The sequence below is a fragment of the Plecotus auritus genome, assembly GCF_963455305.1.
Source record: "Plecotus auritus genome assembly, chromosome: 1".
Lineage (NCBI taxonomy): Eukaryota > Metazoa > Chordata > Mammalia > Chiroptera > Vespertilionidae > Plecotus > Plecotus auritus.
Window position 1 is genome coordinate 203,315,109 of NC_137770.1, and position 120,452 is coordinate 203,435,560.

The 120,452-nt window shown below is 37.8% G+C and overlaps 2 protein-coding genes and 1 pseudogene across 5 annotated transcripts; all 3 read left to right on the forward strand.

The window, feature by feature from the left end:
* Positions 1 to 53,673: 53,673 nt before the first annotated feature.
* LOC308246346 (sulfotransferase 1E1-like) lies at positions 53,674 to 74,584 on the forward strand (the record flags this gene model as incomplete). The annotated part of the gene is made up of 8 exons (XM_080664536.1): positions 53,674 to 53,797; positions 60,036 to 60,197; positions 61,562 to 61,687; positions 63,381 to 63,478; positions 65,096 to 65,222; positions 66,906 to 67,000; positions 72,014 to 72,194; positions 74,472 to 74,584. The coding sequence occupies exons 2-8, from the start codon at positions 60,050 to 60,052 to the stop codon at positions 74,582 to 74,584; spliced, it is 888 nt and encodes a 295-aa protein (XP_080520662.1). The 5' UTR covers positions 53,674 to 53,797; positions 60,036 to 60,049.
* Positions 74,585 to 80,823: 6,239 nt separating this feature from the next.
* On the forward strand, positions 80,824 to 81,835 carry LOC308246353 (UDP-GalNAc:beta-1,3-N-acetylgalactosaminyltransferase 1-like; annotated as a pseudogene). The gene has a single exon. The product of its transcript is annotated as a UDP-GalNAc:beta-1,3-N-acetylgalactosaminyltransferase 1-like (transcript).
* Positions 81,836 to 85,721: 3,886 nt separating this feature from the next.
* LOC308246335 (sulfotransferase 1 family member D1) lies at positions 85,722 to 120,213 on the forward strand. Of its 3 annotated transcripts, none has more exons than XM_080664510.1 (9): positions 85,722 to 85,834; positions 92,618 to 92,725; positions 98,258 to 98,415; positions 103,102 to 103,227; positions 104,352 to 104,449; positions 110,161 to 110,287; positions 113,524 to 113,618; positions 116,805 to 116,985; positions 119,322 to 120,213. In XM_080664510.1, the coding sequence occupies exons 3-9, from the start codon at positions 98,268 to 98,270 to the stop codon at positions 119,432 to 119,434; spliced, it is 888 nt and encodes a 295-aa protein (XP_080520636.1). In that variant the 5' UTR covers positions 85,722 to 85,834; positions 92,618 to 92,725; positions 98,258 to 98,267; the 3' UTR covers positions 119,435 to 120,213. The 3 variants fall into 3 exon arrangements, with proteins under 3 accessions (XP_080520636.1, XP_080520635.1, XP_080520637.1); XM_080664509.1 differs by having other exon boundaries at positions 92,676 to 92,725; positions 119,322 to 119,963; XM_080664511.1 differs by lacking the exon at positions 92,618 to 92,725 and having other exon boundaries at positions 85,730 to 85,834; positions 119,322 to 119,963.
* Positions 120,214 to 120,452: the final 239 nt, after the last annotated feature.

Genomic DNA, 120,452 nt, shown 5'->3' on the forward strand with positions numbered 1-120,452 from the left:
CTGGCAGTACATAATTGTTGAATGAATACATATATAAGAGATAGAAGTTAACAAATATGACATTTAAAACATCACATTAAATGATTTAAAAGTCAAGAAAATAAATCTATCATCACACTAGATTTGTTTTTAAAATTCCATTTTTCACATGCTTTAAATATGATTTCAAGGAACTAAATGTGTTTCCTGTGAAGTGTATTATAATCCCCATTGTATCACAGTTGGAAAAGGGTGGACAAAGGTAGTTCTGAAGAAAAGTATAAAGTAACACCTAATAAAAGAGAGTTTCTGTAATATAATTAGAAGGTGGTTCTAACTTGAGATTAATTTTTATTGAATTTTACTTTAAAATCCTCAAACTGTTTTTTTATCCTTTGGTTTTCTTACTCTCAGTAGGTGCTCAATGTTTAAAAAATTGAGAATACATAATTGAATATCCTGTAATGTTATGATGTATTTTAAATATATAAGTGTATATATTATTTTATTTTTGATTCAATTAAATAAACTTTTAATGTTGAGATAATATCCCTCCAATAATGTGTTCAAACCTGGATTAGTTATCTTTCAGAGGAGATGTTGAGGAAGTATACTAGGCATACAAAAGGTTGATGTAGAAGTCCTTTATAATTCCTCTTCAACCTGACTTTTTGTGATTCAACCTGTATATTATAATCTTCAATAAGGCAGAATGTCAACTTCTCTCCAAATCATCTGTATTATAGCAAATTCCATATAATACAGTAGATCCAAATAATTCTCTTTTTTTTTGTCATAACTCATTTATTAGATGGATAGTACATGCAATACCAATAAAAGGAAAATAATACTACAAACTACAATGTTGAAAATAAAGCTAATATAACAGGAACAAAATATACATAACAGGAGAAGAATGATTTTGACCCATAATGTATTTTTTATATTTATAGTGAATTTAAATGTCTATTTACAATGAACTTAAGTGTCTGTTAGAATAAAACTGTATACATGTACCTCGATCTAACTTTAGTGATTTTAAAAAAGGCAACATTCTGGAAGAACACTTTTCTTTTGCTTTAAGATATTGAAGATTCACACATTGGTTTAAGTTCATAGATTCCAATTCAACAGCTAATCTACATTCCTGTTATTCTCTTAATATCTTTAGCATATATTCCTGAGTAAGTACTATCTGAAATTCTAAAAATCTTTTGAATCTTAAGCTTCAAATAAGCAGTCTAAAATAATGTTTGCAAGATATTTTAATCCTTCCTAATGTATTTAATAATTGAAGGTAAATTATAAATGCCAATATAATTTTTGTGTAATAAATAAAGTTTAGAAGCAGTGTCAAGATAGTAAGGAAGCAGTTTTTTTTGCCATATATGTTATTAACTTAGATCAAATAATTCTCTTTCAAATAAACATTCTATTATAGAGGCATAACATTTCCTCATTACACAATTTCTTCCAGTCTTGTTACCATTTAGTTATATGTATATAAAAAGAGAAGTTTAAGAAGTTTGGGCATATGTTCCAACAATACTATCACTGGCATTATTCTTCCTGTTTCCCAATTAACCTTAAAATTAAGCTACTTACCTCAGTGTGGGATGTTGTCTTATGGCTGCAGATCTCCATTTGCCTTATATCAGATTATTGTGTTATGAAATAGGATAAAAAATATAGTTTTAAATGATATGTAAAGTGTTATATTCAAATCATTCAAATCATTTGCTATATATTTCTTTTGTAATTAAGATTAACTTATTCAAAACTTGTACTGTTTAATATGTGATATTTCCTGTGAAATATGAGCAAACAAATATTAGCTCTAAGAAAATTATCTGTTGACAAGGATGGTCATAGACAGAAGGAAAATGGACCTTAGGAAACCACAGATCAGGTTTCTGAGCAGGAAGCATTCTGTTGAAATCTCAGAAGGCTCAAACTATGAGACAACTAAAAATAATTATTTATTGATTACGTATGTTTTTAGGACAGATTGATTCCAGAAGACCAAATTAGTTATGAAGAAGAGTGACAAAGACAGAAAAAATATATACATTTAAGCAATCAAGAAGGGTTGAATTATCTAAAAGGAAGAATTTCTGCCCAGCTGGTGTGACTCAGTGATTGAGCATCAACCTATGGACCAGGAGATCCCAACTGAACTCCTGGTCAGGACACATATCCAGGTTGCTGACTTGATCCCCAGTGAGGGGCATGCAGGAAGCAGCCAGTCAATGATTCTCTCTCATCATTGATGTTTCTATCTCTCTCCCTTTCCCTTCCTTTCTGAAGTCAATAAAAATATATTTTAAAAAAACAAAAGGAAGAATTTCCAATGAAGAATATTAAAATTATAAATATTAAAATTATAAAATTACACTTTAATTAGTCTATGGAATCTTATTTTTAGAAAGTCTCTAAATTATTTGCTTCATCTCATTGTATAAATATGAGAATTTACCTAAAGGAAGGATATTACCTTCTGTTACTTTTAAGTTTTTTTTTTCTCTTTCTAGTTTCTGTGAAATTCTCTGAGGAAAGGTTAATCAATTCAGAAAAATTCTCTTCTGTTTTGGTTGGTTTTTCAATATTTTTATCTTGATAAAATATACTTTTCTGTATAAGAACACAACAATTTTTTAAAACCTTTTCTAGAGTATGATAGAAATATATTTCTATATTGAAATGTAGTATTTTTAAAACTTTCTGTGATCATAAATGCTTCTCTAAGTATTAAGATATACCTATAATTTGAGTTATTTTTACATAATTGATCAAAATAACAACAATTATAAGGATGGTAATTTTCAAGGTGCCTTGGTTAAAGGAGGTTTTGCCGACACCTATAGCTTGAATTAATCCTTTGTTTTGCACTCCAAAGTTTTTTGTTTTGTTTTGTTTTTTTCCAATTTAGAGAAATGTACCATGGTTAGATTTGGATTGAGTAGGGGTATGCCTTCATTTACCTTTAATCGATGAGACTTTTCCTGTGGAAGAGTAGATGAGAAAAGAAGAGCAGCATGGTACCTCCACCATGTGTTCTCAGTTCAACAGTTTAAAGAAGAGTATGTTTGAAAGGTGAGTATCTGTAAATTGATTTTTTTTTAATCCTCACCCACAGACAGGGCATACTCACTGATTTTAGAGAGAGGGGAAGAGGGAGAGAAAAAGAGAGAGTGACACTGATGTAAGAAACATGGATCGATTGCCTCTTTTTTTAAAGCCTAACCCAAGGATATATTTTTATTGATTTTTTTAGAGAGAAAGGAAGGGAGAGGGAAAGGGAAACATCAATGTGAGAGAGAAACATTAAACAGTTGCCTTCTGTATGTACCCTTACTGGAGATTGAACCTGCAACCTTTCCATGTATGGGACTGTATTGCAACCAACTGAGCTGCACCAGCCAGGGCTGATTCCTTAAGTAAACCTGTGTCTCATAGCACTTGAAACATTTTCATGAGCCCCTAAGGATGTACCTATCAATTTAAAGACTGCTGCTCCCAGCATTATAATTTCATGTTACATATAAGTTTTTTTTACTATCAGCTTCTTAAATGAATGTACTCTAATACTGTATTTGAAATCAGGATTTCACCTGGAGGTACATGTTTCCTAGCTAGTGTCTCTTCAAGCTGAATTGCAAAATCCCAATTCTCAGTCTGCGCTGTGTAATGAAGTGGCCCCCAGCCACATGTTTAAATTAAATGTTAAGTGATTAAAATAAATTGATATTGAAAATTTAGTTCCTCTGTTACACTAGCCACATTTCAAGTGCTAAAAGCCATGTGTAACTGGTGGCTGCTGAATTGAACAGCACAGAATAGAACATTTTCACCATAGACATCCCTGGCCTGGGTTATCTATTCCAATACTGGACTACTGGCCCCTACAGAAGAAAACCACAAAAGCATGTACATTGATGCCATGGTGTATTTCTGTGCTCCAAACTTAACTGGGTAGTGAATGTTTCTCATAGAAAGGAATATATTTTCTACGTTCCACTCTGTTACTTCAAATGCTCTCTACTTGACACAAATCTGCCCTCATTGCTCCTGCCAGCAAACCTGCAAATTCATTTCTCTACAATTTCCTTTGCTCTTTCCCTTTTCAATAGAACAAGTGTCCCTCTTTCTATGCATGCATACCTATGATAAAGTTTAACTTATAAATTAGGCACAGTAAAAGATTAAGAGATTAATAACAATAGCTGATAAAAATAAAATTATAACAATATAATGTAATAAAAGTTAAGTGAGGGTGCTCCCTTCTTCTTCCCCCTCCCCTCTCAATATATCTTAATGTACTGTACTCACCTTTTCATTTGATGGAAGCACTTAATGGCTTCTCTTTGGCACATCTGACATAACAGCATCGCTATTCTTGCACTTTTGGGCCATTAAATAAATGAAGGTTACTTGAACACAAGCACTGCAATGATGGATATTGTATTTTATCAGCACTGTATTTTAATTTTCTGTTTACATTGTTGTCATCCCTCTCTCAACTGTGAATTCTTTGAGGGCAAGGACAGACATCACTGTATCATCAACAACCTGTAGTACTTGAAATACACTTGGCCATAAATTGATAGCTTTTTATTGACTTGTCTATTCATCCCTACCCCATAGCCTTGACATAGAACAAATAAGGACATGAGGTAGACAACAAATTTATTTGTGTGTTTTGATGTTTAGCACCTAAATTTATTAATGACCTTAAATGTCCAAGACCTAATCCATTGATGATAAAACTGGGAATTCTTATGTTTTAGCAAAGATAAAATAATTCATATAATAAAGTTATATATTTAATTGTAGAATTTATAATAAGTATTTTGTTAAGATTTTTAATAATTGACAGGTTGTCCTTAGGAAATTTTTAAAACTCTGTTTAATATTATTTTAATACAGATATATAGTATCTGCCTGCTTAATTAAAAAAAGATAGTTTATTGCAGAACCTATTTAGTTTCCTCCTTTACTTTGCATGTTTTCATCTGAGCATATTATATTGTTCTTTGATGCCACCTAATGACCAAAGGTGATACTTCTTTTCTGAAAAGAAAAGGAGCAAAATTAAAATAGATCTATGATTCCGTCTCACATCTGCAGGGCAGAGAGGGGATTAATTCTCCCCAGGTTGTGAGTTGTGTATGTGTGTGAGAGACAGAGAAGGGAAGGAAGAGAAGTGGTACTTTGTAGTTTCTCTTAGTCCATTTATCTCACATCTGCTTGGCCAGACCATTCTTCCCCAGACAGAAAATTCAAATATTTCCATTCAGAATTGTCAGAAAACACCTAACTTAAAAAGCAAAACTTTGAACTTCTATAAGACTTGGAATATTTCCCACAAAGGTATTTGGAGAGAAAATCAATCTTAAACTCTGGGTTTCTGCTTAACTTTTGATGTTTCTTCCCTGCTGCTTTCTTTAAAATTCCTTAGGTTTTATCTCCTCCTACTGGACCTAAAAGGAATATCACTTTTAACATCAACAAATTAAAGACATCAATTTTTTAGAATATTTAATAGATCTCTCTGGCAAAACCATCTACTTTCATGTTTACTTTCTGTAAAGTATTACATTGCTTGTTAAATGTATTTAAAGGCTATGCTATTGTGATTGTTATTGTTACTATATTAATAACAGGAAAAGAGCAAAGGGGAGGCCAGACTTTATAAGCATGTTCGCCTGGGCGTCACCAGGAAACTACAGTTTCAAGCTCCCCAGGGAACCACTGGTCCATTCCCTACAGATAACTGGGGGAAGGGGTCAAGCCAAGGGGGAAATGGGTGCATGCTCAGTGAAGTCAGGGTGACATAGGAGAGGTACTTGCCTGTCAGTCTAGCTTGGAGAACAATGGATTGCTTAGGGGTGGACCCCAATGCAAGTCCTCAAAATCTTGGAAATTAAAGCACCCAAAGAATTCCCTCTCTCTTATACTCTTGTTCGCTCTTGCTCTGTGACCAGAACTTGCCCGTGTGCTCACCTGTTCAATCTCCATAGCCATGTGGCCTTAAGCAGACGTATGGCCCATGGCTGTGTGAACCCCACACCCAATGGACTGTAGCTGGGAACACAAGCTAAGCTAGCCAGATGATGTACTGGTCTAGACTTTACAATGGAACAGAAATTCTGGGAAGTGGCCTTAATTCTGACCCTGCTGAAAACAAGATTGGACTTCTTCCATGGAGAGATGGACAGAGAGGGGACCTTGGAGGGAACCCCCTTAATTTTACATCGTCATAAAGCTTTCCATAAAACCCCATCCTCCTGTGGGGACCTCAGGAAATTCTTCTCCTTGTGGCACCCCAAGGACTCCACTTTCACCAATAACACTACTACTTAATTGTTTATTCAATTATTACATATCTTAATGATTGTAGTAATATAGTTTGCATCTACAGACAAAGATATCAAATAGATCATACATATACTGGTAAACAAAATCAATAAAAATTATAGAAAAGATACAAGATTTTTCATTGGCCCTTTATAATTTTTAAAGAAGATATCAGGCATAGGTGACTTGGTCACTTGGGATTTTTTGTTTGTTGTTTTTAATTAGAGCCAACTTTTTCCAATTCAAAACATCTACCATCTGGCCAACAACAATAGGATTTTGAACATATCAAGGATTATCTGTTAAGTATGAATTTGTTTGTAAAATATTTCTTAAGTATTCTGATCAAAACTCTCAATAAAATAGACACCAAGACAATCAGGCTAGAAACCATTATTTAAGTTACTTTGTTTTTCCTTTTAGTGTGTTGGTGTGCCTTACTTGACCTTGTAAAAGACTGCAGGGAGAAGAATGATACTGATGTATTTCCCTGCATTGTGAGGATATCTAAGAGGAGGATAATCCTTCAAATGAGAGAGAAGCAAACAGGAACATGCTGAGTATTTTCCAAAAGCAAGATTAGGAACTGAATTTAATTCATTCTACTTTGTGGAACAGTGGCATCTGAAGCTAGGACCTAATGGAAAATTATCCAGGGAAGTGGTAGCTCTTCCATTTTTACAGTCAATTGTTTGAAGATAATTAAACACACAGCAAGAGGAAAGAGGTTTTAGGAACTAAACATACATTACACATTAAAGTTTAATCAGTTGTTTAAGGAATTCAAAGTTCTTCAAAAACAGGCCAACAGGCCATATCCTCCAAAGGAAATGGAAACCAGCTGCATTATGCTCCTGCATTGTATATTCACAAGATTCTGTAACCAGTGGGCCTCTTCCCAAGGCATTGACTCCAATGTTGATGCTATTTTCCCTTAAGAATCCTTAGCCAAAATAAACTTTTCCTTGTTGTTTTTTTGCTGTTTTTTTTTTTTTTTTTTGGGGGGGGGGGGGGCGGGGCGTGGATTCTTGTATATGTAGGATTTATACTGAGAAAGTTCCTTTGGTGGATGATGAGGAGTGAGACAGAAGGGGTAAAAAAAGGCTTGTGATCCAATATTTTACCAGATGACCAACTTAGTAATAATGCTTGTAAAGTGATTTTCTAAGAAAACGCAATGAAGTTCTTAATTTATTAATTCCCTTAGAAATCAGGCTTTTATCTGTTTTTCAATAAGATCCAAAGCATGAATTGTAAAAATTCCTGCAATTTCTTGAAAAGGACCTTTCAAGCAAAATTATAAATGCAATTATTCATAACAGTTTATTCAAGTTGGTGAAAGACAATCCACAAACAGATTATACAACACTAGATTCTTTTGCACTGGACCATAAAGTTTTCCCACTTATGAGAAAAGTATTTGTGGTATTTTTGCCACAGAAAAAGTAGCAGTCTTAAAAAGGATTGCTTAATATCATGTATTTTTGGTAGAAGAAGAAATTAGAAAACAATTTCAACATTATTTTGCATTCACCTTTATATATAAAGTACCCAAGCAATCCTTAAATTTAGACATATTCAGTACTTTCTAAAAACTGTGCAATGCATTCTCAAGAATAATTGAAGGTGGTCTTAAAGGAGGTAAAGAAGACATTACTAATAAATAAGCAAATTATTTAAATATATTTCTACTTTTTTCTAATAAGAATCTCAGAAGGTTAGAAGAATCATTGCACAGTGGCTCAAAATAAAATGTTCAACATAGATTATATTGAAAAGATCTACACTGAAATTTTGAATGGATATTTAAAAAATGTTTTCATATCTTGTTAATATTCAGGCCTGTGTTTTTGCCAATTATAAAGCTTTCTTTTTATATTTGAGAGAGTTTGTGATCCTTTAGAATTCTTTTATTTTTTTGAAATATGTTAACTCACTCATAATTAAGAAGATTTGAATATATGATTTAGAATCTTTAAACCCTTGTTGTACAAAGTACCATCTGTGGTCTAACAGTATTGGTGACAGTTAGGAGCTTATCAGAAATGCAGAATCTCAGGGCCCCTCCATATCTGCTAAATTTAATGGTATCTGCATTGTACTAAGTCCTTAAATAATGCACATTAAAGTTTTAAAACCTGGACTTGAAATAGATTGGTTAGCCTATAAATTTATGATCAATGCATAGTAATTATTTTGAATAACAAGATTAAAATAAAGCAAACTATGTTAAATAAAATTGTTTTAAATCATTTAAATAACTGGACATTATTAATGTTATTAAATATAGAGAATAACAATAAATATATAATAATGAAGCACAATACTAGTAAAATTTAAAATGCAAGAAATTCTACAATATAGCACATATAGATATTGTGCTGATATGAGAAATGGAATGAACATTTATGTGACCTAAAAATCTAAAAGAAATATAAAACATCACTAAATGTGGTACTCATGGATGTTTCAGGAAAACAAATATTTATGAAACAATCTCTTTTCATCCAGGATAATTTTATCTCTATACTAGAGGCCCAGTGCATGAAATTCTTGCACTGGTAGGGTCCCTAGCGGCTGCCAGCCAGCAGCCAGGGCCTCCCTCCCTTCCCCCAGTTGGCCCTGGCCCCTAGTTGAACTCCTGGACAACTCCTGGTAGAGGGGACAATTTGCATACTATGCTTTTATCATATAGGGTATGTATATCCAAGAATTTAAATACATGGCTTTCCAACTTAACTTTATGTGATGCAAAGCTTCCAAAATTCTTATTTTGGAAAAGTCAAAGGGTTTGAAGAAGTCCCTTAATGCTTTTCTGAGGTGATTCCAGTTGAGATTCTGCATTAAGTTTAGAAATAATGAAAATAATTACATAATAAGAACAGACATTAATAAAGTAGAATCAAATAAGTCATAATTTAATTACACGTAAAGAATAATAAAATTGAGAAACTTATGGTGAGACTAGTCAAGAAAAAAATAGACAAGAACTTTTTTAATATGTCTCAAAAACTATTAATTTTACCTGCTTTCAATTAGAGACAACTTGTCAATAAAAATATAGAACACTGCATTTTGGCACAAATATAGTGTATGCCTTTTTTTATACAACTGATGGCAAACAATCAGCAAATATGCAATTTCCAAGTTTATAATATTGTCTTTAACTTTTATCTAACTTCAGCTTCACAAACATGAGTATCACAGCTGCATCTTCAAGGTGTTGATTAGGTTGAAGGCTCTGGCTTCTTCTGATGTCAGGCTTCTCTTCAGAGTCCTTCAGAGATTTCTGGTTTGCCATGGCACCACTAGCTGATTGGTCACTTGCATGGACAACTTGACTAAGGTGCCCATGATCTCAGCAGCTGCATTTGACCTTTGACCCCTCCCCCATTCCTACCTAAGAGATTGATACAGAGAAACCTGCTGTAGGAAGCAAGTTTTGGCTTAATAACCTTAAGAGTCTTCACCCGAGCAGGATGACTCAAAGCCTGTTAGCTAAATATCCCCTGTGTCCCATTGTTTCTGAGTTGCATAGTAAGAATTTTTCTGCCATGTATATTCTGCTCTCCTCAACTACTTGTAAATTTCCCATTCTAACTTATGAAATCTAAGACTCCATTCCCTTACTTTTTTCCTTTGTCCAAAAATGTCGTATATAATGAAGGTGAGGCAGGAAAGTTAGAACAGAAAACAAAAGTCTCAAGCTTTACCCCTCTCCTTGTCAATCTTGGCTGGAACATCACAGATAAGAACATCACTGACCACCTGTTCCCACACTTCCCCATCCTTTATTTCCTGTAATTGGGAAAACCAAAAGGGAATCACTATCTGAAGAGGAGAGACAAAAATAAGCCATGTTGGCAGTCACCCCACCATCATCAGATGCAGGAGACCATGCTATCCCCCACCTTGCTCATCCTATCTAATAAAGAGGGAATATGCTAATTGACCATCACACCCTCACAAAGATGGTGGTGTCCACAGTCAATAAAGAGGGGATATGCTAATTGACTGTCACGCCCTCAAAGATGGTGGTGCCCACAGCCACAAGATGGCAGCACCCAGTCCCCTCAGTCCCACTGGGGCAACAGGCATGCAGCATGGCCGGGCTCACCTCCAGACAGGTCCAGCCACTCCACACGCCTGCCTCCAGAGTCCTCAGTCCCCTCAGCTCCCAGCTGCCCAGAGCTGGCCTGAGGCACAGGCAAGCCTCAAATGGCAAACCTCGGATGGCAACTGCCCAGCTGCCCAGGGCCACCCAAGGCTCAGGTAGCCAGGGCCAGCTGAGGCTTGCGCTGCCGGCCGTGGCAGCAGCAGAGGTGTGATGGGGGTGTCCTCTTCCCCTGATCACCAGGTCACCTCCCACCCCTGAGGGGTCCCAGACTGTGAGAGGGGGCAGGCCGGGCTGAGGGACCCCCCACCTCCAGTGCATGAATTTTCATGCACCAGGCCTCTCGTCCTTCAATAAAAGAGGCTAGGACTTGTTGGAGAAGGACTGATTTTAGGACTGGCAGGAAACATGCAAGATGATCCTGGACCCTTTATTTTCATTTGATTAGTTTTATCATTGGGCTTTTGCCTTTGGACATTTTCAGTGTTCTTGAATATAATTCTTTTCAAATGCTACAGGCTTCCTATGTATTAATTTCCAATCTCCCTCATTAGTCAAAAGCCACAACCACAGATCTTTTTAAGATAATTTCTTTTATCTCCTGGGTTTACCTGACCAGCTGCTGAGGGACAATGGCCCTAAGATTCTTAGAAACCCTACTATTTAACTGAAAGCCTTGCTCTAATGTCTGCTGAGGCCATTTTGTCTGAAATTTACCATGAGGCACTGCCTTAGGTCTTTTAGATAACACTATAGTCATATTTTAGATTTTATCTTTGGCCTGAGACCTTTCTTATTTTGAGAGGCTTTTGTAAGCTGAAAAGACCATTTGCGGCCATAAGCATACTCTTAAATCCAATTCAGAACCTGGATTATTTGTCTTTTAGTTCATCTCTTCCCTCATTTTATAATCGGCAGCTAGAAGAAAGAAACCAGGCAGCACTCTCAACACTGGGCCTGGAAATCTCCTTAGCTAGATTTCTAAATTCATTGAATACATTTCTTATTTTCCAAGTTACTTCATATGACAGCTTCACTCAACTTTCTGTCACTACATGAAAGGATTTCTTTTCCTTAACATTCTAACTAAAGGCCTGATGCACAAAATTCATGCAAGAGTAGGCCTTCCTTCAACTGACTGCTGGCATTGGCTTCCCTCTGGCACCTGGGACCTGGGCTTCCCTGGCAGCCCTGGCTTCGTCTGAAGGTTGTCCGGAAGGACATCTGGTCTAATTAGCATATTATGCTTTTATTATTATAGATATGTCTCTCACACTCGTTTAAGCTTTCACAGATAGCCTTCTTCAGTTCTTTTAAGATTCTGCTAAATTCTTCTCCATGCTCTTCAGACTTTTCTTAATAGTCTCTTCAAGACTCTGCTAACTTCTGCCTGATCCTAGGCCCAATATCACTTTTTTTTTATTATTATTATGTCACCCCCTTTCAGTTACCAATTCTGTTTCATTTCTTTCTTTTTATTTATTTATTTTTTAAAGTATATTTTTATTGATTTCAGAGAGGAAGGGAGTGGGAGAGAGAGAGAGATAGAAACATCAATGATGATACAGAATCATTGATCAGCTGCCTCCTGCATGCCCCACACTGGGGATTGAGTGCAACCAGGCATGTGCTCTGACTAGGAATTGAACCATAACCTCCTGCTTCACTCAGCCACTGAGCCACACATGCCAGGTATATTTGATTGGTTTTAAGAAGGTCATAAACTCACAAAGATTCAAGGGGAGAGAAGTTATACTGCATCTCTTGAAGGAGAAGGTAAAGAGTATTAACACAGTTTTATTTTGTATACTTAAAATTTGTACAAAATGCCTTTTCTTTTACTATGCCAAGATATTGAAAACTTCTGCTTTCAAGTAGCAAATTACAGCAGACCTATTAGAAAAAAAATTTTAGCAACCCCTGGGAAGCAAGCCCATCTACTACCTAGAAATAAAATTTAGAGTTAAATACTTGTTTTGTGTAATAAAATATATGCAACATTAACTGTTTTTAGGTATGCAATTCACACTTTTGTGCATTAAGTGCATTCATAATGTTGTATAGCCACCACCACTCTTCAAAAGAGATAATTGCTTTTGAAAGAGCATCCAGTTCAGGAGGAACTGAACCAAGTTCATTGACAAGTTAGACCACAGCTTCTAAATAAAAACTGGGCTAAGATAGAAAGGATATTGGGGGCTGGTGACTTAGGCTTAGTGCAAGGATTGGTGAGAGCTTCATCAGATGTGCACCCACCGCATTGCTGAGAAACCCTGCTGTTAACAGCCAGATGGCAGGTTCTATGCTTTAGAAAAGAGTAGAAAAGGAGTAGAAAAATAAAGCAAATATGATTATATTTTCCTCTAATTTTTTATAACTCATTGTACTGGTTACTTAGAGTTAATGAGTATACTCATTTTTAAAAATTAGAGAAAGTTGGCTTTGAATTTAACTTTTGGTTTTATATTTTCTCAGCAACTGTATTCACTAAAATGGGGGATATTTCATTTTTGACTCCCAGCAACTCAGACATTAGAACAGGTAAGGGAAATGACAAACCAGTTTTCATTCTAGTATTATTATAGCTCTTTGCTGTCAGGAAAGCCAGGCTGTTTTGCTTCCCTCTATAGGAAATTGTCAATTGATAGGCAAAACTTCAAGAATAATTAAAGAAATAGGATATGTACACTCTCCCATGGGAAAATCAATCTTTTGCAAATGTATTTAAATGAATTCAGTTTCCTTTCCTTTTAATAGTGCTTATCTGGGTGAAAACACTTATTTTAGATTTTATATGGCATCCAGAAAACTATGATGCCTCTTTAAAAATAAATTATAATGCAAAAGTCATAGAGGAAGCTTATTTAAAAGGAAAAAAAAAATCTCAGGAACATTCCCTGTGTATCTCCTACTGTCTCGTGTGTACTGAAAGCATGCCAGATAAATCTCAAAACATGTCCTGTTAACTGAGACTATCTTGAAATGTCTCAGTAAATGTTTAATGCATCCCTACCTCTTATTCAGCATGCCAGGACAAGAGACGTTTGTTTTTGGCAGAAGTTGGCTTTGGCAAATGCCACAGGTTAATTTAGCAGGTGCTGTTGCACCTGTGTAAATTGAAGTTTTCACAGCTGCACAGAGATATGACCTTTCTTTTTTGGAAATCAGATTTTGACACTTGGATCAGATCATCAATTAATCTGCTTACCTCACCTCTTCTGCCACAACAAACACTGAAAAATTGTTTTTATCAATATCCTTGCTTTGAGAATGCACAAGGCTTTGGGATTTGTGTTTAGAATGGGATGGCAGAGGTGTTTGGAGAACTGACATGGAAATATTGATACTAATAGCTCTTGCACCATCAAAAGGTTTACCATGTCCTGGTGCACTGTGGGTGTCATGTGCAATATCTCATGTCCCTCTCACAGCAATGCTCTGTGGTTGATAAAATTACTATCTTATAATAAAGATGAGAAAGCTAAGGCTTTGAGAGTTTAAATGACTTTCTTATGGTCTACCTAGTGAGTTGCAGAATCAGGACTAAGTAACATCATTCTCTGTGACTCCATCTACTACAGTATTTTGGAAAAGAAGCAGACAGAAGGGCGGTTGGAAATATCTAGGCCATCAAGCAACCATTCATCAACCTCATTTAATATGTATTCATTTGATGCAATTTACCAATTAGTAAAACATGGAAGGAATTAGATTTGAGTAGCTGATTTTAGCTGCTCAGAAGACAGAAAGTAAAGTGAAGTAGAAATTGCTCAAAACCAGAAGTCAGAAGATTTGGATTTCAGTTTCACCTCTATTACAAACTAGCTAAGTGAATGTGAAAGTGCTACTTGGACTCTTTAAGACTTGCAGAGAAAATAAAAATGAAAGATGAGGAGAGAACACTTTAAGTTCCAGATGTCTTCTTAATTTGTGGTTCTAGTATTTAATAAAACTTTCCACACAGACCCCATAGAGATGTCTCATTCCCTGAGGTCACAAGCTCTCATTTCTCGAGTGCATCTTATCACTTTAATAAATATATGTGCTTTGCAAAATCTTTCTGTCATGCTCTTGAATTCCTTCTTGTACTATGACAAGGATGTGGATTGGGTTGAGGACTCCCTTTGTTGTAGTGTAACCCCCATCTTACAAAGGACGCTTCAAAAAAAGGTCGAATTATAGAGTCATTTATTAAAAGCCGGCGGCATACGAGGGAGCAAAAGCGCTCCAGACCTCGCAGCCCCGAACAGGTTGCCACATCTGGCTTATATCGACAGAATATCACAAAGGTATTGATTACATCGTTGGGTCTGGAATGAGGAACCTGTTTTGCGAAAAGCATTTTTACAGAAGAGCAACTTAGTTATCTAAAGTATCTACGAATCACTGAGTCAACAGAAACGCATTATCTGGGACCACCTGGACGATTTAGAGTAATTGTGCTGTCCAGATTCCGGGACCACTGAGTCAACCGGAATTCAGTTATCTGTAGCTACTGAGACAATTTAGGATCACTATCTGTCCTGGGTCCCAGAGGAATGTGCTTCGATGACCAGTGAGATCACAATCAATGGGATATTCAAACCGCCATCAAGGGAGTATTCAATGATACATAAGTTCAGAAAATCAAAATAACTTTTAAATGAGTACAGAACCCAAAACAGCAAGGTTAAAATATTAAACAGCAATTTTTACCCAAGTATGGTTGCTACCATACTTCACTTTGGCCTCCATGGATATTGCCTGTCATCTACTTTTGAGGAGCCAGCAGGAGGGTCTCCTTTTTTACAGCGGGACCATGTCTTGTTTCTCTTCTCCCCTCCTAACTAGGTCTCTCCCTCTCTCTCTCTCTCTCTCTCTCTCTCTCTCTCTCTCTCTCTCTCTCTCTCTCCCCTCCCCTCTTGGATTTTCTCTAGAGTCCCCCTCCCATACAGCCAAGAGCCTCAGACCTAACCTAGGAAGAGTACGTTTCCTGAGTGCAGTTGCTGTAAGATTGACCACATGGATTTGCCTTGTTTATCCTCTGCCTTTCATAAGCATACCTTTTATTGGATTTCTCTCCTTTTTTTCTGGGGACCAGACATCCACACTTCTTTGGAATCTCCAGGCGCCTCAGTTTTACCTGGTCTGAGTGCCAACTGAAACTCTTACTATTATATGGTCTCATGACTATTGTGGCCTTCCCTCCACATCCCATACTTAATAATTAGCCATGGCTTTTATCAGCCCCAAAAGATGGGGCAGCACCTGGGATGTCACAAATCTGCTTCCTCTTAGAGCCTCCTGTCTCCTATCCACTTTCCCATGCCTGGGCAAGTAATAAATCCTACCAAGTGAAAGCTATGGGCCAATGGTAGGACAAACCTCACTGGACAACCCTGGGGATGCCCAAAACAGGCCAGCCATTCTATGGGAGAAAGGGCCCTCCTACTCTCTAAGTTCAGACTCTCTTAGCCTGTCCTCAATGAGCGGGCTGATTCTCAGTCCATAGACTAATGAGAGGACTGGTTGGGATACCTAGCCCCCACTAGCACACCTGTTTCTTTCTCCAGGAATTATGAGAAAGTCTGTAGGCTACCTTCTAGCCAATGGAAGGACATCAAATTTAGACGGCTTAAAACAAACAAATAAACAAACAAACAAACACATCTCATTTTCTTCTACAATATGGCATGGTGCAATATGAATTAGAAACAGGAAAACATGGCCTGAAAATGGGACCTTAAATTATAATACTATCCTTCAATTAGATTGCTTTTGCAAATGTCAGGAAAAATGGACAGAAATCCCTTACATACAAACCTTCACAGCTCTATACTAAGACCCAGAGAAAAGATATTTATATAAGATATGCTATGTCTATTCCTGGTGCTTCCACATGAAAAACATTTGGTGACTTAGAAGAAACCTGGGTGACTCTTGATGTAACAGGTAAAACATGTTAATTTTTAAATTGACACAGGAACCACCTATTTAGTCTTAGCAAAACACGTGGCACCCTTAACAACCTTGGCTTGTACCATTACAGGGGCAGCCTAAAAGAAAATATTTTATCCTACTTCTCTGCAGATGCCTTCAAGATTGCTTAGTTTCTCAACAATTTCTGGTGATACCAGAATGTCCTTCACCCTCATTTGGGATTTAGTGATGGCCCTAGCTACTAATATTCAACTTCTTAGTTTAACCCAGAGCAATGGCCACTTCATAGTTATCTTGGTCTCTAACCAAGACTCAGCCAACCCTCCATTTGACTTTATCCCAACCCATATTCAGTCAGCTATCACTTAATACTCGGGGACAAGGGAATACCTGGGAGAGCTACCCAGGTACCCACTGTACAAATTAAACTAAAAGAAATGTCTCGATATCCCCATAAATGACAATATCCTCTGAGACCAGAGACCCATAGGGGACTAAAACCCTTCACTCACAAGTTCCTTGTCAATCCCCTTAAAATACTCCTATACTGCCTGTAAAAAAAAATAATAATAAGATACAGAGTATTGTATGCTTCTAAATTTATAAGACATTAAGGAGGCTTTGATTCCCATTTATCCCATCATACCCAAACCATACATTCTCTTATCTCAAGTTCCCCATGATGCCAAATGGTGTATGGTGCTAGATCTCAAGGATGCATGTTTTTGCATCCCACTTCCCCCAAATAGTCAGTCAGCTTCTGTTTACCTTTGAATGGATGGCTCTTGACACTCATGTATCAGCTCAATATACTTGGACCACCCATTCTTCAGGGTTCCAAGACTGTCCTCATATCATTGTATAAGTAGTTGGAAACAGTCTCCTGAAACTAGAGCTATTGCATCAAACCATAATTCAATATATTGATGATGTTTTGATTTGTAGTCCCATCAAATAGGACTCTGACGACAACACTATCAATCCTTAATTTTCTTGGGGAAAAAGTACCAAATGTCTCTCAATAAGCCTCAGATTTCCTTCTCATTGGTCAAATATTTAAGCTATCACCTAACCCAGTGGTCCGCAAACTGCGGCTTGCGAGCCACATGCAGCTCTTTGGCTCCTTGAGTGTGGCTCTTCCACAAAATACCACGTGTGGGCGAGCATGTGCAGTGTGATTGAAACTTCGTGGCCCATGCGCAGAAGTCGGTTTTTGGTTCTCAAAAGAAATTTCAATCGTTGTACTGTTGATATTTGGCTCTGTTGACTAATGAGTTTGCCGACCACTGACCTAACCCAAAGATCCCTCTCTCTCTCTCTCTCTCTCTCCAGCACACAAAAACAAAACAAACAAACCAATAAAGGCTATTATAAATCTTGCAGACCCCCAGACAAAAACAAAAGAAAACAATAAAAAACCTTTTTTAAAAATGACAGATTTCTGTCAAATCTGAATCCCTGGGTCTGAGCCGATAACTAATCCCCTTTATGTGGCAAAGGACCTGATTCTGAACAATTAGAATGGAACCAGGGCTTAAACTTCAAGGCCCACAAATTGTCCCTAATCAAGGCCCCAGCCTTGGGTCTCCCTGACCTAGAAAAGCTGTTTATTCTATATGTTGCAGAAAAACAAAGGATTTCCTTAGGAGTTTTAACCCCAAATCTAGGCAACATCTCTAGGTCAGTGTCTTACTTCTCAAAACAATTAGACTCTGTGGCAACTAGATGGCTAGATAAACCCTGTGTCCCACTGTTTTTTAGTCACATGTCAAGGATTTTCCTGCCATGTCACCTAGTATGGCCTATTAGCAGTAGCAGCAACTGCCTTGTTAATGGAAGCAGTCACTAAGCTGACCTTAGGCCAGTCTTTAGAAGTTCAAACTCCAAATCAGGTTCTAATTGTCCTTGAGGCACACCCACAAAAAACACACCATTGGCTAATGATAAGAAGACTTACTGAATACCAGGCCCTTCTCTTAGATTCCCCTAAGCTCATGCTAAAAGTATGCCAAACACTAACCGTGGCTACCTTAATTCTGGAAGTGAGCCCCGAGAAGCAGAACATCTTGCATTCCTGTGTTGCAACTATTGAACAGGTATTCTCCAGCAGACCTGACTTAAAGGGCATAGCCCTTGACAATCCCAATGTAGAACAGTTCATCAAATAAGGCAGTTCGGCTGACCAGAGAAGAGGGGCAGGCTAGGCAATTGTGAGTCGCCAGAAGATTTTTCTGTGCCAAGAACCTGGGTTGGTTTGAGATCTCCCTTGACCTTCTTGGGGATCACCTGACATCAAAGGTACCAAAATTCTGCCACCTGAAGCTGCCTTTTGGTTTTGAGAATATTGATTTTAAGCTGTTTATTAAGAAACAAAATACGCCCAGCCTGCGTGACTCAGTGGTTGAGCGTCAACCTATGAACCAGGAGGTCACTGTTCGATTCCCAGTCAGGGCACATGCCTAGATTGTGGGCTCGATCCCCATTGTGGGGCGTGCATGAGGCAGCCAATCAATGATTTTATTCTCCCTCATCATTGATGTTCCTATCTCTCTTCCTCTCTGAAATCAATAAAAATATTTTTTAAAGAAAAAGAAACAAAACATTCTGTAAAATCTCTGATTATCTTTCCTTTTCTGCCCAAGAGATTCAGTCAGAAACCTGCTTTAGGAAAAAACAATCTTAAGATGTTGCCTTAGCCTAATTTGAATTAAGCATGGTAAACAAGAGGGCTTCAGGCAGATGACTGTTAGCTAGATAACCCGTGTGTCCCACTGTTTTTTAGTCACATGTCAAGGATTTTCCTGCCATGTCACCTAGTATGGCTTTTTAGCTCTTCCTCAACTACCCATATATCACACATTCCCACTTATGAAATCCAATACCATGTTTCTCCCCCTTTTCTCCTTTGTCCAAAATGTCTTATATATCCAATGTTGCCTCACTGTCTTTGGAATTTCCATGGATTTATAATGTCTATGTGAATTTTCCATGCCCATGTATTAAACATTGATTTTTCTCATGTTACACTGTCTCTTAATTTGATTATCGGCCCAGCCAGAACTTAGAAGGAAGGAAGAAAAGTATTAATATTTTTTTAGCCCTCACGATACCCAATATTGGAATTTTTCATTCTTATGTGAATTGTCCATGCATATATATTCAAATTTTTATGTTCTGTTAATTTGATTATTAACCCAATTAGGAGAACTTAGAAGGTGGGAGGGAAAAGGTATTAATATTTTTTTTAGCCTCCACAGCTCACTCACTTATCTGATTCAGATATCAGTTCAAATACTACCTCCTTGAAAAGGACTCTCTTGCCCTAGCAGGTTTGGCTCAGTGGATAGAGTGTCAGCCTGTGGACTGAAGGGTTCCAGATTCGATTCCAGTCAAGGGCACATACCTAGCTTGTGGGCTCAATCTCCAGTAGGGGGCATGCAGGAGGCAGCCAATCAATGATTCTCTCTCGTCATTGATGTTTCAATCTCTCTCTCGCTCTCCCTTCCTCTCTAGAATCAATAAAAATATTTTTTAAAAAAGAAAGAAAAGGACTCTCTTGGGCACCATATTTAAAACAAACTACTCACCACTCTGCCATCCAGCTTTAGTTTTAGAAATTAATACTATTTGGCATTCTGAAAGTTTCACTTGTCTATTGTGTGTATTGTTGGCCTCATCTTAATGGGGATAACTGCAGGGATCGGGCTGAAATCAGGTCTCTGACATCCCCCGAGAAGTCCCAGAGTGTGAGAGGGCACTCTTCAAAGTTGCTGTTGTATAGGGTGTGGAATGCAAACCCAACTGTGCAACAAACCAGTGCCCCAGCAACAGCATAACCCAGGGCCAAAGGTGGAATTGCGTGGCTCCACGAGGAATAGGGCTCCCTCCTCTCTGGTTTCGGGGTGCATCACCTGAGAACCGCCATTGCCAAGTCACTGTAGCTTGGCAGCTCCTGCATTGAGCGTCTGCCCCCTGGTGGTCAGTGCATGTCATAGTGACCAGTCAGACAGATACTTAGCATATTAGCCATATGTGTGTGTGTGTGTGTGTGTGTGTGTGTGTGTGTGTGTGTGGTATGAATAAAGTTGTTGGGGAGCACATGAGACTTGGTTGGAAAGTTTGTAAGGAGTTCATTCTGATAAAAGGGAAGTGTGTGGAAGGCAGCCTGCCCTGTTTATTGGAATTCCGACTTAGGGGAGACCTAGGGGAGTGTTGAACATGGCACACCTAATTATCCCTTAACCTTTCCAAAGAAGTCTGCATGTGCAGACCCCCAGGTCTATACTGGAATCCCTATGCTTGGTCCCTGGATGGCCTTGCCTAGAGGACAATGTAAACACATGTGTCCTTCCAAGATTACTCCCTACTGATTGTATCTAAAGATAAAATCTGCAATAAAAGGCTAACAAGGCAGGCAATCAGGCTGCCTGGCTGCCATCCATCAGGTCATCCCTTAGCCCTCTCCAACACGTAAGAGATTACGCAGAAGGTGACACCTCCTTTAAGCTCAATTCATAAGATGCACACTTCAACCCACTACACAATATTCCTAGACATTTTGTTCAGACTCTGCAGATCCCAAAATAAAACTAAAATTAATATGGAAAATCATGCCTACAAGGAGTTAATAAGAAATTTTAGAGACTGTCTCTGATCTAAGGAGAGATTCTGAAGCTACTAAATTCCAACACCACATACTTCTCCCTTCTACATCTACTCCACTATGTCCTTTGCAGAATCTGAGTTACCTTGTTCATACTTGTTCTCCCCCTCCCTTCTTCCTTCTCCTTCTATCTCCTCTATATCTCCTCCACTACCACTCCCTACTGATTTAGGGGAAAATGAGAACAGAAATTAAGACAAAGATAATACAAGAATTTTAGTAGATCCCTTCAGGGGAAATCCAGTTTCAGACAGAGGGGAGCCAGCAATTGTATACATTCCATGGATTAGAACATAATTAAAGAATATACCTAAAGAATTCCTTAACTTTCTCTGAGACCCTGATGGTTTGTGGAGAAATTTAATATAATTGTTAGAACATGATCCTGGCTATACTGAACTATTCCAATTAATATACCTACTAGTTTCTGGGAGAAAAACAACAGAATTGCTAAATAAGGTTTGCTGAAAAACACCTATAGGGAAATCTGTTCTTATTGTAGAAAGCCAGGTCACCTTAAGAATAATTATAGAAAACTGAAATGGGTTTTAGAAAGAAAAAAGAAACAGAAGCAAGCATAAGGTTGCTCTGAGGACTAAGAGAGGGTGTTCTCCCTTGTCTTTCCTAATAGTTTAGGAAAAATTAAAATTACCATAAAAGAGGAAATTGCTAATGTCCTTATACATACTGGGGCCACTTTATCTGTTTTTAACCATATCCAAACAAGTTGCCTTCTTGTTCAGAGTAAAGATTCTATGAGAAGGTTATCTAATCAACCAAAGTCTGTTTTTAAATCAAAACCTGTTCCCTTCCAGCTAAGTAATGTTACAAGGCAATACATATTTTTGCTGACGGAATCTACCTTAATTCACCTTATAGGGTGAGATAATTATGGGCTCTCCTTTGTTTATGTTACTAATTCAGTTGAATCTCCACTGAATTCTATCACACTCAATAATCAACTGGCTCTGATTGATGCTTCTCTGTCTCTAGATCTGTTTTTGTTCATCAGTTTGTTGCAGAAGACTAAAGAAAAACCAAGGGACACTTTAAAGAAATGGAGGGACACTGTTTACTACACCGGCGGACTCAGGGAATAACTTTCCAAATCTGAGTGAAGAAAAATGCAGGGGGCTTCTCTTTATATCTCCCTGTGGTCTTTGTCCCGCAAATATGGATTATGCTTCCGGTCCTTTTCCTGGGCCTTGCAAGAAGGCCCTTAGGTGCTGGGTGTCTCCAGGCCATATCTGATGGTCTGGCCTGGTGCCAGTGTTAATAACCCTCCCTCCGGGGCAGTGCACTGTTCACAGTTTTATGGCCTCTGTAACGGGTTCTGCAAGACCAGTATCTGGGAAGGAGGTAGTGACTTAATTATAGGTTATCAAGAATGTACACTGAGCTTGCTGGTATGGATTCAGATTGCTAGCCCCCCAAATATCAGGGTTACATTGGAATTAGCCCTTTTTAGCCTTCTCAAGTTTATGTTATGTGGGGTAAGGGGGAGAGATCAATCAAAAGACTTGTATGCATCAATATAAGCATAACCAATGGGCAGAGACAGCAGTGGGGTGAGGGCATGTATGGGAGTGGAGGGGCAATGGATAGATATGGACACATATGTAATACCTTAATCAATAAAAAAAAATCTATACTAAAAAAAATAAACTGGCTCTTGCTTTCTGCACCTATTACTTTAACTTGATGTAACAGTTTTAACCCAGCAACCGTGCTACCTTCTTTACAGAATAAAGACATCCACGATTGTGTCTTGCTTACTTACCACCATCTTGTTCCTAAGAATGATTTACAAGAAACTCCTATTGAAAATGCTAAGTTAATTTGGTTTACAGATACTAGTAGATCTTTGAAAGATAAACAGAGATGTTACCAACCTGGATATGTAATAACTTCCATGGTAGATGTAATTGAATGTTCTTATTTACATGACTAAGGTCTGGCCAATAAGCTGAAATAATTGTTCTAACTTGGGCTTATTAATTGGCCAAAGTTTAAATAGTCAATATTTGCACTAATAGTAGCTATGCTTTTGGTGTAGCTCACAACTCTAAAATTTTGTAGAAGCAGTGAGGCTTCTTAACTTTCTCAAGGAAGCCAGTAAAGAATAGAAAATAGACTGAAGAATTATTAGATGTTATACAGAAATTGAAACAATTGACAATTATCCCAATTCCAGATCATTCTAAAGCTGTCACTATGAAAGCAACAGGGAATCATTTAATTGATGCTGCAGATAGACTGGCAGCATTAAGCAGCCAAATTATCTAAACCTTAGAATGCTTCTTACTTCCTATTGAATCAACAAATACTTTATTTACAGTTTCAATGGACAGCTGCAGAAGAATAAAAGAGGATGTGGCAGCAGAAAGGGAAATTTTGACCCAGACAAGCAGATATGGTCCCCTAGAGGGACTCAATTACCTGCACTTTAACATGCATATGAGCTAACACATTGGGGTCCTAAAAAATGATTTCATAGAGTAAACAATATTATTGGAAAACTTCTACTAGTGTAGCTCATAAAGTGTATAGCAAATGTTCTATTTATCCAAATACATACCTGAAAATCACCCCAAAGGTCCCAAGGACATTTTTTACTTTCTTTAGATCCATTTGAGGTATGGTAATCTAAATGCCACCATCTCAAGAACACAAATATATGTTAGGTATGATTTGTATGTCGTGTGTGTGTGTGTGTGTGTGTCTGTGTGTGTGTTATTGGTTTAAGGCATTTTCTTGCAGGAGAGCAATAGACTTAATGATAGGCAAAATGTTATTTAAAAAAGTTAATTCCCAATTGGGGAATTTTCTCTGAGTTACAGTGATTGATGGACTCATTTCACTAGGTAAATAATGCAATCCATTTGTAATAGTTGGCCTATTCTATAGTATTTTTATTGCACCTTTCACCTTAGTTCTTTTGATTGATGGAACATACAAATAGAACAATTAAAATTTATAGAACCTGGTATGTAAATGCCATTCATTCCAAGAGACAAAGACTTTAAAGACCATGACTAACAACTGTGAGATTTTGTCCATTGGAAAAGACATTAATTGAAAATGCTCTTCAACATTGTTGGAATGGACTTTATTAGCTGCCTAACCACTAATGAACATCTGCTCTATCTCTGACATTTGCCTTTATACATTGCAATGAAAGGAAAGGGACTTAGGTGGGTTACATGAAATCCATTGGTAATAGACTAGAGAGGCAGGAGAAAGCAAAGCGGGTGAAACCGCTGGGAATGGATAAAAAGTAAAATGATGGACACACACTTAGGTGGGTGCAACAACAATGTCCTGGCACCCAGCACATTAGGTTGTGCCCCAAGGGGTCTGGAAAAAGGGAAGTTACAAGTTACCTAGACATTTCAAAGGATATGTTATTATAGATGCAAAAAGACAGACAGGTTCAGTTAAGGTAAATGCTGACCTTGTCAGTGAAGATACCAGCCTAGGAGGTGACTACCCACCATAACTGCTTTTAGTTAAAGTTTAATTTCAGACCATTGTTGGTGGTTACTTTAGGTCTCTGAGTCTGCAAGACTGCTATGTAGGCCTCTTCTGAGCCTTTCAGGTTAGCATGTGGCCCCTTTCATCCACACTTTTAATTTAGGAGGTGGAGACAGCCTTGCTAGCTCCTGATTGGTTATCTGCAAGCTACTTGTCTTAGTAATATCCATGCATTTCAAAGTTCATGCCTCTCAGCATACCCTTCCTTCCCTGCCCTGTCGGGGTACCTTAGTAACTCTGCCTACTTGGTTCCTGGTCCCATCCCTGTCTACCTAACTTTTTTCTGTCTCAGTATGATCTCAAATTATAAGCAAATGTTATACTAGATGCAAAATATAGACAAGTGGGACAGCCAGCAAAACCTGAATCATGATAGCTTATAGGTTAGAAATAATGAAGTGTTTTTATAAATGAAGCTCCATAAGACCTGACCGACTCCCATTTAGTTGCTTTTCACTTTTGAAAAACATTCAGCCTTGACTTTCATTCAAGGTTACATCTACAAAGTCTCATCTACAATGGTCCATCGTCCAGCAATACAAATGCTGACAGTAAGACTTTCTAGAAATTAGTCTTCCTAGCACCATGGCACTGCATTATCCAACTAAAAGGTTGGTCATCAATGCATCCTTTGGATTGATTTATGACCAAAAGGAAGAAGTGTGGACAAAAAAGGGGCCATATACTACACCTGGCAAGCTCAGATGAAGCCTGCATGGCGGAGCCTTACAAACTCAGAGACCTAAGTAACTACATAGAATGATCTGAAATTAAAAATTTCTAGCTAAAAGTGAGTCATGGTAGGTGGTCATGTCACAGCCTGGTATTTTTCTTGACAAATGCCAATCTTTAACTTAACTGAGCTTGTCCATTCTCTTTTTGCCTCTACAATAATCCTTTTCCAGACCTCTCAGTGCACAATCTCCCATCAGAACTGGAGACTACAGAACACCTCAATATTATTGTTATTGTGTTGTCTAATGTTAACTATCCTATACCCAACTATGTAAAAGATGTGTCTATTTGTTTTACTTTTTATCCAATCACATGGATTTCTCCACCTTCCCTAATCTATCACCAGTGAATTTTATGTAACCTCTTTATGTCTTCCCCTTCTATTCTTGTTTTGTTTTGTTTTTGTTAATCCTCACCTGAGGATATTTTTCCATTAATTTCTAGGGAGAGTGAAAGAGAGAGGGAAAGACGGAGAGAAACATCCATGTGAAAAAAACACAACGATGTTGCCTCTTGCACAAACCTGACCAGGGCCCAGGCCTGGTGAAATGGAATTTTTGGACTGGAACCCAGATTCTTTGTCCACCAGAGTCAAAGAATGAATCCATGGACAGAGGGTAGTATAGCAAAGGTGGAGATTTATTGAAGAACAAGTACAGACTTCCAAGTGGGGAAATGGAGATAGTCCCACACAATGGACTCCCACGTGGGGAGGGGGAAAGGTCCCACAGAGTTCCTCTTTCCATGGTTTATAAAGGCTGCAGTTCCTGTGTCCTGATATCCCCTCTGATTGGTCAATATTCCCTTTCGAATTGGTTACTATAGTGATTCCTGAGGCCCTCTTCCCTCATAGTCTTTCCATTCCTTCTGGGCTTTCTTCCTCATTCTTTATTTTGTAAATATAGACCTTTTCTGGCTACTTCCAGTTCCCTTGTCTTATGAAAATGTAGCTGCACCTGGTTTCCTTATGTTATGGAAATGTACCTGTGAAAGGGTGGGGAGAGACTGACTCCATGTTCCCTTTGTTCCATGTTCTCCACCTCGTGGAGTCAGGTTCCCACCCTAGAACCTCTCCAAGAGCCCAACCCACACTTTTGAATTAGCCAATAGAAATGCAAGAGGAAAGTAAGCCGCGCCCTGCCCCCATGTGCAACCTGACCCCGACCAATCAGCGGAGGCCACACTACCTCACCCCTCCTACCTCTCCCAGGCCCCCTATAAATCAGTGTGTTTGGGGCCTGGGGCTCTCTCTCTGCCTCCTGCCTCTGCGTTGGCGAGTGTGGTGGATGGGGAGCCCGAGCTAGCTCGTAAAGGCTCTTTGCTTTTGCATTGGACTCGGCTCCTTGGTGGTCTTTGGGGATCACGAAATCTGGGCATAACACCTGTTGCTGCTCCCTTGTCTTACGGAAATGTACCTTCTCCCTCTCTGTAGCCCTATGTTTTTCCCATGGACCCCAATTCTAAAAATTCCCTATACTTGCCTATGTCCCCCTAAAATTCCCATTTCTCTGTGAATTTAACCCAGAACCCTTTGATCCACAGGCTATGCTCTAACCATTGAGCCAAAGTGGCAAGGGCTTCCCCCTCTATTCTGATATACTATAACATAAGTGGTAAAACTACCATTTTCTAGGGCATTTTCTCAATCCATTGAGATTTTGCTTGCAGATAATGGTTGTCAGTTTGACTCAAATAAACTCATAAAAATTCTCTGCAGGTTTGGATGTTTCTTATATGGACAGCAGAAAAGTATTATTAGTTTCAATGAAATCAAATATTGGTGCAGTGGTATGTTTTTAATACCTATATTCGTATTATCTGAACATAAACATTATTTTTTTTTTCAGTAGAAATCAGAGGTATTATTACCTACAGTGATAACCTTACCAGTTCCCCTTTGTTCTTTTGCTTTGCCTTGCTCCTTCTCAAGCAATGTGATAAGATTCAGATGGACAAACCTGCAAGCGTTTTTGCACTAAGGAGAGGAACTACAAAATATGCATTTGGGAGTTTATTTACCTCTTTCTCTCTTCTGGTCTTGAGAAAGAAAGATAAACTTAATCTCCTTACACATATTATAAATGAGAAAAAAAGAAAGGATTTCAAGATTCTTTTCCTTTGGAATGTAAAGTTGCCTTCAACTTTGCAAACCCAGGCAAATTTCTTACATTCCAGATTTTATTCCTTTTTACAATTTTTATGAAAAAAAAACCAACATTGAAACCTGTAAAGAATTTTTGTGAGTTTATTTGAGCCAAACTGTCGACATATGCTGGGAAGTAGAACCTCAACGAATTGACATAATGCTCCGGAGAATGGCGGGTTACATTTGTATTTATACATTGCAATCAAAGGAGGGACATAGGTGGGTTACATGAAATTCATTAGTGATAGATCAAGGAGGTGGGATAAAGCAAAGGGGTAGGAAACCCCTGGGTTTGGATAAAAAGTAAAATGATGGACACATACTTAGGTGGGTGCAGGAACAATTAACATGATAATGAAGGAATTTGTGGTATCTGTCCTGGCGCCCACCACATTTGGTTATGCCCCAGGGGCTCCAGAAAAAGGGAAGTTACAAGTTACCCAGACATTTCAAGGGTATGTTATTGAAGCAGGAATTTTAGGGGGACACATAGGCAGGCTTAGGGATTTTTTAGAATTGGGGTCCATGGAAAGCATGGAGCTGCAGACTGGGAGAAGGTACATTTTCATAACACAAAAGCCAGATGCAGTCACATCTCCACAAGACAAGGAAGCCAGGTGCAGTCACATTTCCATAAGACAAGGGAACTGGAAGTAGCCAGGAAAGGTCTATATTTACAAAATAAAGAGAAGGAAGCCTTTCATTCAGATGGAAAAGAAGAAAGCCGAAAGGGAAGGAGGGTGGAGAACCTCACCTGTCTAAGGGGAATAGTGACCAATCAGAGGGGATATCAGGCACCGGGATCTGCAGTCTTTATAAGCCATGGGGAAAGGAACCCAGTGGGACTCGTCCCCCTCCCTATGTGGGAGTCTGTACTTGTTCTTCAATAAATCTCCATCTTTGCTATACCACGTTCTGTCCGTGGATTCATTCTTCTATTCCGGCAGACAAAGAATCCGGGTTCCAGTCCAAAAATTCGGTATCATTATCATAGATGCAAAAAGACAGATAGGCTCAGTTAAGGTAAAGGTTGACCTTGTCAGTGAAGATACCGGCCTAGGATGTAACTGCCCACCATAATTGCGTTTAGTTAAAGTTTAATTTCAGACCATCCTTTGTAGTTACTTTAGGTCTCTGAGCTTGCAAGACTGCCATGCAGGCCTCCCCTGAGCTTGTCAGGTCAGCATGTGGCCCCTTTCATCCACACAATGTAAACACATACTTCTGTGGTAGACAGACAGACACGAACAGAGCAAGGACGATGGGCCAGGTACAGAAGGTCACCAGGACAGAAAGCAAAGGACACTTGTAGGGTGGGACCTTGTCCCAAGGGTGACCTTTCCTCCCTAGAGATAACATCTAGGCCTCGGTTCTATTTTAGTTCCAGGCCTAGAAAAGCAACACAACTAGACATGCAGCTTCATTGAATAATGATATCTCAGGATCAGTGGCATTGAATAATGACACCTTGCCCTGGTGCCAACCAACCAATCTGTGGAGACCACAACCCTGAAAGGACACACCTGGAAAGCTGCTGAATATTCTATGAGATCTTCTCCCTGGGACCTTCCCTAAAATGTCACCTTAATACCCTTAGGACAGAGGTCCCAGATTGCTCTCCCTTCCCCCCACCACTCCCCATCTGCCAAGGTATGTCACCTTTGCCTTTCCTACCTCTAAGCTCCAAGGGCCCTTCCTTCACCTCTATAACTTGTTCCCTAAGACCATTTCTTCTATGACTTACTTTTACCTCAGTGATTTTCCAAATAAGTGTTCTTTCATAGTTTGAGTCTTGGCTCTGAATTCTTTCCTAACTAGGCTCAAGTACCGAGGCTGCTGAACCCAGGTCAGGTCTGACCCCACTGGTCTAACACCTGGTGCCATTCTCACCACACTTAACACTTCCAGGGGAGAGTAAGTCTCAATCCAGTCATCTTTTAACTTCCAAACCATGTTTATTAACCTAGATTCCAGATTTATTTGTTCAGAAAGCCTTAATCATACAAAAACATTTTCTCTACAGCCCTGACATTTCTTAATCTTTTCATCTATGCTCTTTTCTTCTACTAAATATTTATACTTTCTTTTCTGCAAGTCGCTTTTAATATTCCAAATAATAAACACACATACACACAATTCTACACTATGACATTGTATATATTCAAACCATTAGATAAAGCAAAGCCACTATTTGGTGCCACCCTGTTTCACATTCCTTTTCTGAGATTCTTTTATAGCAATTTACAAGCATTTGTTTGTATGTATACATATACTAAGGTAATATACTATTGCATATACATATGCCTAAAGAAATATATAGCCTGGCTAGAGTGGCTCCGTTGGTTGAGCATTGCCCTGTCCACCAAAAGGTTGCCAGTTTGATTCCTGGTCAGGACACATACCTGGGTTTCAGGTTTGATCCCCAGTTGGGACATGTACAGAAGACAACAGATGTTTCTCACATCTGTGTTTCTTTCTCTCTCTCACCCTTACTCTCTCTATGCATGTCCTCATGTTACAGAATTTACCAGGCGACCAAAAAATGCACACACAGGAGTACCCGGAGATACAGGAAAAACCCATTTATTTCCAGATGCACTAGTACCGTGACTCAGGGGAGCCTATTTCCAAATCCTGAGCAAACCAATATGAAGGAAGCTTTCTCTTTATACCTTTTGGTTTCTTTGTCCCCCCAAATAAGGATCAGACTTCTGGACCTTTCACAGGCTTTGCAAAAAGCCCCGTGTGTTGGGATGGGGCCAGTGAGACCACACCTAAAGGCCTGGCCTGGCGCCAGTGCTGATAACCCCCTCCGGGGGTTGTGCATTGTTTATGGTTTATGGCCTCTGTAAAATGTGAGTATTTAGGTAAACAGGTCTTGCAAGACGAGATAATTAAGGAAGGGGCAGTCCAGAGGTGGGCAAACTTTTTGACTCGAGGGCCACAATGGGTTCTTAAACTGGACCGGAGGGCCGGAACAAAAGCATGGATGGAGTGTTTATGTGAACTAATATAAATTCAAAGTAAAGGAGCAGAGGGGAGAGCAAGAGAACCGGATAGAACAGCTGGATCCGGCCCGCGGGCCGTAGTTTGCCCACGGCTGGACTAGACTATAGGCTAACAGGAATGTGCATTAGGGATACTAATTAACTAGGTACAGAGTCAGGCTGCTGGTCTCCCCCCACAAAAAAAAATGTCTTATTTTTCTCATCACTCAGGCTAGGATTGAAAAAACAAAAACAGCCCAACAGGCATGGCTCAATGGTTGAGCATTGACCTATGAACCAGTAGGACAAGGTTAAATTCCCAGTCAGACCCATGCCCAGGTTGTGGGCTTGATCCCGAATGTGAGGCATGCAGGAGGCAGCTGATCAATGATTCTCTCTCATCATTGATGTTTCTATCTCTCTCTCCCTCTCCCTTCCTCTCTGAAATCAATAAAAATATTGAAAAAACAAACAACAACAACAACAAAAAAACACACAGAAAGCAATATATATACTTTTTGTTCATTTTTGCATTAAGGTGATCACACTATAAATTGTTTTTCCCTCATTTTTTGTCACTCAAGAATGCCTTAGATATAACTTTATTTCAATATATACACATCATTGTTTTCAAGTACTAAGTAGTTAGATTTCATGTATCTGCTTCTTCCCTAATTAGAATATTATTTCTCACCTTCTTTGCCATTTGTGAGTTGTCCTTTAAAACTTAACTCAAAAATGGTCTTTTTATAGTAAAACCTTTTGTTTCCATTCAGGCCATGTTAACTTCTGCTCTAATGGCCTATGAGGCCTGGAGGAAAAGAGGAATAACTACAGAATTAAGGAAATTGAACTGTTTAGGGTTTGTTCCCCTAACTATGAACTTAATTCATAAATTAAAGCACAAGGTCTAGTGGACAATGGGTGTAATTGTGGTCAGTATTTATATCTATGCTAGAGAAAAATTTTAGGTGGAAATCTCTGACAGTGGTAGTATTTTTAAATCAGTGGATAAAAGGGGGAAAGTTGTGTGTTGATGTTCTAGTTTGTTGTTGTTTTGCAATAAAATTTTCCCCATTAATTAGAGAGACTATGAAGAGAGAATTGGGGCACATATAAGAGTTTCTTCGAATGAATCTGAAGTTCAGCACAGAATTCCATGCCCAGGAAGAGACTATGGAAGATGTGGTTTCTTGATTATCACACTTTAGAAGTTAATGGAAAAGACTGTAATAACATAGTAAATAAAATTAGGGATAATGTTAAAATGTGAAAAATAATTTAAAACTCTCTTCTCCTCCACCAAGCTTTATCAAGTTTAGTTTGTCAATGTAAGAAACATCCAAACCTGTAATAATTTTTATGAGTTCATTTGAGCCAAGCTGAACAATTGCTGGGAAGCAAAATTTCAGCAGATTGAGAAAATGCTCTGGAAAATGACAGTTTTGCATCTTATTTTATATACTAGTGACCCAATTTGTTCACATTGAAAGAAAATTAATTAGAAGGTGGCCGGTGGGGTGGGACTGGGTGAGACAGGCTGGACACGCCCTGGAGCCAACCTCCCATGATCCCTCCCTGGCTGGCCGCTCCTAGGGTGGCGCCTTGGCTCAAAGGGTGTCTGCAGAGTGAGCAGGATCCCTCCAGCAGGTGGGGTCCCTTGGCCTACTCTGGAGGGATCAGGCCAAAACTGGCTCTCTGACATCCCCCAAGGGGTCCTGGAATGTGAGAGGGCATTCTGCAAAGTTGCTGTTGTACAGAGTGTGGAACCCAAACTTAAGTGTGCAGCAAACCAGATTCGGGGCCGACAGTGCCCCAGCAACAACATAACCCATGGCCGAAGGTAGAATCACATGGCCCCATGAGGAATTAGGTTCCCTCCTCTCTGGTTTCAGGGTGCATCACCAGAAAACCGCCACTACCAAGTCATTGCAGCTCTGCAGCTCCTGCATTGAGCATCTGCCCCCTGGTGGTCAGTGCATGTCATAGCAACCGGCCAGACAGTAGGAGGGACACTTAGCATATTAGCTTTTTATATATATAGATTACAACCCAAAGATGAGGCATAAGTGGTTTACATGAAATCCATTGGTGATAGATTAGGGAGGCAGGAGAAAGCAAAAGGGGTGGGATTGGATAAAAAGTAAAATGATAGATACATAATTCTTTTACAAAGGTGGGTACAATATAGTTACAGTTAATAATTTACACCGTAACAATAACAATGAGGGGGTTTGTAATTTCAGCCCTGTGTTGTGCTTTGAGGAAGTGGGTGGGTAAGGAAAGAAATTACTTTGTAATTCTGAAGGCATGTTATCAGGTATGGTATCCTAGATGCAAAGGACAACAAATAGACTCAGTTAAGGTTAAGATTGGCTTTTGTTAGGGTAACAATACTGGTCTAGGACATAACTACCGTAGGACATGAACTGCTTTTAGTTAAACAGTTTTAATTTCAGACCATCCTATGTGGTTATTTTTGGTCTCTGAGTTTGTAAGGCTGCTATGCTGTCCTTTCATGAGCTTGTCAAGTTTTGTATGTGGCCCCTTTTCATCCACAGGTTGAAGAACTAGTGGGAATGACGTAGTCAATAAAAAATATTTTTGCATTTCAACAAACTGGTTAACCTAGGAGAAATGGACATATTCCAAGAAAAATATGACCTTCTAAAACTCAATCGGGAAGAATAAAAAAATCTGAATCAGCTGATAACTATGGAAGAAATTGAAGCAGTAATGAAACAGGAATTTTAGGGGTAAGATAGGACAGGTTTAGGAAATTTTAGAAATTTTGGAAATTAAGGGGACCATGGAGAAAAGCACAGGGCTGCAGAGCAGCAGAAGGTGTATTTCCATAGAATGAGGAAGCTGGGAACAACAAAAGGTCTACATTTACAAAATAAAAAGAAGGATGCCCTTCATTCAGAAGGAAAAGAAGAAAGCCCAAAGGGAATAGGAAAATAATAAGGAAGGAGCCTAGGAGTTACTATAGTAACCAGTCTAAGGGAATAGTGACCAATCAGAGGGGATATCAAGGCACCAGGATCTGCAGCCTTTATAAGCCATAGGGAAAAAGAACTCAGTGGGACACTTTCCCCTTCCCTACTTGGGAGTCCATTCTGTGGGACCCTTTCCCCCCTCCCTACTTGGGAGTCCATTCTGTGGGACTCTTTCCCTCTCCCCATGTGGGAGTCTGTACTTGTTCTTCAATAAATCTCCACCTTTGCTATACCACCTTCTGTCCGTGGATTCATTCTTCGATTCCGGTGGACAAAGAATCCAGGTTCCAGTCTAAAAATTCAGTTTTAGTAATAAAAAAAAACTTCCAGCAAACAAAAACCCTGAGCCAGATGTTTACACAGGGGAGTTTTACCAAACATTCAAAGAAGAACTAAAACCTATCCTCCTCAGACTATTCCAAAAAATTCAAGAGGAAGGCACACTTCCAAGCTCTTTCTACAAAGCCAGCATTACCCTAATCCCAAAACCAGATAAAGACACTACAAAAAAAGAGAATTATAGGCCAATACCTCTGATGAACATAGATGCTAAAATCCTCAGTAAAATCCCAGCAAATGGGAACCAGCATTACATTAGCAAGATCATACATCATGACCAAGTGGGAATTATTCTGGGGATGCAAGGATGGTACAATATCTGCAAATCAATAAACGTGATACATCACATAAACAAATGGAGATACAAAAATCACATAATCATATCAATTGATGCAGAAAAGGCATTTGACAAAGTCCAACACCTTTTCTTGAAAAAAAAAAAAAAAAAGCTCTCAGCAAAGTGGGAATAGAGGGATCATATCTCAACATAATCAAAGCCTAATATGACAAACCTACAGCCAACATCATACTCAATGGGCAAAATCTAAAACCATTTCCCCTAAAAACAAGAACAAGACAGGGATGCCCATTTTCACCACTCCTGTTCCATATAGTACTGGAAGTGGTAGCCATAGCAATCAGACAACAAGAAGAAATAAAAGGCATCCAAATTGGAAAAGAAGAAGTAAAACTGTCATTATTCGAAGATGACATGATATTGTACATAAAAAACTAATAGATGTAATAAATGAATTTGGCAATGTAGCAGGATACAAAATTAACACCCAGAAATCTATGGCTTTTTTATACACCAGTAATGAACTCACAGAAAGAGAAACAAACAAACAACAACAACAAAAACACCAATCCCATTTACCATTGCTCCAAAAAAAATTAAGATACCTAGGAATAAACTTAACTAAGAAGTTAAAGGCCTGTACTCAGAAAACTACAGGACATTGAAAAAAGAGATAGAGGAAGACATAAACAAATGGAAGAATATATTGTGTACATGAATTGGTAGAATCAACATCATTAAAATGTCTATACTACCCAAAGCAATCTGTAGATTTAATGCAATCCCTATTAAAATACCAACAACATATTTCACAGACCTAGAGCAAACGCTCCAAAAATTTATCTGGAATAAAAAAGACCCCGAATAGACATGGCAATCTTGAGAAACAAGAGCAAACTTGGCAAGATCACAATACCAGATATCAAGCTATATTACAGTGCCACTGTTCTCAAAACTGCCTGGTACTGGCACAAGAACAGGCATCTAGACCAATGGAACAGAACAGAGAACCCAGAAATCGACCCAAACCATTATGCTCAATTAATATTTGACAAAGGAGGCATGAACACACAATGGAGTCAAGACAGTCTCTTCAATAAATGGTGTTGGGAAAATTGGACAGATACATGCAAAAAAAAAAAAAAAAAGAAAGAAACTAGACCACCAACTTACACCATACACAAGAATAAACTCAAAATGGATAAAGGACTTAAATGTAAGATGGGAAACCATAAAAGTCTTAGAAGAATCCATAGGCAGCACAATATCAAATATATGTCGTATCAATATCTTTACTGATACAGCTCCTAGGGCAATGGAAAGTAAACAGATGGGACTACATAAAAATAAAAAACTTCTGCATAGCAAAAGAAACCATCAACAAAACAACAAGAAAGCCGAGTGCATGGGAGAACATATTTGCCAATGTTATCTCCGATAAGGGCCCAATCTCCAAAATTTATAGGGAACTCATACATCTTAACAAAAGGAAGATAAACAATCCAATCAAAAAATGGGCAAAGGACTTAAATAGACACCTTTTGAAAGTGGACATACAGAAGACCAAGAGAAATGTGAAAACATGCTCAAAGTCACTAATCATCCAAGAGATGCAAATCAAAATGACAATGAGGTACCATCTCACACCTATCAGAATGGCTTATCATCAACAAATGGACAAACAACAAATGCTGCAAGGATGTGGAGAAAAAGGAACCCTCGTGCACTGCTGGTGGGAATGCAGACTGGTGCAGCCACTGTGGAGAACAGTATGGAGTTTCCTCAAAAAGTTAAAAATGGAACTCCCATTTGATCCAGTGATCCCACTTCTAGGAATATATCCCAAAAACCAGAAACACCAATCAGAAAGGACATATGCACCCCTATATTCATAGCAGCACAATTTACAATAGCTAAGATTTGGAAACAGCCTTAGTGCCCATCAGCAGGTGAATGGATTAAAAAGCTGTGGTACATGTACCAGGGGTCCTCAAACTACCGCCCGCAGGCCACATGCGGCCCACCGAGGACATTTATCCAGCCCGCCGGGTGCTGCTGCCTATCCTGCTTAGCAGCCGACCCGTCCCAGGCCCGCAGTGCGCATAGGAATTTGTTCATAGTTTTTTTTTTTTAAACTATAGTCCGGCCCTCCAACGGTCTGAGAGACAGTGAACTGGCCCCCTGTTTAAAAAGTTTGAGGACCCCTGAACAATGGAATACTATGCTGCTGTTAAAAAGAAAAAACTCTTACCATTAGCAACAGCATGGATGGATCTGGAGAGTATTATGCTAAGTGAAATAAGCCAGTGGGAGAAAGATAAATATCACAAGATCTCACTCATTTGTGGAATACAATGAACAACATAAATTGGTGAACAAAAGTAGATCCAGAGACAGAGAAGCACAGAACAGATAGTCAAACTTCAGAGGGAAGGTGTGGGGGCAGGGAGGGGTGTAAGAGATCAACCAAAGGACTTGTATGCATGGATATAAGCATAACCAATGGACATAGACACTGGGGGGGGCGGGGTGAGGGCATGTGCTGGGAGGAGTTGGGGGTGGCTGGAGAGAGGTCAATGGAGGAAAAAGGAGACATATGTAATACTATATGTAATACTTTAAACAATAAATAATTTAAAAATATATGTATTTTCACTTGGCCAGTGTGTTCAATAGTTGAGTATAGACCTATGAACCAGGAGGTCATAATTCAGTTCCTGGTTGGGGCACATACTCGATTGGAGGCTTGATCCCTGGTGGGTAGGGAGGCAGATAATCGATGATTCTCTCTCATCATTGATGTTTATATATATCTCTCTCCCTCTCCCTTCCTCTCTCTGAAATCATTAAAAACATATTTTAAAAACATTTTTTCTGATAAAATCACCCTGCATTACTCAGTTTATAATTGTGGGAGTTAAAAAAAATTAATACTTTTTCTCCCACCTTCTAAGTTCTCCTACCTGGACTAATAGTCAAATTAACAGAGACAGATTAACAGGAGAAAATCAATGTTTTTAATAGGAATTTACATATGCATGAATTCCAAGGACAGTGAGGCAATATTGGGTATATGAGACATTTTGGGCAAAGGAGAAAAGGTGGTGGAGGGAGTCTTAGATTTCGGAAATGACAATGGGCTATTTACAGCTAGTAAAGGAGAGGGGACATACCTGGGAAAAAAAGTCTTGCTAAGTGACTCAGAAACAATGGGACACAGTGGGTATCTAGCTAACAGGCTTGGAGTCTTCCTTCCTGAAGCCTTCTATTCACAATACTTAATTCAAATTAGGCCAAGGTGAAATCGACATTCTAGTATGTCTTTTCTGCAGCAGGTTTTTCTGTCCGAATCACTTGGGCAGGGAAGTGGGAAGGGTCAAAAGTTCTTTCTGAGTCTTTGTGTTTTTTAATAAACAGCTTAAAATTGATATTGCAAAAGGGCAACTTCAGGGTAGCAGACTTTGTTTCCCTTTAAAACACAGCAGACTGCCCAGCCGGTGTGTCTCAATGGTTGAGCATCGACCTATGAACCAGGAGGCCACAGTTTGATTCCTGGTCAGGACACATGCCCAGGTTGGGGGCTTGATTCTCAGTGGGGGGCATGCAGGAGGCAGTTGATCAATGATTCTTTCTCTTCACTGATGTTTTTTATCTCTTTTTCCCTCACCCTTTCTGAAATCAATAAAACACACACACACACACAGTAGACTTTCTTATTAACAACTCTATTTTCATTTACTACCCTGTGTAGAGGTTCAGAACAAGTCACACCAAAATGTAATTCTATGGTATTTGGATAATTTTGTGCTAAAGACAACAGAGTCCCTGTGGGCTCAAGCAAAACTTCTGACTCCACTCAAATACCCAGAAAAAAATTAAATTGGTGGTAGTGCACATATAAAGAGATTATCAGATATAAACTTTTTTTTTTTTACCTATCTATGTGGCGGTGGCAAAGTACTGATTACTGAACATCTGCTCTTCTTTTTATCCTGCAGTGGTCTTCCTTCCCTTTGAAGCTCAAGGTGCCTTACTTCATCCTTAGCTCAGAATGTAATGTAGACTTTGTTTTCCCTTTTTTGTCTCTGAACCTCTAATGTATGGAGGGTCTCTGACTCGTTCATGTATGCGGGGGTTCCCTTGTGCACAAAATTGAATTTGATTTTCTCTTGTCAATTTGTCTCATGTCAATTTGATTATTCAACTAGCCAAAAGAACCAGAGGAGGGAAGGGGTAATTTTTCAATTTCCTCACAATATCTAGGGAGGGCACTGTGAACTTCAAGGGGAGCAAACAACACTTGATTCCTCATCTCAATGTAGTTACAATTTTGTGATATTTCTGACAACATTGAACTTTACCTGAAGCCTGTATTCCTGGAAAACAATAAATATTAAAGAAATTATTTCACTATTTCGTGTACTGAAAATGAGCTTATGACTTCACCATATGACTTATTAAGATTCATGGATGCCTCCTTGTTTACTGGTGACAAGGCCAGATACCGAAGCTCCAGATCCCATCCTTTGCCATATAAATGATTAGCTGAACTGCCTGCCCCACTGATCAATGGGAACAAAGTGCTTGAAAATTTTAAAATTTTCTTTGCCTGGCAAGTGCGGCTCAGTGGTTGAGTGTCGACCTATGAACCAGGAGGTCACTGTTTGATTCCCGGTCAGGGCACATTCCCAGGTTGTGGGCTCCATCCCCAATGTGGGACGTGCAAGAGGCAGCCAATCAATGATTCTCTCTCATTGATGTTTCTATTTCTCTCTCTCTCCCTCTCCCTTCCTTTCTCTGAAGTCAATACAAATATATTTTTTAAAAATAAAATAAAGATTTTTTTCCTACTCACATGGCCCTGAACTTTGCCTTACCCTCAGCCTGAATCTGTAAACAACCTCTCCTTAGCATACCATCCCTAAGAACGGGCTGTCCTAAGAGTCAAATATTCTTTTACCTTTTATTTCATCATGCCACTCTTTCAGTTCACTTCTCCAATAAGGTTCTTTCTAACCTTATTGACTTCTTTGTAAAAAAAAAAATAACACTCTTGCCTAATTTCCCCCTCCAACACTAGCTTTATTGAAGTATAAGTGACAAATAAAAATTGTATATATTTAAGGTGTACAATGTGATAAATTGATAAAAGTATTTATTGTGAAATGATTACCAAAATCAAGCTAATAAAAAATGGCTATCACAAAGGTACCTTTTGTTGTTTTTGTGATAAGAGCACTAAAGATATACTCTGTTAGCAAACTTTGAATATATAACATAGTATTATTAACTATAGTCACCATGCTGTACATTAGATCCCCATAATTTACTTATAAGTGTGTACCCTTTGACCAACATCTCACCCTATTTCTTACCCTACGGCCCATTCACTGCTTCTACATGTCTGACTTTTTTAATTTTACATGTTTATAAGATCATGCAGTATTTGTCTTGTTTAACTCTTAAGATACTTGGTGATCTTATGATCAGAATGTTCTTTCTATTGCACTACCCGTATTCTCCACTCTCATCTCCTGCCATTTTACAAATAATTCTTTCTAACAATTTTTAATAAAGTTTTTTTCTTAGTAACTCTAGATTTGTCTTTGTTTTTTGGGGATGACAATATTACAATCTAGCAGGGACATTTTCTGTATCACTGCCTGTGTCAATGTTTCTTTAAACCATTAATCTGACTTTGATATTTTCATGTTCTTAGTTCTAGGTATTGGATTAATTGCTATTGCCCATTTCTCTGCAAATATCAGCTCTGAACTTTCACTTTAAGTCTGTAATAGTGTTAAAAAGAAACAACAGGCCCTTGGTGGAGTCACATTTGTTAAGCCCCACCAAGACTTAATACCTAAAAATTGCAGTTTCAGGATCTCTCAGGAATGGAATTTAAGCCAACATTCTGAATGCAGTCAGTTCCAGTCAGGAGTCAGTGTCTTTAGATTTGATACGTCCAAGAATCTACTCCCTGGAGTTTAGCAACATAAGGTTAGTGAACACCTGGGGAACATGACAGATTATTGACTGCAGCAGGTGCCTTTAAGGGCAACACTCTTATCAGAAATGTCATCAAGATGATTTCCTTTAGCTTCTAGAAAGTCAAGTTTAGAATGTCCTAGAATCTTAATAATAGCTAATGTATCAGGTAAAAGTATAGCATCCCCAAACTCCTGAATATATTGACCAATTTTAATTTTATCTCCATTTGGAGATTTAAAATAAAAAAACAACACACACATTGATTCCATAATATTCCAAAGTCATGAACTACTCCAAAGTCATACCTACTGTCAGTATAAATGTTGATAGTTTTAACCTTTGCTAAATGCAAACCCGAGTTAGGTCATACAATGTAGCCTGCTGTCCTGAAGTAGCCAATGGAAAAGATGCTGCCTTGAGCACTTCAAAGGGGGTTACAATGGCATCATCAGCACAGCACTTACCATATTCATATTTTAAGGATGAACCTTCAGTAAACCATGAGAAATCAGCTTTACTTAGAGGAGTCTCCTGCAAATTGTCACAAGGAGTCAGGATGTGATCCATCAGTGTCAAGCAGTTGTGAGGTGTTTTATCAGTTTCAGAAGAAGGAAGAATAGCTGAATTAAGGTTATTGCAATGTGAAATATTTAGGTAGGAAGTGTCTAATGGAAGAATTTCTTCGGAAAATAAGGCAACTAACTGAAAATGCCAGGTGTGATGAGAATTCAGGAGAGCTTCTACTTTATGAGGTACAAAGATAGTTAGATGAGATCCCATAACAATTTTCTCTGTGACCTTAATAAACTGGACAGGAGCAGCAATGGCTCTAAGGCAGCGATTTTCAACTGATGTGCCGTGGCACATTGGTGTACTTACTGCAAGAGACACTCATGTGCTGCAAGAATTTTTAAAACATACAAGATCTGTCTATGTAGTTAAGGGCACTGACCTCATTTCCCTTATATTATCAAATAAAAAAGTGACAACAGCAGCATAACAATAGCTGTCTGGTATAAACGAATCAAAATTGCACCTATTTTTTTTGTTAGTGCAGCAAAAAATATAATATATTGTTTATTGTGCTGCAGAATTTTAGGAATTGGTAAATGTGTGCCATGAGATGAGAAAGTTTGAAAATCACTGCTCTAAGGGAGATATCTCAAGTCACTGGGTTCAATTACTGACTGTAGTATTTTAGGGAGTCTGTGGTGATCCCCGTGTTTTTCAGTGAGTACTCCCGGGCATTTCTTTTCTTTTCATGAACAAAAAGAAAAAGAGAAGCTGATAGTCAAGATGCCCAAGAGCAGGTAGTTTTATTAACTGTCCTTTGAGGCTTTAAAGGTTCTTCCCATAAAATTGTATCAGGACTGTCATTCTGTAGTAAAACATGAGGTTTTGTCATAAGAGAGAAATCTGAGATGCAATTTTGGCAATAGCAAACTAGCCCAGAAAAACCTTGCAGTTGACATATAGTTTAGGGCTTTGGGAAACTTAGGATACCATGAGCCCAGGTATAGTCATTATTCCAATATTAATGTCCCAAATATGAAACCTGAGTTTGGACAAATTGTAATTTTTCTTTGGAGGCCTTATGACTCTTTAAGGCCAAAATTTCCAACAGATGGAAGCTATATTTCTGTGAAGAGACATGAGAAGAAGAGAAAAAAATTAAATCATTCCCTAGCTGGTTTGGCTTAGTGGATAGAATGTCAGCCTGTGGACCAGTGGGTCCTGGGTTCTATCTCCGTCAAGGGCACGTACCTTGATTGCAGGCTCCTCCCAGGCCCAGGCCCTGGTCGGGGCTCACGCAGGAGGTAACCAGTTGATATGTTTCTCTCACATTGATGTTTCCTCTGTCTTTCCCTATCTCTTCCACTCTCCCTGAAAAAATCAATGGAAAAATATCTTTGGGTGAGGGTTAATAATAATAAAAAAATGTATATTGCAATAAGGTGAAGCCTTTGGGAAAAAAAGTATATCATCCAAATCAGTCTTCAGAATTTTTGAGAAATAAAAAAATCTTTCGGTAAAACCCTGAGACTGTCCAGGTAAATTGTTTTCCTTCCCAAGTGAAGGCAAAATGGTATTGGCTAGCTTTATTAACTGGGACACTAAAGAAGGACTACATATATCAATTATCATAAAGAATTTACTTCCAGTTGGTATAGATGCCAGTAGCATGTGAGGCTTAAACTATGTGGTTCAAAAGCTGATGGTGGGTGGCACCTTGGGAGGCCACGGGAAGCCTCAACTTGGTCTGGGTTCTTGTCATGGAACAAGAAAGAATTCAAAAGTGTGGCAGAAAAATTGAGCAAACCACAGTCAACTTATTAGAGCAGTAGAATGCACTCAAGAAATGAAAGCAGGTGACCTTGAGAACGAGATGCCCCCCTGGGGTCTAAGTGGAAGGTTTTTATTAAAAGTGGGCAAGGAAGGGGGGAATAAGGTACTTCTCAGCCTTTGACGCTGGTGAGGTGACTGCTGATGTGTGTCCTTGTCTCTCCTTTCCAGATAGTGATTGTTTTGGGTCCTTTCAACCATAGGAAATTGGGGAGTTGGAAGTGGAGGAGCAGGTGGTCAGTGAAGATCACATCTGTGTTGTTCCAGCCAAGACAGAAAAAGGAATGGGTAGAGCTTGATTTTTTAAAAGATAAAGGAATGTAAGGATTGATAAAATTATAAAAATTGATGTATTTAAACAAGCTTTTTGTAAAGAAGTTAACAAAAGAACTGTATACCTAGAAAAAATACACAAATTAGAAAGATGTAGTCAGGTAGGTTAATAGCGCTTAAGTTGGAAGCAATTGTTACTTTTTATTTGTTGTTTTTTTCTTTTTATTGTTTTTTAGAGAGTGCAAAAAGGAGAGGGAGAGAGAGAAAAACATCAATGAGAGAGAAACATCAACATCAATTGGCTGCCTCCTGTACACTGGGCATGTACCCTGAACAGGAATCAACTAATGACCTCTTGGTGCATGGGTTAATGCTCAACCACTGAGTGACACTGGCTGGGCAAGAGCAATTGTCCTTATATTACAAATCTTTGTGAAACCAGAAATGCAGCTTGAGAAGTAGTTCAAAGCCCTCCTGTCTTTATTATTCCCAGTTCCTAAGACTAAAGGAAAAAAAATAGGAAACCAAGGGGTGTTATTCTGAAAGCAAAGATTTTTCTGAAAATCAAAATTATCTAAGGCTTCCTTACTAAGGACAAATATAAATCTTAATTGTTTACTCGGCAAATACTAATAAGAAAGTCTTTAGCCACCTAAGGAAAAAATTTAATTTATTCCATCTGCCAGAAACATAGCTTTGATCAAACTGTTCTTTTATTTTATCGTATCCATCTTATAGCAGTGATTTTAAGGTGAAAGCTAGGAGGTCTCTATGTCTCTCTATATGTTCATGTGTATTGTGTGTTATTTTCTACCTAAAAGTTGTATTATTAATTTATTTTAAAAGCTCCATATAGTTGGCTTAAATAAGCTCTTATATAAGAATTCTCAAAAATATAACAGAAAGTAACCTAAATTCTTTTCAGAATTATGTGGTCTGGGAAAATATTTGGCATTAAAGCTTGAGTTTGGTTTGGTTTAAATGGGCATGTTTTTAGAGTTATCAGAATCCTGTCTAATAAAAGAGTAATATGCAAATCAACCATCACTCCAACACACAAGATGGCCACCCCCATATGGTCAAAGATGGCCACCACCATGTGGACACAAAATTGCTGCCACAAGATGGCCAGCAGGGGATGGCAGTTGGGGGTGATCAGGCCAGCAGGGGAGGGCAGTTAGGTGTGACTGGGCTGGCAGAGGAGGGCAGTTGGGGGCAACCAGGCCTACAGGGAAGGGCAGTTAGGGGCGACCAGGCCGGCAGGGCAGGGCAGTTAGGGGTGACCAGGCCAGCAGGGGAGGTCAGTTAGGGGCAATTGGGCCAGCAGGGGAGCAGTTAGGCATTGATCAGGCTGGCAGGGGAGTGATTAGGGGGTGATCAGGCTGGCAGGCAGGTGAGCAGTTAGGGGCAATCAGACAGGCAAGCAGGTGAGCAGTTGGGAGCCAGCAGTCCTGGATTGTGAGAGGGATGTCCGACTGCCCGTTTAGACCCAATCCCACTGGCAGTCGGACATCCCTCAGGGCGTCCCAGATTGGAGAGGGTACAGGTGAGGCTGAGGGACACCCCCCCTCCCATGCACAAATTTTGTGCACCAGGCCTCTAGTTAACTATAATACTTTTAGTCTACTTGAGTTTATTAGTCAAATACATGTTATGTTGTTGCAAATTTGTCAGCAAGAAAAACAACTTGATATGGTAAAATTTTCATAAGTAATCTAAACATAATGTCAAGAACAAGTAAATAAAATGAATGTAAGTAAGATAAAAAGTTAATTTTTAGGTGAACTCTTTAGCAGTAATAATATATGTACTTAAAAATTGTTGCCTAAATTCTTTTGGTAACTTGAAATCTCATAACTTTGTTAGGTTGAATAAGTTAAATTCATTAAATGTCTAGATTATTTTCAAATAAGATAAAATAATAAAACACTAATTAATTAACATAGATTTATCTACTTTTTTGTTTCTTATTATAGACTAGAGGCCCAGTGCATGGAATTCATGCCCGGGATGGGGGTGGGGGGGTCCCCTCAGCCCAGCCTGCACCCTCTCCAATCTGGGACCCCTTGGGGGATATCTGACTGCCAGTTTAGGCCTGATCCTGGGATGTCGGACATCCCTCTCACAATCAGGGACCACTGGCTCCTAACTGCTAACCTGCCTGCCTGCCTGATCACCCCTAACTGCCCCCCTACTGGCCTGGTCATCCCCAATTGCCCCCCCCCCCCCTGCTGGCCTAGTTGCCCCCAACTGCCCCCTTCACCAGCCTGGTCGCCCCTAACTGCCCCCCCTGCCAGCCTGGTCCCCCCCAACTGTGCCCCCCTCTGGCCTGGTTGCCCCTAACTCCCCCCTTGCTGGCCTGATTGCCCCTTACTTCCCAACCCCCGTGCTGGCCTGGTCACCCTTCACTGCCCTCCTCTGCCAGCCTGATCACCCCTCACTGCTCCCCTCCCCTGCCAGTTTGGTCACCCCCGACTGTCCCCGCTGCGGACCTGGTTGCTCCAAGCAGTCTGCTGCTTGGTCGACAGGGCGATTGAGGGGGACCAGGCCTGCAGGGGAGGGCAGTTAGAGGTGACCAGGTCTGCAGGGGGCACAGTTGGGGGCGACCAGGCTGGCAGGTGGGGGCAGTTAGGGGCAACCAGGCTTGTGAGGGGGGCAGTTGGGGGCAACTAGGCCAGCAGGGGGGGCAATTGGGAACTGACTAGCCCTGGGAGAGGCAGTCCCCCCAGGGTCGGAAGGCCCAGATGGCAATGCATAAGAATGCAAATGATAAAAGACATGGTCAACACACACATCCAAACACAGGCCTCAGTTCCCCATCCATGAAGGGAGGGTCCTATGTGGCCTTCCTTGGCCCAGCTCTGCACTCTCTGGTCCAGCCAGCTCTGGGCTATCCCAACTCTGGTACCAGCTGACACAGCCAGTCCAAGGCTCAGTCCCCACCCCCAATCTTGTTTTTCAAGGCCAGGCAGCACCACAGTCCCGCAGTCCTGCATGGCCTCAGTGCCTGGTGGAGGAGATGGCTGGGGTCTGGCCGAGGTTATAGGATGAAGACAGCCTCTATAAATGGCACAGGAGGATCTGGGTGGAAATAACAGAGAGTTGTTTGCAAAGGGAAGGACAGGAGGTAATCGAGGCAAAGCACAAACTGCCAACGCCCAGAACAAAGACGAGGCTCCCAATGCCCACATGGGGTGGTAATCAGGAGCTCAGATCCTGCAGGATCCGAGAGACGGGCTGGTGATTCATGCTGAAGGTTACACAGCCCAGAACACTTCTGGAAATAAACACACTTTTATAAACACAGGAACATTCTGAGAAGGCAGCAAAACAGGGTCGGGAGACAAATCTCACACCCCAGGTAGGGGACCACCCCCGTCAAATGGCAGGCAGCCCAGCTCCCACTGCCCTCTTCACCACAGCGGATCCGTCCATCCGCAGCCATGCTGAGCAGCCTGGTTTGTGTCCATGGGAGGACAGGCGGTCTGATAGAGATTTATGGGGCCTCCCTGTGTAGCCAGAGAGATGGAACCTGCAGGCTGTGCTGATCCTGCCTCCAGGAAGAACAGTGGCTAACTGGCCGTCCCTTTCAGGCCTTTCTGATAGAAGTCGTATAACAATACTCCTAAATCCAAGCCCCAAACTTCCTACTTGCCATAGCTGTGGCTTCTCTCTGTGCTCTGAGGCCAATTCTGCCAAGAATTAGAAGGAAGGGGGAAGAATTGAGACCAAACTAGGGGTGATGCAGAGAGCTTAAAGGTATTTAGCTGTCACAGACCTTTTTGATAGGGTTGTATGAATAGGTTCTTGGGTTAGTTAGCTTGGGTTCAAATTTCAAGTCAGCCACTTAGTGGCTGTAAATTATCTAGCCTCCTGGGTTTCTATTCTTTTCTTTTAAAATGAGATTATAGTATTAATTCATAGGCTTATTGTGAGAATGAAAAGAGATAATGTATAAGAAGTGTCTAGCATAGCCCTTATTAAACATTAGATAATATTATAAATATTTAGCTATGATTTAGCAGTTTTGCAAATCAAGTGTGGGACTGTTTCTTATGACCAAAAGCCTCATATCCCAGATTTCTCATTTTTTTCCCCATATCTGAACCTACATCTGGTTATCTTTCCTCTCATGTAGGAATCAGACTTGCTATTTTTCTGTCTGGAAATTAGTCCCGTTTCTGAGCTCCAGGCTTGTAGCAACACCTCTACCACTTGCTCTGCTCTTTCTCACCCTATCTGCCAGCTGTCAATGAAAAGCCTGGCTCTTAGAGTGCCACAAATTCCCCTGCGCTCCAGTTCCTGACTCCACAGACCCACCTGCCTACTGCCATGTTTCCTCTACTCCATTGTCCTATCACTTTTTGCCTATTTGCTGTGTGATTATTATTCTTTTATAAAAAAATCAACTCAAGTCTAGGTCATTTTAAAGATTAAGAATATGCCTTCTGGAAAGGGTTTATGACTAGCCCAAGTTCTATCACGCCTTACCACTGAGCTGCTTCTTATAGCTGGATTCCAACAGGTGTCCTCCCACCTGCTGACCAAGTTTAAGAACATAGTTCTAGGACACATGTCCACATGATAAATACGAAAACCACACATAACTTCACATAAACAGTTTGGCATATAGTAGGTGTTCTGTAAGTTATACCATCTCTCTTCTTATTGTCATTGTTGATGCTGCAGATGCAGCAGGAAAGAAAGAGGCCAGTAACTAGGAACAGGTTAACGTGGCACCAGAAACAAGGCTGACTTCTATAAAATAAGTTTGCTATTAATATTTTTTTCAAAATATTTTTTAATTGGCCAAGAATTTAAAGTAAAGAATTTAGGAAGGGGTAAGTGAGGAAACTTGAATCTACATATTGATTTCATCTTGGAGAAGTATACCCACTGAGGAGGAAAGGAATCAAAACAATAAGAGGAAAATGTGATTTAGCAGTCTTCCTGCCAGCTCATACTTGCTTGAATTCAAGGGGAAAATTACCCACAAAGTAAATAAACCCAAAAAGAATAGAGCCATAATGTGAGAATTTTCAAAAGAATTTACAAAATTTTCAGCGCCATTTTTTTAGAAGTATAGTAATACTACACTAATTTTTGTTGACTCCTGTGATTAAGAAAATATGAATTATAATCTCTTTTACATGTAGTTTATTACTTTCAAATGTGCAAGATTGTTCAAATATTTGATAAGTCTAATTTGTTATTAACATGATAATTTATAGGCCAACAACTTCTGTTTTGTTTTTAGCTTTAAAGCTAATTCGACAATTGGATAGCAGGAACATATCTACTAAATTTGATATTGCCAAAATCTTAATTCAAGAAATTTCCTTTTACTGCTATTAAATAAAGATGTTGAGTTTTGTAAACCATTTAAAATTTCTGACATTTCAAAGTACCCGCATGCTAAAGTAATTGCTACTAAAACGTTGTGGTTATGTCTTTCTTTTCTGATAAGACTCTCAGGGACATTTCATGAGTAAGACAAGACTTTATTGAGTTTTATTTTTTAAGGCTTGTTAAAGAGAAAACCACAGGCTCAAAATGGAGTCACTTGTGCTTAAGAACATGACACTGAACCTAGAGTTAATAATACCTGAGTGAATTGCAATTTCAACTTCTCCACATCTGTATTTTATTAAATCAGTCTGGAACTTTCTGGTTAGTATTAATGAGGTAATCTGTCTGTGATCCCTCTTCATTCCCTAAGGAAGCCAGAGGCAATCTGCCTGGTGAGACCCCCCCTCACCACTTTCCCCTAAGGGAAGGTAACCTTGCCAGAAACAATCCTTTCTTTTCTTTTGCCAATAACTTTCTTCTCCTACCCACTTTCTGCCTATAAAAGCCTTCAATATCCTTGCCAGTTTGGCTCAGTGGATAGAGCATTGACCTGCAGACTGAAGGGTCCTGAGTTTGATTCTGGTCAAGGGCACATATCAAGTCACAGGCTTGAGCCCCTGGTTGGAATGTGAGTGGGAGCCAACCAATCCATGTATCTCTCTCACATCAATGTTCCCCTCTCTCTGTCTCTCTCCCTTCTCTTCCACTTTCTCTAAAAATCAATGAAAAAAATATCCTAGGGTGAGGATTAACAAAAAAAGCCTTCAATATTACAGGGCTTCTAGGAGCAGCTTTGAACTTGCTACAATGAATGCTGCCCTTTTCATGAACCAATTAATAAAGCAAAGTAGATTTCCAAATTTGCTTGATTGGAGTTTTGTTCTTTAATAATAATCTTACCATACTATCCAGCAATTACACTTCTAAGTATTTATCTAAACTGTGCATCACTGTTAATAATAGCTTTATTTGAAATTTCAGAAATTGGAAGTACCCAAATGTCCTTCAATAAGTGAATGGATAAACTGTGGTCCATTCAGAAAATATGATATTATTCAGCAATAAAAAGAAATGAAATAACCTTAAAAATGGAAGTGTTATCATCATAATTAGCTAATTAATTCAATAAAGGAAAGAAAGCAAAGGGAAGTCTGATATTGTAAGCATGGTCACACAGTATTGCTCCTCCAAGGGGATTAACACCCCTCCCTTCCCCCACGCAGCACTGGATTGTTGGGAGAAGAAGGGGAAGATAGGCACATTGGAAGTAGAAATTGGGGTGACACAGGAGAGGTGCTTACCTGCAAGTCTAGCCTGGAAAACAATTGAGTGGCTAGGGAGTGGACCCATCAGAAGCATGCAAAATCTTGGAAAGTTAATTGATTAGTTTGAAGAAGCTCCTGGTTAAAATCCCCAGACAAAGGGTTCTCTCTCTCGTGTTCTCCTCTTGCTTCGTGACACACACTTGCCCATGCTTTTGTGTGTTCTTTCTCCATAGCCATGTGGCCTTAGCAACCTCATGGCCCATGGTCATGTGGACTTCACAAGGTGGATGCTGGACTGGACCGGACTTTAATGTGGAGCAGAAACTATGCACAGTGGCCTTTATTCTGGCCTGCTGGAGACAAGATTGGACTTCTTCCATGACAGGATGGTCAGAGATGGTACCTTGGAGCGGAACCCCCTTAATTTTACATCATCAATAAAGCTTTCCAAGAAACTCATCCCCCTCCATCGGGGCCTCAGAAAATTAATTTCTTCTCTCACCCCCAAAACTCCACTCCTGATGATATCAGAAGAACCTTAAGTGTGCATTACTAAGTCAAAGAGGCCAGTCTGAAAAGCTTACATATTGTTTGGCTGCAACCACATGACAGTTTGGAGAAGGCAAAACTATAGAGAAATAAAAAGATCCCTGGCTGTCAGGAGTTCAGGGAAGGAGGGTGGAAGGAGAGTGGGTGAAAAAACAACAGTTCTATGGAAAGTAATCTCACAGAGTGATCGGGTCACAAATTGCCGGAGGTGACCAGCAGACCCTGAGTGAAGGATGAATGGATTACTCTGACATACAGTTTGCTGTGAAAGAGGGGGCTAAGGAACTGCCTGGCTAAAGCAACCAGACAGCTCCATTGCCTGCCTCATTAGGCTTTTATTGTAACAGCAGTTTAAGGTAAAGTTCATCTTTTAGATACAATCAGCAGGGTAAGTAATATTGGGAGGACACATGTGTTTGTAGTGTCCTTTAAGCAAGGACACCCAAAGATTAAACATAAAGATTCCAGTAAACACCCAGGGGTTTGCACGTGCACAGACTCGTTTGGAAAGGTCAAGGAATAATTAGGGGCCCCACCTTCGTCACTCCCCTAAGTCGGAATTCCAATAAACAGGGCAGGCAGCCTTCCACACACTTCCCTTTTCTCAGGATGTCCTCCTTACAAACTTTCCAACCAAGTCTCGTATGATCCCCAACAATAAATTTCTAACTGGGCGGATCATGGCGGTTTGTCACAACTCAGACACATAACTTCTTGACTAAAAGGCTTACCTTTGCCTTAAGCAAGTCCTGTCCATTCTTTCTGTGCATCTAGGTTAACATACCTTTGAAAAAAGGATAGAGGGGATAAATAGTGATGGAAAAAGTAAGATAAAATAAAAAAGAGAGCACGTAGTGTTGTTAACTACACTGTAATTCAATCTCTGCCTTGTTTTCTCCCACCTCTATGTAATCTTCCTTAGGTCTCTCCTTGATTTTAAATGCATAAAAGAAGCTGCAAAATAGTTATTCTCCAGAGCATTTGCGATTTTGCTTCCAACATATATTGTCAGTTTGGCTTAAATAAACTGTTATAAAAATTCTCTACAGGTTTGGATGTTTCTTACATCAGCAACAGGTAGATGGATAGGTGGAACACAAGATATTTTTTAGACGAGTAAAACTATTCTGTATGATACCATAATGGTAGATGCATGACATTATGCATTTGTCAATAATCATAGAACTTTACAATACAAAAACAAACCCTGATATAAATTATGGACTTTAATACTAATGTGTCAATATTGATTCTTCAATTCTAGCAAATGTACCACACTAATGCAAGATGTTAATAAATGGGGCAAACTATACAGGAGAAAAAACCTTTTTGTACTATTGGCTCAAATTTTTGTAAACTCAAAACTGTTCTTAAAATAAATAAATTATTTTAATGATAATATTTTAAAGTGCTCGGTCACACTGCCACTTATTTTTTTTATTATTAATTTTGAAATCTTGTCATTTATAAAACAAAAGCTAGGATCCTCAAACTTGACCCAAAAGAAGTGTGTGGTACAGAAGGAAAAGAAAAAGTTCAACAATCACTATTAAGGAGAACTGTTGTCTTAGAAACATTTTATCACACAGACATATCCATTCCACATTGTTTTCAATGTTTTAGAATATGACAGCAGCAGTATGGTAGGTATGATAGCAGATCTGCTTTAAGAGTCAAGACAAACATTCAAAGATGTAGGTGCTTATCTGGAATTTTTTGTTCTGGGTTGAGTGTACTAGTACAAAGGAGGAAAGGTCAGACCAGGACTCAAACATTTTGTAATTTCTTTTGTACTCACTGCTAATGGAGAAGAGTGGAGGTTAAGCTGGATATTTTGCCTATTTTTTTTTTTTTTTAGAAGTGAAATCTCTTCAATTAGAAGATTTTCTAAGGCTAAAGGTGTTTTGGCCTTTGGTGGTTGCCACCATCACATTATTTAAAGCATTTGTAACATCCCTACAGCCAGTTGCTTATAACTGAAAGATAAGAGAGAGGTCAGAAGGTAATACCTGTTCAGATTAGCTTATGCCCACATGCTAACTTTTTGGATGAAAGATTATTTTTGGTAAACAAGAAAGAAAGCATCACAAATCCTCATAATTAAAAACTAATAATTAAAAAATATAATTAAGCTATGCAACAGGGTTAAAAATTATAGTCCATGTTATATTTTCATATTTGAAGATTAAATGTTGTAATACATTTTATTTCACACAAATAAATATAAAAATTAAAATGACCAACTACACAAACCAAATAATATAAAATGTAAACTTGAGCCCCTGAGTTCTCATGCTCCACCTTGATTTTTCATCAAGAAATGTGCTATTTCTCAGAAACAACTTAACTGTTCTTTTTTACTTTAGATAGGGCTGGATATTAATGGTTTCAATAAGCAACTACTATGGTTCTCTTAATTTCTTTTTTTATTTTTTTAAAATATATTTTTATTGATATTAGAGAGGAAGGCAGAGGGAGAGAGGAAGAGATAGAAACATCAATGATGAGAGAAAATCATCCATTGGCTACCACCTGCACTATTGGGAACTAGCCCACAACCTGGGCATGTGCCCTTGACTGGAATCAAACTCAGGACCCTTCAGTCCTTAGGCCGGCGCTCTATCCACTGAACCAAACCAACCAGGGCTTAATTTCTTATCTTTCTTGAATATCAGCCACTTTTATTTAGTTAGTATATATTTAATCATTAGACTTTAGGTGCCATGCAGTGTGCTAATTATATAGTAGGACCTTTTATTAAGCCATATATAGTCTAATATATTCCCTAATAAGGAAGCTAGATAAGTAAATTTTAACTTCAGCACAGTGAGATACGGCCAGTTAATAGTTAGTGGAGAGCTTGAAGCTCGCTCAAAGGGATATTCAGTCCTACAAGTGTCACTAAAGGCCTTTCAAAGGAAGTGCAATCGAGTGAAAATTGAGAGACAAATGAAAACTAATTAGGTTCGGAATTGAGTTGGAGGTATTGATGGAGATGGAGGTATGGTAGCAAGGAAGAATTTTCTCAACTAAAGATAGAGTAGAGAGATGTAAAAAGAAAAGTGTAGGAACCATAGATTTCACAATGGCCTTCTATTTTTCTCATCTTCTTATCTAAATTCTAATGGTATTAATGGATAACTTTAACTGGAAATTCCATACTAAGCCTTGCATTAGCATGTGATTTAGAGCAGAAAGAGGTGAAATTTTTAAAATAATAATCTAAAGGTGAAAGATATTCACATTCTTTCCTTAGCTGTCATCTGTTTTTGATTTTCAGGACTGCTTAAGAGCTGAAAGCAAAGATTTTAGATAGAAGATGTTTTCCAATTGACTTGTTAGGATACAACCAAGCACTACAAAGCCTTCTTTGACAATTCTTAGTAAATTGAGCTAGGTCTCTGATTCAGGGTCCTTACCGCCCTCCTGTTTCTTCCCTGTCATTTTCTTCTCTCCTCTCACTCCTCCAGCAAGTTTATTCTTTGAAGGTCAACCTTAACCATCTTATTATTCATCAGTGAGTAAGAGGCTTTTTCTTCCCAAGCTGTCGTACATTTTGCTCTAATCTTCTCCTCATCTTCCCCTTCACTTCCTCTCCCTCCCTCTCCCCAACCCACTGATTGCTATGGGCAGATCTAGGAATTTGACCCTGAGCCAAGATTGAAAAATAACAGCAGAGGCTTTCCACATCTCTGTATGAATGAGCATGACTGTGTGGGACTGAATGCATTTGCAGGTATGTATTCTATATTTGTGTTACTCCATTGCATCACAGACTCTAGAAAGCCAAGCCCACAAATTAATCTCCACCTCCTTCTCTGGCATTAGGAATAAAAGCTCCTCAGAAACATCCTAGATGCACAACTCATCTTTTTTTTTGCAGCTTAAAACCTGAGTGGGGATTTGAGGAATACTACACTGAATCACTCAGTTTCCTTCACAGGATCATCTGGACAGGTTGTATTTTATTATTATTAACATTTTTATTTAGATTAACATATAGGAAATATAAATGCAAACTGTTTATCACAAAGCTGTTAAAAGGGAAATATAAAATCCTGATCAATACTTTAGTCACTTAATAATGTAAAGCATTTACAATCTTTTTAAATCAGGTGTCATTACAAATAACATCTAGCATTTATTGTAGTGCTTTTCTGTGTAAAGAGCTTTAACATAAAACTGCAGTATCATAGTTACTTTGTAAGTCCTGCTCACTAGACATGTTCTCCATTTTATTGATAAAGAAATACAGCAAGCAAGGTAGAAACAGAGTGAAGACTGACTTTTAGACTGGAGTTCACTTGCATGAAATCTGTCAGAAGCAGTCTATTATGATCATGGGCCTTGCAAACATTATCGTTACTATTAAGTGAGAGACAACAGATAAATACAGCAGAAATACAGGTCCTTGGTAAATTACTGACAGGTAGATCATTAGTAGTATAATACCTATTTTATCTAGGAGTCTTTAGTAAAACCTAGAAAGCCCAGAGTGACTTGAACTAACAACTTTAATGAATGGTTTTGAGCATTTACTTAATGACACAGTGATGAGGCCCGGGATAAAATTATGTACAAAAGGATATTCTCAGCTTTTAGCCATTTTACCTAAATCTAGGTAAGTCCAAGATGGTGAGGACTAAGTAAGCCTCATGCATATACTCACCATGGTATCCCAGCCCTTGACACTGTGCTTGGGGATGAAGTAGGTGCTCACATAGAGAATGTTTTCTGAATGAAAGGCAGAATGGGAGATGGAGAAAGGGAGGACAAATAAAAAAGGAAGAAAGAAAAAAGATACAGAAAAGAATAAATATAGAGAAAAAGAAAAAAAAATCTTTCTGAGTTGAATTTATTAATCAGAGTTTTAACAAGGTTTTGGTTGGTGTCTCTAGACAACAGTAACCTATACACTTAGAAAATAAAATTGACCCTTTCCAACTGAAATATGTCCTTTGAGAAAAAACAGAGCAGATAGACAGTGTGTCCATACATTGTAATATAAGATAATTTATCAAAAAAAAGTTAAACAAAGACATGTTGTTATATGCCGCCTAGTTTAATTCCAAGTCCAAAATTGATCATGAAGGGGCAGCCAAAAGTCAAACAACTCTTTAATGATAAATCAGCTACTCCCAAATGATTATAAGCCAATTCTTTCAAACTTGGCAGAACACCAAGAAAGTTGTTTAGATGAATAAACAAATTAGTAGGCAGGGCAAGTGATGCCTTTTATAAACATTTCTTCTAGTGAAAGATCTCATTTCTGAGAGTAAGGGAAGGTTTGGGGAATAAGCAGATTTATTAACAAATCTGATTCTACTAAAAATATAATTTTGGTGTGATTACCTCTGATAAACCTGAGAGGGCAGTTATAAAATAGTTGAGTTTGCCCTGAAGGACTGGGGTTATTTTCCCCTTTTGGTAAGAACAACCATGATTAGTGCTGTTCTGTGGTTTCCAAAATACATGATAAGCCATTCTTTGGTTAAAAACAAACAAAAGAAAAACTCTTATGTTGTGTCTCTCTTCTGTTGTGCAATCTGGGGCCTAAATGAAATGAAAGTCATACTGGGTTGTCCCAGAGAACTTTAGACAAGTAAGCAGGGACAACATTCACATTAGACATGTATAGATTGTATCCTCTCCAGAGAAAACAGATCACTGACTATGAGTTTCTTCAGACAATTTTATATTAATATCCTTGGGAATTTTTAAACAACAAATATTTTCCCTGCTTGGAACAGATATATCATTACTATGTAATGTGTACTATTACTGAGAGAGTCCAGGGTCTGGTTCTCTTACACTATCATATAGATGTGACATAGTAACAATATAAGCTCATACTTATTAAGCTTTTATAATTGGCCAGGCTTATTCCCTCATTTAATTCCAATAACTGTTTCAGGTAAGTACAATTATTATCATCTTCAATTTATAGATGAGAAAATGGAGCATAGTCAAGTTAATTGGCCAGGGTCATACAATTTCAATTAGCAGAGCTAGGATTTAACCCAAGGTGATCTACTTTAGAACCCATATTCTTAATAACTGTTTTCTCTGCTATCTACACATTAATCATCTAAATTAATGTACATGTATAATCTTTAACACATATGTTTTTCATTATATGAGCATATTTAAATATTTAGGTAACAATACCAATCATAAGGCAAAAATGTAACACACTTGCTTATATAAACAACTAGAGGCCCAGTGCATGAATTCGTGCATGGGTAGGGTCCCTAGGCCTGGCCGGCGATGAGGGCCAATCAGGTTCCCCGCCTCCCCACATCCCCGTTTCCTCCTTCCCTTGCTCCCTCAGCACCCTGCTGCTGCTGGTTGCCTGCCATGTTCCATGCCATCCCCTGGTGCTCAGCATACATCATAGTGAGCGATCAAATTCCTGGTCAAACTCCCTATGGGACACTTTACATATTAGCCTTTTATATATATATATAGATAATAACCTATACAGCAATATTTAAAAAGGGGGAAAACAATAGATTTCTTTATCAACAATAAATTACTAGCTGTAAATCAGGAAATGGCAATAGTTCTTACTGGCAAAATGGATCAAAATGATTAAAATAACCAATCTATACTAATAATAGCCTAGGGCCGTCATGACCTAAATGACCAGATGGACGAATGGTCACCAGGAAGTGCATGGAGCACCTCTCGGTCCCTCCCCCACGGCCCACAGGCCCCTATCACAGCAAGGCTGGCGGCAGGCAGGCGGGCGGGGTGGGGGTGGGGGTTGGGCAAGGCAGGTGTGGTAAGGTCATTAGCCTCCTGGCCAGAGGCCTAATGACCTCACCACAGCTGCAGTAGCTGAGGATCAGGCCCAGAGAGAGGCCCAGAGAAAGAGGCAGGGCCTGATCACAGCCTGCGTGGCTGCTGGCGAGGCTTGGAGAGAGAGAGAGGCAGGGCCTGATCTGCAGCTGCCATGGAGGCTGTGAATCAGGCCCTGAGATAGGCCTGGAGAGAAAGGCAGCTGTCAGTGGGGCCTTTCTGGATTTCCCAGAAGACCCAATGGCTGCCTAGGAGGCAGAGCTTTTGACTCTGACTGGCATAGAAACTGAACAATCAGAACCTAATATGGGTGAACTGTGAAGGCAGAACCTAAGGTGCAGGCTGAGGAGGGGTTTTAAGGGCAACAGCTGTTTGGTGTAAGGTGTAAGAAAGTGGTTCAATTTTTTAATGACTGGTTTGGTAGTATAGTGCATATGGCTGGCTATCAGTCTAGATATAGGGGTTATGTATTTTTTTCTGCCAAGAGCATCTCCTCCTGCTGAAAAAGGCTTTTTTCCCCAATTTAAGCAACCCTATCCTATATAATCTATCTATACTAATAAAAGGGTAATATGCTAATTAGACTGGGTCGACTGGCCATCTTCCGGATGTCCAACTTCCTTCTGGACAAAGCCATGGTGGTGGGGGCCGAGTTAGATGTAGTTAGGGGTGGTCAGGCCAGCAAGGTAGGGAAGTTGGGGGTTAGATCAGGCCGGCAGGGGAGGGCAGTTAGGGGTGATCAGGCAGGCAGGGGAGAGCAGTTAGGGGCAATCAGGCTGGCAGGGGAGAAGTTAGGGGTGATTAGGCAGGCAGGCAGAGGTGGTTAGGGGCAATCATGCAGGCAGGCAGAGGCAGTTAGGGGCAATCAGGCAGGCAGGCAGGTGAGCGGTTAGGAGCCAGTGGTCCCAGATTACGAGAGGGATGTACGACTGCCTGTGGGATTGGGCCTAAACTGGCAGTTGGGCATCCCCCAAGGAGTTTCCGATTGGAGAGGATACAGGCTGGGCTGAGGGAACCCCCCCCTCTGTGCACAAATTTTGTGCACCAGGCCTCTAGTAAATATATAAAATGTGAAAATATGGAAATTATAAAATATCTATGAAATACTGATTTAGAAAAATATATATATATATTCTTATAAAAAATTACAAGTAACTTCCAGTACTAGCAAGAAAATAGGCAATTTCATATGTTGTGCAAATGTGTTCAATATTTCAGTGATTTGTTAAAAAAATCAATATCTTACACATGCATAACTTTTATTTTGACAATTCCATTATTACTGCAAAGATAAGTGTGAAAATACATATGCTCAAAGACAGTCATTAAAGTACTACTTATTTCAAAATAATTGGGAAAAACTGGAATTTCCATCAATAAAGAATTATATCATTTATGTTATATCCATACTACGGACTACTATGTTTCATTGATAAGTCTAAAAACAGAATTTACATATTAACACAAAAATATGTTCACATTATGTATTTCAGTGAGAAAATAGATTACAAATAAATGTAAAATGTGGTATAAAATCTAGATTTTAATATATATGTAAATATTTGGAAGCATAAATATAATGCTATTGGGAATGATTATCTTTTAATAGTATAATAAAGAGGGTACTTTTCTCTATGTTGTTTACTTTTTTTCAAAAATTGTGCCCAAAATTATACATTTATATGCATTTGTTTACATGTATGCATAAATGTATGCATATTGATTCTTTCTTGTGTAAGACAAATATGGTTGCATCTTCAAGAAGTATCATGCAGGACAAACCTAACTTAATTGATAATGATGTCTGCTTTTTCATAGAAACTTATAACTTACAAATAAGATTTTAAAATAAAACCTTTTAAGTCTGGCACAACATAAGTAAATAGCATTAATTTTCCTTCCTCTGGTGATTATAGAAAGAGGATATATGAACTTTTTACAGGAAGGCCAATGGGAAGGCTATTTTTGTATATTCAGTCAACAGTTGGAGAGGTTCCTAACTAGGGCAGTGACCTTAACTATAGAAAATAGAGGAAAATAACAGAGACAGAATCAATGGGAGTTAATGTCAGGTGCTGGTAAGGCAACATTTGAAAGTTTACATCTGTAATGTGTAGCTAGAAATTTAGTGGGGAAGACAGTACAAGAAGAAGACTTCAGTAATAAGTCAATGGTCTAATTATTTGCTTTCATTTGTAGGACACTTATCTTTCTAAAATTTTACCATCAGCTATTTCTTCCTTAGGGTTAATCCATTGTTATGGTATCTACTAATTTCATTTCCTCTCTCATGGATTAGAATTCTCTATTACAGGAAACACATTAGGAGTCTAAAAGAACTACTGCCTTCAAGAGCCTCCTGTTATAATACAAACTCTGAAAAACGCAATAAAAGCTATAGCTATCACGAATCTATGAGTGTATAACAACCTATCAGACAGCTTTTGGGCAAGGATGAACAAAAAGAGGTCTAGAAGGACAAAATAGTTGAGGTACTATATCAAAAACTCAAAATGGAGTAATTTGGGGATGAAATGGTAATGAAAAAAAAATGAGAGTCAATGAAAGAAAATTCACTTAATTAATAACTATGATTAACTCTGAACATGAAATGGGTTGTAATGGGGCCGGGAGATGAATTATCAACTGATAACCATTTGGTTTAACCTGATAATTTTTAGACAAGGAACTCAATGGGAGTGTTCACTACTATACTAATGATTAACTGAGGCAGAAAAGTAAAGGTAATGTCTGTAGTCACAGAGGAACCTTCTATACCCTGAAGAATCATGCCTTAGATATCAATTACAGTGTCATTAACTTCATCTCTTTTAAATACACTCACCAAGCATTTGAATTTTTCTATTAAATAAAAAATATTCAGGAACTAAGGAAACTGACTTTGAGATCTGGCAATAGATATCAAATGTGACCACCAACTTTATTGTTATTTAATGTAGACAAAGTTAAGCAATTCTTTGCCAAAATATTGTTGTATTTCTGAACCTCTTAGTCTTTTTATATGCCCAGCAATTTTGACAGAAAAATTGAAGGCTCTATTATTTTCATTCATTGTGGAATTTATTACATACAAATATTATGTTTAAGTATGATAATATCAATATATCACATATTTCTATATAGTTTTAAACATTTTACTTTATAATGCTTTGTATTTTACTATTCTTTTATGTGTTAGACCTATCTTCTTAAGAGGATTAGAAACTCTAAAAGCACCAAGATATGCACATTTAAGAAATATATAACCCCACATGCTCAACAGCTAAGAAATGCTAGATAGACAAGGAAATTTCAATATACAGAGCTACTGTTAATGTTAAAACATTATAAAACACTTACAAAGTAAAAAAGATACCTCTTTTTTTTCTTTCAGTGTGCCATTCTGTGATGGCTTCTTCCAAAGGTGATGATTCTGAATTCTTTAGCAGAGTCCATGGAATTCTAATGTATAAAGATTTTGTCAAATATTGGGATGATGTGGAGACATTTCAGGCAAGACCTGATGACACTGTCATTATCACCTTTCCCAAATCTGGTGAGTCTCCCTATGTCTAACTTGTTCTTGTCTCCTAATAATGACAGACTCAGCTTGAATGGTAAGTATTAAGCTGTTTGCTTCCTTCACACTCATTCTCCATATTAAACAAGGTCAGATATAGTAGTTTCTATAGACATAGAAAAAGGGCCATATAATATATATCCTAAGACCATAATTTATACTTAGAACTTGAGCAGTACCATTGAAAAATGGGTTTTATTGGCTTCTGGTCAAGATGACAGTGTAGATAAAAGTAGTAATGGAAACTTCCCACAATCATATCAAAATTACAACTAAACTACAAAATAACCATCATTCAGAACCACCTGAAATCTAGCTGAACAGAAGTTAAATAACTAATGATATAAAGAAAAAGCCACATCGAGACTGATAGGAGTGGTGGTGACACAGAACGGGCTAATCTCACTCCATTGTTCTATTTACTCTGCCACTAGAGGACTTCTAAAACTCAACCCTCATAAACTTGCTCTCTTATTTAATGTATGTCAATGCCTTTCTATACTTCAGTATGAATTATTAGGTATTTTATGCTTGCTGTCTAATTGCCACTATGGCTTCATGCCCAACTCATCTCTTCAGGTGGACTCTTTGATCGAGGCTTCACAATCTATTTCCAATTCTTTCCCTCACCACTATAATATTCTTAAGTGCCTGACCTTGAATTAAAAAAATAAAATAAGAAAAAAGGACAGTTCTCCTGACTGGTAAAATCCTTCCCTACCTCACAAAACTGGTGAATTTATACCAATAATTTGTTAAATCTAAGCTCAATTATTGAAGGCATTTCTTGTATAAATATCACAGCAGCAGAGTCATACTGAATTAAATGTTTCCCTTTTGCAGTCCTTTAAATACCTGTGCTCACTGGTATTGTAACATCTTAAGAAAAAAAATAACTATTGTAGTTACTGAACATTGTTTCTAACTCTTCAAAGGGCCTTTGATCACCATTGAATCAAGGGCCAAATTTATTTTTTTCAATATCCTCTGAACTAAGACAATTTGAAGCACAAAAAACTATCAGTAAGTTTGTGTTTGAAAGCATACTTGGGTGTATCATCTGTCATTCAAGCCTCCTTAGCTTTTAAATGTAAAAATTTAGATCCAAACTGTTACCAGTGTGCACAAAGTCCTGATTCATCATGGACAAATTGGAACTCCTACAACAGGTATGTTTTACTATAATATTCATCTTTATTTATTGAGTCTTGTGGCTATCCTGGCACCTTTCAAATAATATTGCATTGGTACCATCCTACTTTATCCAGCTATAAATTCATCACTTCCATCACCAGCCCAGCATGGTCAGTGGAAGACTCAGGTTTGTTTAATTTTTATAGGTACAACCTGGCTGAGTGAAATTGTAGACATGATCTTTAAAGATGGTGATGTGGAAAAGTGCAAGAAAGATGCCATTTTTAATCGAATACCTTTCTTGGAATGCAGAAAAGAAGAGATGATGAATGGTAATGTTTAAGTTGATTTTAAAAGCTATACTATACATATCTTTTAAAGTGTGGATGTAGATGATATATGGAAAGAGGCTGTAAGCAACAATGGCAATTAATAGTATGTCTTCTACATAGCAAAACATGTAAATTAAATGAAAATCTTGGCAGAGTTTATGCTGTAGCATGTGTCTAGAAAAGAGTGACTAGGATAGCTCTTATATGTCTCAGTAGAGCCTAGTAATATGTATTTATGTCTCTAAGGGCTAAATGTGGTAATACTTTAAACACTAGAAAAATATACATTTTTAAAGGATCTATGCAAAAAGATATTCATTGAAGATTGTTCTAACATTGTAAAAAAATTCTTAACCATGTTAGTTAAGAAAAGAATACTTAGAAGTGATATAATCCTATCTAATAAAAGGGTAATATGCAAATTAACCATCACTCCACCACAAAGATGGTGGCACCCATAGCCACAAGATGGCGGCACCCAGTCCCCTCAACCCTGCTGGAGTCCCCCAGTCCTGGGGGGGCGGCTTCTGAGAGTGGGCAGCGTGAGTGGCCTGGCTGAATGCTTGCTTCATCGCCGCAGCAATGAGGCAAGCATCCTGCCCCAGCTGCGGAGGGCCTCTGGGGGACAGGGGGGCCAGCCCTCAGCTTCCGTGGCCGAGAGCAGGCCCAGAGAGGAGATGGTGGGCCTGCCTCCCATGGAAGCAGCGCGGCTCCCACCCGGCTTCCCTGGGCACTGGTGGCTCACTTCCACCTCCTGTGGAAGCCACATGGCTCCCATGGAAGCAGCGCAGCTCCCGGCGGCGCACTGAGGTTTCCGCCGGCTCCTGCGGAAGTGGCAGGTAGCCTACTGTGTGCAATATCGCGCGATGGGCTAATAGTAACACTATAAAATCATTAAAAAATCTAGGCTATCATATGTTTCTTGACATTGCAGTATCAGTGTAATATATTGAGGAAAAAGGAGAACTAGAAAATATTAAAAAATTTATGTGTGTATGTGATATTTGGATGCCTGTGAGTCTGGGCATATAGATAGATATCCTATCTAATAAGGAGGGAATATGCTAATTGACTGCCATGCCCTCAAAGATAGTGGCACCCACAGCCACAAGATGGTGGTGTCCAGTCCCCTCCACCTGCCTATGGAGTACCCCAACCTCCTCAGCCCCCCAGCTGCCCACGGCTGGCCTGAGGCACAGGCAAGCCTCGGATGGCGGCTTCCCAGCTGCCCAGGGCCGCCTGAGGCTCAGGTAACCAGGGTCAGCTGAAGCTTGCGCTGCTGGCAGTCGTAGCAGCAGAGGTGTGATGGGGTGTCACCTTCCCCTAATCACTGGGTCGCCTCCTGCCCCTGAGGGCTCCCGGACTGTGAGAGGGGGCAGGCCGGGCTGAGGAACGCCCCCCTCCAGTGCATGAACTTTCATGCATTGGGCCTCTAGTATTTGTATAGAAAGCTACTGACCCAAATGTTAAGAATGATTTTTCCAAAGTGATGATATTTTATTTGATCTTATTTTTTTCTCTATTATTTTCTGTATCTAAAATTCTGTCATAGTTAGTATATACCTTGTATATAATATCATCATTAATAAAAGATAAAATTTAAAGTTATTTCTATTTTTTAAATACCTATAAAACCATATAAATATTTATAATTTTTGAAGTTATCTAACCTTTAATTTTTTTTATAATTCAGGGGTAAGACAATTAAAAGAGATGGCATCTCCTAGAATCGTGAAGACTCATTTGCCAGCGCAGCTTCTCCCGGCCTCATTTTGGGAAAAGAACTGTAAGGTAACCAGAGTCAAGTATTCTTAAGACTTTAACCAACTCCAGGAAATTTTAGAATATTCAAGTCAGAACTGTGTTGTATACACACTTGTTTCTTTATTCTTTCATTGAATCTATAAACATTTAATAAATGTTCAACAGAGTTAATAATAGCTTTGATGAGAAAAGACAATTCACTTTTTTTTTCTGTAGTAATTAGAGGTTTTATAGTAGGATCTTAACATTGAGATCTATTTTTCTTAGAATAAAATAGAAGATTTCCTTACAATTGTTTGAAAATGTGAAGACTTGAGTAAGACAAGTTAGTGAGCCTAATCATATCTCATAAACCAGGGGTGGGGAACATCGGGCCCACGGGCCATATAAAGCCCACAAAACCATTTGGTCTGGTCCTGCAAAGGCATTTAGGGGTAAGTTCATTAAATGTTTGACCAGGCTAATTTTTAAGTTGACAATTTTGTATGATGTATTAAATATCCAAATGGTCCTTGGCAGAAAGAAGGTTCCCCATCCCTGCAGGTGGATACATCAAGAAGAGCCTTTCTTCCCTGATGGCATTGCTCAGGGGCCCGAGGACGGAAGTGGGACACCACAGGGATATGCAACTTCCTTTTGCAGAACGTTTTCAGTAGCATTGTGTATCAGATCTACTAGGAAGAGACCATACAGATCTGACCCAACTGACTTACTTAGTAGATAGAAATTTAGGTCCAAAATGTTGGTCCTTTGTACAAGATGATAGAAATTCTTAGTGCCAGAACTAGCAATTAAAATCAAGCATCCTGCTGGTTAATTTGCTAGTGTTTCCTCTTTATGTAAAACAGAAACTCAGCAAGATGTTGGTGAAGATTACATTTTCACTGAGGTGAATGTGCATATTGACCCACATGAACATGAATTTTTTTAAAGAGCGTGAGTAAGGAAACAATAGGACTTTTTTTTTTCTTTACAGAATGGTGGTGCAGTATAAAGATCAGAGGACTTTACTGATGACTGAGTGATTTATCAAATCATTTACTCTCATTGATTTATTCTCAGTGTTGTATTGTGACTTAGCTTCAGTTTAGTTTCTTCACTTATAAATTTAGGATAATAATCTATCTGGTCCAATTTATAACAATGGAATTGTGACACTTAAATGAGGTGTTATATGTAAAAATAGCATAAAAATGAAAAAGGTGAGCCGAAACCGGTTTGGCTCAGTGGATAGAGCGTCGGCCTGCGGACTGAAGGGTCCCGGGTTCGATTCCGGTCAAGGGCATGTACCTTGGTTGCGGGCACATCCCCAGTGGGGGGTGTGCAGGAGGCAGCTGATTGATGTTTCTCTCTCACCGAGGTTTCTGGCTTTCTATCCCTTTCCTTTCCTCTCTGTAAAATATCAATAAAATATATTTTTAAAAAAATGAAAAAAAAATGAAAAAGGTGAGAATTAACATTGAACAACACTATAAAAGATGCTGTCACTTCAGGCTATTAAAGGACTTTTAAATAACTGTATATACTTTCTAAGTTAAGTATGTAATTTGTTATAGTTGAAAACACAAATGCCTTCTTTTTAAATCTTGATGAAACTATATTTAAAAATTTTAGGTATTTTAATATTTGATTTTGCCCTCTTAGATGATCTATCTTTGCCGGAATGCCAAGGACGTGGCTGTTTCTTTTTATTATTTCTTTCAAATGGTAGCTGGTCATCCAAATCCTGGAACTTTTCCAGAGTTTGTGGAAAAATTCATGGATGGAGAAGGTAAAAACAGCTTCCTTTCTTTGAATTCTTTCAAAGTAAATGATACAAGACAAATGGCGTCTCTGAGCTAAAATATTAGTTGTTTTTCCTGATCTGTTATTTTCCCTGATCCTTAATTAAAACACAGATGTTCTAGATGCCCTTGAACTTTAGAGCAAATTTTCAGATGTGGGTGGCAAATTGTAGAATATAGAAATTCAGCTTAATGCCTAAAAATAAATATATAGGGGGTGGAGGTAACAATTTTTCTCTCTAAGATTGAGACTCAGTGTCCAATTTTTTTCTCTTGTTCTTTTTTATTAGAAAAGTATTTCACAGAATGTTAGTAGCACTCTATTGAACAAGAGGAGGGAGAGAATAAAGGAGAGAGAATGCCCATTTGTTTCCAAGGAAAGTTTCAGGTGTTACATGAGCCACAATTTATAAAGAAGTCTGAATATCTACAGAGTTTTTATGCATTCACTCAGTGTACATCTGAATAATTCAACTAGATTTCTCGGAACAGTACAAGAATTACTTGAGCAGCAATTCTGAAAAATGTTGCTTTTTTATTTAACTAGAGACTAAAGTAACTAAGTATTTAGATTTGAGGAAGAAAAGGGTCAGGAGATTCTAGTGTTAACTGAAGAAGGCCATTCTGACTCTGTAGTAATAAGTTGTAAGGAAAATTATAACAATGCCACTTTTATACCCATAAAAGCTAATATTGACTCACTAAAAGTAGGATATTTGTGCTTTATTTTTATTTTTGTATTTTAGAAATTTTATGCTAATGCACAATGAATAAAATATTTGCCTCAAGATCATTAAAATTAACATTGTAAGGTAGAGAAACATAAAATTGTACCTCCACAAAAGAGATGAATAAGATAATTATAAATAACATCATATAACTTTTTCTGTAAAGAAAAATTGCCAATAGAGTCAAAGAATAGAAGACATATGCAATGATTTAGTGCAAAGCAGAATACTTGGACTCACACATTATTAAATCATTTTGTGAGCTTTTATCAGCTGAAACACTTGAATATATGTGAGAAAAAGATAAGGAAAGAGAAAGGAAGAGATAACATTTGGTCATATCACATCATCTCCCAAATCTAATTCTTTTAGAGTGAGAATGACACTAAAGTTTCCCAGGAGAATAGCTCTTATCATAGAAACTGCAAGTACTGTAATAAACTATTACATAGTTACTAGCTTCAGTTGCCAAAGCCAGATTGTAAATGGCAAATTTGAGAACTGGGCTGACTTCTTATTATAAGAACATTGATAGTTCCACTAACTCAACTCCCTTCACTAACAATCTGATTTTACACACACACACACACACACACACACACACACACACACACACACACCCGCACGTGCGCGCATGTTTCAAAATGATCTCATAAAGTATGAATCAAATTGATGAGAGGGGGACTTCCTTCACTTGTTCTCTGTGTCAGAAACCATGTCACAATGATGGAAGTTGAGAATATGTGTCCATATATAAATTATTTAATATAGTTTGCCTCCGTGCTGCAGGGAAATGTGCTTAAGATGTGAGGCTGATCTCTAGTTTTCATTTCATGATCATTTATTTATATTTATTTATTGCCACTGTTGTTTAAACACTCATTTTTCAAACTGTATAGAGATGATACTGTGTTCTTATGTTGTCTTTATCTCTAATTTTAGTTCCTTATGGTTCCTGGTATGAACATGTAAAATCTTGGTGGGAACTGAGAAAGAATCCACATTTGCTATTTCTTTTCTATGAAGACATGAAGGAGGTGAGAAACTTAAAACAAATGGAAAACTTAGTAATTTCTAAAATGTTAGCATTTTGCAATACTCTAGATACAAAGGTCTACCTCTAAATAAAGGATGCTATCACCTCCAAAAGTTACAAACATCCAGGTACTTTAACACAGATTTAAAGTTAGTAAATACAGTAGGTCCTCAGGTTATGATGGAGATCCATTCCTACAGTGAGATGTAGCGCAATTTTCGCCGTAAGTTGGAACCCATCTACATAAGTACCTACATCACTCACATGGAGCACATACACAGTAGTAATGAAGTGAGACAATAAAAAAATTTAAAAGAACGATAACAATTCCTGACCTTTACTTGTGGTAAATAAATAATAAAAAACATAATAAAAAACACATATGTACATACGTCAAAATGACGGAACATTTTTTTTTAATAAATACTGTAAATGGGAGATGGTGACATAACCACGAAATGATGTACATTGAGTCCGATGTAACCTGAGGACTTCCGGTACAAATTTCCTGTAAATGAATGCATATGTTTAAAACCAAGACTCAAAAAATTACCAACAATAAAATTTGGAAGAACTTGAGTTTGTAAAACAAACAACAACACATGCACATGCATACAAAAGGAATCACAACAGGCAAGAAGAGTCAACTAGTTTCCAAATCTATAGATGTCTGGTAAAGGCTTTAATATAATTATGCTTAATACTAGAGGCCCAGTGCACGAAATTCATGCATGGGGGGTGTCCCTCAGTCTGGCCTGCACCCTCTCCAATCTGGGACATCCCTCTCACAATCCAGGACTGCTGGCTCCTAACCATTCACCTGCCTGCCTGCCTGATTGCCCCTAACTGCTTCTGCCTGCCAGCCTGATTGCCCCCAACTTCCCTCCCCTGCCGGCCTTATTGCCCCCAACTCCCCTCCTCTGCCAGTCCAGTCGCCCCTAACTGCCCTCCCCTGCAGGCCTGGTCCCTCCCAACTGCCCTCCCCTGTGGGCCTGGTTGTCCCCAACTGCCCTCCCATGCTGGCCTGTTCACCCCCCACTGTCCTCCCCTGCTGGCCTGATTACCCACAACTGCCCTCCCCTGCCAGCCATCTTGTGATGAAGTCACAGCGGCCATCTTGTGACAATATTGTGTGAGGGTGTCACATGACGCCACCTAGGCTTTTATTATATAGGATGTTTAAAGAAATAAAAGAAGAAATTAAGATTTTACATAAAAGCAAGAGGCTACTAACCTTAACAAGTCAACTTGGGAAAAAATAGCAAAATAGAATCTCTAAAATAGTAAATTAAAATTAGAAATTAAGAGAGATGGCTTAAATAACAGTAACACATGGATGAATCATGGATTAGTAATGTGGAAGTTGGAGCTGAGTTAATTCTATAGAATTTACCACATTGAGGTAAATAGAATACTTTACTTAAAAATAATGTAATGGATATGTAGGATAACATGATAAGTTTCCACATATATCAACTCAAATCTTCAGAAGGAGAGAGTTAAGAGAATGCTTAGAACAGCAATATATAAAAATATGATGACCTCATAATTTCCTTATAACCTAGTTTTTCTCTAGCTTCATTAGTAATCAGGATAATTCCAAATAAAAATCACTATGAGATATTATCCCATACCCACCAGACTGACAACAATGAAAAAGTCTAACAATAATAAATTTAGTCAGGATATGGATCAGTGAGAAGTAGCATACTGCTGATGGTAGTGTAAAAGATACACAATGGAAACAACTTGTCACTATCTACAAAGGGCAAACCATGAACGGAACTGAAGACCCAGGAATTCCACTAGTAGATATATAGTCTTGAGAAACTGTATATGTACAACAATCCTCATAGCAGCAATCCCCATACCATAAACATTGGAAACAATCCAAATACACATATAAGTAATAACCGATACATGTCATTTAATTCAAATTAGAAGGGTCAAAGACTTCATCCTAAAGAAGGTGTTACATAAGCTGATTTAATAGGCTGGACAGAGAATCTGAGAACAGCATTCTATGTACAGAAAATTACATGCCAGAGTAAGCATTATGGTTGATATTGAAAATAGTTGCATTGAGTGATATAGCTGGATAATAAGGTACACAATAATAGTGACATACATAAAGACGGGGATGTTTGTAGTTATGATTCATATATAACATGTAATGTTCCATGTTGAATATTTAGCTTTTTATACATTTTCTTAACCTGTCTGGTTCCTTTGCTTTTCACTAGTTACACCAATAAATTAGAAGAAAAATGAAAGTTTTCTGCACATTTTCAACCCAAAGCTTTATCTGTCACAGTAGACTGTACTATTTGATAGTGTATGTTAATATTAATAGATATTTATTGAGTGCATTGAGGACTACAAAAAGTATTGTACAACATCATCTCACTTAGTGTTCTAACAATCTTTAAATTATCTATTTTTAATTTATTTTTATTGATTTCTGAGGCAAAGGGAGAGGGAGAGATAGAAACATCAGTGATGAGAGAGAACCATTGATCAGCTGCCTCCCACACGCTTCCCACTGGGGAACAAGCCTGCAACCCAGGCATATGCCCTGACTGGGAATCGAACCTTGATCTCCTGGTTCATAGGTCAAAGTTCAACTACTGAGCCACCCTGGCTGGACGAAGTATCTATTTAAAAAAAAATATGTTATTAAAGTATAGTTGCCATACTAGATGATATTAGTTTCAAGTATACAACATAGTGATTTGAAATTCATATAATTTATGATGTGATCACCATAGTAAGTCTAATAAATATCGGTTACCATGCAACATTATAATGGTATTAGGGGCCTAGTGTACGAATTCGTGCACCTTGAAAGGAACTGTGGGCCTTGAGGCTGCGGTGGGCACAGGGGTGGGTCTTGGCCCATCCTCTGCACCCCCGCCCAGCCCCTCCTGCTGTGGCCCCTGTTCCCCTCTCTGCGGCAGCTCCACTCCCACTGCCGCTGCTCCCATGTGCTGATGGCACAGCCCTGCTCACACTCGCTGATAGTGCGGAGCAATTGAGGCCAGTGCCAGCAGCAGGTGCAAGCGTGGCCAGCACCATCAGTGGGTGCAAGTGGCAGCTGCTGCCCTGATCACCCCTCAGGAGCAGGGGGAGGTGGAGAAGCCCTCAGGGGCAATAGGGGCTGGCAGCTGCTGCTCGCACCTGCTGATGGCGCCAAGCGATTGGGGCCAGTGCCAGGTGCTGGCAGCAGGTGTGAGCGGTGGCTCCAGCACCGGCAACAAGTGTTAGCGGGGCCGGCACTGGCAGCAGGTTGCGAGCACCTGGCAGGGTCGCAGCGCAGGGGCAAAGAATTTTCAGTAACCACCAGAGGCTCACCCCGATGACAGCGACCAGTGCCTCACCTTGGTTTGGCGCCCCTGCTCACCTGTTCCACCATCCTGCCACGCCTGAAGCCCACCATGTTCTGTGCTCTGCCACCTGCTGCCGATGCTCACCATGTTCTGCACACGCCCCCTGGTGGTCAGTGCACGTCATAGTGACCGGTTGTTCGGTTGTTCAGTTGTTCTAGTTGTTCCACTGTTCAGTCTATTTGCATATTAGACTTTTATTATATAGGATTATTGGCTATTTTCCTTGTGCTGTACATTATACCCCAATAGCTTATTTATTTTATAACTGGAAGTTTGTACCTCTTATTCCTCTTCACCTTTTTTACCAGTCCCCCCATTCTCCTCACCTCTGACAACCATCAGTTTGTTCTCTGTATCTATGAGTCTATTTCTGTTTTGTTTTGTTTGCTCATTTGTTCTGTTTTTCTTTAGATTCCACATATAAGTGAAATCATACAGTATTTGTCTTTCTCTGACTTATTTCACTTAGCATAATACCCTCTAGGACCTAGGTCCATTCATGTTGTTGCCAATGGTGAAATTTCTTTCTTTTTTTTTTTCCATTGCTGAGTAATATATAAATCACATCTTTTTAATCCATTTGTCTGTCTGTGAACTCTTAGGTTGCGTCCAAATCTTGGCAATGAACATAGGAGTGCATACATTTTTTTGAGTTAGTGCTTTTATATTCCTCAGATAAATATACAGAAGTGGTAATATGATAGTTTTTTTCTAAAATTTTTGAGGACCCTCAGAGTGATTGCATCAATTTACATTCCCAACAGCAATGCACAAGGGTTCCCTTTTCTCCACATCCTTGCCAAACTTATTTGTTGACTTTTTCATAATGGCCATTCTGACAGGTGGAAGGTGATATCTCACTGTGTCACTGTGATTTTTTTTTTGCATTTTTTTCTGATGATTAATGATGTTTAGCATCTTTTCATGTATGTTAGCCATCAATATGTCTTCTTTGGGGAAATTTCTATTCATCCTCTGCCCAGGTTTAATCGTGTGTTTTTATATATATATATATATATATATATATATATATATATATATATATATATATATATATTAAGTTGTCTGAGCTTCTTATATATTTTGGATATTAACCCCTATTGGATATATTATTCAAAAATATCTTCTCCCGTTCAGCAGGTTGTCTTTTCATTTTGTTCATGGTTTCCTTTACTGTGCAGAAGCTTTTAAGTTTGATGTACCATTTTTGCTTTTGTTGCCCTTGCCTGAGATAATATACCCCAAAATATATTGCTAAGATTAATGTCAAAGAGTTTACTGGCTGTATTTCCTCCTAGAAGTCTTATGGTTTCAGATCATACAGTTAAGTTAATCATAAATTTGAGTTTATTTTTGTAGATGTGTAATAAAGTGGTATTTTGTATGTGGTATGAAAGAATGTACATGGTATAAAGTACCTTTTATGTACATTTTATGGCTGAGGAAAATTGTGTTTAGAGAAGTTTAAAATACTGCTACAGGAAGCATTTTTCTTCATTATAAGTCCAATTCCAATATCAGTGGGGAGAGGGGATTTCTCTCTCTCTCTCTCTCTCTCTCTCTCTCTTCCAAATAGTAATGCATTCAATTTTAGTAATTGAGTCTTCAAAATATTTTTTTCTTCCTAGGATATCAGAAGAGAGGTGATAAAAGTGATACAATTTCTGGGAAGGGAGTCATCAAAGGAGCTTGTGGACAAGATTGTTCAACACACTTCATTCCAAGAGATGAAAAACAATCCATCTACCAATTACACAATACTACCAGATGAAATCATGAACCAAAAAATATCTCCCTTCATGAGGAAGGGTGAGATGGTCACATGATTTGCCTCTATTACTATAGGAGGTCACAAATTGAAATAGTTATAGGCAAAAACCTACGAAGGCTTATTCATACGTGTGGACTCAGCTTGTTTTCTGCAGAGCTGTTTCACATATGAGAACTCTCGTTATTGTGTTACCAGTGTTCAGGGACATAAAACACTTGTTCTACTACTACTAATAATAAATTGCTATTACTTATTGGTTATTTAGTACTAGATGCCCAGTGCACAAAATTTGTGCACTTGGCGGGGTGGAGGGGCGTCTCTCAGCCCAGCCTACGCCCTCTCGCAGTCCAGGTGGTCAATGTGCATCATAGCAGCTGGTTGTTCCACTATTCGGTCGATTTGCATATTAGCCTTTTATTATATAGGATATGCAGCATATTATAATAAGAATTCCCAGCACTCGGTACAGCCTCAGCCCCAGCACTAATACCCTCTACTACCTACCGTTTACAAGGCCTGGGAGCCTTGGTGCTATACCATGTACATTATGTAAACACATATAAAGTTAAAATTCTAATTATCTTTAAATTTTTACTAGATACTCTGGAGAGAGCTTCTGTTATTATCTCATTTTAAGATGATGAAGCAAGCTTACAATAATTAGTCAGCTTTTCCTTGACCAAGAGGCAGACATTTTCAAAACTAAGTGGCAAATGTCCAAACTCATCAAATTGTATGTACATTATATTTGTACAGTTCTTTATACATATATTAACTAGAAGCCCAGTGTACGAATTTGTGCACGGGTGGGGTCCCTTGGCCTGGCCAGCAATCCAGCTGATCGGGGCCTTCTGGCCAGGGGGAGGGACCGCAGGAGGTTGGCCGACCAAGGGCGGTTGGCTATGGAAGCGTTTGCCCCCTGGTGGTCAGTGTGTCGTCATAGCGACTGGTTGACTGGTCATTCATGCTTAGGCTTTTATATATATATAGATTATAGCTCAATAACACTCTTTTAAAAAGACTAAGTTTCAAAACCCTTAGTAGCAAATATGGCTCTGTTTGGCAAAAACATCAAAATAACAAAGAAGTGACATTTTATTGAGAGGAGGCATGGTCTGATGAGCTACATACTGTTTATAAAGCCAAACACATGTAGGATATGCAGAGTATTGGCACATCTGGACTTACTGATATGTGAAAAAAACATGTGGGTTTTGGTGTTTTTTTGCTTTTTTTTGTTTTTTTTTAGAAGCAGAATAGAAAAAATCTTTCTCTTTGAACTAAATTGCCAGTGAAAAGGTGAGGACATTTTTTTAAATAATAGGAATAATAAACCCGCCACTGGGTGAAAACAGGGAGCTCCTGAAACAAAGATATTTTAACAAACCATTTCTCAGATTATCTCACTCTTTTTTTCCCACAATGTCCATATATTTTTCAAGAAATATATTTTTATTGATTTCAGAGAGAAAGGGAAGGGGGAGGGAGATAGAAACATCAATGATGAGAACAACTCATCAACTGGCTGCCTCCAGCACGTTCCCCACTGGGGATCGAGACCACAACCCGGAAACATGCCTTGAGCTAAAGTGGAAAGTGAACTGTTGACATTTAAAATACAGGGTGACTTCCTCTGCCAGGAGAGGGCTGGATGTGGTGGAAAGCAAAAGAGAAGGGCCTTCTAGACTATTGTGATAACCCAGGTGCGAAACACTGAGGAGCTGCAATGTCAGTGGCAGCAGAAATGGAGAAAAGGAAATGAGTCTGAAGAAAGTCTGAATACGAATAAAGAATGAGATGTAAGACTGAGGGGACAACTTCCAAGTTTATGTTTTGGATAACTGGTGCTGCCATTAATCAGGTTATAAAAAAGAAAACTCAATTTGGTGGGGAACAAAATGAATTAATTTGTGAACTAGTTAAATTTGGTATACTTGTATGGAATTCAGGTGGCAGTTGGATATGGAAATATAAAGCTGAATTTAAGTGTTATCAGCATGAACATGATATTTAATATCTTGGGCATGTGTAAAACGTGGATCTCACATTAAGAGGAAGCCCCAATATTTGAGAGGAAATTAGAAAAAAAAAATGTTCAATGAGGTAGTATTAGCGGGAAGAGTCATAGAAAGAAATTTGCTATTTGTTGTTGCTGTTTTAACAATCACAACAAATCCTTTGCAAGCTCAAAAATGTATATTACTTATGGCATATATTTTATTATTGTAATCAAGGTGTTAATGAAAGTGATGAATATTAGAAAACTTCATGATTCTGGCTTGAAGACATAATACTTTTTTTTTCTTTTGTTACAGGGATTATAGGAGACTGGAAGAATCACTTTACAGAGGACCTGAATAAGAAATTTGATATGCACTATGAGCAGCAAATGAAGGGATCTACACTGAAATTACGAACCGAGATCTAAGAAAGGCTTTTCTAACATATCAGAGGTTACAGCTTTTCTTATTTCAGATTGGTAGGGAAGGAGTCATGTGAAAGGTTATATGATCAGGTTCATATGATTATTGAGATCTCAATATACAGAGACAATAATGATTTTTTGCCTGATATTATCTTTTTATTTTGTTTTTTTATCCTTTTTCTCCTCCTCCTTTTTCTTCTTTTTACAAATATTACATAAAGCTATAATCTATGGCAGTGATGTAGAAACACACAGTTTAACTTAGAAGTACATTAAAAATAAACAAGCATTCCAAATTATTTTCATGTGTAGTAGTATATTTTGTATTTACATGAACTTTGAAAACCATGGAAGATATAACTAAAATCAACAAATAAAATTGGGGGCATAATTATACTAGTACCTATTATGTAGTTCCTGATTTTTTTTACTTTCTACAAAATATTTAATTTGGAATTTAATCTAATATAAATTTTGGCTATAACAGAATTATTCAGATGTCTATCAATACTCCCAATTAGTGTTATTTATACTTGAGAGTCATATATAAAATGTAATGAATTTATATTCTGTAAACTAAAGTTTTACAAAATGTGATATTTGCCAATAAAACAAAACAAAACAAAAACAAAAGGAATCGAAGAACAGTTACTGTTTTTTTATATAAACTGCTGTTTTGGCTTGTCTCCTATTTTTCTGCATTCTATTGATGATCATTTTTCCTATACTACATTGTTCCCTTTCTCCAAATCAGAAGACACACAAGATCATAAAAAATTCACTATGGGTCTTTAGTATATTATTACATCCTTAATTCCTAACCTACAAGGTCAAATCTAAGGAGAAGTAGGTATGGTTTGCTTTCTTTCTATTTAGAGAAAAATATAAGGATTTCTGAGCATGGTATAAAATGAATATCCATAAATACATGCTGATATAAATAAATGATTGAATAAATAATTAAGTTCAGGAGAATAGATGAGTATCATACAGAGAAAGTTCCCAACTAATTATGTATGACTCTCATTCCATTCCCTAAGTGTTGGATTCACATAGTGATTTCCTTCTAAAGAGTATGAAAGAGGTTAGTGGTAGGATGGGGAGGGAAGAACATATTTACAGTAGAGAAACCTGGTCAACACTACCTCAGCTGGTTAACATCATCAGTGATAAGACATGTTTACAGTAGAGATCCTTGATATGTGATGAAATGGCCCTTTATCTCGATGGCCTTTTTCCAAAAAAATATATTCATTGTAAAACCATGGAGAAAATATCAGATAAACCCAAATTGAAGGAAAGTATACAAAATATCTGACCAGTATGCATGTTTTATCAAGATCATTAAATACAAAGAATACCTGAGAAACTGTCACAGTCAGGAGGAATCTAAAGATACACCACTCATAAATGTAACATGGTATCCATGGATGAGATCCTGAGACAAAAAAATACATTAATTAAAAACTCATACAATTCTAACAAAGTGTGAACTTTAGTTAATAATAATATATCAATCTTGGTTAATAATAGGGGAAAATAAATGCAGAACATACAGAAACTCTGTAATATTCCTGAAACTATCATTTTTCTGTAAAGGACCAGATAGTGAATATTTCCAGTTTTACAAGACTATATGGATATTGTTTCAATTATTCAATTCTGTCATTAGCTTGAAAGCAGCCATCGACAACAGCACATAAACAAATGAACATGTCACTTGTTAAAATAAAAATTTATTTATATAAAGCAGTTTCATTTTTAACTTTTTGAGGAATCTCCATACTGTTTTACAAAGTGGCTGCACCAATCTGCATTTCCATCATCAATGCACGAGGGTTCCCTGTCTCCACATCCTTGCAGACACTTATTTGCTAATTTATTGATTATTCTGACAAGTATGAGGTGGTGTCTCATTGTGGTTTCAATTTGCATTTTTCTGACAGAATGAGTCCTAGAGGATATTATGCTAACTGAAACAAGTCAGTCAGAAAAAGACAAATACCATATGACTTCACTTATGTGTGGAACCTAAAGAGCAAAATAAATGAACAAACAAATTTGAAACAGACAGAGGTATAGAGACTAGAGCAGGGGTGGGCAAACTTTTTGATTTGAGGGCCACAATGGGTTCTTAAACTGGACCGGAGGGCCGGAACAAAAGCATGGATGGAGTGTTTGTGTGAACTAATATAAATTCAAAGTAAAGGAGCGGAGGGGAGAGCAAGAGAACCCTCCGCTCTTTCGGCTCCGTGGGCCTGATAGAACAGCCGAACGGGCCGGATCCAGCCCGCGGGCCGTAGTTTGCCCACGGCTGGACTAGAGTGATAGTTGCCAGAGGAGAGGGGGTTTGGGAGACTGGGTGAGAAAGATGAAAGGATTAAGAAGTACAGATTGGTAGTTACAAAATAGAGACCAGGATGTAAAGTACAGCAGAGGGAATATAGTCAATAATCCTATATAATAAAAGCCTAATATGCAAATCGACCAAACAGTGGAAAGACCAGTGGAAAGTCTGACTGATATGATGCGCACTGACCATCAGGGGGCAGATGCTCAATGCAGGAGCTGACCCCAGCCCACAGGCCCCAGGCCAGCCAAGGCAGGTGCCAGTGAGGGCCCCCCGATCACCCTGCCAGTCGCCCCACAAATCGGTCCTGATTGTCGGCCGGGCCTAGTGTACCATTTTCATGCACTGGGCCTCTAGTATTGTAATAACTATGAATGGTGCCAGTTGGGTACTGGAAATATTGAAGGGAACACTTTGTAAGGTATAGGATTGTTTACCTAATAAGCTGTACATCTAAAACGAATATTCAAAATAATATTGAATGTAAACTATAATTAAAAATAAAATTTAAAAAACACCTTATCTAATAAAAGGGTAATATGCAAATTAACCATCACACCGACACAAAGATGATGGCTCCCATAGCCACAAGATGATGGCACCTAGTCCTCTCAGCCCTGCCAAAGTCCCCCAGGTACAGGGGGCGTAGCCGCTGAGAGTGGGCAGCGTGAGCAGCCTGGCAGAATGCATGCTTCATCGCTGCTGATGGGCCTCTGGGCCATGGAGAGCCTCTGGGCAGTGGGCGCGGAGTGGCCAGGCCCTGCAGAGAGCTACTGGTGCACGGATTCATGTGCAGGGCTACTAGTTTATTTATGAAAGAAAATGGAAATGCAGATTTGGCTTAAAGGTTGCAGTTTTCTAGAATCTTCTCTAGAAGGTTCATTTTTCTTCCATTTTTAGAAATGCAGAGATATCCTCTATTTTTAGAGAGCCTAGGAATGCAACAAAAGCTATACACTGAGTGGCCAGATTATTATGATCTCTGTACAGAAAATATGCTGTGGCTGCCCCAGTACATCATATCAGAGGGCATGCAATATTGGCCTGTTCCACTGGTTTGGTGTAGTCAAATTTAATCATTTGGCTAAATTGGTGCCCACCCTTGTTCTCTACTACAATGTCACCATTTCTATTTTTGTAATTAATTAGTATAATTAATTAGTATTTTGTGGTAAGATAATCTGAGAATATTATCTATACCTCTGTATTTAGCATCCATTGACCATTTAGCCTGAATTGTTCACCACTAAAACGGTTGCAGATTCTATCAATGCTTTCCATTTCTATCATCCTTAACTTTATTAAATGGCATTACATTTATATAACTTTTTTTCTCCCACCCATTTATTCATTCTTATCAATATGAACTCATAGATTTCTACTTAATTTAAAAGCCACAATATATCATATCATAATTTATTTTGATACTCAAATTATCTCAAATTTGGCCAGTAGGAGTCCCTTCAAACAGCCCCTTTGTCTTTTTTATATCCCCCTATCATCTTTGGAGAACTTCTTTATTTTAGGGCTCCTCATGCATTTTCCTTGCCTCAGCCCTGATATCAACTATTTTTTCCAAAAAAATCAAGTTTCTTTTAGTGGAGGATAACATTAGAAAATAAGACCTGGGTACTTTGTGTGCTCATTGTCATTGCTTCTAAGCCTTCCTAATGGACAGCTACACATTCTCTGTTTCTCAATAAGTATTCTGTTACTCATAAATATTTGATAAATGAAGGAATGAATGTTGAGTCACATACATATGCACATTTTTGCATTATCAAGAGTTTAAAAAATAAATTCTTTACTTATCAATGAAAATTTTATTTTTTCATTTATATCAACTCTTGAAATCATTTAGAATTAATTTTAACTAAATTATTCAGTAGTTTTGTCTAAATCTCCAAAAATCAAGGCAAAAGTTGTATATAAAAGGAAAGATGTATTGTACACATTTTAGAACAACTACTCAAGAAAAATATTAAACTAGTGATTATTTTAGGGAGGTCTATGAAAAGGAATTCCTTATTCATGTTACTTTTAAACTAAAAGTTTAAGCTTTAGAGAGGCTGAGATTATGATTCATGTTTTTAATTCTGGGATGCAGGCTTAAGGAGCAGTCTCTTTGTGGGACCTGTTTGTTTTCAATACAGACAAATAAAATAAAATAATATAAAATACATAAAAAGATCTATTGTAAAATACAATGTTTTTTTTGAAGCATCATTGGTATGTTCTCACTTCTGCTACAATTAATGGGACAAAGATATCAAGGCCCAAGTCATTGGGCAAAAACATATACTTTTTTCATAGGCAAAGTGGCAGACGGTGAATATTTGCAGCATTCATATAATCAACTTCCATGGTTTTCTCTTACCTTTTACAGCATCTCATAATCAGGACTGCTGAAAATTTTCAGGAAAAAAAAAAGCATTATCAAGAGTTCAAGCACTTCCCAGTTTTACCTATTCTTAACCCCCTGTCACACCTGAAACTCAGTAAATTATTTATTTCTTCTTATAAATATTATGAATTCATCACATAGTACTGATGTGATTAAGTCCTGTGGGATTCCCATTGTTTGTTCAAAGTATCAGAACATTTGAGACTCCTGGGTCATGGAGAAAACATTATGTTGATCCACATCTTAAAGATCATTCACAGTACATACTGCCAAAGATAGTATAGCTATGAGAAATTAGAAATCTATACTTTGAATTATCTTGTCCTTAGGTTCAGTCTTGTCAGAGCAATGATAGTGTTGATGAAAAATAGTGATGTGATACCCTCCCTCAGAAACTCATAGTCATGTGCTATGTATAATTCATTTTTATACTAAAGCATGTCTTTCTATTTATTTCAATTGTGATTTGTCTCTATATTCTACACGAATAGTCAAACTTACGTAATATATATGTCTATGCCTACATATACAAGTTCTGCAAAATTTGTAAAATCGATTCTAAGAAAAAAAATAAAAAATAATATATATATATATGTGTGTGTGTGTGTGTGTGTGTATATATATAAACCTAATCAACCGTTATGATGGAACGACCAGTTGCTATGATGTGCATTGACCACCAGGGGGCAGATGCTCAATGCAGGAGCTGCCTGCTGGTGGTCAGTGCGCTCACAGCGGAAGTGCCGCTCAGCCAGAAGCCGGGCTCACAGCTGGCGAGTGCAGCGGTGGTGGTGGGAGCCTCTCCTGCCTCCACTGCAGGGGTAAGGAGCGAGTGGCGAGCGGTTAGGAACACTGAGCATGGAGAGCGAGCCCAGCTTGGGCTCCTCCGTGGCCCCTTGCCACTCCACGCACTGCTACATTTCCTGAGGGGTCCCAGATTGCGAGAGGGCACAGTCTAGGCTGAGGGACCCCAACAGGTGCACAAACCTGTCACTGGGCCTCTAGTTCATTTATAAAATATATCTCTACATAAACATATTTAAAATGTTTCATTAATCATATAAACAATTATTTAAAAAAATAATAATTAGGTGGTCTGAGCGCGCCCGATAGCGGGCAGGGTGCATGAGCGCGGGGAGGGAGAGTCGGCCGCCCCCTGTGCATGAATGGGGTGCGCGCCTCGCGGAAAGTCCCCAGCAAATCTCTTTTCATTAAAGCATGGAATAAAGAAAACAACAAAGAAGTTCAGCGAATGCTCTGGTCTCATCTGAAATTCTACAGTTTTCCTAGCTTCTTCGGATACAGCCATCCTGTGGCCGCTTCCCGCAGGCTGCTCTGTCATGGCATTCTCTCAGACCACCCACCCCGGAGTGCAAACAAATTTCAAGCATTCTGACTACTGCTTACTACTGAATGTTCAGTTGATGAAATTGAAGGTCTTCCACTCACTCAGAAAAAAGAAATCCAGAAGAAGCTGAACCACGTGCTTCTGAACTGCTGTGGATGGCCCTGGCTCTCTTGACCACACTCCCCAGTAGGATGTCACTGAGATCCCTCAAATGGAGCTTCCTGCTGCTGTCACTCCTGAGCTTCCTTGTGATTTGGTACCCCAGCCTGCTCCAGTATAATGTGATAGAGCAGGTAAACTGGATGTACTCCTATGAGTATGAGCCCATTTACAGGCAAGATTTTCGCTTCACTCTTCAAGAGCATTCAAACTGCTCTCATCAAAACCCATTTATTGTCATCCTGGTGACCTCACACCCCTCCGATGTGAAAGCCAGACAGGCCATTAGAGTTACTTGGGGTGAAAAAAAGTCTTGGTGGGGACATGAGGTTCTTAATTTTTCTTACTAGGCCAACAGGCTGAAAGGGAAGACAAAGTGTTATCATTGTCCCTACAGGATGAGAACCTTCTCTACGGTGACATAATATGACAAGATTTTTTTAGACACATATAATAACCTGCCCTTGAAAACAATTATGGCATTCAGGTGGGTCAATGAGTTTTGCCCCAATGCCAAGTACATCATGAAAACAGACACTGATGTCTTTATCAATACTGGCAATTTAGTAAAGTATCTTTTAAATTTAAACCAGTCAGAGAAGTTTTTCACCGGTTATCCTCTAATTGATAATTATTCCTATAGAGGATTTTACCAAAAAGCCCATATTTCATATCAGGAGTATCCCTTCAAGGTGTTCCCTCCCTACTGCAGTGGGTTTGATTATGTGATGTCCAGAGACTTGGTGCCAAAAATCTATGAGATGATGAGTCACGTAAAACCCATCAAGTTTGAAGATGTTTATGTTGGGATCTGTTTGAATTTATTGAAAGTGGACATTCATATTTCCAGAAGACACAAACCTTTTCTTTTTGTATAGGATTCATTTGGATGTCTGTCAACTCAGACGTGTGATTGCAGCCCATGGCTTTTCTTCCAAGGAAATCATCACATTTTGGTAGGTTATGCTAAGGAACACCACATGCCATTATTAATTTAATGTTCTACTCAAAACTTAGAAAAGGACAGGACACTTTGTGGGAAGCATCAGAGTTGGCACTGTAATGGAACATTCATGAGAAAGTCACTGTGTTGGCTTGCTCTGAACTGAAATTCATGACGAACCCATAGACCTGAAACTACAGGCTTGCATTTTACTTGTGTTATATTTTGACAGAAATCAAATCAGGCCCTTAAAGATGATATTGAGAGGAATTAAACAAAGTCTTTTGTTAATAACAGGACCAAACAATTGGAATATATCATTCTGTAGACTAGCACTTCTTAAAGGGAAAGTGGAGCTCTATTTACTGAATAGTCTAGTCAGTTAATGATTTTGTGTATTTTATGTGGATTACCAATTTTAAAAATATATAAAAAAAAAAAACTTAGAGTTATACCAAACTATTATCTGTCTTTGGTCATTAAGCAGGTACCAGAAGATGTTGCAGTATATCAGAGTTATCAATTATTATTTAATATTGCTTAGACATTTTTGAGTGTTTAAATGTTATGTTTTTAATAATACTGTATAAACAGAATAGTGAATCACCCTTTACATTTGAACTCTTTTCTAGTTACTTCACTAATGAGTTATTGATAACTCCATTAATGTAAAGTCATTGGTCATTATTGTGTATCAATAATCTCTTTAACTTTGATAAATATTTTATTATGGTAATATAGAGAAGAATGAAAGGAAGAAAATCTAAATTTTTGTCTTGTTTTTAAAAATATAATCCCCAGTGATTTAAGATGTCACTTCATCGGTCTCATTTTCTATCTGGGAATTAGGATTAATATAGAATGCCAGGAAGTATGTTTCCTTTGGGAAAGGACTCTAAAGGCAAAAAAGAAAAGAATCTGATGGTCAGAATACATTGAAAGGAATGTTGTATTCTGGTACTTGAATTGGAAAGAGAAGACTAAAGATTTGAGTTACATTATTAATCTACATGTGTTTTCTCATTAGCAATCAGTTTGAGAATAAAGAGGGGAAAAAAAAATAATGCTGCTCTATTGTTATTAGTTTCTCATCAAGAGGAAGCCCTAATGTGTTGTCTAAAATCAAAGCTGATTTTCATGTCATGTAGAAGTATATATATATACTAGAGGCCCGGTGCATGAAATTCGTGCTGGGGGTGTGTGTCCCTCAGCCCAGCCTGCACCCTCTCCAATCTGGGATCCCTTGAGGGATGTCTGACCGCCCTCTCACAATCCAGGACTGTTGGCTCCCAACCACTCGCCTGCCTCTGCCTGATTGCCCTTAAATGCTTCTGTCTGCCAACCTAATCACCCCCTAACCACTCCCCTGCCAGCCTGATTGACACCTAACTGCTCCCTGGTCAGCCCAATTGCCCCTAACTGCCCTCCCCTGCTGGCCTGGTCACCCCCAACTGTCCTTCCCTGCAGGCCTGGTTGCCCCCAACTGCCCTTCCCTGCTGGCCCAGTCACCCCTAACTGCCCTCCCTGCTGGCCTGTCCCCCCCCAACTGCCCTCCCCTGCAGGCCTGGTCCCCCCCAACTGTCCTTCCCTGCAGGCCTGGTTGCCCCCAACTGCCCTTCCCTGATGGCCCAGTCACCCCTAACTGCCCTCTCCTGCTGGCCCAGTCACCCCTAACTGCCCTCCCCTGCAGGCCTGGTCCCCCCCAACTGCCCTCCCCTGCAGGCCTGTGTCCCCCCCCCAACTGTCCTCCCCTGCAAGCCTGGTCCCTACCCCAAAACTGCCCTCCCTTGCTGGCCTGGTCACCTCCAACTGCCCACAACTGCCCTCCCCTGCCAGCATTCTTGTGGCAGCCATCTTGTGTCCACATGGGGGCAGCCATCTTTGACCACATGGGGGCGGCCATCTTGTGTCTTGAGTGATGGTCAATTTGCATATTACTCTTTTATTAGATAGGTTATTTTTTATGGAAGCAGTGATGTCTCTTTTGTTGGGTCTGTAACTAGTAGATTAAAGAGGAACACTTCTTGCCCATATTCTTGGGATTGTGCAATTTCCTATTATGACTGACATGGGACAATTGATTCCTTTTTTCTGGATTACATTTTGGCAAGTGATCAAATCCTTTGGCAGAAAATATAAACTTGAAAGTACGTAGTTAGCTCTTGTAATACACAAATATTTGTAATTCTTCTATAAGAACAGATTTCAATTAGAACTATTATAATTTGTGATTCTCTATAACAAGGCTATTTCCATTTCCCTGGTCTCAGACCTGATTCAGTCATAATAAAATCAATTCAGTGAAAAAAAAATAATAATAATTAGTGTTTCTTAGGGTGTTCCCTCCAAAACATGGGACAAGTGTTGGATATCACTAGTTACCCCTCCAGACTCCTTCTCCAACTTTTTCCATCCTGTTCTGTGCCCAGGGGGATAATGTGTATGGATTCTATTAGCGGGATTCTAAGTCATGCAGTAGTCTCAGGCAGGAGACTTGGGGGAAGAAGAAAATGAAGTCAAGTTGATTATTTCCCTGGCTCTTTCCCATGAAATCAAGTTAGGTGGACTGAATACTCCAGTCAAATTAACTGAAAGCATCTTAACACTTAATTTCTTTGTTTTCATTATAATACACTTTCTTCAGCTATATCTAGTGACTGTAAAGCTATATTCCTTTATTACAATTTTTCTAGAACATAAATCTCCAATCTCCTGCATGGGACAGATATAGGGTCATGCTGAGAGCCTGATGATGATTATCTGGTTGACAAGGTATGTAGGTAGCAAACTAGTAATACTTTTTGTGTTGTTTTTCAGACTAATAGGTAAAGGTATCTAATTGCCTCCAGTTGTTTTGCCTTCCTGTAATTCTGCAGCCCAACATTCAGATTGTTTCTTGGTTTCTTATCTGAAGGAGACTTCATGAAAAAAAAAATCATAATCTAGAATTTTTCATGGGATTCAAAGAAAGTATCTGTATGAGATGTTCCCAGAGGATGCTAATATGAAATATTCACATCTTCATATTTTGTTGAATGAGAGGTTTCAAATTCCATTATTATACAGGTAGATATTATACAGATTGATAAACTCAAAGATTTTAAAAACTTTGTTCTTTCTCAACATCGTGATTTCAGGGTCTAGAGTCCAAAAGAAACTACATCATAGAAAGCATTTCGGGGATATGAAAAATGGCAGAGTAAGTGGATGCTGCACGGACATGCTCCCAGGAACAAACTGGGGTTACAACTAAATACAGAAAAAACTCCTGAATAATCAACGGAAAACTTACAGGAGAGAACCCTCATATCCAAGAACCAAAAGTGAAGACCGCAAGAGACTGATTTATTTTGTATATTGAAAAAATAAATAAATAAAAAAGAAAGTATTTTGGTTATATGGAAAATAACAATATTCTCAAGCCAGTTTTTCTATTTTGAATCAGGCATTTTTACCACAGCCACCAGGTAACTAAGAAAGGTGATATACAGATCTACCTCTGGACGGCGGTAGATGCATAATTTAAGATGTAGAATGTGCTCCACCTTTTTTGGCTGCATGTTTTCCCTTGTGCTCCTATATGGGGAGCGTGCCCTTGCCTGTCTAACTTGCCCACACAGTTCTAGAGGTACACATAAACCGCCTTTAAGGAAGGAAGTCTAATAGGAGCACTGGAGCCATGAGACACTTGGCTTTTATAGCTGAAATCAGAAGCAAAAACAAAAGTAAATGTAAAGAGCCTTCATTTACTATACATCATCACCTCATAGCAGTTAATTCTGGATGCTTTCTATGGCTCTTTGTTTCATTCTATTTCCTCCCACACGTGACAGCAAAGGGCCTTCTTTTAAGCCCTTAATGTTTAAAACAACAGACTGAACAGCTTAATCATTAACTTGATACTGCTCTACAGACTTTATCTTTTGATTTCTTAATGCATAACACAGATTATCTTGGTTGGCAGAAACAACCTACGAAGTGAAAGTTCCATTAACCAGTTACTGTAGAAAGAAAACCTGGACTTCCAGCTCCTCGAGACAAGTACCTGGGTAAGTGATTTATCAACTCTGTCTTTAAAGTGCCCATATTCTATATAAAACTAAACTCAACATTTGAAAAATTAGAGAATGAGAACTGGAAAATTCTACTATGGATGTTTTACCTTATAAAGAGAAAACATTGTTTCGGAATTATTAGGCCCAGATTTCCTATCATAAATGAATAGGATTGCTTTTCATATTTAAAATTGTGCTGAAGTAGTTTGCTCTACTAATTTTAAGTTTGAAAACCTAAACATAATTGTCAAAGCTATTAGTCTTCTACCTTCTCAGTATTTCTATTTAACTTAAAGGAATATTCTTGTATGATCCTCTGCTAGGATGCATAAAAATTCTGTGTATGGGGACATGAAAATCAAATCTTACCAAAAATAGTTTTCAGATTCCCAAAGACAATGTATCCTTCAGCTGCTAGATAAATGCATTTTCCACCAATGACTGCTTTATTTCATATTTCAAAAATATATGGAATATTTTTCATGACAATATGTACTTCATCTTTTATCATTAAGTCACAGAACTACTACAGTGATAATGTGTTCTTGACATTCTGAAAACTGATTAAATATATTTTATTGATTTTTTACAGAAAGGAAGGGAGAGGGATAGAGTTAGAAACATCAATGAGAGAGAAACATTGATCAGCTGCCTCCTGCACACCCCCTACTGAGGATGTGCCTGCAACCAAGGTACATGCCCTTGACCGGAATTGAACCTGGGACCTTTCAGTCCACAAGCCGACGCTCTATCCACTGAGCCAAACTGGTCAGGGCTCAATATATTTTTATATCCAAATATTTTAAATTAAAGTTCTGGTAAGTCAATATTTGGGCTAATGCTTGTGACCAGTCAATATACTTTTTTTTCAATGAATAAATGCTTCACTATTACTATTCTTTAAAAAAAAAATCTAAATATTTTTCTCAGATACATAAAAATTCAAGTCTTTGAAATTCATAAACCAATCTGCTGAAATGTTCCAAAATTATGTTTTTATTCTTAACTAGAGGCCCGATGCACGAAATTCGTGCAAGAGTAGGCCTTCCTTCCCCTGGCTGCCGACACTGGCTTCCATCTGGCACCCGGGATTCGGGCTTCTCTTGCAGCCCCACTTCATCTGGAAGGATGTCCGGTCTAATTAGCATATTATGCTTTTATTATTATAGATGGTATATAGATTTGTATAAAGCTGTATGGAACTTTAAAATCATTACATCCTCAAATCCAGAAAATATATCGTTGAAGCCTTATACTGTCATATGATATCTAAATTTCTAAATAAACTAAAAGAAGTGTTTATGCAATTAAAAATAGTTCATTTTTGGCTCATCAGTCTCATTTAGTATTTCATGATGGCCCAAAGAAGTTAGAGGATGTTCTCAACATCAATTCCATTCTTTGTTCTCCATGGAATATTAGCAAAGTTTTATCTTTGTTGATTGCATCTAAGAGCAATGTCTTCTTTTGTTCTGAAACTTGGTACAAATAACCATGAAAGCCTTTTATACTGATTTCAAAAGTCGATAGGAGGTAGCTTTCAAAAGTCTTTATAAATTTGCAGAGCATTTGCCTGGACCTGTGGCCAGGTGGCAAAGGACTTATGACAAGGCAGATTCTAAAATGTTCCTGTCTAAGATACACTAGTGAGTTGAAGCAAGTAGTTATCTATTTCTATGAAGAATTGCAGGGCAGCTTTATTAAGCTTCACAGTGTAAACCTCTCACTCCATCTCATCTCACCACATTCTGAAAACAGATTTTAAATAGTAAGAAAAGTGGATATAACATTAACATTGCATAGAGAAGAGAAACTCATTGTTAGGGAAAAGGTGTGGTGATAAAAGATCTAACATTGTCCAGTTGATTTTCATTAGGTCTGATTCAGCTCACCATGGATCACTTTGCTGTTGGAAACATGGGATTAAAATGAACCCTAACTCTAGTCTTCTCAATGAGGCAGAAATTAGCAATGCTTTTAGCTTACATAAATACCATTATTTCTCAAAGACACCGCATTTTGTCTACTGTCCTCATAAGAAATTGCTATAAAAGTTACTGTACTCATGGAAGGTAAAGATGGGCGAAGAAGAAAGAAACCTATTTTAAAGAGAATAATGAGCCTTGCTGGTCTGGCTCAGTGGTTGAGCATCAACCTATGAACCAGGAAGTCATGGTTCAATTCCCAGTCGGGGCACATGCCCAGTTTGCAGGCTCAATTCCCAGTGTGGAGAGTGCAAGAAGCAGCTGATCAATGATTGATGTTTCTCTCATCATTGATGTTTCTACCTCGCTTGCTTTCTCCCTCTCCTTCCCTCTCTGAAATCAATATATATACCTCTGGATAAATAAATACACTTATAAATGTGTACATATATATGTATTTGAGTTGAGAAACAGATACATATATAGGTTAAAAAAAGGTAACAATGTTATTGTCTCATAAGACAGAATCAAAACAAAAAGAGTTAAGTGGTAGAAAAGTGAATCTATAGTAATAAATATTATAATGCATAATAAATACAAAACAGTTAAAATTTTATGCTTCAAATAGTATATTTTCAAAGTAAAAATAAAATCTCATATACAGTATGTTAAAAAAATTGGGAGAAATTAGTAGAAACATGCAGAGGAAGATCTCACACAATAATAATTTATTCAATAGATTAAATTTAAAAAGATTTTAAAGATTTAAAAGTATATTGATATTGACAAGCCCACAGCCAATATCATACTCAATGGGGAAAAATTAAGTTTCCTTTAAGATTAGGAATAAAAAAAGGATGTCTGCTTTATTCACTCTGATTTGACATTGTCCTGGAAGTCCTAGCCACAGCAATCAGATAAGAAGAATAAATAAAAACCATCCAATGTGGAAAGCAGTATGGAGTTCACTAAAAAAATTAAAAATGAAACTTCCTTATGAACCAGAGGTTCCATTTCTGGAAATACATTTAAAGTAACCCAGAACACTAATTTGAAAGAATATATGCACACCTATGTTCATAGCAACATTATTTACAAGAATAAAAATTTGGAAGCAGCCAGAGTGCCCATCAGTAGATGAGTGGATAAAAAAAGCTGTGGTACATTTATGCAATGGAACACTATTCAGCCATAAAAAGGAAGGAAATCTTACTTTTTGTGACTGCATGGATTTCCTGGAGATTATTATGCTAAATGAAATAAACCAGCCAGAAAAATAGAAATACCATATGATTTTACTTATATGAGGAATCTAATGAACAAAATAAACTAATGAACAAAATAGAAACAGACGCATAGATATAGAAAACAGACTGATAGTTATTAGAGAGGAGGAGGTATGGGGGATTGGGTGAAAAAATGGAAGGGATTAAGCAAAAAAAAGAAAAAGCTCTTAAACACAGACAACAGTATGGTGATTACCAGAGGGAAAGGGGGTTGGGGAGCTAGAAGAAGCTAAAGGGAGAAAAATGGTTACAGAAGGACACTTGAGTTTGGGTGGTAAACACACAATACAATATACAGATGATGTATTGAAGAATTGTACACCTAAAACCTATATTTATAAACAAATAAAGTTCAAAATACCCACATATACAAACACACACATACACAATTATGTTTTTAATGTTGATACATGTTTATTGTCTTATTTCTAACATATATGGCATGTAGGCAGACAAATAAGCCAGACCTATTATAAAGCAGAGTTGCTTATACTTTTAGGAACTGATATGTCTTTCATTGCTATGGTACTGGGAAGCTGTTTTCTGGATTTTTAAAAAAATATGTTTTTATACATTTCAGAGAGAGGAAGGGAGAGGGAATGCGAGAAAGAAACATTGATGATGACAGAGAATCATTGATTGGCTGCCACCTGCATGCCTCCTAATGGAAATTGAGCCCACAACCTGGGCATGTGCCCTGACTGGAAATTGAACAGTGACCTCCTGGTTCATAGGTTGATGGCAACCATTAAGCCACACTGGCTGGGCTGTTTTCTGGATTTTATTAGGCCCTTGGGACCCCAAATTAACTCTTAACCAAAAATACCTATGTTAAAAGACACTAACAATAAAATACTGCCTAATAGCACATGGCATCCAGTACTTCCTGACTATGTAAAATTAAGTGTCTGAGGACATCAAAGAACAGGGTATATTTAACATTAGAATTTCTGTAAGATGGAGGAGATAGGAGCAATTATCTCCTTTTAAAGGCTAAAGTTCCCAAGCACTTATAGGACTAATGACTTGCTCAAGAGTGATTACAAGGCAGAGATTAGATATAAAAACCTAGACTCATTATCTCCTTTTGTGTGGGACTGAGTGAAGGATAGTCAATGGTTCTCTAGGTGAAGATAATGCATTTTTCTTCTGCTTTGAGGCAGTGTTGACCTTAAAAAAGAGCACAAACTCTTAGGTTAGGATGGCATGAATGGAGATAATATTATACTTTTAGTAATCCTTAAGCAATTTTTACATGCCAGACAGCATGCTGCATCTTTGTACACATTAAATCATTTCTTTATGAGATTATAACAATGACAATAACATTGACAATGATTCTATGAATTGGATACTGATAAAATGTTGGCAAGATCTAGATTTTTGCTGCTAAGTTCTAGATTTTTCTAGCAGTGGTCTTTTCCAGCAACAAAGCTAAATGCTTTCACCGTCAGGTGTATTACATCACAGAATTTGAAACCTGATTTTAGCATAGGTTTGTAGTTGGGCAAGTTGCATAAGCCCTGATGATTCCTAATGATAATATAAATCAAAGCTATTATTATAGCTAGAAGTGGAAATTATAATGCCTATAAGTGCTCAATAAATATTAACCTTCTTCATAGCCTTTGCCTTAATATTGCTCCATGTTGCTTTAGCCAACTGAATTTGATTATGATATAAATTAATATTGTTTGTAAGATGTAGTGTGTGGGAAAAGAACATGGCCTCATTTCTAGGTATTCAGGAACAAACAAAATGAAACAGTCAAAAGCCAAGTAATTGAATCAATTATTTTAGAGATAAACTACCACAGGTCTGTGAAAAGTACATAATAACATTTTATTACTTTTGAATTTTTATTAATGAGAAGCTTTTGTAAATGTCTACTTTAAGTTTTTATAAAAGTGAAGCAGTATCCTAAAGGGATCTTTCAGCAATAAAGGAATGTTCTGTTCAACTGCTCATTCTTTTCTTGTTTCTTCTGTTGTGACTTAAAAATATAGTTTAGTAATCAAAGCATATCAATTTCACTTAAAATTGTATGATGTTACAGATGAAACAAACTAGGGTGAACATCTTGTACATTTTTCCGTATTATTTATTTGTTTGTTTATTTTTAAAATATTTTTATTGATTTCAGAAAGAGAGGGAGAGAGAGGCAGAAATATAAATGATGAGAGAGAATCATTGATTGGCTACCTCCTGCATGCCCCACACTGGAGATCCAGCCTGCAATCTGGTTGAGTGCCCTAACCAGGAATCGAACCTGGTCAATACTCAACCACTGAGACACACCGGCTGAGCATCCCATATTTTTTGGATAGGTAAAATATGGCTCAGAAATATGAGATAAGTTGCTCAGAGTCATACTGCTAGTGTGTGGAAAAGCTGGACTCAAAAGTCTCTCTTCAGGTTCCCAATGCTGTACTTAGAAGAACCCCACAAATATAGCATTCCTATTGTTAAAATATATTCACTTTTACATAAAAGAAGCCAATAAAATCCATTCTCTTTAGGTAAAGAATCTGTTAAATATCAAAATACCACTTTCTAGGAGAATAATGTTGTATCAGTTTAATATTCAATTTTTCTTAATGATTAAGGCACATCATACCTTTAGGTATAATAATATTTCATTATTTTAACTCACCAATAGGCATAAGAATCCATAATTTCATTCAAGTAAACATGGACTAGCATTTATTTTAACAGCATAAAGGATATTAAATTGTGTCCAAAGTCTCACAGTTATCCTCTAGAGGAAGTTATGTTTCAAGGGACATCTTCAGAGAAGTAAACAAAAGATGCCTAAGGGACATGATCAGCTTCTGCAACATTTCCTGAATTTTTACCAACTCAATTTCTCTCACATAGTGTTATATGCCACTTAAGACTCTCATCCTTTTAATGATTTTTTTGGCTCTAATTCTTGAGGATATTCATTTAAAGCTCTCAGGAGTTTAAAGGTAAGTTCAATTTGACTGCATTTCTTCCACGAATATATTTGGGTGTTTTAGGAATCATAATGCTAATTTAAGATATTGAACTCATGCAAAATTTGAATTGTTCCTCTTCAAGGGATGAACTAAAAAAACAGATATTGGCAAAAACACAGATATTCCAAAAATTACCAAATACTGTACATAAATTAAAATATTTTATTATACAATTTTCAAACATAAAACAATGTTAAAAATGTACATTTGTCCCTTTAGAAATTGTTCCAGATAAAATTGTGTATCATCATCTAAAATATATGGATATTGAATGAAAAATATTAATAAAACAAATCATTAGTGTGAATCAGGTTTTATAAAAGTGCTTTTATATGCACTATAGTAGATTAAACCTCCATATATTTATAAAGCACCTTAATGTATGCAATATTTAGCAAAAAGAAATACTGCTTATATTTTCTACTTAGAATATTCTTTGTATCTCTAATTAACCAAACTTCATGGTTAAAATCAAATCACACCAACCTGTGCTACAGATCTGATGATCACCTTACCATAATTTGGTATTTCTCTTACGTTGCCTTGTGTTGAAATTTGTCGTTTCAGTGATTATATTTAGAAGAAAGTATAGGAAAGTAATTATTATTGGTGATTCTGTTGTCAGACTATCTAGGTTCAAAACCAGTCCTGCCACTTACTGACAGTGTGACCTGGGTAAGTTACTTAAGCTTTCTCTATGTTAATTTCCCTCTTGGTAAATGGGGATAATAGATTGTGTGTGTGTGGTCGGGAGCAGGGGGGGGGGGGGGGGGAGGGGGCGTGCATGTGTATGAGAGTGTGTATGTATTTTGAAAAATGATTTGGAATGTAAACTTCTTGTTGATTGGGTCTACTGATACTTCCCAGTATATCTCAAAGTGTTAGGTTGCTAATCAAAATTATGATAACATAAAATAACTCAATCCCTGACTATTCCAGCTAGAGTATTAGGGAAGCTTCATTTCATTTCAATACACATTCATTAACCTTAATAAAGTCAAGTCCTCCTGGAAAAAAAAGAATCTAAGTTCTAATAATAAAAAAAAAAGACATTTTAAACTGATAAGACACTAAAAATGTATAAAATAACATCAGTATATTCAAGATATGGAAAGGGAGTAAAGAGAATACTTTTTTAGGTTTCCAGGTAGGCTTTTCAGAGGTTGTGCAATTCATACAAGATTTTGAGAATGAACAGAAGTTTTCCAGGTAGATAAGAAAAGTAAGAGTGTCAGTTCAAAGTCAGGAACATGCAATTGCAACATCTAGGTGTGAGGGGGTGGATGCATTTTTTTTAAATGCCTGTTGCTAGAGGCTAAAGTCTAAGTGCAGTGGGAAGTAAACAGAGGGAGGAGTTTAAGTGTAAAAAACCATGGTGAAGCTCTTTACACTTTACCCTTTCAGTTATGTGATTGTACTCAGATTTTAGAGGTCTCTTACAGAGAGTTGGCAGGAAGAAGGGAGGAACTGAGCTTAGAGATAAGGTGACTAATTCAAAGGCCATTGGCAGGATTTATGATGATGACATAAATTAAGGCATTTTTCTGGGTAACAATACTAATAATGATTTTTCTGGGTAAGAATAATCTATCCTATCTAATAAAGAGGGAATATGCAAATTGACCATCACGCCATAACAGGATGGCTGGGCCCACAGCTGAGACAGGGATTCCATAACACAAGATGGCTGCACCCACAGCAGAGGCCGAGTACCTGTAATGAGCCTTAACGAGCAATCAGCAGGGACCTGAGGCTGCGCTTCCCACCTGGTGGGGCTTGACAGGGACTTCAAGGCATGCCCCTTGCCCTTGCCTGGGCCAGGGGACCTTAGGCCACGCACCCCGCCCCAGCGCCGGGCCGGGGGACCTGAGGCTGCGCTCCCTGCCCAGTGGGACTTGACGGGGGACCTCAAGATGCACCCCCTGGCCCAGGCCAGGAGACCTCAAGGCTTGCCCCCTACCCTGACACCAAGCCAAGCTACCTGAGGCCGTGTCCCCCACCCAGTGGGGCTTGACAGGGGTGGGGCCGGCTGGGTCTGGATCTAGCCCAATGGGGGTGGGGTCAGCTGGGTCTGGGTCTCGCATGATTCGAGGCACACGTGGGTGGGCCGGGCCTTGATTCTGGTTCCATGACATTCCCCAGACTCTGACAGGAAGAAGATTTTCATATACATTTTACTAATTTTCTTTCATCTCTGACACTTCAATTATAGAGAAAGGGCAAATTGCAATATTAAAATATTTCCTCTAATTAATTCCCCTTTAATGTGCACAAATTTTGTGCACCGGGTCACTAATATATATATATATATATACACACACACACACACACACACACACACACACACACACACATATATATAAAAGACTAAGTGTCCATCTGTCCAACCAATAGCTATGATGCACACTGACCACCAGGGGGCAGATGCTCAATATAGGAGCTGCCATGATGCACACTGGCCATTTAAAAATAAATGGCACCATGGACCTGGCACTGACAAACCAACACTCGGCTTCTCCCAAGTGGGGCACAGGCCCCACCACCACCCCGAGTGACGCCCCACCAAATCGCAGCCAATGCTGCTGAGACCCCATGGCACAAAATGCAGTCCACAGCCCAGCCCAGCCTGGAAACGGTAGCTGTGGGTGCCGGGTAATGATGTCACGTAGCAATGCCCAGTTTCCTTTCCCTAGTGACTAAGCCTCCTTGGAGTTTCTTCAGCCCAGGAACATGACTTGCTTTATAGCCAGGTGCAAATATTTTACAATTTAACCAAATGTTTGTGAAGCGTTTTCCTGTGCCTCATCTCATTTGATCCTTACAGTAGTCCTAGAGTAGGTAGATAGGAGACTCAATGGAATGCTATTTTCTTTTCCTTAGCCAGACAATGGCGATTTAGGAAGTTTAGAAACTTGCCCTGACTGAAAAGAAGTAAGAAATGGTGGACCTTGAAAATGACTTCAGGTTTTCTCACTGCACAGAATATAGTCAAACAGTGCTACAGTTAAATATTTTACCCTTTGTTCTCCCTGTGTGATCTACAATAATAATCTGCTTTGAGTTGATATTTACTGCTTGTTGCTGACAATTACCTGAAAGAGAAGTTGGGGTGTTTCACTGGGCTGGAAAAAGTTTATCTAAATCAGAAAGCAGGTCTAATTAAGCAAGTTTATCTATATATATATAAAGCTCTCACAGGTGCCAATCGCACACGTGTGTTTCAGTCTGTCATTGTCTATCGTGAATTTGGTTGACACTTCTATTATAGAGAAAGGGCGAATAGCGATATTAAAATATTTTTTCTAATTAATTTCCTTTCAATGTGCACGAATCCATGCCCCGGGATACTGGTAATGATAATATCAATAATGGCTACCCTTTATCAAATATACACCATGTTTTACCAATATACATGTTACATCCATCATCTTATTTCTCCATCACAATAGCTGTGTAAAGTTAGTAAATCATTACCTCCATTTTAAGATTAAAAAATTGAATTAGAATTTTGATTGTCCAGAGTCACATTGATAGTGAATGACAGATCTAGCATATGATTTATGAATCTAGGGACCTAACAGTCTTAACTACTAAGCTAGTTCATGAAGAGAAGCTGCTTTTCCCAGGGACACTTGAAAGAAAAAATAAATAATCAGATTTGCAAAATGATTGGATTTGGAAAAGTTAAAGAGAAGATGGAATCTCTAGATTGCTGACTTGAGTGGTGAGGTGAATATGGTATCACCAAATTGTAAGTTACATAGGGACTCTAGGACAAGAACTGTTCACTGAAGAACAAGGCTCATAAGTTATACTTGTGATTATTAAGTTTGAAACTTTATGGTATTTATAAATCCCAAGATTTAGTAAAAGCAAAAATAAAAAAATAAAAGCTGCAACTAATATCTAATTATATACTCCTCCCTCAGTGACACTCAGGAACATCCCAGATTCAGTTGCATATCACCATTCTCTCATAATAGGACAGAACTATTGTTGGAAGTATGCATAATGGCAGGCAGTGGACCCTCCTGTTCTGGTGAGACTAGTCAGAAACCCAGTATATCCCAGACACAACCCTATTAATTATTAATTACCCAGAAATAACCCTGAAATCTTTAGTTTCTTACCACATAATTTAGCGAAGTATTCACAATTCATCCTCACTTTTTGCACTGTAGGCTCATAGACCTTATTTCTTTCTCCCAGCATAGATAGGGTCTTTATACTAACACATGCTAGTTCCTGGCTGGAAAGTTCTCCTCTTTTCCAAATTAACTCTTGCTCTTTATTCTGTTCTAATGATCTATGTACCATACTGTTTTTATTGCTATAACTTTGTAATATAGTTTGAAATCATGGAGTGTGATGCCTCTCCAGCTTTGATTTTCTTTCTTAAGATTACTTTGGCTATTTTGGGTCTTTTGTGGTTCCATATATATTTTAGGATTGTTTGTGCTATTTCTGTGAAAGATGTCTTTGAAATTTGATAGGGATTACATTGAATTTATAGGTTATCTTGGATGGTATGGACATTTTAACAATATTAATTCTTCCAATCCATGAGTACAGAATATTTTTCATTTATTTGTGTCCTCTTCAGTTTCTTTCCTTAATGTCTTATAGTTTTCAGTGTATAGGTCTTTTATTTCTTTGGTTAAATTTATTTCTAGATATTTTTATGTAATTGCAAATGGGATTATTTTATTAATTTCTCTTTGTGATAGTTTTTTATTAACTTATATGCATGCAACAGGTATTTGTATATTGATTTAGTATACTGTGACTTCATAACATTTTAAAGTAAAAGGTATTTGGATGAGGTAGGATAAGGGTGGAGTTGTAAGGACTTGAAAAAAGAGAAATAAAGAAGGTAAGAAATTGCACTTTGGAAAAGATACAAGTTAGGTTATGTCTATCGGCTCCAGAGGGTTCTGATTTTAATTATTGAAGTAAGATTCAGCAGCTGCTAGAGGACCCCAGGAAGTCTTTTAAATCTGAAATTGTTAGATTGTCTCATTTTTCTAGAACTTTAGAGAAAGAAAAATAACCATTCAGCCCATGCTCAATTGGGAAACAACATGTTTTGGAATAGGACATAGGTTATATTTCAAGCTTTCCCACTTTTCCATATGGCAGCTAAAGAGGAATAAGTACCTTCATTAGAGCCCTGCCTAGAATATAAAATGACATAAGATGTCACTAATGCTAAAACCTTAATCATAGCAATGTATTTCCAATGCTACACTTGCCTCAAGTCCCCCCTACACCCCCTTTTATTCTTGTGGTCTGCTGTAGATAACTTAGAATAATTTACCTTTAGCTAATTTACACTTAGTGGTTCAGCCAGTAATTTAAGGAAGTACTAAGTTAGGCCACTCCTGATTTTATAGTTAAGAACATTCAGACTAGTCATGGGGCTTATTTACATTCCCACTGCATTGACATGGCAGCACTGTGATCAAGGACACTTTCTTGTAACTCTAAAGTCCAGTAATTTTATTACATATCCCAGAAGTCTTTGTATACCCATTAAAAATGTTGATGATAGCCCTAACCCAGTGGTCGGCAAACTGTGGCTCGCGAGCCACATGAGGCTCTTTGGCCCCTTGAGTGTGGCTCTTCCACAAAATACTACCGCCAAGGCGAGTCTATTTTGAAGAAGTGGCGTTAGAAGAAGTTTAAGTTTAAAAAATTTGGCTCTCAAAAGAAATTTCAATCATTGTACTGTTGATATTTGGCTCTGTTGACTAATGAATTTGCCCACCACTGCCCTTACCGGTTTGGTTCAGTTGATAGAGCCTTGGCCTGCAGACTGAAAGGTACCAGGTTCGATTCTGGTCAAGGGCATGTACCTTGATTGCAGGCACACCCCTAGTATGGAGTGTGCAGGAGGCAGCTGATAATGTTTCTCTCTCATCAATGTTTCTAACTCTCTATCCCTCTTCCTTCCTCTCTGTAAAAAATCAATAAAATATATTAAAAAAATATTGATGATATTATCATATAACCAGTACATATAAAATAAACTGTGCAAGATCTCATTGGTTTTTAAAATACTTTTTTCCTTCTGCTGATTTATAATGCACAGTACTATGACCTGATACTGCTAGATTTGGAGAAATGAAATATTACTTAGTGGATAAAATGTAATTAATTTTAATCATATTGATGTTATGTAAAACAAAGGCTCTTTGTATAAAACAGTCTCTCAAACATGGACAACAAGCCGGATGTTTACAGAAGGGAGTTAGTGGATGTTCAGGGTGTCCCTCTCTTCTGGAGCATTGCTGAGGAGTGGTCCCAGGTGGAGTCATTTGAAAGCCGACCAGATGACCTTTTGATCGCCACCTATCCCAAATCTGGTAAGACCTTTTCATTTATTTGTACAGTTGACCCTTGAACAACATGGGTTTGAACTGCATGGGTCTACTTATTTAAGGATTTAAAAAATATATATATACAGTTGACTGTCCATATCCCCGGGTTGTGCAGCAGCAGATTTAACCAACTGCAGATGGAAAGCAGTATTTTCTTTTCTTTATTATTTATTGATTAAGGTATTACATATGTGTCCTTATCCCCCATCCCCCCTCTCCCCACACTCATGCCCTTACCCCCCTGGTGTCTGTGTCCATTTGTTAGGCTTATATGCATGCATACAAGTCCTCTGGTTGATTTCTCTCCCTTACCCCCACCCTCCCCTACCTTCCCTGAGGTTTGACGGTCTGATCGATGCTTCTCTGTCTCTGGATCTGTTTTTGTTCATCAGTTTATGTTGTTCATTATATTCCACAAATGAGTGAGATCAAGTGATATTTATCTTTCTCTGACTGGCTTCTTTCACTTAGTATAATGGTCTCCAGTTCCATCCATGCTGTTGCAAATAGTAAGAATTCCTTCTTTTTTACAGCAACAGTATTTTCCATCTTCAGATGGGAACCCAAGGATGTTGAGAGCTGACTGCATTGTTCTACTACATCATTTTGTATAAGAGACATGAGCTTCCAGGGATTTGGGGATCTGCAAGGATCCTGAAACAACTTTCTGTGAATACAGAGAACAGATGTCTATAGTTAAGTTTTTGGGGAGTCAAAAGTTAGAGTCTGAACCCCTAACCCCTGCATTGTTCAAAGGCCACTGTACTCGCTGATTAGTTATTGATCCATATGTGTAAGCCCACTGATCAGCAGATCACTTGTTAAAGGATCATTGTAGCTGTTTGTTGCTGGTATAGTTTTGTTTCAGATTAGACAAACTCACTTCCTATTCTGAAAGGCCCACAATTAAATGGAAGCTCTATCTAAAGAAAAATTAATGCTGTTCTTTTGTCTTTCTTTTTAAATTCAAATAAAAAATATTAAAACTGCATATATAAATGATTTGGTAAATTAGAATATGAATTTATGGATATATATACTTCTATATAATTTAATGTTTAAATATTTTGTTCATTTTAATATTTTAAAAATATTTTGTAAAATATTAATATTTTATTACTTTCAACAAGTTTTATAAATATGTTTAGAAATACTTTGTTATAAATTTAAATAACTGCTCTCTTTAGTAAACAGTTTCAAAAAAAAGAATTTAAGCCCTAGCTGGTTTGGCTCAGTGGATAGAGCATTGGCCTGGGGACTGAAGGGTCCTAGGGTTGATTCTGGTTAAGGGCACATGCCCAGGTTGCAGGCTCAACCCCCAGTGAGAGGCGTGCAGGAGGCAGCCAATCAATGATTCTCATTATTGATATTTCTATCTCTCCCTCTCCCTTACTCTCTGAAATCAATCCTATATAATAAAAGCCTAATATGCTAAGTCAGTGGTTGGCAAACTGCGGCTCGCGAGCCGCGGTTTGCCGCTCTGTTGACTAATGAGTTTGCTGACCACTGTGCTAAGTGTCTGGCCATTCATTCAACCATCCGACCAGTCGCTATGACATGCACTAACCACCAGGGGAAAGATGCTCCAACTGGTAGGTTAGCTTGCTGCTGGAGTCCGGCCGATCCGGACTGGGTAAGAGCTCTCCTGCAGTCCCTCCCCAGAAGGCCAATCTCCTGCAGTCCCTCCCCGGCCTTTAAAATATTTCTTCTAACTAATTTCCTTACAATGTGCACAAATCCATGCATTGGTCCTCTGGTAAAAATATTTTCTTAAATTTTTTAATTTAATTTTTAAAAAAGAGAATTTAAGATGACTTAATAAGAATCGATAACTTTTATTTCTTCAGATCTTTTTATGACAGCCTTCCAGTTTAACCAGTGATAGATATACAGAGAAATATCAGAGAGATGAAGCTCTCTTTAACTTTTGTACAATTAATTTACTTGAGCCCATGATCAATCAACTGTTCTAATTGCTAAACTCTCTAATGTTCACTTTCTTTTACATTCTTGCCTCATTTCTTAATGTAAATGAGGAAAAGACATTTTTAATTAGTATATTGACCACTGGTCTTCTTTTTAGGTTATAAATATTAAAATTACTTTTCCTGGAAGGAAAGCCTTGGATTAGTGAATTCTAATGTGCGAACATTACAAACCTTGCATTAGAGCCATGGGTTCCTACAGAAAGTAAACAGATGTACCATACAGATTTTTGTAGATATAAAAAACAAGCTTGTTTCTTTCTTTCTTTTCTTACCACTTTACTTACATTGCTTTCTGAGTAGCTCCCCAAACCAAAATTATTTAGCACCAAAACTACTTTGCATTTACTTGTTGTGATACAAGTTTAGAAAATAGAGGGCAATCACTGAGAATGTATATGTGTTGTTGTTTTGCTATTTTTATATATTTATAAATATGAAACTATTAAGAAAGTCTTTGGAAGGTACCATTACACAAATAGTTCATCTACAAAGGTGCTCTTTGATGCTGAATTTTTTCTAATATACAAATGTTAGATGGCTAGGTGGCTACACATAAATTAATCATATACTCTTTTTGGTCATTTTCTTTTCTTTTCTTTTGTTCCAAGTTAAGGATCTCTTACCCTTTGAGACACTATGGAGGGACCTGGAGAGTATTATGCTACTCAAAATAAACCAGTCAGAGAAAGACAAATATCACATGATCTCACTTATATGTGGAATCTAATGAACAAAATAAACTGATGAACAAAAAAGATCCAGAGACATTGGAGCATGCAACAGACTGATGTATTTCAGAGGGAGGGGGCAGGAAGAGATTAACCAATGAACTTATATGCATATATGCATAGACAAATAGGAAGCGCCTGGGGAGGGGACAGAAGTGGGATGGGGGGGGTCAATTGGGAAGAAAAAGTGAGACATCTATAATACTTTCAACAATAAAGATAATTTTTTAAAATATTCAAATTAAATAAATTTTAAATTTTTATTTTATTGATTTTAAAGGGAGAGAGAGAGAAAGAGAAACATCCATGTGGGAGAAAAACATCATTTGTTGCCTCCTGATAGAACATGAAACCTGATGGGGAATTGAACCTGCCTCCTTTTGGTGTACAGAAGGATGTTCCCACTGAACCATACCAACCAGGGAAAGTTAATTAAACCATGTATTTTTTTTTTCAAAACTGATGGAAAATAAACATTTTCAACTGAAAGCATATCTAAAAATAGAATTTCTTTCTATCAAATTTCATTGGCCACTATTTGAACCACCCACTGATAGGAAATGAAATATGTTGAATTTAGGTCTCTTTTGTTCTGTGAATTATTGGTTAGGCCTATGCAGATTAGGCAAAAAACTATTCAAGTATAGTATTGAATTGACACACCTTTTTCTTAGTACTGTAATTTTCTGAGTTAGAAGGATGGGGATGAGTCTTGTACTCATGGTTTAGGGAAATGAAGGAGTAAGAGTTGTCCACAAAAAGGACTAAATAAAAATGAGGCCTAACGTACTCTAATATCTGGAACCATTTCAAAGGTGCCTCCATGTGCAGATCATTCTTCAAAAACTATGCTGTTTGCATGGATTAATTACTTAATTTTTTAGTTTCTACCCTCAATGATTATTCAATTTAGATACTATCATTATATGTTTTGTAAAGGGGAAAGAGATGGGAACAGTTAAGAAGATATTTTTCTCCTATGAATTATAATCACTTTTTAAACAGTATCTTGATAACCAGATCATCGAATGACATAGACAATTAAATAAAGCATATGCTTATGTACATTATAGCAATTTCTCAAAGTCTGGTGAGACACAATTTCATAAAGAACAGTGACTTGATCCACTGTGTTCAAACAGAATATATTGTCTTTGACTTGGTAGTGTCACACTGGTCACCACAGATAAAATGACAAAGTTCTCTTTGTTTTCCTTCACCCCTGTTTTTCTCTTCACCAAAATGTTAAACATTTTTACCCAAAGTGCCCTTCAGTCCCAAAGAATAATAGTCTTTTTGATATTAATAGAAAATGTACAAACTGGAGTTCAGAGTCATTAAAATTGGCTGCTTCCCCCATCTATCCCACACAGGAAAGTGAGCTATCATTACTTCCACAACATCTCTTTTCAGAAATTTTGTTTATTTATTAATTTTTATTTTTTATTGATTGATTTGAGAGAAATGAGAGAGAGAGAGACAGAGAGAGAAAGAGAGAGAGAGAGAGAGAGAGACAGAGAGAGAGAGAGAGAGAGCAACATTGATTTGTTATTCCACTTATTTATGCATTCATTGGCTGATTCTTGTATGTGGCCTGAACAGAGATTGGAACCGGCAACCTTGATGTATGGGCGGACACTCTAACCAACTGAGCTACCCAGCCAAAGCCCACAATGACTCTTTTATACCCCATATTTTACTTCCTTTTCAGGCTTTACTTTTATGAGTATTTTAATCAGATTTGACACATATGCACAATACATACATATCATATATGTTCAAGATATATAAGGATGTCTACTAGGAAAAGAGAGAAGAGAAAAAAGGCATGAATTCAAAGAGCACATTTTTGTTTTTGATGTTACATAATGTCTTGTGACCATCTCATACTCTTTTTGACAGAAAAGTTTAGAGTTCCTTCTCTTTCTTTCTTTCTTCTTTCTTTTTTTTTTCAGGAACAACCTGGGTCAGTGAAATAGTGGATTTGATCTATAACAATGGGGATGCAGAGAAATGTAAACGGGATGCAATATACAACCGAGTGCCATTCATGGAACTTATAATTCCTGGAATCGAAAATGGTATTTTCTCTTAATGTTCCTTTTCACCATAGGAGCAAATTCCCATATCTTTTTGTGGTGTCTAGAGGAGTGATGATGAAAAATGATACAGATATGAATCATAAGTCTATAATAAAAATGTATTTACTTATTCTAATAACCATATTATACTCCATTTCCACCCAAAGATAATATCTGAATAAGAAGAAATTTTGATGAGTATATATTTTTTGTTAATAGGACCGGTGGAAGTCTTTAACATTTGAATATTCGGTGATCATTATACACAAAAAAATTCAGTGTTTGATTCAATATAGAATCATATATATTGCTAGTTAGCTGATCTTTACAGACTCAAGAAAAAAAAATGTTGAATTTAGTTCTCTTTTGTTCTGTGAATCATTGCTTAAGCCTGTGCAGATTAGACCGCAAGTATAGTATTGAGTTGACCCACCTTTTTCTTAGCACTGGAAAAAAAGTCTTACATTATTACATTGTTATAAAGTCTTACATTATTAAAATTTTTAAAATTAGTCATGAACCTCATAGCTTGATTTGATCTCAAGAAAGCTGGAAAGGGATGAAGAAGTACAAATTTCCAGTTATAAAAATAGTCATGGGGATGTAAAGGGTACTAGACTTAAACCAGGGTGATCATTTCAAAGATATTATAATGTCTAATCACTATGTTGTACACCTGAATGAATATAATGTTGTATGTCAATTGTAATTAAAAAATAAATTTAAAAATTAAAATGCCAAAAAAGAAAGCAGGAAAGGGATTTTGAAATCCTCTAGTTCAATTTCCCCATATTGTAAATTAGGCAAAGAAGAAAATAAATGAAGGAAAAATTTGGACATCTTGACCAACTGCTGTTTCTGCCTCATCAGATATTATATATGAAGATTTTATAGACAATTACAAAGATAATAAACTCTACAGTTCATAGGCAATAAAACAGCCTAACTAACCAAAATTAATCATTTTTTAATCTCATGTAGATTTTAGATTTATATGAGGCCATTTAGCCATATAATCATTTCAAGCCATATAGTGGGGTTAAAGTTTACAAAGTCTTAGATTATATTGTAATTGACCTTTATGATTCCACATTTATAATGTAATTTAACTTTTATGCTTATAGGCATTGAGGACTTGAAAAAAATGCAGTCTCCTCGATTAGTGAAAACACACTTGCCTGTTCAACTTCTTCCTTCTTCATTTTGGAAGAATAACTGCAAGGTAGCAAAATTTAAAGAAAAAGTTCTTATTTGTGTTGTAATTTCTTTTACATATTATGCAGGAATTAAGATGAGATTTCAACCACTGGGTAAATCATTGTAAAAAATAATAATGTGGTCCGTATATTAAAGATCAAAATATACCAATGGATTTCACTGCTATAGCTAAGGGATTACTAATACTCAGTGCCCAAGCCATAAGATTCTCTCAGGTTTTCCCTTCTCTAAAATACCTTTCTGTCTAAATCCCTTCACTGTCTACTTGTAAACAATAGACATTTAAATACCCCAGAACTGCTTATTTATGAATTCAGTGTCATTGCAATTTATAAATATATAAACTATACTAATAAAAGGGTAATATGCTAATTAAGGCAGACATCTACCAGACGACCTTCTGGACATCCTTCTAGACAAAGCCACAGCGGCTGTGAGGGCCAAGGTGCGGCTGCGAAGGGCCCTGTCTCAGGCCAGCAGTGGCAGCAGCAGCAGGGTAATGGGGGCGGTGCCTTCTCCTGATCCACCAGGTGGCCTCCTGCAGAGGGAGGCCAGATTGCAGCTTAGGCTGGGGGCCGAGGCAGAGGTGGTTAGGGGCCATCAGGCCAGCAGGGGGCAAGGTAGGGGTGATCAGGCTGGCAGGAGGGCAAGGTAGGGGTGATCAGGCTGGCAGGCAGAGGCAGTTAGGGGTGATCAGGCAGGCAGGCAGAGGGGTTAGGGACAATCAGGCAGGCAGGCAAGCGGTTAGGAGCCAGCGGTCCTAGATTGCGAGAGGGATGTCCGAGGGGTCCCAGATTGGAGAGGGTGCAGGCCAGGCTGAGGGACGCTCCCCCCGCCGTGCATGAATTTCATGTACCAGGCCTCTAGTTATATATAATTTATAATCTATAAGTTATATATTTATGGAATTGTTTTAGGCTTCTTCTTTTAATAATCATCTTAATTCAAGCATAACATTCAGGGAGAAAAGTGCATACATCATATTCTATACCTTGATGAATTTTCACAAAGTGAGTGTACCCATGAAACCAATAAATTAAATAACTAGCATCCTAAAAGCTCTATTCCTGTACATTTCCAGGCAAGAATCCCTATCTCCAAAATAACCACTATCCAGAAATTTTTCACCATGAACTAGTTTGATTTTTTGTCTGTAATCATAAAATACATAATCTTGAGTATTTAGCTTATTTCATTCAACATAGTGTTGGTGAGATCAATTCTTATCATGCTTGTTTTGTTTAATGTAGCCTCTGGATCACAAATTATGGTACCCTGAGCAAAAGGAGCTCATCAGAGATGCAAATTCTTAGGCCCAGTTCAGTCTTACTGATTCAGAAACAATGGGGGTGGGTACAGCCATCTGAGTTTTAATAAGACCTCCAGGTGAATTTGATTCAAGCTAAAGTTTGAGAAATACTGATGTAAGGCATTTCATTATGTGTATGTGACTGTTTCACATCTTACTTGTCCATGGCACTTTTAGTGGACAGTTGGGTAGTTGTTGGTTGTCAGCAATGAAAATATTGCATATTCTTATACAAGTCTTTCATTGATATATACATATTTTTCTTGATTAAATGTATTTGGATGGAATGGCTAGATCTTAGGGTATGCATTGGTTCGCCTTTAGTAGAGTTTTTCAAACATCTTTTCAATCATATGCACCAATTTAAACACTGAACAAAATTGTGCAAAAGTTGAAGTTATTCCGCATCCTCATCAACACAAGATAGAGCTAAAACTATTTAACTTTAGCCATACTAGCATATGTCTGGTGGCATCTCATTGTGGTTTTACTTTGTAGTTCTATAATGATAATTAAATGAAGAATGTTTACATAGCTTAGATATTTTTTCTTTATTTTATTGGAGTTTAAATTATACAGGTTTAAGGTACACAATTCTAGAACACATCCACTGTACATTGTATTGTGTTGTGTGTTCACCACCCCAATTCAAGTCTCCTTCCATCACCATTTATCCCTCTATACCAGGGATCCTCAAACTACGGCCCGCGGGCCACATGCAGCCCACCGAGGACATTTATCCGGCCCCCCGGGTGCCGCTGCCTGTCCTGCTTAGCAGCCGACTCGTCCCGGGCCTGCAGTGCGCATAGGAATTTGTTCATAGTTTTTTAAACTATAGTCCGGCCCTCCAACGGTCTGAGGGACAGTGAACTGGCCCCCTGTTTAAAAAGTTTGAGGACCCCTGCACCCTCCTCCACTACCCCCAACTCCTCGTTCCACCAGCAATCACCACACTGAGTTCTTTCTCTCTTTTCTCTTTTTTTTTTGCTAAATCCCTCCATGTTCCTCTCCCAGTGCCACCCCACCCACACCCAACAACTGTGAGCTGCTCTCTACCCATGAGACTGTTTCTATTTTGATTGTTAGTTCAGTTTGTTCATTAGATCCACATATGAGGGAAATCATATGGTGCTTGTTTTTCTCAGACTTGCTCATTCACTTAGCGTAATGTTCTCCAGCCCCAGCCCTACTACTGCAAAGGGTAAAATTTTTCTTTTTTTTCTGTTTTTATGACCAAGTAGTATGCCATTGTGTTTTTTGTTTATTTTTTTCTGAAGTATCTATCAAGGTTTTTTTTCCTTTATTTCCTATAGGGGCTTCTTTCCTTTTATTATTAAGGTAAAAATTTCCCATATGCTCTAAATACAAGTCCTTTGATTAGATAATTAAATGCAATATTTTATTAAATATTATTAATGAATTTAATAGGGTGACATTGGTTAATGAAACTATCCAGGTTTCAAATGTACAAATTTATAATACATCATCTGTATAGTCTATTGTTTGTTCACCATCAAATCTCCTTCCTTCATCATTTATCCCCCTTTTACCCTTTTCTACCTGTCCCCAACTTCCTTTCTTCTTCTTGCCTGATTGTTGTGGCTAAGATTTCCAATACCGTGTTGATAAGAGTGGAAAAAACAGACATCCTTGTGTTGTTCCTGGTGTTCCTTATCTTAAGGGAAACACTTGTAGTTTTTGTCCACTGAGTATAATGCTGACTGTAGGTTTGTCATATATAGTCTTTATTATGTTCAATTAGGTTTTATCTATTCCCACTTTTCTGAGAGTTTTTATCATAAATGAGTATTGTATTTTATCAAATGCTTTTTTTGCATGTATTGATATGATCATGTGATTTTATCCTTCATTTTGTTTATGTGGTGTATCATGTTTATGGATTTTCAGATATTGTACTAACCTTGCATACCCGGAATAAATCCCACTTTATCATGGTGTATGACCTTTTGAATGTATTGCTGGATCCAATTTGCTAATATCTTGTCAAGGATTTTAGCATCTAAGTTCACTAGGGATATTGGCCTATAATATTCTTTCTATGTAATATCTTTATCTGGTTTTGGAATTCCAATAAGACTGGCCTCAGGGAAAACAAAACAAAACAACAACAAAAAGAAAACTTGGGAGTCTTCCCTTCTCTTCGATTTTTGGAATAGTTTGAGAAGTATAGGTGTCAAATTTTCTTTGGGTAAAATTCACCTGTGAAGCCATCCAGTTCAGAACCTTTAGTTTTTTGGGAGTTTTTTTAAAATTATTATTATTACTGCTTCAATTTCTGTATTTGTAATCAGTCTATTCATATTTTCTGATTTTTCCTGATTCAGTTTTCGAAGACTGTATGTTTCTAGGAGTTTATGCATTTTGTTCAGATTGTCCGTGTCGTTGGTATACAGTTGTGTGTAATATTTTCTTACAATCCTTTGTATTTATGTCATTTGTTACTTCTCTTCTTTTATTTCTGATTTTATTTATTTGAGTCCTCTTTCCCTTTTTTTTTTTTTTTTTTTTTTTGGATGTGTCTGATTGTAAGTTTGTCAATCTTGTTTATCTTTTCAAAGAACCAGCTCTTGTTTCCATGGATCATTTGTACTTTTTTTTTAGACTCTATTTTGTTTATTTCTTCTCTGATCTTTATTAGTTCCTTTCTTCTTCTCATTTTAGGATTTGTTTTTTGTTCTTTTTCTAGTTTATTTAAATGTAAAATGAGATAGTTTATTTGAGATTTTTCTTGTTTCTTGAGATATGCCTGTAACACGATGAATTTCCCTCCCAGGACTGCTTTAACTGTGTTCCATATGTTTATGTTGGGTTTTCATTTTTATATGTTTCAAGGTATGTTTTGATTTTTTTTGGTCACATTTTTAACACATTAATTGTTTGGTAAACAGGTTATTTAGCCTCCATGGCTTTGTGTGTTTTCAGTTTTTTTTCTTGTGATTGATTTCTAGTTTCATACTACTATGGTCAGAAAAGATGCTTGGTATGATTTCAGTCTTCTTAAATTTACTGAGACTTATTTTGTGTCCTAACATGTGGTCTATTTGGTAAAACGTTCTATGAATATCCTGTGTATTCTGATGCCTTGGGGTGATATGCTTTGCAGATATCAATTAAATCCATCTGGTCTAGTGTGCCATCTAAGGCTGCTGTTCCTTGATTTTCTGTCTGGAAGATTTATGCATTGATATTAGTGGGGTGTTAAAATTCCCTACTATGACTACATTACTGTCAATTTCTCCCTTTATGTCCATCAAAATATGCTTTATATATTTGGGTGCTCCTCTGTTGGGTTTATAAATGTGTACAATGGTTATATCCTCTTGTTAGATTGATCCCTTTATCATTATGTAGTGTCCTTCCTTGAATCTTTATAGCCTTTGTTTTAAAGTCCATTTTGTCAGATAAAGGTATTACTACTCCAGTCATTTTGCATGAAATATCTTTTTCTATCCCTTTAGTTTTAGTCTGTATGTTTCTTTATTATGAGATGGGTCCTCTGTAGGCAACGTATATATGGATCTTGTTTTCTTATTCATTCAGCTACTCTATGTCTTTTCAATGGAGCATTTAAGCCATTTGCATTTAAAGTGATTATTATAGGTATGTATTTACTGCCATTTTATTCTTTATAATTATGTTCTTCTGTTTTTCTTTTGTTTTTTTTTTTATTCTCCTACTACTACTCATTCTCCTTCTTCTTAATTAGAATCATTATAAACATGAATGGAGTGAATAATGTTTCATCTTTATTGACTGAATTTACCCAAAAGTAATTTATTTTTAATGAAAAATATGACATTTTTTCAACTCTAAAAATTGCTGTTTTTTAATTAGTTTTGCTAAGTAATGATACAGAAAAATATTCTGTTAGAACAATATTAATTTTTGTCAATTTAATATTTAATTCTTATTACACTTGGTTTTCCATATTTCAAGAGATGTATTTTTTAAAATATATTTTATTGATTTTTTTACAAAGAGGAAGGGAGAGGGAGAGAGAGAAACATTGATGAGAGAGAAACATCAATCAGCTGCCTCCTGCACACCCCCTACTGGGGATGTACCCGCAACCAAGGTACATGCTGTTGACTGGAATCAAACCTGGGACCCTTGAGTCCGCAGGCCGATGTTCTATCCACTGAGCCAAACCGGTTAGGGCTCAAGAGATGTCTTTTCAAAGGCTAAAGAGAACCCAGAGGTGTAAGGGATGAGAAGACTGTGTTAAAATAATTAGGTTTTTGTCAATATCCTATGTCAGGATATATCTACACACACCCAGATCAGGAAATGAGAAAGAGAAAAACAGGCATTCTGTCAAGGTAAGAAAAGTTTACATATTTTTAAAGATTATAAACAAAATTATGATTTATCATCTCTCTCCACAGATGGTCTATGTGGCACGGAATGCTAAAGATGTGGCTGTATCCTACTATTATTTCTACCAAATGGCAAAATTGCACCCAGAGCCTGGAACCTGGGAGGAGTTTCTGGGTAAATTCATGACAGGGAAGGGTGAGTCCAATTCTTACTTTAATCATGGAGTTTCGTAATGAAAAGTCTTTTTTTGCAAGGATATATAAAGTTCAGATATAAATTTTGTAGTTATTATAAACCTAATATGCCCTTAGCACTCTACTAATGCATGAGGAAGATAATAGAAGAAAAAGAGATGGCTTCCCTTTAAGGACTTTTGGAGAATATATGACACACAGGTTTTTAAGCCCTTGGTCTCACTGTTTCATTAGTACTTGGTGACTACTGCCAGGTGCTTTTTTTCTTGCTGTATGTCACTGTATTGTTTTGATTTTATACATATTTCTTGGACTCTCTTTTCTGAACCATTTCTTCAGTTTAATTCTATAAACTAAAAATTATTAAATGAAGATTTTAACTTCAAGTTTCTGTTTTTCTATTTGTGTATCTTCTCTTTCAAGAAAACATACTCATACCCATGGTAGTAACTCTAATTTTCATATAAACATTTTCCAAGTCTCTTTTCAAAGCAAATATATCTCAATGGTATCTTGCAATTTTTTTTCTCCTGCCATTGTTTGGACTATTCTGTGTCCATAGAATGTCTACGCATTCATATTATCAATGCCCAACTCTTCTTAGAACTAGATACACTCTACTGCTGCCACAGCTTTTTCTTCATCTCTCCATCCTTATGTTTTTCTCTCCCATTTTCCCTCTCCTATGAACATCTGTATCACTATTGTCTGTATTATTACCTGCCATCTTGCTCTTCTAGTTTTAATTTTATTTACCAAAGGCTGTATTCATTTGCTAAGGCTGCCACAAAGTACCACAGACTGAGTGGCTTAAGCAACAAAACTTTATTTTCTCACAGTTTTGGAAGCTAAAATTCAAGATCAAGGCATCCTCATGATGGTTTCTTCTGAGGCCCTTTTCATTGTCTTGCAGATGACTATCTTCTACGTGTCTTCACATGGTCTTCTCTCTGTGTATGTCTGGGTTGTAATTATCTCTTCTTATAAAGAGATCAGTTATATTGGATTAAGACCTGTCAGGGATGTGGAAACTTTCCCATTTCCCTCTTAGTTCTTCTGGCTGGCAGAATGAACGAACGTAAGGCAGCTTATCAAACGTTTTAATACTTGCATTATGGGGAATTCACATAAACATGAAAATTTCAAGGACAGGAAGGCAAAATAAGGTCTATATGTCATTCTGGATCAGGGAGGAGGAACCAGGGAAGTAAGGCAAATGCACAAGGTTATTTTCAGTAAACAAATGTTTATGGGCCATCTTGAAACAATGGGACACCTGAAGGACTTTGATGAAATGGACTTTGCCAGGTTCCTCCCTGCACCATAACTCGTTCAAATTAAACTGAAGTATCCCATGATGATATCTCTCTTCTGGAGCATGTCCACTCTCTTAAATTATTTTAGTCAATAAAGGAGAAGGCCAAAGTTTCTTCCTGAGCCTTGATTATTTTTAGCTTGAAATATGCAATCTGTATGCCAGAGTGGCAGATCTTGGTGAGACTGATTTTGATCCTCAACAGACGCATCTTTTTTTTTTTTTTTTTAAATATATTTTATTGATATTTTACAGAGAGGAAGGAAGAGGGATAGAGAGCCAGAAACATCGATGAGAGAGAAACATCGATCAGCTGCCTCCTGCACACCTCCCACTGGGGATGTGCCCGCAACCAATGTACATGCCCTCGACCGGAATCGAACCCGGGACCCTTCAGTCCGCAGGCCGACGCTCTATCCACTGAGCCAAACCGGCTTTGGCGACAGACGCATCTTAATGAGCTCATTTTAACTTAATTACCTCTGTAAAGACACCATCTTCAAATATAGTCACACTAGTGACCCGGTACACAGATTTGTGCACATTGAAAGGAAATTAATTAGAAGGTGGCCCGCAGGGCGGGACTGGGCCAGATGAGCAGAACACGTCCTGGAGCCAACCTCCCTTGGTCTCTCCCCTGCATCTACCAAGTGAGCTTGGTCCCTCTGGCAGATGAGGTCCCTCGGCCTGGCCTGCAGGAAACAGGCTGAAATTGGCTCTCTGACATCCCCTGAGGGGTCCCAGAATGTGAGAGGACACTATGAAAAGTTGCTGTCATACAGGGTATGGAACACAAACACAAGTGTGCAGTAAACCAGATTTGGGGTGACAGTGCCCCAGCAAAAACATAACCCACAGCTGAAGGTGGAATCATGCAGCCATGCGAGGAATTGTGCTCCCTCCTCTCTGGTTCAGAATGTGTCACCTGAGAACCACCACTGCCAAGTCACTGCAGCTCAGCACCTCCTGCGTTGAGCATCTGCCCCCTGGTGGCCAGTGCTCATCATAGTGACCAGTTGGATGAGTGGATGGACACTTAGCATATTAGCCCTTTATAGTATATAGATTCTGAGGTATTGGGCTTCAGACTCCAACAAATGAATTTCAGGTTAGACACAATTCAGCCGTAATATTCTGCTTTCTGGCCCCCACAAATTTATGTCCTCACATTCAAAATGCATTCACTACATACCTCAAACCCCAAAAGTCTTAAACTATTCCAGCATCAATTATGAGTCTAAAATCTATTCTAAATATCATGTAAATCAGCCCTACTGGATTTGGCTCAGTGGGTAGAGCATTGACCTTTGGACCGAAGGGTCCCAGGTTCAATTCTGATCAGGGGCACGTACCTTGGTTGCAGGCTTCTCCCTGGATAAAATTCCTCTTTAACTTTGAACTTGTAAAATCAGATAGTCTTCCTCTAAAATATAATGGTGGGACAATCAGTAAGATAGACATTCCCATGTGGAAAAAACAAATAAGACAGAAAAAAAAGCTGAAATTTAGCAAGGCAAATTCCATAAGATTTCAATGCTTGAGAATAGTCATCTGGATTAGGGCCCACCCTTAATGACATCATTTTAATTTAATTACTTCTTTAAAGATCCCATGTCTAAATTCAGTCATATTATGAAGTACTGACTGGTGTTTAGGACTTCAACTGAAGAATTTTGGGGGACACAATTTATCCCATAACAGAAGTATTTTATTCTAAGTAGATTGTAAATTCAGTGAGAGCAGGGGTGATTTGATATAGCTCCCTTATACTAGCATATCTTTTTCTTGAACTAATAAATAAGCAGTATATACTTCTTACCACTTTTGTTTTTAATTACACTTGGAATAACATTTAAAAATTTAATAATTCTTGACTTCATGTAAATGGTTTTAATTTGCAAACATTTTATCTTTCAATGTAGTGGCTTTTGGTTCTTGGTATGACCATGTGAAGGGCTGGTGGGAGAAAAGGAAAGATTATCGTATCCTCTACCTATTCTATGAAGACATGAAAGAGGTAAGAAACAACTACAATTTCTTCTTTATTTTTTAAGGAAACCTATGCTTTACCTTTTTTGTATCACACTTTCCTTTCCTCTTGATCTATAAATATGACTAATTTATTATCCTATTAACTCTGACTTGAAAATTCATCTTTCAGGCAATCAGCTTCCTTCTAACTCTACTGCTTCCTACTCTAGTTCAGGCAACTATTTTGATTTATTCATTCTATCTCATTTTGCATCAATTATCCATTTAGAAAGAATGATCTTGAAACCTAAATAAAAATATGTCTCTCAATGGATTATATCCCTACATGAGAAATAAAGTCATTACTGTGATTTATGAATTTCAGCATATTTAGTTTCTATCTCTCCAACCTCTTCTGGTGCCATTGTTTCTTTTCTCTGTAAGTGAGCCTACCTGAAATATTTCTTCTCACTATTTTCAGATTAACTTCTTCTCATTCTTCATGTCTTCAATTAAATGTAACTTCTCCACAAAGTTCTTTTACATCAACAATGTTAAATAATCTACCACATTATTTTCTATTAAACTCTGTTTTGCTGATATTATTCTTTAAATAGTATCCACCACCATTTCTAATTATTTTATATATGTGTTTCTTTACTTATGTTTTGTTGTTCTTTAATGTAAGCTCCTTGAACATAAAGACCAAATTTAATTTGTCTATGATTGTTTTCCCAAGTGGCAAACATAATAGGAAAACAATATAATTTCCTTATTTATTTTCATTTTTTTCTCATCTTCTGTCTGATTATTAGCATGGAAAATAGTTCACTTCCTAATTTGATAAAAATACTTATTTTGATCTTATTATTTACACAATCTATTTAAGAAATGTTGCACATTTCTTTAAATCGAATGTTTCTCAAATAGCTTGTCTACAGCTCTCTTTTCTCTTTAACATGGAGCCTATGTGTGTGGGGCAAAAGGTAAATTATATAAGACATCACAAGAATGAGGATGGGCTGAGATCCCTGGAAACAATGTCTACTGACCTCTCCCTCCCCACAGACTATCTGGTTTATCTGCCTCAATTGCTCAGAATCCGGTACCTTGACTCAGCCTCATCTCGGTCTCTTAGATTTCTCTGAATTCCTTTAGATGATTAAGACTACCACTAATCTCTTATTTGGGAAATCTATTCTACAGTCTTTTGGGAAACCATCTTACCCAGCTAAGGTGATGTCCTCTAGTAGACTCCTTAGTCTAATTCTTTGACTTTTCTGAATCCTGTTTAAACAATTCTGTACCTATGTCTCTGATTCATGGTGATTTATTACCCTATTTGTGGGTCTAGAAGCAATAAGTAGTGGTTGGGGTGGATCTTAAAGAGGATAGGCATTATCTTGGGAGGAAAATTCCCAAATGAGGTCATAATACAGTCTTCCAGCAAAGGAAGTTTAGTCTCTTCAAATATGGGAGGAAAATCTATATCTGCTAGCAGAAAAAAGTTCAAAGATACTCAAGGGTCCTGGAGTCCTTGCGTCATCAGATCACCCCCAAATTCTCATTACAAGCTTGAACAGTCCACACTTTCCTTATCACTCTTCCATTTAAACTTCACATCATGGACTTGGCACAACTGGGAATTAAACTTTCATTGTAATTCCTCCACTAGAATAATTAAGTTGTGTGTCTAATTTCCAGCAAATTTAGTTCTTTAGCTATTATTTTAGAGCTACTATAGAAACTCTAGTTCTGTTTCCATGAATTAAGATGGGTAGCTCCAGAAAGGTAAATTTCTGATTACCCTTATGCCCGATCTTACCAGGTCACTAAGATTATGACTATCTACCTCAGTTTGGTTTGTACCACCAAGGACACCTCGCCAATGAATAGCAGGGTACAAACTCTTTGGCCTGAGTGCCATTCTTTCATTTGTATCTAACATGCTGCCCTATGTATAGTCTGATGCACAGAAAAGGGAAATCATAATACATACATCAAATGGATCTCTCTTCTTCATTGTTGCCTCTTTCTCCTCCCCATCATTCCTTATGCTGGAAAATGAACAGGATTTTATTTTACGTTCTCTTAATGTACTCATACTATCAAAAAATCTATGTAGGTATAAAAGATAAAAAGAGTATCCTTTTTTTGCACTATATGAGAACTCTCTGAGATAAGTAATGTATTGTTTTTATTGAGATATAATTGACATATAACATAATATTAGATTCAAGTATACAACATAATGATTCAATATATGTATATATTGTGAAATTATCACCACATTAAGTCTAGTTGACATTCATCACCACACATAATTACAATTATTTTTTGATGATGAGAACTTTTAAAATATACTCTCTTAGCAACTTTCAAATATACAATGCAATATTATTAACTGTAGTTAACCATGATTCCTGGTCTTAAAGAAAACACTTTCAGCTTTTCACCACTGAGTATGTTAGATATAGACCTGTCATATAGGCCCTGTATATGTGTTCCTTCTATACCCATTTTGTTGATAGTTTTTAATTACATCTATTGAGATGATAATATGCTTTTTATCTTTCATTTTGTTAATGTGGTGTATCACTTTGATTGATTTACAGATGTTGAACCATCCTAGAACCCCAGGAAAAAGTCCCACTTGATCACATGGTGTATGTTCCTTTAAAAATGCCATTGAATTTTGTTTGAGTATTTTGCATCTGTGCTCATCAAGGATGTTAGCCTCTAATTTTCTTTTCTTGTACTGCCCTGGTCTTTGGTATCAGGGTAATGCTAGCCTTATAAAATAACTTTAAAAATATTCCCTCCTCTTCTATTTTTTTTTGAAAAGTTTGAGAAGGATTTCTTACTAAAAATTTTAGCAGGTAGCCTATTCTTGATATTAGCTATAAAAAAATGGGGATGTTGAAAATTATATCTTATGATAATAATAACTTCCTTTATCAACACCTTTTATTCTATAGGTTAATTCTATTTTTGAATGTAAAAGGTTGAAATATTGATTCAGTCTTTTTCTTTGTACTTTTTGGAAAAAAAATTTCTTCTAGCAGATACAACCAAGAGTAGGATATATACTTGGGAAAGCAAAATGAAAAGTATGGATAAAATATAAAATCATTTCCTCTACCACACTGATATATAGAACATAATTTAATGTGTTTACTTCATGACTAAATAAATCTTATGAAATAATTTGTTGTCTTTATCATTTTTTTAGAATCCAAAGCGTGAAATTCAGAAGTTGTTGAAATTTCTAGATAAAAACATTCCAGAAGAAACTGTGAATAAAATCATCTATCATAGTTCTTTTGATGTGATGAAGCAGAATCCCTGTGCAAATTATACTACTGTACCAACATTTGATATGGATCATTCTGTGTCTCCCTTCATGAGAAAAGGTGAGGACATCACATTCTAGTTTCTATAGTGCTTATTAGTCACATTAAAGAGAATGTAGGTGGATTAATAAGAGCAATATTATAAGAAATGGAAAGAGATTGAGAGAAACAATGTAGGAAAACTGAAAACATTTGAGAAAATAATTTATGGCAAAGAAACTCTATGATTGCTGTAATATTAGCAGGTAAGACAAGTCTTTAATAAGAAATGTTTACTCAAGAGCTTATGTATCAATAAGCATGAGTCTTGGCATCCATTGATATATCAGAAGAATGCCCTTTATTTTTCTGAATTATCTAGATATCTACCCATCATTCCTTAGAAATTTTACTGTGGTGGGTAAAAAGCTTATACGATACTAGAGGCTAAGTGCAGGAAATCATGTGCAGGTAGGGTCCCTAGGCCCAGCCTGTGATCAGGGCCATCTTCCACCCACTCACCAATCCCCAGTCCCGCCCTGCTGCCACCCACCCCGGTTCCCCTTTTGCCATCCCGCAATCGAAGCCTGCAGGCTGGGGGGTGGGGGAGAGGGACCGAGAGTTGGTCAATGCACCTCATAGCGACTGGGTGAGCAGTTATTCTGGTTGTTACGCCATTATGGTCACTGGGCTTTTAGAATATAGGATTACACATACTAAATTAATGAGGGAAAGTGTCAACTCCTTGAGGTTGTTGCTATGATTATGGTAAATTATTGCATCCTCAGAATTGAACTCAATGTATAGCTAGCATCTTGCACAAAAATAGTTCTTTAATAAATAATAAATATGAGTTGAATTGAATTGCATGTGTGTGTGTGTGTGTGTGTGTGTGTGTGTGTGTGTGAGAGAGAGAGAGAGAGAGAGAGAGAGAGAGAGAGAGAGAGAGATTTTGTTAGTTGTGTACATGTTAGTCAGCTTTGTTATAAAACAACTCAAAGAATCTCAATGGCTTAAAACCACAAGATTTAATTTTCACTTAATGTTGGTGGATGTTGGTCATTTGTGGCTGCTGCAGTTCTGCTCAGCACTTTTTGAGTCTGATCAGTGTTTACCGGCTATCATGGGCTTAGCCTCTTGTGTTTTCTCTTTCTGAAGCTCAGGCTGAAAGAACTGCCTGTTTGTGGGATACAACCACTATCGTGGTATAGAGGAAAAGCAACAGAGGTAGTGGAAACTTGCGATGCCTTTTAAAAACTTCAATTCAGATGTGGTATATATTGCACATATTCAAATTTCATTGGCGAAAGCATATTAAAAAATTCAAGCCCAAAGTTAGTGAGGCAAGGATGAATCACACAACACTTGACAATTTCCAGAGATGTAAAATCTCCTTACCATGAAGGAGAGAGAATAATACACACTGAGACAGTTTTGGAATGAGCCTATAAAGAGAATGTTAAAGGTAACTTTAATTATAATGTATCTTTATGCATTCTAGAGATTTTTCTTTTAAAAAGTTAGGAAGAATGCCATGGATAAGTCTTGCTGGAGATATCTGACTCTCAAGCACGTATGATTTTGCCTCCCAGGAGACATTTGGAAACATCTGGAGGTATTTTTGATGGTCATGAGAAGGGTATGTAACTGGCATCTAATAGAGGCCAGGGATGCTGATAAACATCCTACAATGCATAGGGCAACCCCACATCCTGCCCAGCAAAGAATCCTCTGGCTTCACATGTTAAGAGTGGAGATATAAATAAAATTCCACAGTTCAGAAATCCCAGGCCAGATTGAAAAATTTACTTTGACATTTTTTCTTCCATTTTTTAATCTAAAACTCAACTTCCAGATGTGTCTCCTGTGAGATATTCTACAAAAATGACATTGTTTTTATCACATATTTATTGTGAATGCTGTGTCCTGTATTCTTCTTTTGAGGTTTTAAATACAGGTAGTATTCTGAAAATTGAGCAACCTATAATAAAGACATACACTTAATTACATTTAACCCTGTGATTTCCTAATCTTACTTGATCATGGAACTTTTTAAAATAAATTACCATTTGACATTGGAAAATGGGTCTTAAAAGGATTAAAACATTTTCTGTATCTTTTGTTAACAAATCTCTTGAAGTCAAAGAGAATATATTGGATGTTTTCCCAGTGGCATTTCTTGAAGCTATTTAAAAGTTTTTTTCTTCATATAAGATACAGGAAAAATGCATGGAATTTTTGGAAAACTAAGAAGGTGTAGGAGTGTGGGAGTGGTAGCAGGAGGTAATTAATGGAGTTATGGAGTAGATAAGACATGCTGAAGGTTTAAAAATGTAAGCATGATAATTCAAATTAGAGCTCATCTTATATGGAAATTTGACAGTAATCTCAAATTTATCATTTATGTTTCTTTTCAGGTATTTCAGGAGATTGGAAGAATAAGTTCACTGTAGCTCAATATGAGCAATTTGAAGAAGATTATGAAAAGAAAATGAAAGGGTCTACATTGCAGTTTCGTTCAGAGATCTAAGAAATACCTGCTCTTTGTCCAACTCCTTTTCTGGCACTTAAATTAGAAAAAAAATCTCTTTAAACACTTAGTGAAAGAAACTTTATATGTGATATCTCCTTATTTACTAATAATGGTGGTTTATAATAGGATATTCAAAGAATTTAAAAGTCTCCATAATAAGAATTAGTACTGTCTCTGTGATTTTTAACTACATCCCACAATAATCTTTACTATTCTTAAAGATTAAACAATAAAATAAAGTTTGAAATCTATAAATTTACCTGGTTTATTTTTTAAAAATTCAACTTCTGGGTCTTTGAACTTGCAAAGAAGATATTTAGGGGAGACTTTAAAATAGAGTGATTAGAACAAAAATATCCCCTTAAAAGGTTTTAATTTATCTTTGTTATATGCTTAGAATGATAACTATGTGTGCTAATGACTATTAGCTAGGAACTTATTGTGATCATTTTACAATATAAACATCACTGAATTACTTTGCTATACACCTGAAACTGATATGTTATATGTCAATTATATCTCAATTAAAACAACAAGAACAATTAAGAGTGCCACTGTCAACTCCTCTGTCTTCCTTAGAATTCCTCTGTTTCCTCAGAATATTTTTGGTGCTATCATTCGTGACTCATGGTCATCTGACATAAGGACAAAGTAAGATGCCAGTGTTAGTGTGGTGAAGGCTTGGGAGGGGTGGGTGCAAGGTGGAGGGGGCTAATGGGGGGAGGGAGAAAACCAAAGGGGACATCTGTACTACTGTCAACAATAAAGATAAATTTAAAAAAAGATGTCAGTGTGACTCTGTAATTGTACTGAAGTAAGGCTTAATCTTTTATAATTTTTGTCCTTATATGTGGTATATATAATTATAAATAATTTCTATCTATATATATAAAATCCTAAGCAACCAGCCGACCACCCGACCAGCTGGTAGCTATGATGCACACTGACCACCACTGGGCAGATGCTCAATGCAGGAGTGGAAACCACAGGCATGGAAACATGGAACAGACTGATG

What these genes read in the sequence shown, in the direction of transcription:
- LOC308246335 (XM_080664510.1), top strand. Translation starts at nt 98,268, where the DNA reads ATGGACAACAAGCCGGATGTTTACAGAAGGGAGTTAGTGGATGTTCAG. An exon ending in TTTGGAAGAATAACTGCAAG is followed by an intron (nt 104,450 to 110,160) that starts GTAGCAAAATTT and finishes CTCTCTCCACAG; the next exon opens with ATGGTCTATGTGGCACGGAA. An exon ending in TCTATGAAGACATGAAAGAG is followed by an intron (nt 113,619 to 116,804) that starts GTAAGAAACAAC and finishes TCATTTTTTTAG; the next exon opens with AATCCAAAGCGTGAAATTCA.